This window comes from Nelumbo nucifera, chromosome 1 (assembly GCF_055504915.1).
Source record: "Nelumbo nucifera cultivar China Antique chromosome 1, China Antique-T2T, whole genome shotgun sequence".
Lineage (NCBI taxonomy): Eukaryota > Viridiplantae > Streptophyta > Magnoliopsida > Proteales > Nelumbonaceae > Nelumbo > Nelumbo nucifera.
In genome coordinates this window covers 107,141,057-107,262,137 of record NC_142649.1, presented here as the reverse complement: position 1 = coordinate 107,262,137, position 121,081 = coordinate 107,141,057, and the positions used below count along the sequence as shown (strand labels likewise).

The 121,081-nt window shown below is 39.7% G+C and overlaps 2 protein-coding genes across 7 annotated transcripts; both read left to right on the top strand.

Moving 5' to 3' along the window:
• Positions 1–31,000: 31,000 nt before the first annotated feature.
• On the top strand, positions 31,001–37,779 carry LOC104605987 (putative mitochondrial adenine nucleotide transporter BTL3). Of its 2 annotated transcripts, XM_088891594.1 has the most exons (5): positions 31,001–31,776; positions 33,404–33,707; positions 34,725–35,192; positions 36,538–36,655; positions 37,376–37,779. In XM_088891594.1, exons 1-4 carry the CDS (start codon positions 31,289–31,291, stop codon positions 36,613–36,615), a joined length of 1,338 nt encoding a protein of 445 aa, XP_088747720.1. In that variant the 5' UTR covers positions 31,001–31,288; the 3' UTR covers positions 36,616–36,655; positions 37,376–37,779. The 2 variants fall into 2 exon arrangements, with proteins under 2 accessions (XP_088747720.1, XP_010269268.1); XM_010270966.2 differs by lacking the exon at positions 36,538–36,655.
• Positions 37,780–38,414: 635 nt separating this feature from the next.
• On the top strand, positions 38,415–112,035 carry LOC104605988 (calmodulin-binding transcription activator 3-like). 5 transcript variants are annotated; one of them, XR_016078627.1, is made up of 16 exons: positions 38,415–39,612; positions 39,745–39,899; positions 42,143–42,262; positions 71,207–71,322; positions 71,529–71,617; positions 71,951–71,993; positions 79,343–79,520; positions 79,680–79,802; positions 79,930–80,255; positions 81,283–81,795; positions 82,819–83,513; positions 83,652–84,234; positions 84,556–84,879; positions 88,575–88,680; positions 88,852–89,147; positions 111,625–112,035. XR_016078627.1 is itself a non-coding variant. In XM_010270969.3 (14 exons), the coding sequence occupies exons 2-14, from the start codon at positions 39,860–39,862 to the stop codon at positions 111,736–111,738; spliced, it is 3,264 nt and encodes a 1,087-aa protein (XP_010269271.1). In that variant the 5' UTR covers positions 38,437–39,612; positions 39,745–39,859; the 3' UTR covers positions 111,739–112,035. The 5 variants fall into 5 exon arrangements, 2 of the variants coding, with proteins under 2 accessions (XP_010269271.1, XP_010269270.1); XR_016078626.1 differs by having other exon boundaries at positions 39,733–39,899; XM_010270969.3 differs by lacking the exons at positions 88,575–88,680; positions 88,852–89,147 and having other exon boundaries at positions 38,437–39,612.
• The last annotated feature ends 9,046 nt before the right edge of the window (positions 112,036–121,081 follow it).

Here is a 121,081-nt window from a genome sequence, read left to right as displayed (position 1 = left end):
GGAAATTGGCTCTTTTGATACCTTAATGGTAAGACAGGATCTCCTCCTCACACCTGGCGCCTCACAGACACATCCTACCATGTATTGGGAACATCTCCCGTACTTATTAGTGAATATTCACAGGAGATGTTCCCAATGCAGGGTGGATGTGCCTGTGAGGCGCCCATTTGTGAGGAGCAGATCCCGTCACAATGGTAAAGCAGTTTTGCATTATAAAGGCGTGGGTAGATTCAATTGTAACGGATAAGGGGCATAAAGTCTCCTTTACCTCACAACGGATGAATCTTGATTTGCTTCACACAAAGTGCGCTTTACACCAACCTTACAGCGCTTTATGTATTGAGAATATTTCCTATATTTGATGTTGCCATTCCTGGGAAGATGTTCCGGAGTTGCAATGTATTTTGAGGTTGGTGTGAGATGCACTCTGTGAGGAGTAAATTTAATTTCATCACACACATTGGTAAAGATGTACTACTTAAAATGTAAGTTGTATTATGGTGGCAGAGTACCCGCCTGATTTGGGTGAGTGCACAACCAATACACAGAAGACTTAATTGAGGTTTTCCTTTTATGGATTTTACAGACCCAAGAGTAACGGTGGCAATTGGGCGGGTTGGGTTTGGTTCGGTTTGGGTTGAGCTTCAACCCAACCCATCTAACCCACCAACCCATTAATGACCCAGTTATATAAAATTAAATGGGTTGGGTTCAACCCAAATCCGCTTTAACCCAATCCAATCCACCTAAACCCATTAATCTTATATTTATGGACTTAAAGAACAAACTAACTCTTTATTAACAAATAAGTTGGTCATAGTGGTAATTGTAGTTATTATTTACATAAGTGGTGAAGGTTCAAATCACATTACAGGCATGTTGTTTTTACCCAAGCGGCGAAGCCATTTGACTATGTTCGGATTTCGGATTTGACCGAACCAGTTAGACCAACTTGAACTATCTAATTGGATTATCTTTGAGCTAATCACAACAAGGGTGGATGAACCGTTTAAATCTAGATCGGTCAGATCAGACCAGTTCAATCAATGGTGGATTGACTTGGACAGGACCATATCAGGTTTGTGCACAGGTTTGGGACCAAACTGATTGACTCGGAGCGGGTTAGTGTAAGTAAATAGGGTCGAGTTGTGCGGATATTGGTTAGTTGAACTGTCCAGACTGGGCAAAGCACACAGACAATGAACCGTCTCACCTGAAACCGTTTCAGATTTGAGTCGACCCGGACCGGCTTGTACGGGGTCAGGATGTTTGAATGTTAGTTGGACCGAATGACCCAAACCAGGCAGAGCAAGCGGTGATGAACCATCACGCGCGGGGTCTATTCCGGGTTCTGGTCGGCCCTATCGATATATGCTGTATCAGGTTAGATTGCGTTGAACTAATCCGAACTCGGGTCAAATTGATTTGGATTTATGTTGGGTGAAGTGTGTTGATTGAAGACAAAACTAAATTTAGTCAATAATTAATAGAAAATTAATGCATCAATTATAAATTATTTAATTCAAATGAAGAAAATTAAAAAAAAAGCTAAGGAATTAATACTTATGTCTGTAATGGTTAACCCAATGGTTCTCCACAACCCAACCCATTTAAATGGGCGGATTGGGTGATGGATTGATCACACAACCCACCAAGTAAATGGGCGAGTTGGGTGAATTCAACGGGTTGGGTGAAAAATTGCCATCCATACCCAAGAATTTCCTAGAAAAGAATATCGTTGTTGAGGAGCTTTCATAGTATTAACCATGGTTTTTAAAAACGAACCGGTGACCAAATTGGTCAGGGGTCTGGTTACTAGTTCAAACTGTCTGACCATTCGACCCGAACAACCGGCCTGTTCTAACGAAAAAAATAAAATTTTGAAAAACGGTCAAAACCATTTGAACGGTTCGAACGATTAACCGATCGATTCAGTGGTTTACTAACCAAAATCAACGGTTTTAGAGGAAAAAGCGGTTTTAGAGGAAAACGAAACCAATCAAGTGACCGGTTCCCGATTTTTCCAGTCCGACTGTCCAATCCGATCCAGTTTTGTAAACAGTGGTATTAACAATTCATATCCATGCATGACTATATCATGATAATATGATATATATCTGCATATTCCATCGTAGCTTGTTGTGGAGAGGGCTTACAAACCCCTTAATGTCAGTTTTGTCAAATCCCAATTGTGAACATGATTTTCCCATGCCCAACACCTTTCTTCTTTTTCTACGCATTAAACATACCTATATATTGCTGCATCAAACATTCAAATTGTTCTTAATGGTTGAATATGCTGATATAAATTCTTTAAAAAGGTCGATGTCTACACAGCATTACTTTATGCCAATCTTTATCCCAGTTAGCATATTTCTGTGCTTTTTAGATAACAACAATGATCCTTAAATCGATCTCAGAGATGGAAATTCCACTGTACTGCAGTTATTTTAAGCTCTGAAGTGTCGTTCACGCTGGATGGGAATTTGGGATTGTCAACATGTTAATATGTTACGCAATTTATGGTCCTGCCATGTCAGCAGCTCTCTCTTTACTTTAAACCCTGTTTTTTAATTTTATGTTTTTTTTTTGAATTTTTTTATTTTTTTAATTCTACATAATTATCCATTAAACTAATAAGGAAATCATATATGTTTAACTATTTCTAACAATCATAAATAAAGAGGGATTTGGTTTTCTAATATTTAGCTAAGTGGTACCACTTTCCTCCAATTCCTCCTAAATTGTCTCTAATTCCCATTTATCTCCTAAATTATCTCTAATTCCTATTTATCTCTTAAATTATCTCTAACTTAGTAGATAGATTCTCTCCTAAACTATCTCTAATTCATATTTATCCTCTCCCCCACTTTTTATCTATCTCTACCTAAAGAAAGTTTCAATTAAAAAAAGTCCAGAACTATTGAAATGTTATAATGAAATTATATACTAAATTTAAAATATTTATTCAAAACACAAAAAATTCATAGATTTAATAATATTAATATTATTAGTAATTCAATATTTTTACAAAGTTCATCACGAAATTATGTAGTAACAATATAAATTATAATTTTATGAATTATTCAATTTAAATGTTATTCGGATAATAAAAATTTAACATTAAAAAAACATTATTTAAATATTTCAATAACTAAAAATCTTAAATAAAAAACATTAAAAATAGCTAAATAATATAACAAAATATTTAATATTACCTAATAACATTAAAATAAATAAAATTCAAATAATGAAAATTTTTAAATAATTTACTTATTATTTAAATATTTAAATATTTAAATAACAAAATATTTAACATGAAAAATTTTTATATAGTTAAAATAACGGAATTATGTAATAAATTAAAAAAACTCTTAAAAGTAGAAAAATAATTATAATAGAATTCATAATATTCATATTAATAATAATTTAATATTTTACAAAATTAATAACGAATTATGTAATAATAGTACAATTAGAATTTTATGGATTATTAAATTCAATAAATAATTAACATTTTAAGAATTTAAATAATATTATTATTTCAATAACTAAATAATATTGTAAATAACTAGTTTCACTTATATCAATTAATAATTATAGAAAATAACTATCAGAAAAATTATATTTGTTAGTAATAATTTTACAATAATAGTGTATATTCATTATATATTTATATATATATATACTATTTTTAATATTTATTTTATTTATAAATTTATTTTTATTTTTTTATTTTATAGAAAATTATCAATAATTATTGGAGATTACACAATTATTATTTCAATTTTGAATTTTAATTTATCGTATTTATTGTATTTTTGTTATAAATTTATTTTTAGTAATTATATATTTTTTATAATTTATAGAAAATTATCAATAATTATAGAAAATTATCAATAATTATTGGAGATTACACAATTATTATTTCAATTTTGAATTTTAATTTATCGTATTTATTGTATTTTTGTTATAAATTTATTTTTAGTAATTATATATTTTTTATAATTTATAGATTAATACTTATTAGAGATTAAACTATTATTTAAGATTACACTATTTATTGACTAATTTAGTTTATTTTCAATATTTATTATATTTTTGCAATTATTGTATTTTTATTATACATCTATTATATTTCCATTATAAACTTATTTTCAATGATTGTGTACTTTTGCTATAAATTTTCAATAATTATTGGAGATTAAACTATTGTTATTTATTAGAGATTAGACTATAAATTTAGTTGAAATTAGGAGTGCTCAATGATTGGTTCAGTTCAATTGCAGGTTGTTTCGCCAACCAAATCGATCTGGTCAAGTTTATAGTTCGTCACTCGAAATGAGATTGACCATTAACGAAAACCCACCAACTCGGGTTGTATCAATTTGGGTCTATTATTTAACTTTCACTTAACAAAGCACGGATCCCATCACCATGCCTCTCCATGCTCCATTATCCTCACCCTGCATTCTCTTTGACTTTCTCTCCTCTCCCCTTCCCACCACTCCCATTAAGCCATGTCACCCAACTACCTAAAAATATTCCTATAATCTCTCTCCTAAGGTATCTCATTTAAACCAATAGGAAAGTATCATGTTGCTCCATTCCCTAATCAATTCCTAAAGTGCACCCCCCAATCTATATCCACTTTCCCTCATTTAAAATATTCATATTAATTAATAAATAATTAAATATGGTTAATATTTAATCCCACCCATATTCAATGATTATTACATAGTGTTATTACCAAAAGTTAATAAATATGGTTAGTAAATTACCAAAAATTAAGTATTCTTATTAGTACGGTTAATAAATTACTAAAAATTAATAAATATTTTTATTAATTAACTCATTAACAACATTTTATACAAATTGAAAACTCTTTAACTAATTTCAATAAAATTAAGAGTTATACTTAACGATTATCAAAAAGTATAAAATTTTAGTTATTGTTATTATTATAATTAATAACCAAATACAAATGTTATTATTAGAAAACGAAATTTTAATTAATTTATATTGAAAAATAAAAGATAAATTAGTGTAATTTTGTTAGTAAACAACCAAATAAAAAAGTATATTTAGTAACAATTAAATAAAAATTCAATAAATCCCCATAGTTACACAAATGTAATAAAATTTTCAAAAATTTTCATAAAACTACATTTTCGTAAAATAACATTTTTGAAATTAAAAGATATAATGTATTCGAAAGTTTATTTAAAATGCATTAAATAATTATAAAAAATTATTAGAACAATTTGGAAATTTTACGAAAATTTATTACATTTGAAAGATTTTGGAAAACCATTGAAAAATTATGTAATTTTAATTGCAAATTGTTGAAAGTTATTAAATATAAATGACTATAGGAAATGGAAAACTATAATTTGAACAAATATTTACACAAATTATTAAGATAAATTAGTATAATATTGGAAAAAGGAAATTAATGGTTAGTTTATATTAGAAATTATAAGATAAATTAGTATAATTCTGTAAGTAAACCATTTAAAAAGAAAATAAATTATTTACTAACAATTTAAATAAATTTTAATAAATTTTCAAAATACACAAGTACAATAAATTTTCCAAACTTTTCATAAAATTATATTTTTGAATATTAAAAACAATTTAGTGTACTTTTAGAAATTTACCATGTGGTTGATACTCAATATATCCTTTTGATCATTTCTATCATCAAATTGAAAAATTGGGTTGACGAGGACAGTGTTTTCAAAACTAGATAAAACCAGAGACTGAAAAAATTGGAAACCGGACATCGTTTCACCTCAAAACCGCTTTTTGTCCAAAAACCGTTTATTTGGTTAGCGAACCTCTAACCTAGGCAGTCGAACTGCCAACCCGGACAATAGTTTTTGACCTTTTTTGTTTTTCTATCTTTTTATTTTTTTTTTGTCAAAGTGGGTCATCCGCTCAGACCGAACAGTCAAACCATTTGGCCCTACAACTATTTCCTATCAGGTCCAATTTTAAAAACCTTGGACGGGGAGTGGGTGCCTGTCCTTGAACTTGGCTTGGCATGCGGCATGGCCTGGCCCAAGGCCCAGCCCATGGACCAGCCTGACCCACGGTACGGCACGGGCCCGTGCCAAACTGACCCCCCAAGTTATCCTAGAGGAGGGAGGCACGGCCCGAGACGCCTCGTGGGCCAGTACGACACGACTCGCACTTTGTGCGGGCCACATGTGGTTCGTGTCGTGCCGACCCAACACGGCCCAATTTGCACCTCTACTTGATCCCACCCAATAATGGGGATAGGGCAGGGAAATCCAAAGATTCTCTATCCTTGATGAGGAGTGGGGTGCTTTGCCCCTGAACTCGCTCGACATTGAGGAGTGGTTACCTTGTCCTAAACAAGCATTACACTCAGGACGGGTAGGGGATGGGGTAGAGTGTCTTGACTATGGGGCAAGGAAAGGGATGGGGTGCCCTGCCCTGAACCCACCTCATTGTCATTCCTATATAATTGTTAATTATTAGTGGATTTAATAAAAATGTTAGCTTTTATAATTATTTTTATTTAATTAAAATTAATCAAAATTTCATTTAAAAATAATAAAAAGAATAGAAATTATTAAAATTATAACAAATTATTAATAAAACTAAATTTATTAAAAAATATTTGTTCATATTCAATTAACAATAATTATTTTTTTATAAACCAATAGTAAATGAAAAATAAAATTATTAAATCTTTCATATTTTCTCGTGCATTGCACGAGTCCCTACTAGTGGAATCTTAATTTTTCTTCCATTTTTTGGTAACCCAAATTTAGATTTCTTGACTCGGATTTATTTGGAATTTTTATTGATCTACTTGGTGCCCGCTTAGGAGGGCTTTCTAGCGGCTTCCGTTTTAAGGTAGGTTTCGAAGGGAAAGCAAGGAAGCTATGTTTGATAAAAACCCTAGAAAGATAAAAAATATTATTATTGAGCTAATAACTAGACTTTTTGGTGAAGCTAGTCTTGGTAGTTCTGAAGCTATTCAATCAACGCATAAACTCTTTCAAACGGATAGGTAACACGCTTTGGATATGGCCTTGAGTGTTCAGAGAACACTCACTGTGGCTGCTACTTAGGTGTCATTTGATTGCACTTTTTAGAGGTCCAAATCTGAAAATGCTACTTTTTAGACCTCACCCCTTGTTTGGTTGTACCTCTTAAACTGGGTCTGAAACTGATTTTTAGATCTGAAAATTATAGACCTTGGGCCAGCTCTTAATGCATTGAGACGCGTTTTAGAGCCAGCCCAACGTCCAAAATATCCTTACAATTTTTCATAAATGACTCGAGTTACCCTTGATACCCCAAACACAGAAAACCTAAGCATCCGACCTCTCTTTCTCTCTGGCTCTCTCTCCCTCTCCCTCCCTCCCTCCCTCCCTCCCTCTCTCTCTCTCTCTCTCTCTCTCTCCCTCCCTCCCCTGTCTTCCCACCACCGTTGTCTTCTCTCTGTCACTCTCTCCCTCTCTCCCTCTCTCTCTCTCCCTCCCCTGTCTTCCCACCACCGCCACCGCCACCGCCGCTGCAACAAGCAGTAGTGGTAATTCGGTGAATAATAATAATGCTTTTATTAATTATTAATTATTTTAATACTTTTTTATTAAATATTAATTATTTTTTATTAAATTTACTTGTGTTATTTATTAATTATTAATTATTTTTATTAACTAGTAATTTTTAATTATTTCATTAATTTTTAAAAATTATTTTAATTTTTATTTATGTAAATTATTAATTATTTTAATAGTTTTCTAATCATTAATTATTTTTTTTTAATTTTAATTATTTCATTTATTAATTAGTAATTATTAATTTTTTATTTTTTATTTGTATTATTTTACATATCCAACACAGGACAAGCTACAACTGGAAGTGTATCCTGCCAGTCATGCATATCGGATTGATACATATCTGAGTCGATAACAATAAGACACCCACTCTTAAGCCATGAAGTTATCCCAACACTTATGTGAATATGTAAAATAAAATAGCCTTTATTGTTATTGTCGAAAGGCAATCCAAATACATATTAAATATTTATGTTTAACAACACCAACTAAATATTAAAAAAATAATATTCAAAATTATAATTTTATAAAAATGATGGAATAAATAATATATCAAATCCACATTTGTTTCAAAAGATAATTTCAATTTCAAGAAATTTACACAAATATAATATTAATAATAGAATAAATGTTTTAATACTTAAAATTTATAAATTTGGACATGACTTAGTTTACTAATATATAGGGGTGTCAATGGACCAGTTTTGGGTTGGAGTCCGTCCAAATCAAAATCCATTTGGACAGATTGGACGGACCAATAAGACATATTGAATTTGGACAGACTGGATGGACCAATATGACATATTGGATTGGACCCAATCCGTCCATAGTGAATTTATGTTGGATTGAGCCAATATCTGGTCCATTGATAAAAGATAAGAATATAGGTGTCAATGGACCAGGTTTGAATTGAAACTAATCTAAATTAATAGGAATTTGAACAGATTGGATAGTCTCTGGACCGGCCCAAAATGGTCCAAAATATTCATTGGACTGGATTGGACCAAGTCCATTTGTAATGGACTCACGTTAGACTGGACCGGATTGGACCAAATCCAGTCCAATTGACACCCCTACTAATATACATCCATATAAAAAAAAAAGATTTTTAACCTTAGAAAAATTATAGAAATAAAAATATTAATAATAGAATAATTATTTTAGTACTTAAAAATTATAAATTTGCACATAATATGTATTTTAAAGTTTTACATAATTTTTAAATTATTAATTAATATTTTAATTTACATTAAATTACAACATATTTATTATTTACAAAAATAAAATTTGTTTACAAAACATTCAAGAATATAATATAAATTTAACCTATCAAATCTACTAATCTACATTTATATAAAAAAAGATTTTTAATTTAAAAAATTTATAGAAATAAAAATATTAATAATGAAATAATCATTTTAGTAGTTAAAAATTGTGAATTTGCATATCATATGTATCTTAAAAATTTTAATATATTTAATATAATTTAGGTTGAGATTATATATTTTATAATTTATTAATTGATATTTTAATTTACATTTGACCATTTAATATTCATTAACTTCTTTGTTAATGTAAAAATGTAAAAATAGTAAAATAGAGAATAACTGATATAACAATTAAAATATAGTAGGAGCATATGTTTTGCATTTTGGATTCTTGATTGATACATTAATAATAAAATTGTTTGGTACCTATGCATCCTATTATATTAATTACAATATATTCTTTCATATACATCATTAAAATATACATTTTATATATATTTATACATTATTTGTTGTTATTTCACCTTAAATTTAATATTACTAATATATTTATGAAATTTTTATATATTTTTCTATCATATACAAGCTTTTCCATATTTTTCATCCATATCCATGCATTTCCAAAGCATATCCGTATTCGTATCCATATCCAAATTGTCCGATATGATTTACTTTAATCCTTACTTAATAGTAATTCACAAAAGCTAAAAAATGGGTTTTGGGTGGAACAATGTTTATTTAGTATGATATTGGGTATTCCTTTACTTTTGTTATCATTTGGTTGAGAGCGCTTGGTATATTACCAATTGTGGCATTTGTTGAGCATAAAAAAGAACCAATTTACACTTCTACAGTTCCACTTGCCCCCATAGCGAGCATATTCCATCAGTAAATGGTGGCCAGAATCTTCAATCAAACCCAGTACTCATGCAATAGGGGGACTGAACTCTAAAAAAGTAAAAAGGCCTTGAATCAGTTGCCAAGCCATCCAGGTTGAGGGAAACAATGCAACTGCGCAAATGATCTATCAATACATCCACGTAGACGTTCAACTAGTGTAAAGTGAAAACTGTAGAACTTTTGTGACCAAAAGAAACCCATTGTCAACACCATACTAATAATGGCAATAGGGCAGGGCCTGGCCGGGTTTTACATATCTCGTCCTTGACCCTAAATTCAACTACCTTGCTCTGAACCCCTTGGGGGCTAGAAATCATAATCCCATCCCTGTCCCTACAAGGAACAGGGATCTCCAAATTTGCCTTGTCCTAGTTAGTCATACTTGCATTTTTGTTTTTTACTTTTTTGAAACCTATCTAGAACTATAGTATATTATGTAATGTAATATAATATAATATATATAATCATAGCAGGTTCAAGGTCAAGGTCGGGTCCTAGATGGGGTGAATAAATACCATCCCTGGTCCCAAGAGTTTTGGGTTTTCCTAGAACCTACCCTAACCCCCAATCAGCGGTCAAAAAACTTGCCCCAACCGAGGCGAGGCAAGGCAAAGCTTCACAAGGATGGGTCAAATTGCCATCTCTACATGATACCAATATTCTCCTACCCTAAATTATGTGTATGGCTTAGAGGTGGGGGGATCTTACTATTTTTTTTTTTTAGTTTTTGGTCTGGTTTCCCTTGTCTCTGTTTACTTATCTTTAAGTTTTCAATCTCCCGCCCTAGAATATGCATACATCCAACACTTTTAGGATTTTTCCCCTTAGACATATTCATGGGCCAAGTAGCTTGACGGGTTGGCTCATCCCAATCTGTCCTAAGTCGGGCTTAGACAAAATTTTAAGCCCCAGGGCCCGACTATTTTTCAAACCGGGCTCTTTTCCAAATATGCCTGACCCGATAATATTAAATAGAAAATAGAAATACGATATATCTTTTAAATATTATATATATATATATATATATATATATATATTGTATAGTAAAATTAATAGCAAAAAAGTATTATATATATTAAATGTATAAAATATTATATAATATGTAGTATACTATTAATAATATATAATTAATATATTATAAAATGCATGTCAAAGATGGGCTTTAGGCTCGGGCCCAGGCTACGGGCTCAGGCCTGATGATTTTTTTGTTTATAAAGAGTCCAAGCTTGACCTGGCCCATGAACAGGTCTATTGCCCCTTGAGATTGCTTATCAGTTTAAGTTTTAACCTTTTAGGGGAATTTGGGATCTCCTCCCAACAAAATTTGTCCCAAAACAGTTCCATTTGTGTCCACACATCTCACCATAAGTTTGGGACACACCTTGCAATAGATGTGTGAACACAAATCATATTGGAATGTGTTGGGACACTTTTTAATTTGTTGGGAGGAGATTCAGACTCGCTTTTAGGGGGCATATAATGTGAGTTGTTTTTCTTGTTGCCAATTCAAAAACAAACCAAAACTATTTGGTTTGAAAATAGATTGTTTCTTAAAATAAAAACATAAAAAGCATATTCTTCGTTGTGTATGCATTTTTTAGGGGTAATTTGGGTTTAATCCACCTCAAAATTCATAATGCAATCATACAATTCGGGTCAATGTCAGGGGGGAGATTCCCAATTCATGGGGGGATGTTGTTTATAGGGGTGGGTATAAATACGTTTGGGGAATTAATAAATAAATTATAAGGTGGAGTGGACTGTAAAAAAGCCTTTTTTAAGATTAAAACAAAAAACATGTTATTAAATTTTGAAAAACATTTTTGCATCTGGTTATTTGAAATCATGTTTCATAAATCATATAGGTGGTATTTGACAATATGATTGGCTTTGTTTTTGAAAACAAAGATTCTGTACCTGTTGTCAAACACCCCAATAATTTTTATACTAGAAAGTTTGTTTTGTTTTAAAAACCATTATTTTGATGATTATAAAAAAATTATTGTTTTTCTAAAATAAAACCAACTTGTTTTTCGTTTTAAAAAAACAAAGTTCAAGAACATATTTTTGTTTTTATGCTTATGTGACAATTCTAAAATCAAATGAAAACCAAAAATTCATTCATGTTGTAAAATGCCCCTTTTTTTGGGGGGTGGAGGGGGTGGGGGGATTAAGAGAGAGAGAGAGTTCTTAAACAAACATGCACCAGAAAAAGCACTCACACACTTGGCATATCCTCACATGCAAATACCATTTCTTGAACATTCAAGCTACCACATGGCCCCACCCCCGTCCCTAGTCATGCTAACTGAAGGTTGATTTACGCCATGTTTGGGAGAGCTTAAGTTAAAGATAAGTGCTTAAAAACAAGTGCTCATTGGAATAAACACTTATCTACATTTGGCACCCAAGTTTTTCAAGTGCGTATTTTCTAAAATGAGCATTTGATAGTCTTTTTCTCTAATAAACACTTAAATAAGCATTTGTGACTATTTTGTCCTTTATTTTCTTTCAAATTTTCAAAATATAACATTTGAAAGCACTTTTAATAAATTATTTTTATAAAAACACTTTTATGAAATCACTTTTATAAAAGTACTTTTATGAAAGTACTTTTACGAATATACTTTTACTAAAACACTTTTATAAAATACTTTTGATGCAGCACAATCTGGGCACACCTAGCTGGCTGAGAGTTGGCTCCTAGCTGTGATGGACGGCACCTGAGAGGAAGAAGAAGGTGAAGGGTTCCCGGGGAGCTCTCCCGGAGGGAACACTCCGATGACTAAGTTAGAACTCTGAGGAAAACTCAAAGAAGACACAGAGAGTTAAGAGTGCTGAAAGTGCTAGCTTCAATACCTTAGCTTCGTGAGGGTTGGGGTCCTTTTATACTGGAGCTCGGTCACATCAGGCATAACTGCCACTGCCCTAGCCGTTACCGCCAGGGTAGGGGTGGCAGGTGCAGGCTGCTGCTACAGGCTGCTACTGCAAGGTACGGACTCGATAGGCGTGCCATGCTTTTCAGAGACGGCGGGCAGAACACCGCCTGGCAAGGGATCCGAGCACTGCCACCGGATCCGATAGGTACGGATGTCAGGCAGATCTCCCTGCAGTCTGCCGAGCTACCGTACACTGAACCACTTGGGGCAGATTTGCCTTGCACCGAGGTGCCCGCACTGGAGGCGAGCCTTAAGCAAGTTCGAACAGAAGTCTCGACGATGCTGCCCCAAGGCGTTTCTCCCTCGGGACACTTAGCCAAAAGCCGGGGTGCTCCCTTCTTAGGAAGGGAGAGCTCGGGTCTCAAGGGGAGCTCGGTTCCCTTGCACGGGGGAGCTCAGGGAGCTCCGCCTTTAGGCTTGGGGCGAACTGGGCCTTGCTACTCGACGAGCTGTCACACCTACCGAGTCGTTTGGCCGGGCCTTGGTGAACTTGCTGCGCCGAGTAGTGGCCAGGCTATCACGCTGAATTTTCACTTATGCCAGGTTATGTCTACGTGTCCCCGAGCTACGAGGTCGGGCCAAATCACCCTACATCAATTGCCTCCCACTCCTCGTGCTAGGGGTGTTGACCTAGCGCGGGGAGTCCGCAGTCTGCTGGGTGGATTTGGCTCGGAGTCCAAACTTTCTTGCCTGCCGGCTCATGGGTTGGACCGGTTTTCTGCTAAGTTCTGCTAGGCACAGCTCGGGTCGTGTATGGTCTACACGCGGATGTCACGCGAGTTATAGGCTCTGCGAACGTCAAAAAATGTGCTAAACCGATTTTGCCTCGAAGGTCGCACAGCCAGTTTTCATAAGGACTGTCAGATCGTTTCGATCTCAACCGTTGATACCCGCGTATAGTGGCCATAAATAGCGGGGGTCCTAGCCATTTTCCTTCGCCACAAATCTTCAACTATAGTTTTGAGCTCGCATCCAAAGACTCCAGCTCGAGTCAATTCTCTCCCAGTCCGGTTTATTTCTCTTTGGTGAGTCATCCTAGCTCTTCTTCAGTTTCAGTTATGTCTTCCTTTGATAGCCTATTAGACGAGACCGAGGTGCCCGAGGTGGGTACCTCAGCTCAGGGTAACCCTACCGGAGCCCAATCTCCTGAGGCATGGGAGGCCTCAGGTAACGAGGCACAGGTGGCCTCGGGTAATCAATCATCCATCTCTCATTGGGGTCGGATGCCGGACAGGTTCGGACCCTCCACCATGACCCTAGAGAGGCTCCACCAACTCATTCGGCAGTATAACTTGCCTAGGGAATACACCTACAGTTTACCTGCGGGGAACTTCCCATGGGAGCACGACCCTGATGAGGTCGTGATCTTTCGAGAGCAGCTCATAGCCGGGCTGCGCCTTCCCTTCCACCCACTCATAGTGGAGGTCATGAAACACTTCAACATTACGATAGACCAGCTTCACCCGAACTCGATCCGTAACGTGGTCAGGACCATCTCCCTCTGTTACGAGTATGTCCTCCCCCTTAACTTGGACATATTCTGTTCTCTCCTTACCATTAAGAAGAGCGCTTCATGCGTTCTCCCCGAGCACCAGAGGGCTTACTACTTGTCCCCTCGCCTGGGCTTTAAGGTAATGCACAAGCTTCCTAGCAAGATCCCGGCCTGGAAGCAGGACTACTTCGTAGTCCGGAACCCTATGGGGTGGCCCTTCCCTACTCGCTGGAGGGCAGCTATCCAAGACCCTGGCGTCATACTCGACAAGAAGACCAGGGAGGCATTCCAGTCATGGGCTGAGATCGGTTGCGATTTCAAAGATTATATCACCGAGGGTATGCTCTTCCAGGCTGGCTTGAGCCCGGGTAGGTAGCTAATACCTTAGTCGTTTGACCCGCTCCTTTCTTTTACTCGATTACTAATGCCGAGCTCTGTTGCAGGTCCCATGGAGGCAGACAAGCTCAAGGGAGATCGGCTCTTTAAGCATATGAAGGGGAGGAAGAAGTGGGCTGCTAAGAGAGCCCGTATCGAGTCACCGCCAGCCCCCACTCCCGAGCCCAAGCTTCCACCGGCTCCAACTTCCGAGCCCGAGCTTCCTGGGGCTCCTCCGATCATTGACTTGGAGGAGTCCATACCACCAAGGGAGCTCGAGACCTCAGCTGAGCTCACTACGAGGGCAGCAACTGAGGCCGAGGCTGCCACCGGGGCTGCTGACGTAGCGGCTGAGGTCTCCGTCGAGCCCATCCGTAGAGCCGCGACGGCGGTCTCCAGCACAGGGAGCCCAGATGAGGGCCGAAGTATCTTGGTACCCCAGTGCAGTCTTTGGAAGAGTAAGGGGGCCATTTACTCCGAGGAAATTTCAGTCTGGGACAAAATGCTCAGCTCAGAGCCCGGGCTGCCACCCACACTATGGTGGTAAGTTCTCTTCTCTTCCCTTTTCTTTCATATACGCGTTTCTTCGGTACTAACTAACTTCCTTTGTCAGGCGAACTCCACCGTGCATGCCCTCGCTCTTTAGTCCGAGATGAACTTGAAGCGAGCTCTGACCGCCGAGGAGTCTTCTCGCACCGCTCATACCGATCTAAGAGTAGCTCGCGAGCAGATCCACCGGTTGGAGAGCGGTGCCATGGCCAGAGGGGCATCATTACGGCGCTGACGACAGAGAAGGACGAGCTAGTGCGTGAGAATGACGTGCTGAGGGTCGAGATGGAGGCCCTCAAAGTGGAGCTGACGCGTGAGAAGAGTGTGTTGAGGGGCGAGCTTGACGCCCTTAGAGCAAAGGCGGAAGGCCTTAAGGAAGATAAGAAGGCCCTTCTGCATGAGGTGGAGTACCTCAAGGTGGACATCGAAGAGAAGACCAAGATCTTCACTTGAGAGATAGAGGAGACGAAGATCAAGGCCGTTGCGGAGTACATTCAATCCGACAAATTTGATGCCATTCTGGGGGAGGCCTACCACAAGGGGTTCAATCTCAGCAGGTGGTTGATAAGGCACACGTACCCCGAGCTTGACATAAGTGCCATCGCCACCTCGCGAATCACGAACGAGATAGCTCGTCAAGCCGTGGAGGACCCGGACTCAGAGGAGGAGGATGGTGACGAAGAAGCGGACACCCCCGACCAACCTGAAGCTCCTGAGGAGGTCTCTCGTGGGGGTGAAGAGCCCCCGAAGTGATTGCCTTTGTATTCCGAGCCTGCAAGCTCAGTCTCTTTTTTTTTTGTCTAGCCCGTTGTACAAAACTTTCTATTAATGAAGTTGATCTTTTTTCCTAAGTGATCTTTTTCCATGTATTGTTTTATCCGAGCTTATAATGGTTGAGTGTGCGGAGTGAGTCGTAGTAGGGCATAGTAAGGCATATGCCCGAACTGTCTTGTGACGTACACTAAGGTGATTGACGCAGTAAGGCATAGTAGGCCGTATGCTCGAACTGTCTTCTGGTGTACACCGAGGTGATTGATCCAGTAAGGCATAGTAGGGCGTATGCTCAAACTGTCTTCTAGTGTATATCGAGGTGAGCCTAGCGTCGCAGGATTTACTGGTCTGCTTGCGCCCTCCGATACGTTATGTATTGTGGTGCCGAGCTCCTTGATCAGCTCGGTGTTTTAGCCCCTTAGAATTCATTCGCGCCATAAAGGTGGCCAAGTTATTATACTGGAGTCTGTTAGTTCGGCTTTTTGACCCTTTAGCCCTGAAAGTGACTCGTGGTCTACTCCGTCACTTATAGGTAATACTGTCTTAGGTTGACAATATTCCATGCCCAAGGTACTTGTTCCCCTTCCAGGGTTTCGAGCTCGCATGTTCCTTCCCCGAGTACTCGCTTCACTCGGTAGGGTCCTTCCCAGTTCGGACCGAGCTTGCAAACACCGGGCTCAGGCACCATGACCTTACGGAGAACCAGGTCGCCAACGCAGAGAGTCCACTTTTTGACCCTGGCGTTATTGTACCGAGCTGTCCTCTACTGGTAGGCCGCGGTCCTGATGTATGCAAGGTCCCGCACTTCGTCAAGCAAGTCGAGGTTCGTACGTAGCTCGTCTTCGTTTGCCCTGTCATCATACGCTTCTAATCTCAGCGAAGGAACTTCGATCTCGGCTGGAATGATTGCTTCGGTGCCGTAGGTGAGGTTGAAGGGGGTTTCTCCTGTGGCGGTCTTTTCCGTGGTACGATAGGCCCATAATACACTAGGTAGCTCGTCCACCCACAGTCCCTTAGCTCGGTCCAGGCGCGCCTTTAGTCCTCGGAGGATAGCCCTGTTCGTGACTTCCGTTTGACCATTTGCCTGAGGGTGCGCCACTGAGGGGAAGTTCTGCTGAATTCCCATGTCTCAGCACCAGTTTTGGAATTTGATGTCTTCGAACTACTTACCATTGTCGGAGATCAGTACCCAAGGTTATCCAAAACGACACATTATGCTCTTCCAAAAGAAGTTCTGGACATTTCGGGCTGCGATTGTCGTGAGAGGTTCAGCTTCAATCCACTTTGTGAAATAGTCAACTGCCACCACTAGGAACCTCCTTTGTCCTGTTGCTGGTGGGAATGGCCCGAGTAGGTCAATCCCCCATTATGCAAATGGCCATGGGCTAGTGAGGTATTTTAGGTCGGTAGCAGGTCGGTGGTGGATGTTGGCGTGCTTCTAACACTTGTCGCATTTTTTGACGAGCTCGGTCGCATCTGCCTTCATCGTTGGTCAGTAATACCCCTATCGTAGTGCTTTCTGAGCAAGGGCCCTGCCCCCGAAGTGTCCACCGCACAGGCCCTCATGAGTATCGTGGAGGACGAGCTCGGCTTCAGAGGGTCGCAGGCAATGCAGGTAGGGGAGCGTGTAGGATCTTTGGTACAACCATCCGTCTATCATGACGTATTTGGCTACCTGACGCTCTACCCTCCTGGCGGCATTACGATCTGCGGGGAGGGTCCCGTGTAGCAGGAAGCTCATGAGCGGATCAATCCAGCTCGGCTCTGCTTGAACGACGGGAGCGACCTCCTCTGCCCCCTGGGAATGCAAGGCCGAGGTGAGTTCTCTATATACACGGTCCTCATGGTGTTATCGCCAGTGCTGGCTAAACGGGATAGGGCATCGGCCTCGGCATTCCCTGATCTCAGGATTTGTTGGATGAAGTATGACCGGAAGTTGAGAAGAGCCCCTCTTACTTTGGCTAAGTATGCTACCATGGTTGGCTCGCGGGCTTCGTACTCACCCATAACCTGATTTACCACGAGCTGGGAATCGCTGCAGACGATGACGTGCTTGGCTTTCCCTTCCTTTGCCACCGGTTTTCCTAGGTTCTGTTGGATTACGCAGATTTCGGCCGTTGATCCCCGAATATACTGGTTATAAATAGGGACCAAAGGGCCCATTTTCTTCACCACAAAACCGCAAATCCAAAGTCCTTGAAGTCGCATTCAAGTATCTCAGCTCGGTGTCAGCTATTCCTGGGTCCGAGGTCGTCTTGCTTTCTTCGGTCTTCTTTTGGTGAGTTCGCCATCCTTTGCTTTCGATTCCATTGTCCTTTCCATTAGTATGTCTAGTCTTAGCTTAGATAGCCTTCTAGATGGGAGCGGTGAGTCCGCTAGGGCCGAGGTAGGTACCTCGGCACAGACCGCAGAGCCTCAGCCTGCCAAGGTGGACACTTCGGCACAGGATGTGGACTCCAATCCGTCCGAGGCAGACTCACCTCGGCGAGAGCGAGAAGCCTCTGGCAAGTCAGCCTCCACCTCAAGAGGTCACTTGCCGGACTACTTCGGTCTGTCTACAATGACAGTGGACAGGCTCCTATCTTTAGTAGCCCGATACAAACTTCCTAATAACATAGTATATAGTATTCCCTTAGGCAACTTTCCTTGGGATCACGTTCATGACGAAATCATGGTCTTCGAGGAGCAGCTCATAGTCGGGCTGCGTCTTCCACTTCACCCTTTCATAGTCAAAGTCGTTAAGTTCTTTGACATTTACATAGACCAGCTACATCCGAACTCCATCCGTAATATTGTAGGTACCATTTCCCTTTTCCATGATTACAACCGACCTCTAGACCTCGACATCTTCTCTTTGATCCTTTCCATCAAGAAGAACTCAGGTTGTGTTCTACTCGAACACAGGCAAAGTTACTATATGTCTCCTTGCCCCGGGTACAAGCTGTTGCACGAGCTCCCTAACAAAGTTCCAGCCTAGAAGAGACACTACTTCATGGTACATAACATTGAGGAGTGGCCTTTCCCAACTCACTGGAGGGCAGCCATCCAGGACCCCGACATCTGATTGGACCCAAAGACACGAGAGGAGGTCCGATCTTGGGCGAAACTCAGCCTGAAGTTCGAAAACTTCGTAACCGAGGAGATGCTCATTCAAGCTGGTCTAAGCCCCCCTGGTAGGTCACCAACTGTTATACTTTTTTTCCTTTGTTTGTTTTACTTTGATGTTGCATCTAACTTGGTTCGTCACTTGTTGCAGTTGCCATGGATGACATCCCCGCCGACGAACTCTTTAGGAGCATGCAAAAGGGGAAGAAGAAGAAGAGGGCCTCCAAGAAAGGCTCGCCTCCACACCGAGACCACCACCTCTAACATTGGCACCTCCATCCCCGAGCACCCACCAGTCACCGAACAACCTCTTGTGATCAACTTGGTTGAGGAGGACTAAGGTAAGGCTACTCCGCCTCGCATGTCCAAGGAGACCACATCTTCTGAGCCTCAGCCCGTGCAGGCGACCACCACTCCATCGAGTAGCAATAATTTTGCTCGGAGAGTTTTGACTCCGAAGTTCGGCCTCCTCAAAAGCAATGATGCGGTATTCGCTGAGGAGGTAGCTCGTTGGGCTGACTTACTGGTCACTCAGCTCGGGGCCAAAGCGGCCACACACTGCATGGTGGTGGGTATTCTCTTCTTCGGGCTGCTTTATACTTAGATTTTTTTCTTCATACTTATACTTATTTTCTTCTTTTGGCAGGTGAACTCCTCGATCCACGCCTTGGCCTACCAGTCCAAGGTGAACTTAAAGCGAGCTCTCGAAGCCGAAGAGTCCTCCCGAAGTGCCCACTCCAAGCTAAACTTAGCTCACAGCGAGATCAACAAGCTGAAGAACAATGCACGAGCCAAGAAGGATCTATTGACTTTGCTGATGGTGGAGAAGAAGCAACTTGAGGAACACGAGGTGGCTCTAAAGAGAGAGAACGAGAACCTCGAGGCGCTTGTGAAGGAGCTGACTGAAATTCTACTCCAGGCAATGGAGGATGCCAAGGCCAAGGCTGTTGAAGAATATAAGTCTTTGGCGAAGTACCGCGAGAAGATGGTCGAGGTCGGGACAGCGGGCTACCGCAAGGGATTTAAGCTCAGCAGGTGGTTGACCTGGCGTGAATTTCCCCACCTCAACCTCAACACCATCACAATGTTTAAGATCACCAAGGAGATGGCCGTCGAAGTCACAAAGGTCTTGGACTCTAAGGAGGAGAGCGATGACGACCTTCTCGACGATGAGACAGCAGGAGAAGGAGAGGGAGATGATGCTGCCGAGGACCACATGGAGACAGATCCGCCCGCTGACACCTCTATTGGGGATGAGGAGCCCCGAACTAACTGATGCCCCTTTTCTTAGACCCCCTTTGTAAATAATTGATGTCCCGAGCCTCCGAGCTCAGCTAAACATTTGTAATCCCCCTTTTTTTTGTTACCATGTACTCGAAGTGCTTTATCAATAGAATACAAGTATTTTGCAAAACTCTTTGTGTACAATATTTTTCTAAATGTAGATTTCTCCCGAGCTCACGAGCTAAACCAAATAGGAGCAAAATTTTTCTAAGTGTAGATTACTCCCGAACTGGCGAGCTCGACTCGAATAGGAATAATCTAATCATTATTGTATGCCGGGGTGAACATACACTATAGGGTACATGCCCGAGCTGTCTGTGCCCGGGCTACTTCGCCTTGCCCATGCCGAAGCGATTGGGTTTTAACGAGCCCATGCCAAAGAGGCAACTGGGTCTTAAGCTTCCTATGCCGAAGAGACAACTAGGACTTTTCTGCCCATGCCGGAGAGGCGACTGGGTCTTATATCGTGCCAAGGTCGTCTTGTTATCTCGGCACCATAGCCCTTAGGCTTCTAGGAGTGACTTAAGGTCCTCTCTAGTTCGTCGTCCATAGGATTAGCTCGATGGTCCTATGGACTTAGTCGTTTTTGCTTGCGTTGAGATTTACAGGTAGTATCTCCTTAGGTTGTCAATATTCCAAGCTCGAGGTTCTTGCTTCCCTTCCATGGTTTTGAGCTTGTAGGTTCCTTCTCCAAACACCTGTCCTATCTCACCCGGTAAGGACCTTCCCAATTCGGACTGTGCTTACCCATATCGAGCTCAGGTACCATCACCTTACAGAGGACCAGGTTACCGACTCGGAATAGTTTCTTCCTGACCCAGGCATTACAATATCGAGCTATTCACTGCTGGTAAGCTGCAATTCGAATGTGGGCTAGATCGTGTACCTCCTCGACGAGGTCCAAGTTAGTTCTGAGCTCGTCGTCGTTTGTCTCTTCATTGTAAGCTTCGAGCCGCAACGTCGATACTTCAATCTCTGTTCGGATCACGACTTCCATCCCATATGTGAGGTTGAAGGGTGTCTCACCGGTCGCGGTCTTAATGGTGGTCTGGTTGGCCCAAAGGACACTAGGTAGCTTGTCCACCCATAACCCTTTAGCTCACACAAGGCGAGTTTTCAGTCCGCGGAGGATAGCCCTGATTGTCACTTCGACCTATCCGTTTGCTGTGGATGCATTACCGAGGTGAAATTTTGTTGTATGCCCATCTCGGCGCACCAGTTCTGGAATTGGATATCCTCGAATTGCTTCCCGTTATCTGAAACCAAGATTTTGGGCAGTCCAAAATGACACACGATGCTTTTCTAGAAGAAATTTTGCACATTCCGAGTTGTAATGCTTACCAACGGTTTGGCTTCCACCCACTTGGTGAAGTAGTCCACTGCCACGACCAAGAACTTCCTTTGCTCAGTTGCTGGTAGAAAAGGACCGAGGATGTCAACTCCCCTCTACGCAAAGGGCCACGAGCTAGTAAGATACTTCAAATCGGCAACAGGTTGATGGGGATGTTGGCGTGCCTCTGACATCTATCGCATTTCTTGACAAGCTTGAGTGTGTCTACCTTCATTGTGGGCCAATAGTAGCCCTGCCTTAATGCTTTTTGGGCGAGGGCTCTGCCCCCCAAGTGACCGCATAAACCTTCATGGATATCGCGAAGTACGAGCTCAGCTTCTGAGGGCCACAAGCAACATATTAGGGGAGTGTGATTGCTGGTCATGGCTCGAACCAAATGTCGTACTCACTAAGCTCGATGGACCACTTCGTCAATCTCCCTGACACCTCGTGCTTAAGTAGGATATGCCTCAGAGGTCTATCAGTAAGGACGACGGCAATGATATGGGCTTAAATATGGTCATAATTTCTGAGCTGCTACCACTAGTGCGTATGTTAGCTTCTCGATATCAGGGTATCTGATTTCCGCATCCTGCAACACTTTACTTACATAGTATATGGGTCTTTGAACCCGATCTACCTCTCTAATTAGTACCGAGCTCACCACCTCGTCACTCGTGGAGAGGTACAACTTCAACACATCTCCTTCCTCGAGTCGGGTTAAAACCGGGGTGGTACTTAGATATCTTTTCAGCTCATCAAACGCGAGTTGGCACTCTTCAGTCCATTCAAAAGTCTCATTCTTTTTAATTGCTTTAAAAAAGGGGAGGCACCGACCTGCTGATTTAGACATAAATCGGTTTAGGGCAGCTACCCGGCCAGTTAGTCGTTGTACCTCTTTGATTTTCTAGGGTGGTCACATTTCTAAGATAGCCTTGATTTTGTTCGGGTTTGCTTCGATGCCACATCGATTCACTATGTATCCGAGGAACTTGCCCGACGTGACCCCAAAGACACACTTATTGGGTTTAACTTCATATTCTATTTCCTTAAAATTTGAAAAAAAACATTTAAATCATTAATTAAAGATCTAGAAAATTGGGTCTTCACGACCATGTCATCAACATAACATTCCACTTTATTACCGATCAAAGGTTCAAAAGTTTTGTTTACAAGTCGCTGGAAAGTTGCTCCAATGTTTTTTAAACCAAAGGGCATACATTTATAACAGTACAACCTGAGTTTGGTTACAAAAGCAGTTTTGTCTTAGTCAGCTGTGTCCATCTTAATTTGATTATAGCTGAAGTAGGCGTCCATGAAACTCAGCAACTCATGCCCTGAGGTTGCGTCTACTAGGTGGTCAATTCTAGGCAGGGGGAAGCAATCCTTTGGGTAGGCTCTATTCAGGTCGGTGTAGTCGACGTACATGCGCCACTTGCCATTGACTTTCTTCACAAGCATGGGGTTGGCGACCCAGCTCGAGTAATGGACATCCTTGACGAAGTCTACAACAAGGAGCTTCCCGACCTCCTCATCGACTACCCTCCACAGCTCCGGGGTGAGGTTGCATTTTCTTTGTCTAATTGGCCTGACTAGATGGTCCACATTAAGTTTATGAGTTATTACACTAGGGTCAATTCCGGGCATTTCTGCCACGGACCAGGCGAAAACAGATAAATTGTTAAGTAAGAAACTTATTAGCTGCGTTCGGAGTGGTTCGCTTATCAATGCACCGATCTGGAGAGTCTTGATCGGTTCAGTCTCAAAAACCGGTATGTGGGTCGTCTCTTCCATCGAGGTAGCTCGCTCCTCGGTGTAGTCTACTGGTTGCTCTAGTTCAACGTCTTCTACTAGTTTTGCCTTTCCATTGAGAGCAGCCACATAGCACTTTCGGGATTCGAGTTGATCGCCTCATATGACCCCTACTCTGTAATCTGTCAAAAGCTTCATCGCGAGATAGTAAGTTGACACTATCATGCATAAGACATGTATAATAGGCTGACCTATGATTGCGTTGTAGGGGGATGGAGTTGTGACCACTAAGAATGTATGCTCGAACCGTACAATGTTCGGCCACGTGCCTGCCTCCACTAGTACTGTGACCCAACCTATAGGCCTAACTTCTCCATTGAACCCTACTACTGGGGCATCTACTGGTTTCATATCACTCTGCTGTAGTTGCAACTTGTCAAAGGTCCCTTTGAAGAGGATATCGATAGAACTGCCTGAGTCCACCAAGATTTGCTTCACTTCAAAGTCATTGATGATCATCTTTACGACTAGGGTGTCGTCATGAGAATACTGAAACCCACGGGCATTGTCCTCGAGAAAATAAATGGGTTCTTTGATCCGAGGTTGCTTGAGTGGGTTTTCTACCTCGTACTCCAATTCTCGAACTGAAGTTTTTCCTGCTACTGCTGTGCACCCCACTACAATGGATCCTCCAGTGATCATATTGATTACCCCATGGATCGGTCTTTCTTCTGGTAGTGGGCGAGGTGGCTGCTCGTTCTGCCTACTACTCTCCAAGGCGTCTTTCTTCTAATCTCCCTGTCCTTTCTCCTTATGCAAAATGTATTTCTTCAAGTACCCTTGGCAGATGAGTTCTTCGATCTCATCACGGAGGTTTCTATAGTTCTTCGTGTTGTGACCATGGTCCCAATGAAAGTGACAATAAACATTCGGGTTCTTGGTCGTTGGGTCTCCCTGTAACTTGGGTGGCCATCTAACGATGGAGGAGTCTTTGATGGCCATTAAGATCTCTTCTTGCTTCGCGTTAAGGGGAGTATAGTTGGTTCTCTCTACTAGCGGGGTCCTAGAATGCCGACCCGACCTATAACTTCATGAGGGGGACTTATTCCTCGAGTTCAGGTACTTGCTTCTTTGCCTAGGGGACTTGCTCTTTTTCCTTTTCTTGTTGCTCGTTCCTTCTTCCTCTCTCTTCCTCTTCTCACTTTGCTGGTTGTCGGTCTTCTGGTTTATTTCCTCTTCTGTACTAATGAATTGGTTAGCCAGGTTGAGGAACTCGGTGAGGTTCTTTGGCTTGTTTGCCACAATGTGTCACTTGAACTCTTTGTAAGTAATTCCTTTTCACACTACGGTGAGACGTACTGCTGGGTCAAGGTTTGGTATCTGTAGGCATGTCTTGTTGAAGCGCTTGATGTAGCTTCGTATTGATTTTCCTTCCCTCTACACCATGTTCAGAAGGTTCTCCTATGACTTCGGGCACTTCTTACTGGTGATGAAGTTGGCCGTAAACATGTTTGCGAACTGCGCCCAGCTTCTGATGGAACCCGGCACGAGGTTTCTATACCACGTCCGAACTACTCCTCTGAATGTGGTGGAGAAAGCCACGCACATGCAAGCCTCATCGGCCCCAATGAGATGCATTTGGGACTGGAATGCATCTACGTGATCATTGGGATCAAAGGATCCATCTTACATATCTAGTTGCGACACCTTGAAATCTTTCGACATTGGGGCCGCCAGAAGTTCGGGTGACAGGGGGGATGACCGGCTCAACAGAGTAAGTGTTGTTCTTGTGGCCACCGAGCTCATCTCCTCTCTTTCTCAACCTTGATCTAATGGATGGTTGGGCTTCGCTGGTGGACTATTCCTTGTTGATGAATGGCGAGTCTTGCGACGTCACTGTTGCTGCTTCTTTGGTGGTGCAACATTTGTACTGCTAGCCTCAATGTTGTCAGGCATCTCGATCTTACTCCAAACGGTTGGGTGAGATGGTTCAGGGGTTCTGCTCGTCGTGTGTCCGGTGCTGGTTGTCACGGGAAACCGAGGGGTCTCCTCTTGAGCCCAAGCCTCGAGCCCCGAGCTGACGATCTACATTACCTTGATGTGGAACTTGCTGACTGCGCCTCTCGGGCTGGATGGGTTCGGGCCTATCCCTCGAGCTCTCTCTTTGGGAAATAGGGGGACTACGTCGGTCGCCTAGTGTGCCCTGCGGTGGGGTCCGTCCCGAGGGAGGAACCAGTACCTGCGAAGTTCTCTCACCGTGGGGAGGAGACTAACGGACATCCTAATGGGCCCAGTGCTGATTCTGGTTCTGAGTCTGCCCTTGATGATGATTTGTTGGCTGGTTTGGTTGTAGTGGTGGGAACTACTGCTGGTACTGTTGATAGAAATAGTACTATTGAAACTGTTGGAATTGGTGGATCTTTTACATTTGAATTTGCATCGTCTGAATGCTTTGGGACAAGGTCATTAAACTGGGAGTGCCCGACCCCAGGGGGAATCACGAAAGGCTCTGAGAATGTGGCGCTCACTTGGGGAAGCGGGACACTCACCTATTGGGTAGTGTACGACATGGATAGTGAACCCCAAAGACAGTTAGGGGGATGGTGAACTAGCCGATGGTCACCGAGGAACCCTGGGGAGTGACTGTTTGCTGCTCTTGCCCCCCAGTGATGTTCATGTCGCTCTTTCCGTTGTGGTTGGATGATGCCATTGAGATTGAGATTGAGACTGAAATTGTAACTAGGATGGGATGACCTTTCGATCGTTTCCCATAGACGGCGCCAATTGATGATGCGCGATCTGGAAGCTCCTAGCTGGAAGGTTGCCTAGACATTGCTCACGTGGCAAGATAGATCAAACTACAAAACAGGGATCAGAGAGACTGAGGTGGATGACCCGGCGAATTCGCTCCGATGCTTAAGTTAGTATTCTTGTTGTGGTTTTGAGCTAAGAGCTTGAATGTAAATAATTGCGTACCTGGGCCATGGAGGGGTTAATGCACTTATATAGCTGAGCTGCCGTGGGTCTCACGAAATGGTTCCAGGATCTTTGGCTTGAGTAGATGAGATCCGTTTCCGCTTTAGTCGGGGAGTAACGTATTAGTCAATGAAGTTTATTGTTACCGCCCGATCCAGGCATGGAGAGGATAAGGCTTACCGTTATGCGGCATGATCCTGGGAGGTTCGGAGTCCACTGAGAAGCTTCTGGAGTTGATTACGTGTCACTTTGGTTCCTGGGCCCCGAACTGGCTTAGGTGCCAAGGGGCTTTTTATACCGAAGTGACTCTACGCCGAAGTGGCTTTGTACCAAGGTGATCAAACACCCGAGCTCTGAAAACTGCTGACTAGGCTCCTTTTGTTGAGTTGTCATCCTATGGGTAGATCGCGTCCATGTGACCTTTACTTACTAGGTCATGCCAAATTACCCCTCATCAAAATCAACTATGGATAATTTTATAAGTGGTATTTTAAAATTCAATTAGGGATAATTTTGGAAGGAAAAAAAATGAATAAGTGCTTATTGTATAAGCACTTAAAAAAAGTTGGAAATTTGGGCTTACAAAACAAGCCCTTATTTTTAAAATAAGCACTTATTTCGGGCTTATATCCCAAATACGAATAAGTGCTTAATGGCCCAAATAAGCACTTATTTTTAAGCACTCCCAAACATGGCATGGCATTAGTATAACATTTGTAAACTATAAGGGGTGTTGTATAATACACAAATTGCATGATAGGTTTTAATATATATGTAATTATAGAGGAGTCTAAATAAATGATCTTATCAAAAACCACGAGGGAGTGAGTACCCATGTTAAATATAATTAAATTCTTGGTAAAATATAATTGAGTTTGGTATTAAATACCTTAGGCTTAGTTTGGAAGGAGTGCAAATACAAATATGTACAGTATAAGTACATATAAGATAATACAAAATATAAGGTTTTGTACTCTACATATTTGTATTTGTACTCCTCCCAAATTGTGCCTTGATATCAAAATGCAAAACTCATCTCAAATTCTATACGGTTTTGATAAATGAATTACTTGTTTCTAAAGAAGATGTGAGAGCAGGGTTGGGTGCTCACAATTTGGTTAATTGAATGGCGAACTTTTTTTTTGAAACCAAACAGGAACCACTTATTTTTGAAAAAATGGGAACTGAAACTAAATCGAAATCAATTAGTTAATCGGTTGATCGGTTTGATTTTTGATTCATTCGATTTTTCAATTTCTTAGTTTTTCTATGTTTTCAATATATATTATAAAAACATATAAATATAATATAAATACTATAAATATATAATGTGTCATATTATAATAGATAATTAAAAATATAATATATATTATATTTATATATATACATAAATACTCAGTCTACTAATTAATTGTCAAATTTTCTTTTAGATTATTTGAAATCTGAACCAATATCATCGATTTTTGCAAAATACCAAACCACAAGAAAACAAATCAATTCCATTAATTGGACATTTTTATTTGATTTCCTTAATTCACTTTAATTTTTTAAGGGTGCAAACACATTGGCTTGGATTTGAATCAAGGTATATCCAAATCTGATCCGATAGCACATATATGAGGTTTGATTAGATATCACAAATGGTTATTTGAATCTGAATTCATTAAGAATGTTGGATATCTGAATCTAATATGATCCGGTTCAAATTCTAAAAATTTTAAAAAAATATATTAAAAGAAAAAACATAACAATTTATATATAGAAAACAAAAAAAATTATAAATATTTTGTCAACTATTTTCATCATATATATCAATATATACATGTCTTTTTATAAATACATTTGTTTATAAATATATACACACAGGTGTATATATAAATTTGGATGGGGTGATATAAATTCGATCTCGTTTTCAATTGGATCCTATCATCCAATCCAAACAAATCCGAAAATCAGACAGAGGATTATATGAATCTGACAAAAATAGGATCGAATTCGGATCAGATCAAATCATGATCAATCCATTTGCACCCCTATAGGTTTTCAGTTTTTGTTAAGCACCTACTTATGATTGGTTTCGTATAGACTTGTAATGTGTGTTATGTCGGGCCTCGAGCCTTGGCAGGTCATGCTTGGGTGGCACGATCCCTCTTTCAAGTTAGGCCCAACATGTCCATCATCTGCATCTTTTGAACTATTAGTTGAGGTGTCATGTCCTTTGTCTTGTAGCCTATTTTCTACATCTAGGCAATCTTTTAAGTAGATGCACATCTCCAAAGGTTGATCTTTCAAGCTGCTCCTCTTCCTCATTTCAGGTGAGATGCCACGTGTCTAAACAAATGGACAGTGCCACCATTGTTGTGGCAATTGAAATCATGTTTGCATTTTATGCAAACTACTTTTCTTCCCTTCCCAAAGATTTCCTTAATCTCAAACATAGTCCAAACATCAACAACCCTTCTCTTACCAGTATAGGACTTGGCATTACTAGTAGTAGCAATGATTGTAGAAGCCATATCTAGAGCAACATTGTTGCTACTAACACCAATATTTTTGGTGCTGTCATATTGAGATTGGGTTTCATCAACAAAAGGAAAAGGATTTTGGAAAGAGTTGACCATTGTAATGAAAATTAAAATTTAGAAAAAATAAATTTAATCTATTACTGCTTACTTGGTCCAACCATCGATTTCCTTGATTTTCAACCGATGAATCTTTCTAAACCTCCCTAGTTTCCAAATTGGCAAATTGTAGTATTTGATTTACAGACTTAAGACACTTGAGACAAACTTCTCCTGGTCGAAACTTGGAAATTGGAATAAAAAATAAAATTGAAGAAATTAAAAGAGTTAAGAATATGAAAGCATGTAGATTATGGAGAGTAATTAGAGTATGAGAGTTGTTGTGATGAGAATGAGGGAGGATAGGGGTATTTATAGGAATTGGGAGTACCTCTTTTAATTAGTTGTTATATAGTTGTTACGAGGCATTAAAGCCATTTTTTTCTCCCCATGATCCAAAATACATATATACCCCTAGCAAGAATTTAAATATCGATATGATACATCCGATACAGTATTGTATTAGTGTCAGCTTATGGGATATGTTAAAAATAAAAGTGTATCCCGTAAATCGTAGATATCGAAAGGATACGGATGTGTATCAGCCGATACACATTGATATGTTCCAATACGCACGATACACCACATATCATTTCTCAACAAAAAAATGCAATATGGATTAAACCCAAGTCACAAGCATGTTAGCCTTTCGACATATTTTTGAACCATTGGACCACACTTCATCTTGTGGTAGTAAATGAAATAAAATATATTTTATTATCATATATTTATATTAAACAAAAAAAAAACACATGCAAAGTAGTATTTTAGAAACTAATAGAACAAACAATCTATCAAATCCATATTTATATAAAAAGATGGTTTTTAATATCAAGAAATTCATATAAATAAAATCCACTAATCTACATTTATTTCAAAAAATGAATTTTTATTTCATATAATTTATAGAAATAAAAATATTAATAATGGAATAATTATTTTAGTAATTAAAAATTACGAATTTGTATACCATATTTATCTTAGAAATTTTAACAAATTTGATATACATTAAGTTAACATTATATTTTTATAAATTATTAATTGATATTTTAATTTACATTTGAGAATTTAATATTTATTTATTTTTTGTTAATATTAAAAAAATTAAAAATTAAAATAAAAAATAATTGATATAATAATTAAAATATTATAGGTGCATATATTTAGTATTTTGGACTCTTGATTGATGCATTATAAATAAAATTATATATTATCTACACATCCTAGTATATTAATTGTAATATATTTTTCATATATATACCACTAAGAGATACATCTTTATGTATTTATATATTATTTGCGACTATTTTAGTCTTAAATTTAGTATTGTTAATGTATTTGTAGAATTTATATGTATTTTCCTAGTGTATCCATGCATTTCCATACTTTTCATCTGTATCTATACATTTCTAAAACATACCCATATCTGTATCCAAATTGTTTGATACAATATCCGATTTCGATACTTTAATTCTTGCCATTAATTGCCTATATCAATTAGTGGTATTTCAGCCAAAATATCCCTAAAAAAGACAAATATAACTGGTAGCTCCGTTCGGCCATTCCAACGTCTATATTCTCGCATGCGGCAGCGGCATTCATACCGTGCTTGCGTGCCAAACCTCTGGGCCGTGCTTAAAGGTCTGGTTCCCTCCGCAGCCTAGGCCTGACACGGAACTGTAGCAACTGTGCCGTGCCGATCCGGCCCACATTACAGCTCTAGTTCCGTAATTAGAGCTTACACGGCGTTGCGAGCATGCTCGCATCCGTGTTTATAGAAAACTTTGCACTTAGGGCATTCGAGACCGAATATGCTCCTCACATCTGTCGCCTCACAGGCGCCTAGACGCACATTCTATCATACATTGGGAATATTTCTCGTATTTATTAATTATTATTTACGAGAGATGTTCCCAATGCATGGTGAATATTCCTGCGAAGCGCCCATTTGTGAGGAGCAGATGCCGTCACGGTATTATCCGCTTTTTGCCAGCATGCCCATTGGAAGTTGAAAGTTGAAAAAGGGCAAGCCGCGTTTAAAAAAAATAAGAAAACCGCAAAAGAAACGGAAAAAGCGAGTTCAAGTGGAACAAGAAAGAACTCAAGCGTGCGGCAATGGAACCAAAGCAGAATCCCCTTGCTTCTTGTTCTTGCTGTCATTCTCGACGTCCCAATTTTATTCGATTCTCTCGTACCGATCAAGCTTCATTCTTCTGATAAACTAATGTCGGAAGCCCAAGAAACCCTAGGAATCCAATCTCCAAAGAAAAACTCGACTTCCTTTTGTATATCTATTGGTTTTCTGGATTTTTCTTTCACATTGTTACAATGCTGGGATTGGAACTCTGGTTTAGGGATTCTGTTGCATCTCAATTACCTGAAGTTCCAGCTTTGAAGGACTCGAATTCGATTTTCTTCGTTGGCGGAGGGTTATTTCTCGAATCAACTGTTCCAGCTTCTTTTGTTTCTTTGATTTCATCCAAGAATTCTTTATTTGCGCTTTCGAGTTCAACATCTTCTTCTTGTTCTTCTTTGGTTTGTTGTCGGAAACCCGTTGTTTTTCGGTTATTCCGACCAGAAAAGAGAGAGTACGGGGTAGTCAGTAATGGTTTTTTGTCAGTGAGCTTGTCTATTAAGGGGACTGATGGATATGTTCAAGAGACGAATGTGTTTCTGGCTCAAAATGGGGAGAAGATTTCGGAGGAGGCGGTGGCCTTTGAGGAGAGTAAGGAAGAGAAGGGTATGCTACAGGGAGCAGGTGCAATGAACACCACGAAGCATCTCTGGGCTGGAGCAGTTGCTGCAATGGTTTCAAGGTTTGTTCTTTTAATCTAAATTATTGTATTTTTTATTCCTAAGAGGTAGAAATCGTCTGTATTCCTTCATGGTTTTGCTATGTTAGAGAATGTCTATGGTCATCATTCAGGTTATGCAAATCATGCTTATGTTTTTTCCACCTCTGCTTATCATATGTGGCAACTGGCAATAAAATCTATGGTTTGCTTAAATTCGATATTAAATTATTTCCGTGTCGTGAGGATGGAAATTGGACGTGAGGGTGCCATAAAACGAATAGCTGGCCATATCAGTCCAGTTACTGGAAGTAGAAGGGATTAGATTAGTATCTGAAGATTCTGATGTAGGGACAAGTGAACACTGTCAGAAGAATGAGTCTGGATGAGAGAGAACTTTATAGAGGCTGAGTTTAGAAGGAGTACAAAACATGTAGAGTGCAAAACCTTATATTTTATATTATTTTGTATGTATTTACTTTGTACATATTTGCATTTGTATTGCTTCCAAATTAAGCCGAAATGGCCTAGCTAATTTCCTTTCTGTAGCAACCTATTTTGAAGTCTCAGCCATTTATTCAAGAGCTAAGATCCTTTTCTTTCTCATGGGGCTACACAACGGGGGTAGCCCATCCCCCTCCCTTAACCCTCCCCCCGCCAAAGCAGTTGTTTTGTCGCTTTTGTCTAGTGCTTGTACGGTGGCCTTGTATTCTCTCTTATTGATTTCTTCTGTTTTTTGTCCTTTTTCTGGGACTAAGAACATTTGCTTTTGTTGTTCTTTCTTTGACATATTCTCTTGGCACCGATTGCAAATTATTTGGTATTTGTATAGGGGATCTGTTTTTTTTTTTTTTTTCAAATTAACCTGGTATTCCCAACTTATTTAAGCATGAATTGAAGTTTAGATGTCAGTTTACTCTATCGTCTTGTTCAACTCTATGAATTTTGTCAAAATGGCTTCCACAGACCGGTCATTTAGATCAATAACTGGTAATAGCTGCAATGAAAAAGTTGCTGACTTATGCTGCTCTACAAGATAGGAGGTAGGCAAAGAAGGATGTGACCTAAGCATCAAGTGATAATTTGAGGTTTGCGAGCTTTAAGCAAAGACTGTAGAGTGGATTGGTAGAACATGATTTGCATCGTAAATAGTTCAAATAAGGTTCATATAGTTACGTCGTGCTAAATACTGTAAAACAAAGTTATGACTAAATTGTGTTTATTTATTTTTTCTCCCTTACTTTACTCTTCCCTCTCCCTCAGCTAACTAGCTAAGTTATGCTTTCACTGATCAGCCCTTACTCCATAACAGGGCCCTCTTCTTGATTAACTTGATTTACCTTCACCAAATTTATTTATGAATCAATTAATTTTTCTTTTTTTTTTGAATACTCTATGGAAGAATTGTTTTTCTTACATATCAAACAAACCATTACTTACTTTTTATTTTGGAATCTGTTTGGAATACCTGTTTCATAAAAAAATGGTTTTTTAGAAAACCAATATATGTTTTTTGTGGATATTGGGTCCTTCTTGTATTTCATCTTGTGAAGTGGCTATCCTACTTGTTTCCTTTCCTATAAACTATCTTCTCCCTTTTCACATTTTGCATTTCCATCCTCATTCGATTTTTTTTTTTTGGTTATTTCAGAACTTTTGTTGCTCCACTTGAAAGATTAAAGCTGGAATACATAGTTCGAGGTGAACAAAGGAATTTATTTGAGCTTATCAAGATAATTGCAGCTTCTCAAGGCTTGAAAGGCTTTTGGAAGGGAAATTTTGTCAATATTCTTCGTACAGCTCCATTTAAGGCAGTAAACTTCTATGCTTATGATACATACAGAAAACAACTGCTTAAAATGTCTGGGAATGAGGAAACCACAAATTTTGAGAGGTTCCTTGCTGGTGCTGCAGCTGGCATCACTGCTACTCTGCTCTGCTTACCTTTGGACACGGTATGCAGAAATTTTCACTTTGTTCACATAATTCACTGTAGTCAGTTTCATTTAAGCTTGTACCAAGAACCATCAATGTCCTTCATGTTTTCCTATGAAGTTGAACATATAGCCCACCTATAAGACTGACAGGAGCACTAAGACAGGAAGGACATGTAGAAGATCTCTTGTCTTGTGCATGGGATACATGGAGGGCAGGGCTCCTAACCATTATGATGGGTCTTCTCCAGGAGATTTACTAGAGCTGTATGTAGTTCATCTAATTGTGTCTCCTGGTCCTTCATACAAGTCAGTTTTGCAGTAGAGGGAAATGTGTTGTTAACCAATTTCCATAATTTGAACATTATTGCTATGATAATTTTATCAGTAATATCTTTTTTCTGCATTAAGGTGGGTGTAGTGTAAGGATCTCTTCTGAAAGGAAATCAGCCTCTAGTCATGTTTTCTGTTTATGGAATCATATGAACTATTTTAGGCAATTGGCATATTACTTGTCATGGCAATGTTAGATTTGAAGGTTTGTACTTTGTAGGAAGCTAGTGAAAGTTGGTTGATTGAAATTAGAGCTTAAAAAATGTTTAAAAATGGGAACCGCAAAAAAATTCACTAATCCTAGTTTCCTATGTTCAGCATTAGCCCAAAAGGATAATTGGCATGTTTGTCTTCCTCAAAGAAATAATTGGTATTATTCTATTCTATAGAGTATCTTCAGAATTCCAGATATAGAATCAGACTTGTTACTTTCTTTTCTTCTTTCTTGATTCTCTTCATCATTTTTCAGGCTTTTTGAGGTTATAGGTTAGTCGTCTCTTTTTCATCTTAACAATTGTATTGTTCCTGCCTTTTTATTCTTTTCTTTTTCACTCTCTTCTTCTTGATTGCTAATTTGTGGCCTAGCTGTTTGTAATCTCTTTCTAGAGTAGTAGAGTAGTTTGTTGCTATTGAACTGCTTTTTTCTACTGATCTTCTTTCTTATTTTTTTCACATAAAGTTGAACTTGCAATTTTGAAATTTCAGATCCGAACAAAGATGGTAGCTCCTGGTGGAGAAGCCTTGGGTGGAGTAATTGGTGCTTTTCGCCATATGATCCAAACTGAAGGATTCTTTTCCCTCTATAAGGGCTTAGTACCATCTATCGCAAGCATGGCACCTTCAGGTGCAGTCTTTTATGGTGTGTATGATATATTGAAGTCAGCTTATCTACATTCACCAGAAGGAAGGAAGAGAATTCAGCACATGAACCAACAAGGCCAGGAACTGAATGCTTTGGATCAGCTGGAGTTGGGTCCTGTTAGAACCTTGTTGTATGGGGCTGTTGCTGGTGCCTGTGCTGAAGCTGCTACATATCCATTTGAAGTTGTGAGGAGACAACTCCAAATGCAGGTTCAGGCAACAAAATTGAGTGCATTGGCTACTTGTGTGAAGATAGTTGAGCAAGGAGGTGTTCCTGCATTATATGCAGGACTCATTCCCAGCTTATTGCAGGTATATTAACAAAGATCTCTCAGTTATCTCATTCTCTGAGTTATTATATTAGGGCGCTGTGGAGTGTCTATAACTAGGTGCAATCAAGAATGTAAATATGCCATATAAGTGCAATTTATTGGGCAAAGACGGTTTTGGTTTATGATCATTTCTTTTCCTTTTGATTTGGTCTTAGGATCTAGACATCAAGATCTCCTGAAGAGACACTCAAGATATTCATTAGTAAGATGTGATAAGTACCTGAATCAGGACTTTTAAATTTCTGATCTCCTTCCACACCTTGGTAGCTAGATCAGTCCAAATTCCCACAAGAGAATAATCATGCACAATCTGTGCATGCACCCAAACCAGATTGATGGAAAAGCAAATGGGAGGTTCTGCATTACCATATAAATGTTCTTCCACATATTAAGCCCTATGCTTTTGGTCAAGATATTATTTTATGTTATGCTTCTAAGAAATAAAATGTATAAGATTGTAGAACCTTATATTAGAGGTTTGGGAGGGTGATGCTGGTGCAAGGTGTAAGGCGAGGTTGTAAATTGGGCATGAACTTCATGGCATTTTTTCTGTTCAAGTTGCTGAGCTTTAAGCTCAAAAGATGCCTTTAATGATGGTTTTACCAAAATGGTAAGAACTAAAACACCAAAGGGTAAAGGAAAGGAGCTAGAGAAGTGAAGGATAAAGAGGAAGATAACCAATAAAGTTTCATTACTAGGTTCCAATCTTTTGGTTAGAATCCCACTAAGAGAAAAAGGTGGAGTCTTTCCACCAGGATAATAGTCTCACTTCTCAAACCACAACGGAGTTGCATAGCTTAAATATCATAATATTCATTCACTAAAAAGGAAATAATGGGGTACATCTCCTTTAAACATCTAGAATATTCTCTGATTGATCTTACTTCTCATGCATCTTATTTGGAATATTCTTATTGCTTGGTGTAATGATAAAATCTTGGGATGACAAGTGTGAGAACGCAGGTTTGAGTCTAGTTGGCGCCATTGTTTGCAAAAAAAGGGGATTAGGTCTGTATCCAGTCTTACCCTCCCAAGACCGCAGATAGCTGGGACCAACATTAGGTAATTGCCTGTTTTCAGTCTGTGGGTTAAGGGTCCTGTGTACCATGGATTGAGCTGCAAAATGACTAGAATAGGCTTCTTCCTTGGGCTCTAACATAGGGTCTTTACATGTGTTTGGACATAAGTTCACATTGGAATAGGCCCATCTTGTTGCATTAGAGAGTCTAGTTTCAATCTGCTTGTCATTTAGTGACTAATCCAGTTTCCTATTTTCTCTCCTCCCCCAACCACATACAAACTATATTCCGTTTACTTTGATCCAGGACAACATATACGGGGTTTCATATTCTTTATCAAACAGGGTCCTTGAGGAGATTTTCTGCACCAAAAATGTCCCCTGAAGATCATTACGTGTCATATGATACAGACCGATATGTTGTGGTAATTTGAAACCTTGCTAAGGAGTATTGCTATCTTGGAGCTTTATGTGGTTCATGCATGTTTGGTAGGTTGCAGTCATTTATACGGTTGTTAGTAGGTTGGGTTAAGTGGTAAACTCTCAGCCTTAATCAGGTTCTAGTTTGTGGTTGATCAATGCTAAACCCAACCTGTTGACATTTCTGCATTGAAATATTAGTATATATTAGTCTTGGTTGAGTCAAATGCGTTACTGAACCTGACTCATTCACATGTCTAGTTATTTATTTTATAATTGCAGATTTAGAAGCCCACTCTTAGAGCTTCTCTCTTCTCCAAATTATATTTATGACATTCATTAAGTGATCAATATATATCATCATCATCATCCAAGCTTTATCCCAACTGTATGGGGGCCAACGATAATAATCCTGTTTTGCCCTATATATTTATATTTATGTATGCATGTATGTATTTTTTTTTTCTTTTTTATCATGACAATTGTGTCAGTATAACCAAGGTTGCAGTTGTCCCATCCATGGAGTGATGGTAGTTGGACACCATCATACTGGGTCTGGCATGATACACCAGATCCACAGTGTCAATCATCTGTATTCAAGGACATGTTTGACCAACCATATGGCTAGCACTGCTCAATCTTGAATTATGGTGATGTTAAATTTATCTTTCCTGGTTCAAGCCTGTTGTCGTCTCATCTTACTCTTATTCCTCATCATTTTTCAGGTCCTACCATCAGCTGCTATAAGTTACTTCGTGTATGAGTTCATGAAGATAGTCCTTAAAGTAGAATGAACACAAACATTGGATCCTCAGGATGGACCCTGGTGTATTTTCTTAAGGTGCAACTATAATGCTGTCATTTCACCTAATGAGGTACTTCAAATTAAGCATCCCTTCATCAGTTAACCATTATAAGGTACATTTACAATATAATCAACATCTTCAGTTGTTGATTTTGGAAGAAAAGACTTGGGTATCAGACTTGACTAACTGTTTTTTAGTTTATAGAACAACAGCACAGCGCACAAGGTAAAGATATAAAAAATCAAGGGTAGATTTTATGAATGTATATTAGAACTCAGATCCTCTACTGCATGGTCTTTGGGGAAATCACAAGTTTTAGTTTGTCATATTGAAGTTCAAATCCTTTTCAGCATCACCTCTAGAGGGATCACAATTTTTCCACTGGAACATTGGTATTCAGATCCAAACAGGAGCCCATCAGGAAGCTTGAAGAACCCTGACACTGACAATGTTATTTTGGTAAAGAGTTGTGCACACAATCACTGGATACCCTCCATCATCATTCAAGGTACTCACGGAAATATTCTCCATTTTGGTAAAGAGTTGTACTCTTCCCAAACCGAGCCAAGGAAATAATCTTTCTAATCCCCATCTCTACAACTCATAGAGGGATGTACCATAACGGTTTATTCTGAAAAAAAAAGCCCTAATGTCGGGACCCTACCAATTTTCAAGAAAAAAAAGGATTGTTTTCAGGGAAAATCTATGATGTGGAAAAGATATGGTATGGGAAGAGTTTTGATCAATCAAAACCCACCCATTAATTTTGATAAACAACACCTGATTGGCTACCACGTTTATGATTTCCATTGACTGGTCAGAAGTTTTTCATATATTAATATCTTTTCCATATCATAGTGGAACTCTTGTTTCCAAATTCACATGCCACTGGGAATGAGTTTGGCTTCAGTCAGGGCAAACTCTGTTCGGGCAACCTTTATTGCTTTGCATTGAGAATATCTCCATACTTGCATACTTTATTTCATGGGGAGATATTTCCAATGCAAGGTATGGATTTGCCCCGACTGAAGCCGGTCTCACCGGGAATCATCTACTCGATTGATATCCAAACAAAAGGATTCCAAGTAGAGGTGCAATCTGCAAACAAAGCGCGCACAGGTTCCAATTGCTAGGCACGAGATCTCGGCCGTTAGATTTAAGAAGCAGTATTGATATATTATATTATTATGACAACTTCACTCGATCACGACTCTACTACTGACATCCATCGGACTGGTCAAACTTTGGTAATTGATGGTTCAAGCTCTAACGCACGTGATTCCATAGATGCAAATTAAGATCCATCAGATTAAGGCTGACCCGAACTCCATCCGTTTATAATTTGATCAACCACGGATCCACCCCCATATCCATTGAAAATATATCTGTATAAAAATTTATACCATATGGTCCGTAACTAACAATGGAATTGTCTTAAATTTTAAATCCATCATATGCCCAATTCCTTTTATTCACGATATACAAACTACAATCTTATGTACAAAATACAATTTTCGAAGTGAAGCCATTTTAAATTCTTTTTGGATAATGTTGTGTAGTCACGCTTCGTTCGTCTTGATAGCATAAAGTCTACACTCTACAGTACCACGTACTAGCATTTGAAGATTTTGATTATTTTATTCACGATATCGATGTGCGATCTCAAATCCACAATCCATTCGAATCTCAATTATCCCGATTCGATTCGATTCGATCCATTTGCCGTCCTACCCATTTCCGTACGCGCTTTTATCAATGCGTTTACTTTTCTTTTGGTAAATCTCTGATGCCGGAAGATATGAAACCGAAAAGCTTTGGCCAATCAAATCCCTCCCCGTCACCGGTGAATTTTGACAGCGCCTCGTATGTACCCGTTGATTGATTAAACTTTTCCGGTATCTATTTATTTTCGCTACCATATCCATATTAATGTTTAGCAAGCAAGTAGCACTATAATCACCCCTTCCGAAAGAACCATACACGTGCTCACATAGAGATGTTTGATAAATGACAATTAGAGAACTGAGCGTGAGCGTTGCTTAAAGTAGATTTCCAATCCTAATTGCAAGAGTATGATTTGATTAGCATTCATCTTCTCTTGTTTTAACCCTCAAGTCCATATCGGCGGCTGACCCAGACCGAGGCACTCACTTTAGGTGGGTTCCGTCTCGCCTTCTTTCTTTATTCCTATTCTAACATTTTTTATTTTTTTTCGAGTAATTCGAGTTTCCAGATGCTTTATTATATGGTCTGATGCGATCGTATTGACTTGTAAGTCGAATTTGAAGAATCAGTTCTCGTCAATTTCTCATGTGCATAAGCGAATTCTCGGTTCGAGTTTGATGATGAGGATTTTAGTAGGGTGCTGAAATCGAGCTCAATAGCTTGCTGAAAAGTTCGTTCATGGCGGAGACTAGGCGATACAGTCTGAGCAACCAATTAGGTGAGAACTCTGCGTTAATTTTGCAGGTTTTTTGTTGAATTCGAGTTTTATTTTGTTGAATTCCTTGTTTTTATGAATGTTCTAATACAACTGGCTGGTTAAGCATTAAGTATGGATATATTTAGCTTATAGTTGAATTGATGTTATTTTCACGCGTTATAGATTCGAATTCACGGGAAACGCTTTATGTTATGCTTAGGGAACACTCTGTATATTGTGAAATGATTAGTAATGAAATTAGTGATCTTCACGGATCTTTGCCATGGAACTTCTACTATGCGATAAGGAAGAATCAATTAGAACTGTGGAAAGCATCTGTGGGGACATGGAACGTTGTGAAAGAGGAATTGGCTGGGGAGGAAAAAGAGAGATAGGCAATCATCTTACATTATGAAAGTGACCAGTACATGCACAATTGTAAAGTCTACTCATCTCATTTCGCAATGCAAAATGACAATGAAAGTGGCAAGGGGAGTAGTATAGTTCTTCCAGAAGCGAAAGGAAAATATGGAAGATATTGAGATTTATGATTCTACACTTGGTTGGAACTTGGAAATGTGGTGAACCAAAGAACCAGTAAGCACAAGGCTGTTGGATGGTTTGCTTGAAGATAATTCTCTTGGACGTCAGAACAATCAACCTATTTTGTCCCTCTTGTCTATTACCAAATGGCTCAAAATCACCTTTCTGTGGAGTCATGACCTTTTATTTTGGGTAAAAGAGTCATGGACGTAATCTCTGGAATTTTGCATGAAGCGACTGCTCTCAGAAAATTACAGTATCATGCTTGTCAGCTTGAGATTATACCATTCCACCAAGCAATGGTCCCCAGAAGCGAGCCTAAATAGCCAAAAAAAGGGTAAAAGAAGGTGCAAGAAATTGCCTGGGTAGTCTTGTTTGATATTTATTCAGAATGTATCAATCTTTGTCTAAGGTGTTAACAATTAAGCCTGATACCATGTATAAAATACTAGTTTTCCTTCATATTGGAAGGAATGATTTACTCTGATTCTATATCTGCAGTGGAAAAGAGGATATCAATCCTATCCATCTGCTATTGTGGCTTTGAAGAGACTATTGATGATTCTGGACGGAAGTTATTTTTTTATTTTTTATTTTTCTGATAAGCAAGTTAACATATATATTCATTAATGAGGAGGGCAAGCTGCCCACAAAAGCATATACAAAAAGATCTTTACAAGTATACCAAGAAACCCCAACTATACATTCTATGAAACTGTATAAAAAATTAAAGAACTCCATCTATTCAAAAAATCTGCTAAAGGTATACCTGAAAATAGCTTCAAAATCCGCACCCACAAGACCATCATCCACTCTATCTTGCTGAACACTGCTTCAAAAGGAGCAGTCTTATCTTCAAAAACTTGACTGTTCCCCTCCTTCCACACCCCTCAGCATAGTTCAAGTGGAAGTATCTTCCCTCTCACTGAAAACCCAGCTTTAAGGAAGCTAAAGGAACATCAGGGGGTGTCACCCAGCTTGTATTAAAAAGCTTTAGGAAATGGACCCAGACTGAGTGAGTGAAAGTGCAATAAATAAAAAGCTGGGCGACAATTTCTGGACTCAAACTCCAAAACCTGCAGGAATTCTCAATGGGCATGCCTCTATTCAAAAGACGATCCATAGTCAACACCTTGTCCCTAGCTATTGTTCACAATAAGAAAACCACTTTAGGTGGAGCCTGAGCTTTCCAAAACCAAGCCCAATGAACAGTCACGCTTGGGTGAGATGAGATCAGCCTGTAGCATGAGCTCAAAGAGAAAGAACAGCCACACCACTTTGGAAGCTCTTCTGAGGAGTTGACAGGGCCCCAATATTCTAAGAATTGCCTTGTGCTTATTTGATCTCTCAAATTGCTGTTGTAAGCTATCTTTTGTAGGCACCTTGTCATTTAGTTTTGTTTCTATCTTTTAAGCTCTTTTTCGTAATCAGATATTTTTTCTTACAATGTTGCAGTATTTGATGAGTTGACTCTTGTGGTACTAATAAAGTTTCAGAAAGTAACTAACTGCTGGTTTTGTCTTAGATTTTGAATGTCAATCAGCTGAATCTTTCTCTAACAATCCTAGGTTGTTTCTTAACAGATGAGATATGCATTACATTTAAACCTTCTAGTTTTAACTTAAAGTTCTATACATTGATAGGTCCTTGCATTAGGTTATGACCTACTTGTAGAGATATCTTATGAATGCTTTCGTGATTGTCTTGTTTTTCATGTATAGATATTGAGCAAATACTACTGGAAGCACAAAATCGATGGTTGCGGCCTGCTGAAATTTGTGAAATTCTTCGGAATTATCGGAAATTTCATATTGCCTCAGAGCCTCCAAACAAGCCACCTAGTATGATTGTTCTTCTTATAACATAACTCCAATGTCATTGATTATATGTAAATCAAAACTTACTTTCCTAGGACATGCCTATTCTATGCTTCTTCTGGATTATAACTCAAGGTGTTACTTGATATAGATTAATGTCCTGCAGTTTCATTCATCAGGGTACATTTTGATAGATATATTTGATAATTTATGCACTTATGCATTAATAAATAAGTAAAAAGTAAAATGATCTAGAAGAGACCTTGCTTGACTTAGACACATATTTGGAATTTTTATTAAACTGTAATCTTTTTATAGTTCACATTATAATTCTTTATTGTCTGTTACTAGTATTTACTAATGCACAAGTATCCTATTAACAAGTTTTAATTAGTTCTTCAAACAGAATAACTTGAATATATTTTCAATATGAGTTATAACTTATAAAGATGAAAGACTATGCTGCATGCCATCTACCTTAGGTTTCTTGCCCAATATGAGCTGTAAAAATCTGCCTGTACTCCTTGTCCAATATGGCTGAAGGAACCCCCCACTTTGTACTCCTTGTAACATTGCTTGGAACTCTGCATTTTCAGAATCCCCCACTCTGGTAGGACCAAAGAATAAAGCAAGAATATGACCTTCTATCTTCTCGAAGACTCCTCCAATTCTAGATGGCCCAGGATTACCTAGACTACTGCCATCAAAATTTAATTTGATAAAACCTTCTTCGGGGGGCCTCCAAACTACAAACATGCTTGGTTTGGTCTTACAAATAGAGCTTTTTGCTGCCAATTCCCAATTACTCCAAATGTCATCAAAGGAAAACTGTGAGAATAAGTCCAAAGTTTTAGACTAATGTATAGCTCTATTAACTATACATTCCCAACCAACAACCTCATCCCTTTCCTTATCCTTGAAAATTTTAGCACTTTATCATCCCAAACTATCCCAACCAAGGCAGTCCTATCACATTTCCATAAGATTTTACCTCTTATCTTAGACCAACTAAAGGTTGTAGGGTCAAATAGACTACCAATTTGCAAAGGCACAATCCACTTGCACAAGGATGTCAATGGATCAGATTGGATTGGAATCAGGGTATATTCGGTAAGATAAATCTTATTATCCGATCCAATCCAATGATCTGATTGAATCTCACAAAGGTCAATTCGAATTTGAATTCATTAAGGATGTCAGATATCTGAATTTGATCCAATCTGATTTGATTTCTATAAAATTTAACAAATTATTAAAAGGAAAAGAATAATAGTCTATATAAAGAAAAACAAAAAAATATAAGCATTTTTTCAACTATTTCTATCATATATATACATGCCTTTTTATAAAAAAATAAATAATACAAAAATTACAAAAATGCAATATAAACATTTTTATAAATAAATAAATAATATTCAAGTTCAATCCGATTTTTAATTGGATCCCATTATTCTATTTGATCCGATCTGAAAACCCAATAGGGGGATATCCGAATCCGACAAAATAGGATTGGATCATCATCCAGTCCATTTTCACCCCTACACTTGCGTCCAAATAAAAAGCTTTTCCCAAAAGCCTACAACAAAAAGGGCAGGAGATTAGTAAGTGGTAAAAACTTTCTCCATTAGCTTTGTAGAGGATACACCACTTTGGGGAAATACTTAGTGTAGCTATTCTCTTTTGCAAGTTATCCAAAGTGTTTAGTTTCCCATAAGGGACTTCCCAGCAAAGGTCTCCCACATGGGGAGGGATGGATTTGGACCAAATTTCATTGCAGTGGAAAGGATGAGGGATAAGGACAAAGAAGAAATTAGGTAAAAAAGAAGCATAAGAGAAAAGGCCCTATGGGTGAGGAGTCCAAACTCAATTGTCTGATTTAAAAGGATCTATAAAACAAAATCAAGAGATTTTAAGAGCAAGGCAGCCTAATCAAACTCATGGTCTCTCAAGTCTCTTCTAAAGCCCAAGTTCCAGCTAACACCAGACGATTGAGAAATAGAAGCAAAGCTTTGGATGGGTTCATTTTTAAACATAGAGAGGGAGTAGAAAGAAAAAGGTCCTTTAGGATGGAATTACCAGCTGAAATGTCTTCCCAAAAAAAGAACCTTATCTCTAGTACAAACACCATACTTGATAATGCTTAGAAATTGAGGAAGAATTCCATTTATAACCTTCCAAGGAGAATTCAAAATAGCCTACTGAGATACACCAGCATCCCAACCATTACTTGTTTGTCCATGAATAATACTTGCACCACCATGCTAGAGCCTCTCCCTCTCCAATGACCATCTCCACAACCATTTACCCAACAAAGCTATATATTTCTTCTCTATATTACCTATGCCCAAATCCCCCTATTCCTTACTCTTGCACACCACTTCCCACCTAACCAGATGATCATTTCTTCCTTCATCAAGCTCCCACAAGAAACCCCTCATAATCTTATCTAATTTCAACACCGCCCTTTTCAGCATCCCAAAGACTATGAGATGGTTAACTGGTAGGTTTTCTATGGTAGACTTTATCAAAGTAATTCAACTCCCAGAAAAAACACAATTTATCTTCCAAACTGCCAATTTCTTGGCACAATTTTCTACAACTAGGCTCCAAAACCTTCCTTCACATGGGTTATCTCCTAGGGGCATACCTAGGTATTTCATTAGCCAACTAGTGGTAGGACAACCTAAAGATTCCGCTGCTTCAACAAACTCCTCATCCCAAATTATCCCGGCCATGCAACTCTTTTCAAAATTTACCTTCTACTTAGAGAGGTGTTCAAACAACTTTACCACCCACTTCAAATTCCTTGCCTTCCAAGGATCCCCACCTTTAGAAAAAATTGATTGTATTATCCACAAACTGCAGGTGTGTTATTCCAGTACCATCTCTACCAACCCTCCAACCTCTAAAGAGGTTCAACCTATTAGTTCTCAAAATAAATCTACCAAATACATCAACTATCAAGATAATAAGAAGAGAGAGAGGAGATCCCCTTGCCTTAACCCTCGGGTAGTTAGAAAAAAGTCTCTGACCACTTCATTGACTACAATCGAGTAGCGACAAGGTTTTAGACAACCTTCAATCTAGGCACACCACCTTTCCCCAAATCCACAATTTCTCAGAATTTTCAATAGAAAGACCAATCAACCATATTATAGGCTTTCTCTAAATCCAACTTACACACAAAGCCTTTCTGTCCCCTTCTCTTGAAATCCTCCACACACTCATTAGCTATTAAGCTTTGATCAATGATATGTCTTCCTTGAATAAATGCCCTTTGGGACTGGCTTATCAAATTGGGCAAGGTTGTTCTTAATCTTAGTGACAACACTTTGGTCACTATTTTATAAATGCTAGTCACTAGGTTGATGGGTCCAAAATCTCTTGGCTGAATGGCATATCCCTTCTTAGGTGTCAAAGCTAGAAAAGTGGAATTAATCCTAGGACTAATAAAATGTTTCCTAGAAAACTCCTCAAGGACCAAAAAATCAGATTTAATAATCTCCCTACAATCTTGATAAAAAACCATAGTGAACTCATTTGGTCTTGGAGCTTTAGATTTGTCCATTGAAAAACAACCTCGCCCCCCCTAATTTCTTCCAACTCAAAATCCTTTTCCAACATTATTGCTATTTTAGAATCCAATCTTGACCAATCCAATCCTTCCACACTAATTCCAACATCATCCTACCATTTATAAACTGCTTTATAAAGTAGTTGGCAATCTCCTCTTGATCATTCAATACTTCTCCATTCACTTTCAAATTATCCACAAAGTTCTTTCTTCTCCTACCATTAGCAATTGCATGGAAGAACTTAGTATTGCCATCCCCCTCAATCCATTGGTGTCTCAATTTTTGCCTCCAATAGATATTTTCCCTAAAAAATGTTTCTTCCAATTCCTTCTTCAAGGGCCATTTCGATCTCCTATCCTCTTCAGTTAAGAGTCTCTAACCTTCCTTATCATCCATTTGTTCAATTTAGGAAGTCAAAACTTAATTTCCTCTCCTTAATTCTTTCAAATTGTTCTCTATTCCACTCGTTTATTTTGCTTTTAAGCCTTTGTATCTTCGTATGGAATCCTACTCCTTTCCAATGTACTCCCCTCACTTCTTCATTCCACCACTTTTCCACCCTATGAATAAAGTCCAAGTGTGTAAGCCACATATTTTTAAACCTAAAAGGCGTGGGGCCACTCAAAAAAAAAGCCTTAATTCCAATTCTAATAAGGCAATGATCAAAAGTGACTCTTGGCAAAGCCCTTACATCAACCCTACCGAATGTTCTTCCCACTCAGTATTGAAAATGAATTTATCAACTTTGAACAAATAGGGGAGGTTTGTAAATTGGACCAAGTGAACAAGGTCTGCTGGAAAGGAATCTCTTTTAGTTCACAACCATCAATAAACTCATTAAGCTTCCTCATAATGGTCGAGACCATCTGGTTGGGATTGTTTGTTTCATTTGGTTATCTAATCACATTAAAGCCTCCATCTAAGCACCATGGACCATCCCACAAACCCCTAAACTCTCCAAGACCCAATCTAGTCAACCCATATACTATGGGTTTTAGTTCTATATCAATTTAGCTGATATGGACAGTCAGGTATGGAAGGTTTTAGTTGATCTCATAGATACAGTTGCAAGTATAAATGCCCCACTACGGATCTTTCCATTATCTAATTGCATTGATAAAATCTCCTTAATGGCCAAGGAAGAGGGATTAAGTCTCAAGGGCATCCTTCATTCCATAAAAAGATCTTCTGCCTCTGCCCATGCCACCATATTTTTCTTTTTCATTTTCTTTTTACTAGTGTCTATTTGTTTGAGCATATTGGCTTTTTTTTTTTTTTCTCTGATTGGAAACAATTAACTTTTATTATATGATAAGAAATGTAGAGAACACTGATGTGGACCCCACTGATGTGGTCCCCACTGTGTTCGTATGGCAGCATATTTCTGTTAGTTATGTCAGTGCTAGTTGGTAGTTATTTCAATTTGTTATTTCAGCTTTATTATTAGTTTATTTGCCATGTAAGCAATAAGGGCAATTCAGCCCTTTTACAATTAGTCAACATATATAAATATTAAGAGTGGGTCGGCTGATGTTGAGACTGAACCCTCTCTTTTCAAAGTCTCTTTGTGTGCTTCTTCTCTTCTCTCCTCTCTCTTCTTCTCTTCTATAATTTCTTCATTCTTTTTCTTTTGAATTCAAGACTGATTGTAGTCTTGATCGACTACTTGGTATTAGTGCTGACCTAGGAGCTCTTATGTTAGTCTAATTAGATTGACTACATGAGAATCTCCTAGGTTTAGAAGTTTTTCAACAAAGAAGGAGGATCGGCTGATTCTTGGAGGTTACTGGTAGTGTGCGGCTGCTACTAAGAAGATTGTAGAAGGCTGGGAGAGTTCCAGTAGTCAAGAAGAATCAGAAAAGGCTTCGGATCCTCAAGATTAGGGTTTTGCATCAGACAGAAGGTGGCAGCCAGAGATTTTCTTTCATAAAGTAAGCTTTTTCTTGAGAATAACTTTGAAAAAAATCATCTTGGTTTATTCTGAGAGGTGCGGCTGGAAAATCTGTGTTTTTCTTTTAGGGTTTTGAGAGAAAACCCTAAAATTCAGAACTATTGTTGGTTTCAGATCAGATTTTGAACTGGTTTCATTCAGAATTTTGTTTTCTTGTTCTTTGGAAGACCTAGGCCGGCTGTTATCAGTTGTTTGGGTGCTGTTTTTCTATTACAGTAGTTAAAAAAGGTTTTTTTTATTAATTCTTGATCAAGAATGGGGTTCAAGAATCAAGGGGAAGATGTTTTTGGGACTAGCAATTCCGGTAACATGTCTGAGAATGCCTTTCAGATTACAATTGTGAAGTTTGATGGATCAAACTACTTAGAATGGGCTCAATCGGCCATGATGGCCATTGGGGGTAGAGGAATATTGAGCTACTTGTTGGGAGATGTGAAAGAACCAACTAAGGAGGACCAAACTTATACCAAATGGGTTCAGGAGAACTATTTGGTTATGACATGGCTGTGCAACTCTATACAGCCACATATCAGCCGAAACTATTTGTGGGAAAAAACAGCCAAGGAAATCTGGGATGTCATGAAAGAGACTTACTCCCAACCCCTTAATGTTGCTAGGGCTTATGAATTGAAGTGTGAAATTAACAATCTTAAGCAAGGAGAGAAACCAGTCTCGATTTACTTCTCTACCTTGAAATCTTTGTGGCATGAAATTGACCACCTAGAAACACTTGAGTGGGAAAGTCAGAAGGATGCACAAACTCATAGAAAGCAAGTTGAAACTAATAGGGTTTTTGAGTTCCTAGCTGGTCTGAATCCTAACTATGATATTGTGAGACAAAATCTACTAACAATGGACAGTGTGACCTTATCTCAAGCCTACTCCTTGGTGCATAGTGAAGAAACTAGGAGAAAGGTTATGATGCCGCATCAGCCCTTCCCACCAGCCTTGGCAGCAGTTAAACCTAAGTTCGGGGGTGATACGGAGAGGGATATAAAGAAGACAAGCAGGATCTAGTGTGTGAACATTGCAAGAAACCTAATCATACTAAAGACACAAGTTGGAAGCTACACCCTTATCTAGTTCCAACAAAACTCAGGAATAAAAAGGGTAATGCTAATATGGTTGTTAATACTGATTGTGCATCCTCATCGGGCACAAAAGGCACACCTCTAGGCACCCTAGCTGCTGTCCAGGCTGCCTTGATTCAATTGGAAAAGGAAGTTGGCAATTCAGCTCAATCATCTCAACCGCCATTAGCTCCTTTCACATCCGCTTTTGCTCATTCAGGTACTCGGGCCTCAACTTATCATGCTTCAGCTCCAGGTAACACTGAACATTGTTGGGTAATAGACTCAGGTGCATCTGACCATATGATTGGCTTGCCATCACTATTCACTACCTATCATTTATCTTCTGGAAGAGATCAAGTGTCCATTGCTAATGGTTCCCTTGTTCCCATTTCTGGCAAGAGAGACATCAAGTTGTCTAATACCATTTCTTTATCTTCAGTTCTGCATGTTCCTAAGCTTAATACTAACTTGCTTTTAATCAGTAGCATTACAAAACATCATAATTGTTCAGTAACTTTTTTTCCATGACCGATGTGTTTTTTAGGATTTGGAGACAACAAAGGTGATTGGGACTAGTCATGAGACGAATGAGATCTATCTGCTTGGAGAGAGTTCTCATTGGGAAGATAGTGAAGATAGGAAGTCTTTTGTTTCTCAGTCTGTTAGTCAGGTTATGCTTTGGCATAATCGGTTGGGTCCTTTATCCTTTCGGTCTTTGAAGAGTTTGTTTCCAAATTTATTTGGGTTTGTTCAGATGTCCAATTTGAGATATGAGAGTTGTGAGCTTGCAAAGCATTGTAAAACATCTTATTCATTGAGTAATAAAAGAAGTAGTAGTTCTTTTGATATTGTGCATACCGATGTTTGGGGCCCGTATCACATCACTGCTATGGGGGGATACAGATATTTCTTGTTGTTTGTTGATGACTATACCCGTTTTTCTTGGGTTTACCTTATGCGTTCTCGATATGAGGTTCCTGCTTTGACTCAAATCTTTCATCAGATGATTTTAACCCAGTTTAGGGGTCAAAATCAAAATCTTCAGATCCGATAATGTGAAAGAATACTTTACCAACTCATTAGCCTCTTATTTGCTTGGTTATGGGATTATTCACCAGAGTACTTGTCCTTATACACCATAGCAGAATGGGGTTGCTAAGAGGAAGAATAGGCACATGTTGGAGGTGGCTAGAAGCATTATGTTTAATTCCAATGTGCCTATTCGTTTTTTGGGAGATGCTATTCTTATAGCAGTGTATCTCATTAATCGAGTTCCTTCACGGGTTCTTGACATGAAGCCTCCATTTACCCTTCTATACCCCGATAAAGAATTGTTTACTGTTCCTCTTAAAACCTTTGATTGCACTTGCTTTGTTCAGATTCTTGGACCTCATCGTTCCAAATTTGATCCCAAGGCCTCCAAATGTATTTTTCTCAATTATGCACAAACTCAAAATGGTTATTGTTGCTATGAACCTACCTCTGGGAGGAGATTTGTCTCTATGGATGTTACTTTCTTTGAGGATGTACCCTATTATCCTAGGGTTTCTCCTCAGAGGGAGAGTAGTGAGAGTGAGGTTAACTCATCAGAAGTTCCTTTACCTGTTCTATTGAGTGATGAGGGATGTAATGGGGAGGGTTGTCAGAGGTGTCGGGATTTAAGAGTCGATTATAGGCGGTGGAGGTAGGTTGATTTCAGTCATCGGCAGTCCAGGCCAGCCCTAGTCTGCGGATCCTGATCTAGGTACCATAGTCCCTTTATCAGATCCAAGTCCCACTGAGATACCTTCCACTGTTGCACCCTTACCTCCTTTGGATGACCTTGACCGCCCCATTGCAGTTTGTAAAGGCAAACGGTGTTGCACCACATCCACAACTCACTGTATTTCCCAGTTCTTGTCCTATGATTGACTGTCCCCCTCTTATAGGTCATTTCTCACATCCATTGCTGATACTCCTATTCCTAGAACAGTGTAGGAAGCCTTGTCAGTTCCTGAGTGAAAAGATGCAATGAAGGTTGAAATGGATGCTCTTCTAAGGAATAATACTTGGGAGCTAGTTGACCAGCCTAAAGGGAAGAAACTAGTTGGATGTAGATGGGTATTTACTATGAAACATAATGCTGATGGTTCCATTGAAAGGTATAAGGCCCAGTTAGTTGCAAAGGGATTTACTCAGACTTATGGTATAGACTACTTGGAGACCTTTGCTCCAGTAGCAAAGATGACCACTATTAGAGTTTTATTATCCCTTGCAGCTAGTTACTCTTGGCCCTTGTTCCAAATGGATGTTAAAAATGCCTTCCTCAATGGAGACTTATAGGAAGAAGTCTACATGCAGTTACCTCCTAGATTTTATGATGCAGAGACAGGATAGAAGGTTTGCTAGCTGAATAAAGCCTTGTATGGACTAAAGCAGTCCCCCAGAGCTTGGTTTGATAGATTCAGACAAGCCCTTGAAAAATTCGGCTATGTACAGGCCCGGTCAGACCATACATTGTTCATTAAGAGAGTGGACTCTTCCTTGACTTTGCTTGCTGTATATGGTGGATGATATTGTAGTGACAGGGGATGAAAACAGTGAGATTGAGTCTCTTAAACAACTCCTTCATCAAGAGTTTGAGGTGAAAGATCTGGGAGAGCTATGATACTTCTTGGGTATTGAGGTAGATAGATCTAAACATGGGATTTTTGTTTCTCAAAGAAAGTATGTTCTAGATCTATTGGAAGAAACTGGAAAGTTGGGTATTAAGCCTGCAGATACACCTATTGAACAAAATCACAAGACCAGTGCAGAGGATGGAGAGCTACTTGAAGATAAAGCTATGTTCCAACGGTTAGTTCGAAAACTCCTCTATCTTTGTCTCACACGATTGGATATCAGTTATGCAGTCAGCGTTGTCAGCCAGTATATGCACTCTCCTAGAACTACTCACCTCTTTGCAGTTGAGAGGATATTAGCATACTTGAAGAGGTGCCCAAGTAGAGGTATACTATTCAAGAATAATGATCACATGAAGATAGAGGTTTATACAGATGCTGATCGGGCTAGGAGTGTTGATGATAGAAGGTCTATCTCTAGATATTGTGTTTTTGTAGGAGTTAACCTTGTCTCTTGGAAGAGTAAGAAACAAAGTGTTGTTTCTCGTTCTAGTGTTGAAGCTGAATATAGATCTATGGCTAATGGTGTGGCTGAAGTCATTATTTGAGGAGTTGGGTATTTCTTATGAGAAGCCCTTAATGTTGTATTGTAATAATCAGGCTGCTATTTGTGAAAACCTTATTTAGTCCTAGGTTACAATAGAGAAGAAGGAGAAGAAGAAGAAAAAGAAGAAGAGGAGAAGAAGGGTTCGGCCAGTAGAGGAAAATCAGTCATCTCTCTAGTCGACCCACTTGTATTTATCTCCAATAACATAGTTACAAGAAAGACCATATTGTCCTTCATAAGTGATGGGACACATAACTTAAACTTAAATAAAACAGACCTTTCACTGTCAAATAGATAAACCCAAATGACCAAAATACCCTTGTTTTGTGTACTCTAACACTCCCCCTCAAGCTGGAGAGTATATGTCATATAGTCCCAGCTTGTCACAAATATAATCTACTCTGCCCCGAGACAATCCCTTTGTAAAGAGATTTGCCCACTAATTTCCTGAGCTCACATGAGATGTGAACAACAACTTGATTATCACAGTATAGTCTCATGGGTTTGTCAACCGAGAACCCCATCTCTTGTAGCAAGTTCCTTCAACCATACTAGTTCACATGTGGTATGAGCCATAGCTTTGTACTCAGCTTCTGCACTACTCCTTGCCACCACTGTCTGTTTCTTGCTCTTCCAAGTTACAAGATTGCCACCAAGGAAGGTACAATACCCTGTAGTTGATCTCCTGTCTGATATAGAACAGCCCAATCAACATCTGTATACCTGTTAAGACACAAATAAAGGGAATAGAGGGACAAGTGTACAAGAAAAGGCCACGTCAGCCTTTAAGTATGTAACTGACAGCCAACCACTAGAACAAACTGGACAAGTGGAGAGGCTGATATAACAGAATTGTAACGGAAGTGTTATAAATAAGGAAAGGAAGCCAGAAGAGGAGGTATTGATTTTGGGAATTCACTCACTCACTTTCTCTCTCTCTCTCTCTCTCTCTCTCTCTCTCTCTCTCTCTCTTTTCTCTCTCTCTCGTTAGGAGGCAGGCTTCCTCGAAAAGTCCTTGAATTAGGCAGTTACCTAACAAGTTGGTATCAGAGCCAAGATGCCGAGCACAAGGTCGTCCGCGATGGAGAACAGGGTTGACAACATGGAAGGAGAAATGCAAAGATTATCGACTGACGTCAAAGAAATAAAAGAAAGCTTCGCATCTGTAGAGAAGATGGGCCATATGGGCCGAATGGCCCATAGATTGTCATTTCATGTTATGTTATGTTTCTCTCTGTTGTGGGCCTTATTTTGGGCCCATACTCTGTAATGTTCTGTTTTTTGTATTTTCCTGCCCACTCAAGGGCCTCTCTGTAATTTGTCAAAGATTAACTTATTAATAAGATGTTTAGAGTGTTAGAGAGAGGTTATGTTCGAACCTCTTACTCTCTAACACTCGTTGCCGCCAGCTCTCTCTTCTCTTCCTCTCTTGTTTGTTTATTTTCTGGTTTGCATCTAATCTCAAACAGTTCCATACATCAAGTGGACTGTTTTTCAACTTGGTATCAGAGCGGGCCATTGCTTGGCGTGCCCCTCATGTGGTTATAATTCAGCCAACTGCATGAGGAGGTTCTAGGGCTGAAAGTTTACAGTCATCTGCCTGGTTCTTGGAGGTCATTGGAGGGTGCCCAAGTTTCTATACACTTGGAGAAGGGTTCGGTGACCAGGAAGAATCAGAGAGCAAGTTGTTTGGCCTGATTTGAAATCAGAGAAAAAGAATTTCGAAGTTATCTTAGAGAACAAGTGTTCGGCCTGGTTTATAGTTCAAACTAGAGACTCTCTTACCATAAGTTTTTTCTTAGTCCTTTGCTGGGTTATTTTTTGTTGTTTGGGAGGACTGTTAAAGCATTCAAAGCTCACCTCCATTCGGCCCACTGTTGTTGGACTGATTCTACTCAGAAATTTCTGGGTTGTTTTGGAAGTGCTATTCGGCTGATTATTGGACTGCCAAGCTGCTGAAACTGATCTAAACTAAGTGGTACTAGTCTCATCTTCATCCCAGCCTCTTCTTGGACCTATACTGAACACTTTGAAGTGGTTTCTTCTAGTTAACAGTAGGCTGTTAACTACTGCACATTGAGTGTTCGACAAAAGGTCTCTTAAGGACTGTGGCCTTTTTCCCTCTCTTTGGGACAACGGCTGTTGGGAACCTGAAATACCTTGTGATTGGAGGTTTGCTGGGTGTCCTTTGAAGGCTGAAACAGTATAGAAAGAACTACCACCGAACTAGACTGTCACAGTTATCAAGATTGAACTGATTCTGTGAGCTAGTTGTTGTTGCCTATTCAGCTCAAACTAAACTCATCAAGACCCCCAGTACTTTGGGAAACCTATTAAAAATCCTAATTGGAGCCTTTACATGATGGGTTTCTCAAGCCTTGAAAACAAGAATGCTGCTGAATATGGACAGATTTTGAGAACCCCAACCGATTCTATGCTGGCTGTAAATACAGTTAAGCTTGATGGGACCAACTACTTGGCTTGGTCACAATCAGTGAAAATCCATATTTGTAGCAAAGGAAAATGGGGTTTTATTTCTGGGAGCAAGAAAGCTCCTCCAGAGGATGATCCATCTTATGAAAGATGGGTGCAAGAAAACTACACAGTGATTGGGTGGCTTGTGAACTCAATGCAGCCACAGATTAGTCAGCATTATCTATGGATGAACTCGGCCAAAGAAATCTGGGATAGTGTTGCAGAAACTTACTCCCAGAAGTTGAATGTTGCCAGAGCCTACAAACTGAGAAGTGATGTGAAGAATCTAAGACAGGGGGAGAAGTCACTTGCAACATACTTCTCAACCCTAAAATCTCTACGGCAAGAGATTGATTTGATAGAGGCTGTGACATGGGATACCCCTAAGGATGCTGAAACATACAGGAAATTGGTTGAAAGGAATAGGGTCTTTGAGTTCTTGACAGGGCTGAATTCTGAATATGACATTACAAAGCAAAACATCTTATCCAAGGAAGATGTTTCATTGTCTCAAGCATATGCTTTGGTCAGTAGTGAAGAAAGTAGGAGGCAAGTGCAGGTTCAAGGAGTCAGTACCAATGATCATTTTGCAAATATGAGAATTAAACCCAAAGGGGTTACAGGAGCTCCCAGTGGCATAGGAAAGAAGGAAGTGGTGTGTGAATATTGTAAGAAGCCGAAACACACCAAGGACAAGTACTGGAAATTGCATTCCAATCTTGTTCCTATCAGATTCTAGAAGAAGAATGATAGTAGAAAGATAGAAAGTGCACATGCAGCCACAAGTACAGATACAGAGGTTGAGTATGCCAGTGCACAATTGGCAGCCATGAAAGCTGAATATGAAAAGTTTGGAAAGATGATCAGCCAACTTGAAGGTGTAACTTCATCATCCAACTCTTCTGGAAGTCCAACCACCACCGCATTTGCTCACTCAGGTATAAGGGCTTCTGCTAACTGTGCATCCACCTCAGGTAATCCCAAGACCCCTTGGATCATTGACTCAGGTGCTTCTGATCACATGACCAACCTTTCCACCTTGTTTGTGTCATATGAATTACATCCTGGTCGTGACAAAATCACCTTAGTTGATGGTTCTCTTGCCCCTATTTCTGGCAAGGGAACTGTCAAGCCTACAGACTCTTTACTCTTATCTTCCACTCTTCATGTACCTAAGTTGAATACCAACTTGTTATTTGTAAGTAGCTTGACCAAGTCATTGAATTGTTGTGTAACCTTTTTCCCTTCTCACTGTGTGTTTCAGGACCTGAAGTCTCGGAAGGTGATTGGGAGTGGCCATGAAGCGAATGGAATATACTTGCTCGACACCCCTGGTCAATGCTTTGATCATCCCAAGAATGTTGCTTTTGGTTCTACTTCTTCAGAGTCAGTCAGTCAATTTATGTTGAGTCATTGTCGGTTGGGTCATTTACCTTTTTTTGCTTTAAGTCATTTGTTTCCCAAACTGTTTAAGGGAGTCAGTGTGTCCAGTCTCAATTGTGAGTCATGTCAGTTGTCAAAGCATTGTAGAAAAAATTACCCTGTGAGCAATAAAAGATCTTCTTTTCCTTTTCATATTGTACACTCTGATGTGTGGGGGCCTTACCACTTATCCTCTATGGGGGGTTACAGATATTTTATCCTGTTTATTGATGACTTTTCTAGATTCACTTGGATATACTTAATGAAATCCCGAGATGAAGTCCTGAGACTTGTGAGGCAATTTCATGAGTTTGTTTTAACTCAATTTGATACCAGAATTAAGGTTTTCAGATCTGACAATGCAAAAGAGTATTTTGAGAAGAGTTTATCCTCTTATCTCTTTGGCATGAGGGTTATTCACCAAAGCTCCTGTGTTAGAACCCCTGAACAAAATGGAGTTGCTGAGAGGAAAAATAGACATATTGTTGAAGTTGCAAGGAGCCTTTTATTTGCCTCACATGTTCCCACAAGATTTTGGGGTGATGTTGTACTTACTGCTACCTATCTCATAAACCGTATGCCATCCAGGGTTTTAGGGTTTAAATCCCCCTTCAGTTTTCTTCATCCAGACAAGGATCTCTTCCCAATTCCTCTTCGTGTGTTTGGCTATACTTGTTATGTTCACATTCCAAGTGTGCAGATACATAAGTTTGAACCAAGTTGAAAAACAATTCACTTGATGTATGGAACTGTTTGAGATTTGATGCAAAACAAAAACTAAACAAACAAGAGAGGAAGAGAAGAGAGCTGGCGGCAATGAGTGTTAGAGAGTGAGACTTTCGAACTTAACCTCACTCTAACACTCTAAACATTTTATTAAGGTGTTAATCTTTGATAAATTACAGAGAGGCCCTTGAGTGGGCAGAAAAATACAAAAAACAGAACATTACAGAGTATGGGCCCAGAATAAGGCCCATAACAAAGAGAAACATAACATAACATGAAATGACAGTCTATGGGCCATTCGGCCCATCTCCTATACACTCCCCCTCAAGCTGAGCATAGATGTTAATCATGCCCAGCTTGCCAGTGTCATGTTGAAGTCTTGCCTTGGAAATGCCCTTGGTGAGAAAATCTGCGAATTGTCCTTCAGAAGTAATGAATGGAAGACACACTTCACCGGAGGAGACTCTTTCTCGAATAAAGTGTCGATCAACCTCAATATGTTTGGTTCGATTATGTTGTACTGGGTTGTGAGCAATGTTGATGGCAGCCTGATTATCACAGTACAACATCATGGGTTTGTCATGATCAATCCCAAGTTCTTCCATTAAGGACCTTAGCCACAACAATTCCTAGACTCCATGTGCCATGGCTTTATACTCTGCTTCTACGGAGGATCGGGCCACAACAGATTGTTTCTTACTCCTCCAAGAGACAACATTACCAACCACCAGACTGCAATACTCTGAAATAGATCTTCTATCATCAGTATTTCCAGCCCAATCAGCATCAGTATAGGCTTCAAGTTTCAGATGACCATGTTTGGTAAATAGAATTCCTTTTCCTGGAGAGCCTTTCAGATAGCACAAAATCCGTTCTGCTGCTGCTATATGAGTATCTCTAGGAGCATGCATGAACTGGCTAATGCAACTGACAGCATACGCAATATCTGGCCTAGTCATGCACAGGTATAGAAGTTTCCCAAGAAGTCTCTGAAAGATCCCTTTGTCTTCCAACAAAGTTCCATCCGATGCTGAAAATTTGTGACTCATATCAATGGGAGTTGCAGCTGGTCTTGCACCCAGTTTTCCAGTTTCAGACAACAAATCAAGGACATATTTCCTTTGGGAAATAAGAATCCCATCCTTGGATCTGGCAACTTCCATGCCAAGGAAGTATCTCAACTCCCCCAGATCCTTAATCTCAAATTCTGTACGGAGGAAAGACTTAAGGGTCAGAATGCTTGAGGCATCATCACCAGTCACTATAATGTCATCAACATACACAATGAGATACACTGCTAGAGATCCACTTTTCTTCACAAAAAGAGTATGATCTGACTGTGTCTGAACATAGCCGAATTTAACAAGTGCAGCTCTAAATCTCTCAAACCAGGCTCTAGAAGATTCTTTGAGGCCATAAAGAGATTTCTTCAGTTTACATACCTCTCCTTGCATATCTTTCCCATACATTCTTGGAGGAAGACACATGTAGACCTCCTCATGTAAGTCACCATTCAGAAATGCATTCTTTACATCTAACTGATAGAGAGGCCAATCAAAGTGAGCTGCCAGAGATAAAAGAACCTCACAAATGTCATCTTAGCAACAGGGGCAAAAGTCTCCAGATAGTTAATCCCATATGTCTGTGTATAGCCTTTTGCAACAAGTCTGGCCTTGTACCTCTCAATAGTTCCATCAGCCCTGTATTTAATGGTAAAAACCCACTTGCACCCAACTGGATCCTTCCCTTCAGGCAAATCCACCACCTCCCAAGTACCATTTGCATGTAGAGCATCCATTTCAGTCTTCATGGCATCTCTCCATTCTAGAATCCCAAGAGCTTCTGAGACAGACCTAGGAATGGGGTTAGAAGCAACAGAAGAGAGGTAGGCAAAGTATGAAGGAGAAAGCAGGTCATAGGAAAGGTGTTTGGAAATGCAGTGTGCAGTACACTTCCGCTTCCCTTTCCTAACAGCAATGGGGACATCAAGGTTTGGAATGGATGATTCCAAAGGAGCTGAAGCAGTACCTATTATCTCATCTGTGATTGGGAATGTATGAGCCTCATTTGTTGTAAGGGAAACTACTTGCTCATTCCTGGATCTCTGCCTTTGATACACTTTGGGATTATGGGTAGGACGAGGAGGTAAAGAAATAGGGGCATTAGGACAAGAGGTATGAAGTGATTGATCCTCCTTTGATTCATTTGGAGAGGATACAGGTTTGTCAAGAGACGCAACTGGGACAGGAAGAGGAAGAGCAAAAACTTGTGACAGACTCCCCCTGTGGACAATGTCCTTCTTGAGAGGAACCATAAAAAGGAGAAAGTTCATCAAAGGTAACACCCATAGAGACACGTCAGGTGCCAGTCTTTGGATCATAACAACAATAACCCTTTTGTATGGGGGAGTAACCAAGGAAGATGCATTTGTGGGCTTTCGGTTTAAACTTATGTCTCTACACACTTGGAATGTGAACATAGCAGGTACAGCCAAACACACGAAGAGGAATTGGGAAGAGATCCTTGTCTGGATGAAGAAAACTGAAGGGGGATTTAAACCCTAAAACCTTGGATGGCATACAGTTTATGAGATAGGTAGCAGTAAGTACAACATCACCCCAAAATCTTGTGGGAACATGTGAGGCAAACAAAAGGCTCCTTGCAACTTCAACGATATGTTTATTTTTTCTGTCAACAACTCCATTTTGTTCAGGGGTTCTAACACAGGAGCTTTGATGAATAACCCCCATGTCAGAGAGATACAAGGATAAACTCTTATCAAAATACTCTTTTGCATTGTCAAATTTGGAAACCTTAATTCTGGTATCAAATTGAGTTAAAACAAGCTCATGAAATTGCCTCACAAGTCTTGGGACTTCATCCTGGGATTTCATTAAGTATATCCAAGTGAATCTAGAAAAGTCATCAATAAACAGGATAAAATATCTATAACCCCCCATAGAGGATAAGTGGTAAGGCCCCCACACATCAGAGTGCACAATATGAAAAGGAAAAGATGATCTTTTATTGCTCACAGGGTAATTTTTTCTACAATGCTTTGACAATTGACAGGACTCACAATTGAGACTGGACACACTGACTCCCTTAAATAGTTTGGGAAACAAATGACTTAAAGCAGAAAAAGGTAAATGACCCAACCGACAATGACTCAACATAATTTGACTGATAGACTCTAGAAAAGTAGAACCAAAAGCAACATTCTTGGGATGATCAATGCATTGGCCAGGGGTGTCGAGCAAGTATATTCCATTCGCTTCATGGCCACTCCCAATCACCTTCTGAGACTTCAGGTCCTGAAACACACAGTGAGAAGGGAAAAATGTTACACAACAATTCAATGACTTGGTCAAGCTACTTATAGATAGAAAGTTGGTATTTAATTTAGGTACATGAAGAGTGGAAGATAAGAGTAAGGATCTGTAGCCTTGACAGTTCCCTTGCTAGAAATAGGGGCAAGAGAACCATCAGCTAAGGTGATTTTGTCACGGCCAGGAAGTAAATCATATGAAACAAACAAAGTGGAAAGGTTGGTCATGTGATCAGAAGCACCTGAGTCTATGATCCAAGGGGTTTTGAGATTACCTGAAGTGGATGCATGGTTAGCAGAAGCCCTTATACCTGAGTGAGCAAATGCGGTGGTGGCAGGACTTCCAGAAGGGTTGGATGATGAAGTTACACCTTCAAGTTGGTTGATCATCTTTCCAAACTTGAAGGTGTAACTTCATCATCCAACCCTTCTGGAAGTCCTGCCACCACCGCATTTGCTCACTCAGGTATTTCAGCTTTGATGGCTGCCAACTTTGCACTGGTAGACTCAACCTCTGTATCTGTGCTTGTGGCTGCATGTGCACTTCCTGTCTTTCTACTATCATTCTTCTTCTGGAATCTGATAGGAACAAGATGGGGATGCAATTTCCAGCACTTGTCCTTTGTGTGTTTCGACTTCTTACAATATTCACACACCACCTCCTTCTTTCCTGTGCCACTGTGAGCTCCTGTAACCCCCTTGGGTTTAATTTCCATATTTGCAAAATGATCATTGATACTGACTCCTTGAACCTGCACTTGCCTCCTACTTTCTTCACTGCTGACCAAAGCATATGCTTGTGACAATGAAACATCTTCCTTGGACAAGATGTTTTGCTTTGTAATGTCATATTCAGAGTTCAGCCCTGTCAAGAACTCAAAGACCCTATTCCTTTCAACCAATTTCCTATATGTTTCAGCATCCTTGGGGGTATCCCATGTCACTGCCTCTATCAAAACATATTCTTGCCATAGAGATTTCAGGGTTGAGAAGTATGCTGCAAGTGACTTCTCCCCCTGCCTTAGATTCTTCACATCAATTGTCAATTTGTAGGCTCTGGCAACATTCAACTTCTGGGAGTAAGTTTCTGCAACACTATCCCAGATTTCTTTAGCCGAGTTCATCCACAGATAATGTTGGCTAATCTGTGGCTGCATTGAGTTCACAAGCCACCCAATCACTGTGTAATTCTCCTGCACCCATTTCTCATAAGAGGAATCCTCCTCTGGGGGAGCTTTCTTGCTCCCAGAGATAAACCCCCACTTTCCTCTACTGCAAATATGAATTTTTACGGATTGTGACCAGGCCAAATTATTGGTTCCATCCAGTTTAACTGTAGTTACAGCCAACAAGGAATCGGTTGTAGTTCCCGAATTATGTCCATATTCAGCAGTGCTCTTGTTCTCAATTTCTGAGAAGTCCATTATGTAACAGCTTCAATTTGGGTTCGGCAAGCCTTCAAAAGTGACCTGATTTCAAAGAACTCAGATTGAGTTGAAACAATAGCAAACACAGCAACACACAAACTCAGTTCAGATCTGACATCCGTGAGAACCAAGTTCGGTGGCAGCACTTTCAAGGAGAAGAAACCCTGATTCAGCCTTCAAGGAACAATCAACAGGCCTCCAAACAATATGTATTCTTGGTTCCCAACAATAAATTCCCAAGGAGAACAAAAAATACAGTCCATAGTACCTAAGAGGACTTTTTACAAACACTATGTATGCAACAGTCAACACTTCACTGTTAACCAGCAGAAATCACTTCAAGAACACTCCATCTAGGTCCAGGAAGTAGCTGAACTAAAGTAGAGGCTTGTACCACTTAGTTTAGATCAGTTTTCAGCAGTTTGGAAGTCCAATAACAGCCGAACCACACTTCCAGAATAACCCAGAAATTTTTGAGTAGAATCAGTCCAGCAACAGTGGGCCGAATGGAGGTGTGCTTTGAATGTTTTAACAGTCCTCCCAAATAACAAAATAACTCAGCAAAGAACTGAGAAAACAACTTACAGTATCTCTGGTTTGAACTTCAAACCAGGCCGAACACTTTGCTCTCTGAGCTAGCTTCGAAACCCCTTTTCTCTGATTTCAAATCAGGCTGAAAAACTTTCTCTCTGATTCTTCTTGGTCACCGAACCCTTCTCCAAGTGTATAGAAACTTGGGCACCCTCCAATGACCTCCAAGAACCAGGCGAATGACTGTAAACATTCAGCCCTAGAACCTCCTCATGCAGTTGGCTGAACTAGAACCACATGAGGGACACGCCAAGCAATGACCCGCTCTGATACCAAGTTGAAAAACAGTTCACTTGATGTATGGAACAGTTTGAGATTAGATGCAAAACAGAAACTAAACAAACAAGAGAGGAAGAGAAGAGAGTTGGCGGCAATGGGTGTTAGAGAGTGAGAGTTTCGAACATAACCTCACTCTAACACTCTAAACATTTTATTAAGGTGTTAATCTTTGATAAATTACAGAGAGGCCCTTGAGTGGGCAGAAAAATACAAAAAACAGAACATTACAGAGTATGGGCCCAGAATAAGGCCCATAACAAAAAGAAACATAACATAACATGAAATGACAGTCTATGGGCCATTCGGCCCATCTCCTCTACAAACCAAAAGCCCACAAATGCATCTTCCTTTGTTACTCCCCCACAAAAAAGGGTTATTGTTGTTTTGATCCAAAGATTGGCAACCCGACATGTCTTTATGGATGTTACCTTTGATGAACTTTCTCCTTTTTATGGTTCCTCTCAGGAAGGACATTGTCAACAGGGGGAGAGTCTGTCACAAGTTTTTGCTCTTCCCCTTCCTATCCCAGTTGAGCCTCTTAACAAACCTGTATCCTCACCAAATGAATCAAAGGAGGATCAGCCACTTCATTCCTCTTGTCCTAGTGCTCCTATTTCTTTACCTCCTCGTCCTACCCATAATCCCAAAGTGTATCAAAGGCAGAGATCTAGGAATGAGCAAGTGGTTTCCCTTACAATAGATGAGGCTCATACACTCCCAATCACAGATGAGATAACAGGTACTGCTTCAGCTCCCTTGGAATCATCCTTCCCAGATCTTGATGTCCCCATTGCTGTTAGGAAAGGAAAGTGGAAGTGTACTGCACACTGCATTTCCAAACACCTTTCTTATGACCTACTTTCCCCCTTATACTGTGCCTACCTCTCTTCAGTTGCTTCTAACCCCATTCCTAGGTCTGTATCAGAAGCTCTTGGGATTCCAAAATGGAGAGATGCCATGCAGACTGAAATGGATGATCTACATGAAAATGGTACTTGGGAGGTGGTGGATTTGCCTGAAGGGAAGGATCCAATTGGGTGCAAGTGGGTTTTTACCATTAAATACAGGGCTGATGGGACTATTGAGAGGTACAAGGCCAGACTTGTTGCAAAAGGCTACACACAGACATATGGGATTGACTATCTGGAGACTTTTGCCCCTGTTGCTAAGATGACATTTGTGAGGGTTCTTTTATCTCTGGCAGCTCACTTTGATTGGCCTCTCTATCAGTTAGATGTAAAGAATGCATTTCTGAATGGTGACTTACATGAGGAGGTCTACATGTGTCTTCCTCCAGGAATGTATGGGAAAGATATGCAAGGAAAGGTATGTAAACTGAAGAAAATCTCTTTATGGCCTCAAACAATCTTCTAGAGCCTGGTTTGAGAGATTTGGAGCTGCACTTGTTAAATTCGGCTATGTTCAGACACAGTCAGATCATACTTTTTTTTGTGAAGAAAAGTGGATCTCTAGCAGTGTATCTCATTGTGTATGTTGATGACATTATAGTGACTGGTGATGATGCCTCAGGCATTCTGGCCCTTAAGTCTTTCCTCCGTACAGAATTTGAGATTAAGGATCTGGGGGAATTGAGATACTTCCTTGGCATAGAAGTTGCCAGATCCAGGGATGGGATTCTTATTTCCCAGAGGAAATATGTTCTTGATTTTTTGTCTGAAACTAGAAAAATGGGTGCAAGACCAGCTGCAACTCCCATTGATATGAGTCACAAACTTTCAGCTTCGGATGGAACTTTGTTGGAAGACAAAGGGGTCTTTCAGAGACTTCTTGGGAAGCTTCTATACCTGTGCATGACTAGGCCAGATATTGCGTATGCTGTCAGTTGCATTAGTCAGTTCATGCATGCTCCTAGAGATACCCATATGGCAGCAGCAGAACGGATTTTGTGCTATCTGAAAGGCTCTCCAGGAAAAGGAATTCTATTTGCCAAGCATGGTCATCTGAAACTTGAAGCCTATACTGATGCTGATTGGGCTGGAAATATTGATGATAGAAGATCTTATATCAGGGTATTGCAGTCTGGTGGCTGGTAATGTTGTCTCTTGGAGGAGTAAGAAACAATCAGTTGTGGCCCGATCCTTCGCAGAAGCAGAATATAGAGCCATGGCACATGGAGTCTCGGAAGTGTTGTGGCTAAGGTCCTTAATGGTAGAACTTGGGATTGATCATGACAAACCCATGATGTTGTACTGTGATAATCAGGCTGCCATCAACATTGCTCACAACCCGGTACAACATGATAGAACCAAACATATTGAGGTTGATAGACACTTTATTCGAGAAAGAGTCTCCTCCGGTGAAGTGTGTCTTCCATTCATTACTTCTGAAGGACAATTGGCAGATTTCCTCACCAAGGGCATTTCCAAGGCAAGGCTTCAACATGACACTAGCAAGCTGGGCATGATTAACATCTATGCTCAGCTTGAGGGGGAGTGTAGAGAAGATGGGCCGAATGGCCCATAGACTGTCATTTCATGTTATGTTATGTTTCTCTCTGTTGTGGGCCTTATTCTGGGCCCATACTCTGTAATGTTCTGTTTTTTGTATTTTCCTGCCCACTCAAGGGCCTCTCTGTAATTTGTCACAGATTAACTTATTAATAAGATGTTTAGAGTGTTAGAGAGAGGTTATGTTCGAACCTCTTACTCTCTAACACTCATTGCCGCCAGCTCTCTCTTCTCTTCCTCTCTTGTTTGTTTATTTTCTGGTTTGCATCTAATCTCAAACAGTTCCATACATCAAGTGGACTGTTTTTCAACTGCATCCTTGCTTGGGCGACTGGAACAGACACCACCAGTGCCGAATCGGGAAGGGCAGGAAGAACGCAGTGACACCAGTCATCGAAGCGGATCAAGAACGGCAAGAATCGAGTTTCTTGTCTTCGCAGGGGGGATCCCATGTCCTTGCTTCTGCGAACCGAAAGGTACTTCGATTACCACGTTATGCAGGGACCTGATTGTGTTCCACTAGCTTCCGCACATCTGGAAGGAGAGGCGATCATCTGGTACCAGTGGTACCGGTGACGTCACCCAAGAGCCACATGGGTGGACTTCACCGATGCCTTAACCATGAGATTTGGAGTCTCGGCTTTTGAAAACTATGACGAAAGCCTCGCTAAGCTACGACAGACCAGCTCCGTCCAAGATTATTAGATGGTGTTCGAAAGGTTAGCTGTGTGCGTCCAAGGGTGGCTAGAAAACGCACCGGTCGGTAGTTTTGTTGGTGGACTCAGGGAAGAATTGCGGCTGGAGGTTAAAGCCATGCAACCCACCACCGTTCTTGGTGCAGCAGCCTTAGCTCGACTCCATGAAGACAAATTGAATCGGGCAAGAAGGATTAATCGACCCTTGGGAGCTGCGATCAGACTAGGTATACCGAATCCAAAACCGGGTATCTTGGGTAAACCGGAGTCCAGACCAGGAATAGGAATCACAAGCAAGAAAAACAACTTTGGTTCAGGCCCCGGCTCAGCCAAGAGGTTAACCTGGGCTGAGATGCAAGCCCGACAAGAAAAGGGCCTTTGTTATGCATGTGGAGACAAATTCGGACTGGGCCATCGCTGTAAGATCCCGCAAGTATTCTTCCTTCAGCTCGAAACCGAAAACGTCGAGCAATCAGTAGACATTGACGAGCCAGTGGACAACCAAGAATGGGGGAAATGGACAAAGGAATATCCAGAAGTATCCTTGCAAGCTTTGACCGGTCTTGCCTCCTCTCAAACGGAGAGTAACCGGACTGGTACAAGGGTGCCATGTGTCGGTTCTTATAGACAGTGGCAGCACTCTCAATTTCATTACCCAAACATTGGTCAGACAACTAGGGATTCCGGTCCAACCATGTATAGCATTCCGGGTGCACGTAGCTAATGGGAGCAACCTAGTGTGCGACCGTACATGCACAGGATTAAAACTGAAGATACAAGGACACGAGTTCGAGGTAGATCTAGATCCCTTGGAAATCAGTGGAGCAGATGTAGTTCATGGAGTCCAATGGTTAAGGCAACTAGGGCCGGTGATATGTCACTGGGCCTATCTCACAATGGACTTTCAAGTGGGCAACTCACAGGTGCATATTCAAGGACAGATGTCCAAGGATCCAGGACCCATTAGTCTCGCCACCCTAAGAAAACAGGTAACAAACCCAGCCCACATCATTTTAATGCAGATAGACTCCCACGAGAACGGCCCAATTCTAGCCCAAGGAAGTAACTCCAGCAGATCCGAACATACAACTATAGCAGTTACTTCAGAAGTTTTCAGTGATCTTCCAAGAGCCTAAGGAACTACCACCGAGACGTGCCCATGATCATTGCATTCCATTGCTGCCCGGAACGACACCCACAAATGTAAGGCCCTATCGTTACCCTTATTTTCATAAACTAGAGATTGAGCGACAAGTGCAAGATATGCTTGATAGAAAAATTATACAACCCAGCCATAGCTCATTCTCCTCACCGGTATTACTTGTAAAAAAGAAGGATGGGACATGGCGGTTTTGTATAGACTATAGGGCCCTAAACAACATTACTGTGAAGGATCGATTCCCCATACCGGCAATCGATGAACTCGGCCGGGCCACATTATTCTCTAAACTAGACCTAAGATCGAGATATCATCAAATTCGGGCCCATGAGGGTGACATCCACAAGACCGCCTTTCGTACACACAAGGGGCATTATGAGTTTTTGGTCATATTGTTTGGGTTGATCAATGCCCCAGCTACATTCCAAGCACTTATGAATGACATATTTCGACCCCATTTGCGCAAATTTATACTCGTTTTTTTTTTTTTAATGATATACTTGTATATAGCAGCACTACATGGGACGAACACCTAGTACATCTATAAATCACCTTGGAACTACTAAGGACTCATAAACTCTTTGCAAAGGAGTCAAAGTGCGCATTTGGACAGACTCAAGTACACTACTTAGGGCGCGTAGTCGAAAACAGCATTGTAGCAGCAAACCCGGAAAAGATATCAAGCATGATAAGTTGGCCCCGACCTCAAAATGTTAAGGAATTACGGGGCTTATTGGGTCTAACACGGTACTACCGACGATTCATCAGAGGGTATGGACTGATTGCTGCCCCATTGACAAGTTTACTTAAGAAGAATGGTTTCTGCTGGACTAGGAGCCCAATAGGCCTTCGAGACGCTCAAAACAACTGTCTCGTCCCCACCGACGCTCACACTTCCAGACTTCTCAAAGGACTTCATCATTGAATGTGATGCGTCAAGCCAAGGAGTAGGTGCGGTCCTCATGCAAGAAGAAAGGTCACTGGTGTTTTTTAGCAAAGCATTGACAGCACAAAAATGGGTCAAGTCAATATACGAACGAGAATTGATAGCAATTGTTCTCGCAGTTCAGAGGTGGCGACCCTACCTTCTAGGGAGGAGGTTCATCATACGAACTGACCACCATAGCCTGAAATTTCTGTTGGAGCAGTCCGTATTATCCCCGGAACAGCAGTGATGGATAGCCAAATTACTCGGCTACGATTATGTCATTAAATACAAGGCAGGGCACACTAACAAGGTGGCAGATGCGCTGTCACGCCAACCACAACTATTTCCTTTATTTCTCACGGGCCCAACGTGTTCCATCATGACTCAGTTAAGGGAAGAAGTTGAAAGACACCCACAACTAAACAAGCTGTGTTCACAGGTCCAAGAGGACCCTACTAGCCACCCAGGGTACACAGTGGAGAATAACTTGCTGTTGTATGAACGTCGAATGGTGATACCACAGGATTCAGCTTCTTGAAGTGTTCCACTCATCACCAGCAGGAGGACACTCAGGGATTTTGCGCACTTACAAGAGACTACCCACCCAATTCCACTGGAAAGGCATGCGGAATTCGGTCCAAAAATTCATAGCCGAATGCGTCATTTGCCTGAAAAATAAGGTTGATACCCAGGCATGTGGAATTCGGTCCAAAAATTCATAGTCGAATGCATCATTTGCCAGAAAAATAAGGCTGATACCCAGTCTCCAGCAGGTCTGCTACAACCACTCCCAATTCCTACACAAGTGTGGGCGAATATATCCATGGACTTCATAACAGGGCTTCCCCTTTCCTATGGCAAATCCGTCATTCTCGTAGTTGTTGATAGATTCACCAAATACTGTCATTTTCTCCCTCTTTTCCACCCCTTTACAGCTTCAATGGTGGCTGAAATTTTTACTAAGGAGGCGGCACGACTGCATGGTACCCCTAACTCTATTGTCTCAGACCGCGACCCAATTTTTATGAGTCATTTCTGGGTAGAACTTTTGCGACTACAGGGAGTGAAACTCTTCAAATCTACCAGCTACCATCCTCAAACAGATGAGCAAACTGAGGTGGTCAACCGGAGTTTGGAAACCTATCTAAGGTGCTATGCAGGGGATAGGCCACATCAGTGGCTCAAGTGGCTTCATTGGGCGGAATGGTGGTACAATACCATGTATCGCAGTGCAGTAGGAATGACTCCCTTCCGGGCTCTATATGGACGAGACCCACCTCCCTACTCCCATATGAGAAAGGGTCTACAGCGGTAGCAGTAGTGGAAGACCAACTCCTCCAACGGAATAGGGTGTTACAAGATCTCAAATCCCACCTCCGTCGAGCCCAACAATGGATGGCAGACTCTTACAACAGAAAACATAGGCCTGTTCAGCACCAGATTGGGGAGCAAGTCTTCCTTAAACTACAACCATACAAGAAAGTTTCAGTAGCAGGCCACAGGTGGTACAAACTAAGCCCAAGGTACTTCGGCCCATTTTGAATTGTGGAACGCATTGGGTCTGTGGCATACAGGCTTGACCTTCCAGCAACATCAAAATTGCACCTTGTATTTCATGTATCTCTATTAAAGAAGTGGCCAAAAACAGGAGCAATAACAACAACCACCCCCCCATCATTCTCGGAAGATGGCCAAGTTCAAATTGAGCCCACCCAGATAACAGATTTCAGGTGGATATGCAAAGGGAATCACATCGAACTAGAGGCATTGGTGGTATGGTCAGGTCTCCCACTTGAAGATGCAACTTGGGAACCTTACTTGGAGTTACAGAATAGATTTCCACATCTTGACCTTGAGGGCAAACACCTGTATTGCACACTGCAGAACCACTCACACACCAAATACAAAAGCTGAAATCTCTCAGTCATTAAATCAAACACCTATACTGCACACTGCAGAACCATTCACACACCAAATACAAGGGCTGAAATCACTCAGCCATTAAACCAAACACTTACACTGCACTCTGCAGAACCAACTTGTACTCAGCTGAACACTCTTCACCCGAACCTGCTCTCTTCATACCATCGAATAGAGAGCTTCCTACCAATCACCACAAACAGCCACTGCACCACAAACTGGAGGCATGAAGGCCTCCTACAGAGAAAAACGACCACTCCTTTTCAACATTTCCCTTAATCTCCCAGTGGTTCTTGAGAAATCTGCAAAACCCTAGAGAGGAGGGCGATAAAAAAACTGGGTAAACCAGAATAAAAGAGCAAGACGAGCAGATCTGAACTTGTTACATGCGCTCTGATACCATGTGAAAACCTTATTTAGTCCTAGGTTACAGTAGAGAAGAAGGAGAAGAAGAAGAAGAAGAAGAAGAGGAGGAGAAGAAGAAGAAGGGTTCGGCCAGTAGAGGAAAATCAGTCCTCTCTCTAGTCGACCCACTTGTATTTATCTCCAAAACATAGTTATAAGAAAGACCATATTGTCCCTCATAAGTGATGGGACATAACTTAAACTTAAATAAAATAGACCTTTCACTCTCAAATAGATAAACCCAAATGACCAAAATACCCCTGTTTTGTGTACTCTAACACTATTAATATAGCTCATAATCCGGTACAGCATGATAGAACTAGCATATTGAAGTAGACCGACATTTTGTCAAAGAAAGGGTTTCATCTCAAGAAGTGTGTTTCCCGTATATTACCTCCAACATGCAGCTCGCAGATCTTCTCACCAAGGCTGTTCCAAGGAAGAAGTTAGAGGCAGACCTATGCAAGTTGGGAATGACAAATATCTATTTCCAACTTGAGGGGGAGTGTAGAGAACACTGATGTGGACCCCACTGATGTTGTCCCCACTGTGTTTGTATGGCAGCATATTTCTGTTAGTTATGTCATTGTTAGTTGGTAGTTATTTCAGTTTGTTATTTCAGCTTTATTATTAGTTTATTTGCCATGTAAGCAATAAGGGCAATTCAGCCCTTTTACAATTAGTCAACATATATAAATATTAAGAGTGGGTCGGCTGATGTTAAGACTGAACCCTCTCTTTTCAAATTCTCTTCATATGCTTCTTATCTTCTCTCCTCTCTCTTCTTCTCTTCTGCAATTTCTTCATTCTTTTTCTTTTGAATTCAAGACTGATAGTAGTCTTGATCGACTACTAGAAAGAATGAGTTAATTATGAAGCATGTCAAGTATCCCTAAAGTAGGCTGGAATATGCCACCTAACAGCATACTGACTCTTATTGATGAAAAACTAATTCTTGAATAAACTCTAGGTGTGTTTGGATTAAGGTGGAGCATAAAAAGGGTCAAAATGGAAAGGTGAACCCACCACTTTCCAGATTCTATGGTTTGGCTGTGAAAATATAAACCTGCAGAATCTGGAGAACAGCAGATTTTTAGCTACACTTCCATCATTTCAGTGGAAAATCAAATCCTTGGGGGGACTACTCATTCTAGAAGCCCCCAGTTTTTTCTTTCAGTCCCACCCCCACAAATCCAAAAAAAAAAAAAAACTTACGTTTTGGAAACATCACTGGTTATGCACTTTGGAAACATTACAATTTCCATTATTCAGTTTAATGATTTATGCCTGGTTTATATATTGCAAACTTACCTTCACTTTACAACCTTTTCTTTTCCAGGTGGTTCACTTTTTCTTTTTGATCGAAAGGTCTTGAGATACTTCAGAAAGGATGGTCATAACTGGCGGAAGAAAAAAGATGGGAAGACAGTAAAGGAAGCTCATGAGAAATTAAAGGTAGGTATTAGCAAGAAGAGTACTTTTGTTTGCTTTTTTCATGATTATGCATTTGGGATGTTTCTTTGGTATTACGTTTTGTAGGAACCCAATTTCGATTAAGGTCTTTGTCATTTCATTGAATGTTTATCATTGTGATGCAGTCTCCTTGATTTAAGGAAATATTTATGTTGATTAGTTAGTGTTTTTGAAATTTACAACTTTAGGCTGGAAGTGTTGATGTGCTACATTGCTACTATGCCCATGGTGAAGAGAATGAAAATTTTCAAAGACGAAGTTATTGGATGCTTGAAGAGTGAGTATGCAACAAGTTCATATTTCAAATGTTATTTAAATGTTTAGTAATTCATTTCAAAATGTCAATGCATTTGCTTTACTGTTTACCTTTCAATGCATAACTTATTATATGCCAAAAAATATATTGGTTACATTACAAAAGAGAACTAAGGACATGTGGAAGTTGGTTTTGACTTAGCTGTGGCAGTTATTATTGTTAAAACATGAATTGCTACGTTATTTTATAAAAAAGAAATCATCTTTTTGGTTCTTTTAACTTTTTTCTGTTTAGTGAAGGGCTTTTGTTGTGTATCATCTGCACTATTTCTTATCTATCTGCCCATTTTTGTAGGGATTTTATGCACATTGTTCTTGTCCACTACCGAGAAGTCAAGGTTATCTTATTCTCTCTCTTGCCCACTACTGAGTCTCCATATTTTTTAGCTCTACTTCTGATTTTCAATTGACTCCATTAGTTACTTCAGTATATTGTATTTCTAAATTAATTTTATTTGGTTTTTAAAGTTAATTATGAGAACATATGAAAATCCATTGTTATATTTTTATTCAATTATTTCTCAAGTATTTATATGGCTGCAGATCAGAACTTGGTGAAATTTACAGATGTTTGGAGAACAGGAATAGGTAAAACCAATATTACATGAACACCTTAAATGGGAGTGAATGAGAGAATTATGAGGTAATTTTGGGAAAAATATGAACTGTCTAATTCAAAGAATTTCAGGTAGGGAAAGAATCTTAATATTGAATTGGGCAAAAGAGGATAAATAGAGAAACAAATTACAGGGTTGGATCAAGGACTATAAGTCTGTTGGTCTTGTTATCTCTTTACAAGGTGCTTTTATGAAAGGTAGACTTGTTTTGAAATTATCTTGTAGCCTGTGAATGTATAGATTCCAAAGCCAGGAATCTTAATATTGGATTGGACAAAAGAGGATAAATAGAGAAACAAATTACAGGGTTGGATCAAGGCCTATAAATCTGTTGCTCTTGTTATCTCTTTACAAGGTGCTTTTATGAAAGGTACACATGTTTTGAAATTATCTTGTGGCCTGTGAATATATAGATTCCAAAGCCAGGAAGGGAAATCCAACCTAACATGGAAAAGCTGATTTGGTGAAAGTTTATGAACATGTGGAACGAGGTTCTGTGGATCAAATGATGACTATGTAAAGAGACTGGGCCGAATGGGCCCTAACAGCTGCTTGTGTGATATCCTTTATTTTTATCTTTTATTTTATGTTGATAGGCCTCACTTAATGGGCCTGTTATTTGTTCTTGTTTTATTTTCTTTATGTAATTGCCAAGCTGGCTGCCCACTTAAGGGCATACTTGTCATCATTAATTTTTGGAGATTAATAAAATAGGGTTAGAGGAGAAGGGTGATTTATTCGACTTCTTCTTCTCTTACCTCTTCTCTTCGGACATACACAGCTCTTGCACTATTATTCAGATCTGATTTGCACTGTTAATTACTGATTTTAAACCTGATATTAGAAGACTGATTCACATCTTGGTATCAGAGCGGGTACAGTTCTTCTTTCTTCCTTTTTCTTCGTTCCTGTACACTCTAAAATCAAGAGAGTGTATGGAGAGATAGGTTCTCTATAGTATAGAGAATCACTTGCCCAGTTGGTAGATGGGTTTGGAGATTTAAGTTCTGGCCGAATTTTGCCAAGAAGTGATGCTGTTTTGCTGCTGCCCGAAACCCTAGCCAAATAGAGATTTTCGAGATTACTAGGAAAGGTGAAGCTTGGGTGTGGCGCTCTGTGCTTGGAAGGTGTCTTGTGACTGCTAAAGGAGGGCAGTTCAGGTTAGAAAGAGTTTGGGTCAGTCTGGTTGGTGCAGCACCATCTTCTCTCTTCCTCCCATCTGTTGGATGGAGCAAAACCCTAGTTTTTCAAGCACCCTATTTCTGGTTTGACTTCAAGTAAGTTTGCATAGTTAAAATTTCAGTTCTTTGATTTCCGTTTGATTAATGGAAACATACGGAAGTGAGTTCAAGCAGGTGCCGGTTTCTGGACCTGCTCTAGTATATTCCATTTTGACTGGTGTTACCACGATTAAGCTAGATGGGACGAACTATCTTGCCTGGGCACAGTCTATAAAAATTTATGTTTGTAGTAAAGGAAAACTCGGGTATATCACAGACAGTAAGGTGAAACCCGAAGAGACAGATCCTGAATTTGAGAGATGGATGCAAGAGAACTATACCGTTATAGGATGGTTAGTTAACTCTATGCAACCTCATATAAGCCAGAACTATCTCTGGATGTCTTCTGCTAAGGAGATATGGGACAGTGTAACTGAGGCTTATTCATAGAAACTGAATGTAGCCCGAGCGTACAAATTGAAAAGTGATGTGAAGAACCTGAGACAGGGGGAGAAGAGTGTAGCAATCTATTACTCTATACTAAAATCCCTATGGCAGGAAATTGATGTTATGGAAACTGTGGTATGGGAGAGTAAAAATTATGCTGAAATGTACAGAAAGCTGGTGGAGAGAAATAGGGTGTTCGAGTTTCTCACTGGACTCAACCCTGAGTTTGATATTATCAGACAGAATATTTTGACCAGAGATGAGGTTACTCTATCACAGGCATATGCCATGATAAGTAGTGAGGAAAGTAGACGACAAGTTCAGTTGCAGAGTCCACCTACAGAACACTTTGCACATGCAGGAATGAAATCTAAGGGGCCTACTAAAAAGGGGGAGCAGGTGTGTGAATATTGCAAGAAACCATGGCATACCAAGGACACCTGTTGGAAACTTCACTCTGGACTACTCCCTGAGAGGTTTAAGAACAATCCTAAGAAGGGCAGTCAAGCGGGAAAACTCAAGACTACTAATGCTGCTACAGTACCTAAAGGGGGAAGTAAGGAGAGTGAGAAAACATCAACCATTGAGCAGTTGGCTGCAATGAAGTTAGACTTTGAGAAGTATGGGAGGCTCCTAAATCACCTGGAATCTACAGTTTCTTCAGCCCACCCTTCCAACAGTACATCCTCTTCATTGGCTTTTGCTCACTCAGGTGCATATGCCTCAGCAAATCATGCTTCAGTTTCAGGTAATCATAAACTCCCTTGGATTATAGATTCCGATGCATCAGACCATATGACCAGCCTATCTAACCTTTTTGTTCATATCATCTCCTCTCTAGGAAAGAGAAAATATCCCTTGCCGATGGGTCACTTGCCCCTATCTCTGGTAAAGGAGATATAAAGACCTCTGACACCCTGTTCTTATCTTCTGTTCTCCATGTTCCTAAGCTTAACACAAACCTTTTATCTGTTAGTAGCTTAACAAAGTCCATGAACTGCAGCATAACCTTCTTTCCCACTCATTGTGTTTTTTAGGACCTGCAGTTCAGAGGACGATCGGGAGTGGCCATGAGGCGAACGGAATATACCTGCTAGACACACCAGATCAAGCCTTGGGACCACCTCATGGAGTTTCTTTAGAGTCAGTTGTGTCAGAGTCTGTTAACAAAATTTTGTTATGTCATTTTCGGTTTGGTCATTTGTCTTTTTCTGCTTGAAGTCATCTGTTCCCAGATATGTTTAAAGGAGTGCCTTTATCTAGTCTTCATTGTGAGTCATGTGAGCTAGCAAAGCATTGTAGACATTCCTATTCAATCAGTCATAAAAGATCTCTTTCTCCTTTCCATATTGTTCACTCTGATGTGTGGGGACCATATCACATGCCAACCATGGGGGGCTACAAGTATTTTATCATTTTTATTGATGATTATTCTCGTTATACTTGGATTTATCTCATGAAATCCCGGGATGAAGTACCAATTATTGTGAAAAATTTTCATGAACTCATCCTCACCCAGTTTAATACCTGTATCAAAATATTTCGCTCCAACAATGCTAAGGAGTATTTTGAGAAAACCCTCTCCACCTATCTTGAAACTTTTGGGGTTATCCATCAAAGTTCTTGTTCCTACACTCCACAACAAAACGGGGTGGCGGAAAGAAAGAACAGACATGTGGTTGAGGTTGCCAGATCCCTTTTATTTGCATCCCATGTTCCTGTAAGGTTTTGGGGAGATGTGTTCATACTGCTACCTACCTAATCAATCGTATGCCCTCTAGGGTCCTTGGCTTTAAAACCCCCTTTAGTCTTCTCTTCCCGGATGAGGATTTCTTTTCTCTCCCTCTCCGTGTATTTGGGAGTACTTGTTATGTGCATATTCATAGTCACCAAAGGCATAAATTTGAACCTAAGGCTCATAAGTGTGTGTTTCTGGGATATGCCTCTACACAAAAGGGTTATTGTTGTTTTGATCCAGTTCGTGGCACTCGCTTTGTATCTCGAGATGTCACCTTTGCAGAGTTGACTCCTTTCTTTAGTATTCCTCCTGAGGGGGAGACATCTGATGAACCCTTTGCTATGTCTCCAACTATTCCTCTTCCCATCCCTTGTGAGTCTGATCATGGGGTGTCCACCTCTTCCACTTGATCCACCCCTGATCCTCCTCTTGCTTCTGCTCCTACTCTCCAAAGGTGTTACCAAAGGCGGAGATTCAGATATATGCAGGTTGTTTCCACTCTTTCAGAAGAGCATCTTGCCACTCCTACAGTTCCTGAGGAAACAAGTCAGCCCTCTATCGACCTACCTTCGACCGTCCCTGACCTTGACTTTCCTATTGTTCTTCGCAAGGGCAAGCGGAAGTGTACAACCCATTGCATCTCCAAAGATTTATCTTACAACCTTCTCATTCCTTCCTACTACTCCTTTCTTGCTTCTGTTTCTTCACATGTGATACCCAGGTTTGTACCGGAAGCATTATCTCAACCTGAATGGAGGGATGCTATGATGACTGAACTTGAAGCATTATATAAGAACCATACCTGGGATATTGTGGACTTGCCGGAAGGGAAGGAACCAGTGGGGTGTAAATGGGTGTTTACCATTAAATATCACTCTGATGGCTCAGTTGAGAGGTATAAGGCTAGGTTGGTTGCCAAGGGTTACACCCAAATGTATGGCATTGACTATCTTGAGACCTTTGCTCCTGTAGCTAAGATGACTTCAGTCAGGGTCTTGCTTTCTCTAGCAGCTACCTTTGACTGGCCCCTGCACCAGTTTGATGTTAAAAATGCTTTCTTGAATGGAGATCTGTATGAAGAGGTCTATGTGTCTCTACCTCCAGGGGTGTATGGGAAAGAAATGAAAGGCAAGGTGCGGAAACTACACAAATCCATTTATGGTCTCAAACAATCTCCTCGGGCTTGATTTGAGAGATTTCGGGCTGTTCTTATCTCCTTTGGCTACATTCAAACAAATTTGATCATACATTGTTCTTGAAGAGAAATAACACTCTGGTGACCTTCTTGATTATTTATGTTGATGATATTGTGGTCACGGGTAATGACATTGAAGAGGCCAGGAAACTAAAAGGATTTCTCAATTCTGAATTTGAAATCAAAGACTTGGGAGACCTTCGGTATTTCTTGGGCATTGAAGTTGCTCGGTCTAAGGACGGTATTTTCATATCTCAACGCAAATATGTCTTTGATCTTCTTGCTAAAACTGGTAAACTTGGAGCTAAACCCATCTCCACTCCCATTGATCCTAATCATAAACTTTCTACCACAGATGGTGAACCTTTGTCTGATAAGGGAGTGTTTCAGAGACTGCTTAGGAAGTTGTTGTATCTTTGCACGACTTGGCCAGATATTTCCTATGCAGTAAGTGTTATTAGTCAGTTTATGCATTCGCCTAGAGATACTCATCTAGCTGTTGCGGAAAGGGTTTTGTGCTACTTGAAAGGTACTCCAGGGAAAGGTATTCTATTTACTAAGCATGGTTAGTAAAATCCAACTTCTCCACTTCTCTTCAAACCAAATCCTAGCTAACACCTCCTCTAGTAAACTCCACTCCACATGATCATAGGCCTTCTCTATATGAATTTTACACATGAAATTGAAGCTATGAGAATGAAATGAAATTGAAGAGATGCAAGTGAAAAATCCAACTTCTCCACTTCTCTTCAAACCTCATCCTAGCTAACACCTCCTCTAGTAAACTCCACTCCACATGATCATAGGCCTTCTCTATATGAATTTTACACATGAAATCCAAAACACTACTTCTAATTCTTGAGTCCACACATTTTCTTGCAATCAGCACCCCATTCAATATTTGTCTACCCTCCACATGCCATCTGAGTTGAACTAATAATTTCATGCATCACTAGCTTCAACTTTCAAGACAAAACTTCTGCAGTGATTTTATATGGGCTTGAAATCAAACAAATTGGGCAGAAATCCTTAATTCTTATCACTTCATGTTTCATGGGAATTAAAGAAATGAATAGCATTTGCTTGGACAGAATTTTACAAACCACATTGATTTGTAATATACTCTAAGAAGCCTTATAAAAGGCTATATTAAAACCATGCGTGCAGAGCCTATATTAAAACCATTTTACATACCTAATTCTTATCCCTAATTTCATGTATCATGTATTCTTTTAATATACTCTAAGAAACCTTATAAAAGGCTATATTAAAACCATTTGCGCCCAGAGCCTTATCACCCTTCATTCCCTTAACATCCCCCCCCCACCAAAAAAAAAAAAATCCTCTTCTTCAAACTTTCTTTCCAACCACTCCATAAAATCTTCATTTTTATTAAACTCCAACTCCCCCAAAAGACAGTTTCTGTTGTGAAGATTTATATAAATTCTTATAAAAGCCTCTAATCTCTTCAACTATCTATCTTTGATCATCCACCAATTTATCCCCCACTTTAATCTTATAATTCGGTCCCTTCTTCTTTCCTTTGTCATTATGTTAACTTGAATCTGATATCCTAAAAGGTTATTTAATGACCTATTCAATAAGCCCAAGTTCATCCTGTTTGGACATCTTTTGTGTTATAGACCAAACTATGAACAACATGCAGTTTCAATAGAACAGAGGAAAGACCATGGTCATTCAGATTCCTGTTGAGACAAGCAAAAGGTCTACCAACTGCTCATTTAGATGAATTCCTTGATCTGCAAATGAAAGGTTATTTTCCCATTCCAAGTACTGCTATTGATAAAAAAAACATGCAGTTTTTTGAAGAAATTTCTATTGTTAAAGTTATTTGCATCTTTAAATTAGAGTCTTATTAGTTCTGGGGCTTGTTTTGGTAGGAACTAGAAATTGGTTTAGAAATAGTTTTAATTTTTAATCATATCACGTTGGTAATTTTATGGGCAGCCTCCCATTCAAAAGGTTTAGATGGGGCAGGAGTTTCATGCCTTACCTCAGCAAGAAAGAGCCCAAACAAGGGTGCCAGCTGCACAGAAACTTCAAAGGTGGAAAGAAATGACCCATAGGCCATAGAGTCATCATCACCACCCATGCCTTAACCCAACTATATGGGATTGACTACATGAATCCTGTTTTGCCAATCTGTTCTATTTAAATCCATATCCACTGCTAAATAAATTACTAGTGCTTAAATCATTTCTTTCTACCACCCATGTCCGTTTTGGTCTACCCCTAGCTCTTCTAGCTCTTCAATGCGTAACAAACCACATTGAAAACATAGTCAATAGTCTTATCACTATCCCTTAAATTTTAGTGCTTAGAAATATATCTTCTAAAGCATTTATGACATTATTTTCTAATATCTGGTTATCTAATGTCTTTGCTCCATATTTCCAGGAACATGTGTGACTATATGTTCTGATTATCTAAATGTTTTTCTATTCTACAGGGAAGCAAAACAAGTTTTGGCCGCATGAAAGATACTGAAGAAGCTCTTCCTATTTATCAAAAGGGCAGTCCTGTTTCTTCCAGTTCTTTCACAAATCATACTCAAATGCCATCACAAACAATGGATACCATAAGCCTGAACAGCACCCAGGCATCAGAATATGAAGATGCTGAATCGGGTACATCTCTTATCTCTCTATTTCTACTTCAACATTCTTATATCATTTAATGGATGATGTAAGTATGCTTAGTGATCTAGGTTGGTCATAATTTACTTAATATGTTCACTATCAAAATCCTATGTTTCATTGCAAGTTTGCTGAAAATTGATATGGCAGATAATTACCAAGCAAGTTCCAGATACCACTCTTTTTTTGAGTCACAAGAATGTGAAGGCGGTGCTGTGATGAACAAGTTGGACACTGGCCTGTTGAACTCGTACTATCCAGTGGACTGTCAAAGTAAAAAAAGAAAAAAAAAACTTCCATTTATCTTCCCTCCTCCTCCTCCTCTTCTGGTGTATTTCTCATCTGTTACAGTCATATGGCATGACTTTTAACATGATAGTGTATTTGAAACTATTGCCAGATAATTATCAAGGAAAGAAACCAGCTGCTCCTGGACTGAATTTTGTCTTGCTTGCTCAAGAAAATATAGGTAGGGACCATAATGATGTTGGCTTTAGGCCAATGGCAGAACCCCAAAAACAGATTGACTTGGCATACTGGGAAAATGTCTTAGGAAATTGTAAAGCAGAATTTCAAGGTGCTGTTTTTCAACCATCAGTTTTTCCCTCACAATCTGTTACCATGGAGGTCATTGCCAAACAAGAAAATGTGATTCTCAGACAGCTTCCAACAGAAGAGTTTAAGCCAGAAATTGTGGGCCATGCAGATGGCCAAGAAAAATGGCAGGTAAATAATGTTCAGTATTAATGTAATATTGTAAGTCCTAAATCCTAGTGAAAGTCAATGTACCATAAGTAATATATCAGAGGAAAGGTTATCTTCTATTATGGGGAGACTAGTATTAGTAGACCTTCAAAGGTGTGAAGGTTTCTGGTGAGAAGAGGAGAAAGGGATATCATCTTCCGTCTCTCAACATAAACATTCAAAAATATTTAGAAAAATCATAGAGGGTTCCTAAGGGAAACGAAAATCTCAAGAAAAGACTAAAGATTTCATATTACAAAAGCACCATTACAACTAATTCATTTTCATTTCACCACATATTTGCTCCACAGGAAATATTGTTTTTACTAGTTTTAAAAAGTGTGTGATAAAAAAGACAAAATTGCAATCTGTTTGTTTTTCTTAATTGACACTATGTATTTTTACAATCTGTTTGTTTTCTTAATTGATAATGAAGGAGAATATATTATTAAAAGAAAAAAGGTATTAAAGTTGCAATCATTAAGTCCCCTGGAATAGGGAATTAGACTAAAAAATCCCTTTAAAAGAGGTCAGCAAGAACACTAAGTAGAGAAAATCTCCCATGAGCATGTTATCTACAAGGAAAAACTCTAGGGCATTTTTTTATTTTCTTTTTTTTATTGAGAGGCTAAAATATAGAATTTCATTAATCAAGAAAAACCCCTGAACAACTAGAGGCTGTACATTGGGAATATGCAAAAAAACTTCCAGGCAGAACTAAAAAACCAGCCCTTGATTGTTCACAAAAAGATTTTCATACACAAAAGATGAATTGTAGGTCATTCCTTTAAACAGTTAACTCCTCCCTACCCTTCCTGTACAATAATATCTGCCAAAGAATCAGTTGATTGAGATTCTTCTGAATGAGATGTAAAATTGTGTTAATATTCGACCAGATTACCTTCTGTAAACTTTCATTATATTGTATGCAACACTAGAGAGAAATTCTTCCTTTCCTCATAATCACTGATTCACTTTCTTTTGGGTTCTATTAAACTGGTGTGATCAGAATGCTTCTGAAGATAATTCTTCACACATATCCAAATGGCCTGTGGAGCAGAAGTTGCATGAGGATTCAGCATATGACCCCAAGGCCTTTCATTTGCATCTTGATCAGCAAGATGGACATCCTGTTCAAGATGACTTTCAAATACAGCCTTCTGGTGTGGGACTTGGCAGTGTTCTGAAATCAAATTCGGAGAGTGATCCAATTATGGTAGGGCATGCATACAATGCAAAACTGTCATTAGATTTCTCTCAAACAGAAGAAGGCTTGAAGAAACTTGACAGCTTCACCCGGTGGATGACCAAAGAACTTGGAGAAGTAGATGAATCTCATATGAAGTCCAGTTCTGGTGTTGACTGGAATTCTGTTGAAAGTGGAAATGGCGTTGAAAATTCTGGGATGTCCTCTCAAGTGCACTTGGATTCTTACTTATTGAGCCCTTCCATCTCCCAGGACCAGCTTTTCAGCATTATTGATTTCACACCAAACTGGGCCTACACCAACTCAGAAGCCAAGGTAATTGAATTTTCTTTTGATTGGTAACATCCTAGATTTTACTAAAAGAATTAATGAGTGATATAACACAAGAGGTAGTTGTGCTGTGCCATACACCCCAAAATACATTTAGGCTAGCTATAGCTGCCTAACCCCTAAGTTCTTCCACTTTAGCTTACATAAAGTCAAACTCTTGATTGATAGCCCACCAATACATCTGGTTTCTGGTCACACCTTGTCTTGCGAGTTATCAACTGATCTAAAGACCTATGTGAAGGTTGCCCTTAACTCCCTAGTTGCAATTTATCAACTGATCTAATTCCTTAGCTACTTGGATTTCTCATACTACACTCATCAAATTTTAACTTTAGAGTGTTGAAACACTTCTTGTCAAGGAGGATTCTTTTTTTTCACCTAATGAGCATACTTTACTAAAATGTTGTCAAGGAGGATTCTCTTAAATGTATATTTTAGCATGTCTATCTTCCCAAACTGTCCATAGAACCATGGCCCTGATGCATGTCCAAGTGAGGTTCACTATCTTTTCTGGAGGAGTGAACAGAGAATCCAAAAGGAGACTCTTTACTTCCCCTATTGGTGTCCACCTCCAACCAAATAGAGAGAAGAAAAGTTCTCAAATACCAGTGGTAAAAGGGCAAGGTATTACTAAATGGTACATACTCTCACATTTTGCCTTACATAGAAAGCAAAAATGCGGTGAGATGTACCAATTAGGTCTTCTCCTTTGAAGGACACTGCAAGTGTTAATGTTTAGGCAAACTAACTCTCAATAAAATGCTTTTATTTTTGCGGACAACTGGACCTTTCAATGCTACTTTCACTGGAAATTGGCCAAGGAAGGGGTGCCAAGTTATTTGAAATTAATCTTGCCATTTATTGAGTATTCCAAGTACTATTTTCGAGCTTTAGATACAATTGGTGTTCACCATTGCTTGGATAGCTATGGAGGTAATGGAATTGAAATTCTCAACTGCATTATGTTCTTTTTATTGAAGGAATGTATTATCTACACGTTTTAAACAGGTTCTAATTACTGGAAGATTCTTGAGGACTCATCAAAATGCAGCAAACTGCAAGTGGTCATGTATGTTTGGGGAGGTGGAAGTTCCAGCAGAGGTTTTAGCTGATGGTGTTCTCCGTTGCCATGCTCCACCACACACAGCTGGGAGGGTCCCTTTATATGTAACGTGCTCCAACAGGTTGGCTTGTAGTGAAGTGCGAGAATTTGAATACCGTGTCAGGCATAGACCTTACATGCCTGCTACAGATCCGTGTAGTGGCAGTACAAGTGAAATGGTTCTTCATGTACGTCTTGGAAAGATATTATCTCTGGGATCTTCCAGTCACCCAATCATTAGCAATGTTGGTGAGAGATCTCATCTAAGCAATAAAATCAGCTTATTAATGAAGGGAGATGATGATGAATGGCTCCATATGATAAAGCTTACCTCAGAGGAGGAGTTTTCCCCAGGTCAAGTAAAGGAGCAACTACTTCAAAAGCTATTGAAAGAAAAGTTGCATGCATGGCTTCTTCAAAAAGTAACTGAAGATGGAAAAGGCCCTAATGTATTAGACAGGGAAGGGCAAGGTGTGCTGCATTTAGCAGCTGCACTTGGTTATGACTGGGCCATAGCACCAACAGTAGCTGCAGGTGTCAGTATCAATTTCCGTGATGTGAATGGATGGACTGCACTTCACTGGGCAGCATATTGTGGCAGGTAGACATGATTCTTCTATTCTGTATGGTTTGGTTTTCTTACTAATAGTTTTGCATGTTCTATTCAATCTGTAGTATGTCATGACAATATGTATTTGTTTTTGGTGGTTTCTTCTTGCCTGAACTCTCTTTTATTCAGAGAACGCACAGTTGTTGCCCTTGTCACCCTTGGTGCAGCACCCGGAGCATTAACAGATCCAACTCCCAAATTTCCTTCAGGTAGAACCCCCGCCGACCTAGCTTCCAGCAATGGACACAAAGGGATTGCTGGTTACCTTGCAGAAGCTGCCTTGACCTCCCATCTTTCATCCATTACATTGAAGGATTCAAAGGATGGCAATGTCCTAGAAATACCTGGACTAGAAGCTATACAAACTGTTTCAGAAAGGAGTGCTGCTTCGGAATGTGATGGTGACCTGCCAGATGGGTTGTCACTTAAGGACTCACTAACTGCTGTCCGGAATGCAACTCAAGCTGCTGCACGTATACATCAAGTATTCAGGGTGCAGTCATTCCAAAGAAAGCAGTTAACTGAATACAGCAATGATAAATTCGGAATATCAGATGAGCATGCACTTTCACTCTTAGCTGTCAAGACACATCGAGCAGGACACCATGATGATCCTCTGCATTCTGCTGCAATACGAATACAGAACAAATTTCGTGGTTGGAAGGGGAGAAAAGAATTTTTGATAATTCGTCAAAGAATTGTTAAAATCCAGGTGCATTACTATTTAGTTCCATGGAAAAAAAAATTATATTTCATTTGCCCATGAGATTTACTTTCTTCTGTATTTATGACATTGTTGAGAAACCTTCCAGGAAGAAAAAAACATAATAATTTTGCTATTTTTCATTTTCTTTTGTATGATTTGTTTTTTAAAATTAGAAAAGAATTTACCAGAGAAGTTAAGGTCGTTCTTCTTCATAGTTGTTTTTTAAGTCCATTTTTTTGGGTTTCATAGTTCATTAACTTTCACATGTGGAAATAATTTCAAATCAAGTCAGACAGTTCACAAATTTTAACTTTCTTTATTTAATAGGCCCATGTGAGGGGGCACCAGGTGAGGAAGCGCTATAAGCGAATCATCTGGTCAGTAGGAATTGTAGAGAAAGTAATTCTTCGCTGGAGAAGGAAAGGGAGCGGTTTGCGTGGCTTCCGACCAGAAGCATCTATTGAGGGATCCAACACACAGAGTGGGTCGTCCAAAGAGGATGATTATGATTTCCTAAAAGAAGGTCGAAAGCAAACAGAGGAAAGATTGCAGAAAGCACTTGCTAGGGTGAAGTCCATGGTTCAGTATCCAGAAGCAAGAGATCAGTATCGTAGGCTGCTGAATGTTGTTACAGAATTTCAGGGAACAAAGGTACTTTGCTTTCTTAAGACTTTGCACTATACTTGTAGCAAAATCCTGTTCTTTTTGGAACAAGTTTTCCATTATTCAATGGATTGGAAATATGCACCATAAATAGGAAAAAAAAGTTGTCTATATTGAGGCATACACTATTTAAACAAGTAGTGCATTGAAGCTTTTTCAGGACTGGGTTCTAAACTTGAAGCTGGAAGTGAGAGCTTAACCCCATAATTTTCTATTCACTCTCAGAATTAAAGATTTTGCTCAGAGTAAGAAAAATATGATTTCTAAAACATCAACATTACTATTCATGATTGTCAATTGAAATATAGTGGTGTCAAAAAACAAACTGAAAATGCCTAATCTTTTTAGATAGTCTATTCTTAAAGCTGTGCTTGGTTTGAAAGAAAAGGAATCTTTCAAACCAAAACAGACTATATATACTGTTAGAATAGTTTACTTTACATTTATGTTTTTATTCTGCTTAGTTAGGGTCAGTTTGTTCTGTTTAAAATAGCTTTTTATCACTGTTTATGTACTGTAACTACAGCAGGGGCACAAGGGTCCTTTCCCTTTTCATTATGGTCACCCTATATATAATATTATAATCTGGCTCTGGTAGACTGAGTTCTGTTCGCCAAACAACTCTCTTCTCTTCTCCCTTCTCTCTTCTCTCTCTCTTTCCTTCTTGTTTCCTACTGTTCTTTCTCTGTTAAGATGGTATCAGAGCAGTTCTACTGGGTTTGAGAGCAGATTGAACAAGGTTTTTCCTCTTCATCTTGCTGTCTTCTCCAGACTGAGATAAAAAAAGCTGACCTACAACTGGGTACAAGTTTTCTATTTTTTTTTCTCTCTTATCTTGGTTGTGTACCAAGAGAAAACTCTATGAAGCAAGTCTGCTGAATGCTGTCAGAAAAATTGTGAGGTTCAGACCTCTTTTCTGTGGATTGTGTGATCCTGTACCTGGGAAGGGGATATCTGTAGGTCATGGATGACCTGTTATTTCCCAGTTTTGGTGTAATTACAATGTTATGAGGATCTCTCCTGGTGGTTAATGTGCTTAGATAATCTGGAAGATTGGTAGGCTGGAACTGTTAATTCTGTACAGGTCTGAAATCAATCTAAACATACCTTTTTTTGGAGAATTGGTGCTGGTCTGTGTTCAAATTGTGTCCAAACTGAAGTGTGTGCATGTGGATTGCTTCTCTGGTGTGTTTCTAGGACCTTTTTTTTGTGTCAGGAGGGATCCTAAGTTGTGTGTTGAAACTGAATAGTGAATTTAACCATGTCCTCTAAGAATTTGGCAACTTCTAGAGTTTTAGGAGGTCAAAACGGAATGAGTGGGGGGATGGATATGAGTTTCCCCATGGCTGTAATTCCCTTTGATGAACTAAACTACCTTGAGTGATCTAGGGGAATTAAACTCTATATTACTGCCAGGGAGAAAATATGGTATATTAATGATAAAGTGAATGAACCAAAGACTGGAAGTGCTAAACATGACAGGTGGAACCAAGAAAATAATATAGTGATGTCGTGGCTCTTGATTTCTATGCTGCCACAAGTAAGAACATTTATGTGGGCTGAAACATCTTGTGAAATATGGGAACAAGATAAATCTACCTATTCGAAGCAGAGGCACTATGCAAAGATATACCAATTGCAAGTTGAATCCTCCACTTGCAAGCAGGGGGAGAGAAATCTCTCAATGTACTACTCAGATCTGACATCAATCTGGAAGGAATTGGATCATTGTCAAAATGTAAATTGGAAGTGTGATGAAGATGCAAAGGCCTACAAGTCACTTGTCTCCCATCAACGAGTATTTGTTTTTCTTTTGGAGCTGAATCCTACATGAGTCTATTAGGGTACAAATCTTGGGAAGTAAGGATTTACCTTCAGTTCAGGAAGTTTATGCCTTGGTTCAATCTGAAGAGAGTAGAAGAAGTATGATGAATTGTGCAGAGGGGGAGACGGTTGCACTAGCAGTTCAAGGAGATACAAATTCAAATGTCGAAGGCTCTTTTAAGAAGGGTGACTCACAGAAGAGAGTGGATGACAAAGACAAGATTTGATGCACTCACTGTCAGAAGTTCAAGCACACTAGAGACCATGGTTTTAAAAGGCGACTAAGGCAAGGCGAGAGGCGCATGCCTCAAGGCAAGGCACCCAAATTTCGCCTAGCCTTGGTAGCCTCAGTCTCAGCTCAAGGGGCGTAAGCCTCAGTTTTAGTGAGTTGTAGGCCTTTGGCCTTTTGCCTCAATTTACATGAGGTGGTAGCCTCAAGTTAAAAGGGTTTTGGGTGGGGAAAACTTGATTTCATGATGGGTAATTTTGGAAAAAAATAAAAGAAAATGTGAAAGCCCCAAAAAATGTGGGTTTCCATCAACCAAAATTACTATTCCCCCTTTTTGGTTCAACCAAACTCAAGATTTCAAGAAGACTTCTCAGTTCTCACAAACCGAACTCAAGATTCAAGATCAAGAATATTGGAGGGAGGAAGACAAATTGAATCGTGCATACAGAGTATAGGTCCTCCTCCTCCTCCTTCTTCTTCTTCTTGAATCGTCAGTACTGTGTAGTGCATACAAGTCTTCTGCCGCCTCCTCCTCCTCCTTCTTCTCCTATATGAATCCAGATTCAATATTAAAATGCATTTCAATATTTCCTGAACTGAAATGCATACCAAAAATATATTGAATCTGGATCAATATTAATTTGTTATATTGTTAATTTGTTATTTACTTATTTATTAATTTGTTGTTTCAATGAACATGATAAGTGTTGTGATGATACATATTGCATACAATGAACATGATATTTTTATTTATTAATTTGACTACAGATTTGTTATTCTCATTTGAATGTTTCCTTATTTTTGTTGATTTATCCTTGGGTTATTTTCTATACAAATTTTGGCATGTTCAACTTGATTTGAACAATCAGTAATTGTTGAACAATACATTAAGTCACAAACAATTGTATAAACATCCAATTATTTTTTTTCATAATTTTTAAGTTTTTAATTTGAGGCTTATGCCTCGCCTCTTTAGCACCCAACCACCTTGCCTCTTTAGCACCCAACCACCTCGCCTCCGCCTTTAGCCTTTTAAAACCTTGCTAGAGATACATCCTAAATGGACTCAGGAATTGAATAAAAAATCAGCATTTGATCAGAGTAAGAAGTTAGCCCAATAGAATTAGAAGAAATATAACTCAGCAAATGTGGCATCTCAAGAGACTAGTCCCATGGTACCTCAAGAGCAGCACTCTGGTTCTAACCCCAAAGAAGATATTATCAACTCTGTTCTTGACTATATGGTAGGACACTTCTCTAGATGGATTATGGACCTACTCCTTCTACCTCCTTTGCGTCTACATCGGGTAATACTACCACTGCTTTCCATGTGTCATCTCATACATCTGATTCCCCCTGGATAATTGACTCTGGAGCCTCGTATCACATGACTAGTAAGTCAACATTATTTCAGGAATATAATCTCTTCTCTAGGAGAGACAAGGTGAGACTAGCTGATGGATCATTCTTCACCATAGCCGATCAAGTAACCATCTCCTTCCCTTTCGGTCTTACCCTCTTTAAAGTGTTGCATGTTCCTAAATTACCTATCAATTTACTTTCCATTAGTGGTATTACTCACTCCTTGAATTATTCAGTTACATTCTTTCCTTCTTCATCTGTGTTTCAGGATTTAGCCTTGGGAAAGACAATTGGTAGAGGAAGCATAGTGCATGGTATTTATGTGTTGGAGAATAAATCCAACCTTGTGGCTACAAAGTCCTTAAGTTCATCTAGTGAGAGTCATTCCTACTTATGGCATAGTTGTCTTGGTCATCTTTTTTTTGAGTCATTAAAATATCTGAATTTTCGTTTCAAATTGTTTATTCTGATGTATGGGGACATAGTACTTGCATACTATATCTTGATATGCTTACTTATGGCATAATTGTCTATTCATCAACCAGGTACACTCAACATACGACTCTCAACTCTTGGACTGAAGGACACACGACGATGTTTCCCAAACTGACATGACTCACATTGCAAAACTGACAAATGACTCAATGACGGAACCAAAATATTGAGAGCCTTGAGAGATGGATGTCCCAGTCGGCAATGCCATTGTAGAGGAGTAAGTGAAGTCTAAAGAGCAATTGAAGATCCACCACCGTCAAGATAATACAATCCACTAGCTTCATGCCCCCCACCAATATTCTTTCCCGTCTTGAGATCCTGAAAAACACAAGTGGAAGGAAAGAAGGTAACAAAACAGTTAAGAGCTTTGGTTATTTTACTAACAGACATAAGATTGAATGGAAACTTAGGTACATATAAAACAAATGATAAGGGTACAGAAGCCATGTCAACATTACCAACACCACAGATGAGAGATGAGGACCCATTGGCAAGTGTAACGGTTTGTGATGTGGAGGTTTCAGAAAGAGAAGAAAACACACCTGGAGTCCCGGTCATATGATCTAAGGCTCCAGAGTCAATAATCCAGGGAGAGGTTTTAGATGACATGCAAACAATACCTAAGTGGGAAAGTGTGGCAGTGGTATGCTGTGAAGTAGTTTGTAGGAACCGTTCATACTCATCCCGCGGTACACTCACCATCTCCCTCCCAAAAGTAGATGTAGATGGGAGAGGAGTACGGTCTGCCTGTTTATTGTCACTAATGTCAACCTCACCTGCTATAGTATGATTAGCCCATTTGGAAGGAGGGCCATGTAGGTCATAACAGAAATTCACTGTGTGTCCCTCCCTACCACAATGAGTACACTTCCTTGCAGAGTTATTCTTCCCTCTGCCACGGCCTCCCCCTGAGTCACCACCACCCCGACCAATCATGGAACTGTCACGGCCACCTCGGGAGGCATGTCCTCCCCCTCTTGTACTGTGTCCACCTCCTCTAGATATCACAAGTGCTGATCTATCAAACTGTGTGGGATTCTCTGTCTGTCCCAAAGAAATTCTGCGAAGCCGTGAGAATACTTCATCAAGTGTAGGAAGGGTGGAGCTCCCTAATATTTGGGCTCTAACTGGTTCATACTCCGATTTCAGCCCCACCAAGAATCTTGTAACATCTAGTTGTTCCCTTTGCTGTTGCTGAACTTTAATATCTTGAGTGAGGGGATGATAGACATTGAGTTCATTCCTTATATTCTTCATGTAGGCATAGTACTCTTCTAGTGTTTTGGTTCCTTGTTGTAAATCAAAGTACTCCTGATAAAGCTGATATACTCTTGTTGTGTTATCTTGTCCAGAATATAGCTTCTTAGCATGCTCCCATATATCCTTAGCCATATCAAGGAACATGAAGTTAGCATTAATTTTGGGCTCCATACTATTCCACAGCCAAGTCATGATTTGAGCATCTTCTTGTTCCCAATCATCAATCCCTGGAGAGTCAGCCGGTGACTTCTCATCTTTTACATGCTTCACTTTCCTCTTTGCCTTGAGAAAAACTTCCACAGATTTAGCCCATGGAACGTAGTTTTCCCCATTCAGTTTAATTGAGGTCATCTATACCCCTAGGTAGTCGGGGGAAACCACCACACTAGGTTTCTGATCATTGTACCCATCTCCTATTGCTGCCATTGTACTCTTTCACAGTTGCCTCTAACCTGACTACATCAGTTTGATATTTCAGCACCTATTGCAGCCCCTAAACACAACAGTGAGAGCCCACGCCTTGTTCTTATTCACACTACTGCTAACTTCACAAACCCATGAACCACATAAGCATCAATTTGGCACTCACTAATCACATGTAGGCCCTCTTACAATCACTCAATAAAAGTTGTGCACCACAAGCACCATAACACAGTCAAATCTGCTACACCCAGTTCAGACTTGTTTAACACATTTAAGAGGGCATTACACAACCACAAAGAGCTCGGCAAGGTCACTGCATTACACCTTACACCACTCGGCCACCTACAGCAGCCCTAACCCACTCAACCACTTATAGCAGCCCCTACACCATTCGGCTACTGTACACAACCCGTTCTAGGGCAACAATGAACCTAGTTCTCTAGGTTTTAATCAGTACTAACTGATTCTTGAAGGGTTTCTACCTAGAAATACTAGCAACACAAAAGGACTAGATAACCAACCTTCCTTTGAGAGTATCAACCAACCATTCACTGCTGAAATCACTTTCCTTGATGAAGAAGACTGTGCGCAGCAGAGATAAACAAGTTGTGATGTCTCAGACCTAGGGCGAACCAGTTCTCTCCATTAACTAACCAGAAATGAAGAAGAAGGTGTCACGAACACAGCTGAGATGCTTTACAAACTGAAGCAGGTCAGGAACCTCGCTCTGATACCATGTTTCGAATGCAGCTACAGTAACCCGAACCAGGAGAAAAGGAAGAAGAAGATGAAGAAGGAAAGAGAAAGAGAGAACAAGAGGGTTTAGTCGAAACTCATTGATTCACTATTTATTCGACCCCCTAATGTTTATTAGGTTCTAATAACACTTACAAAGACTAAACTGCCCCTACTTAAGTGTGGGGCAGAGTATCTCTAATAAAACTGCCACATAAGCAAGGTACTTAACAAACATGAGATGACTAAACTACCCCTGTTCGGCTCACTTTAGCACATCCTATCTCTCACATTGTGTCCTATAATCATATCTCACCCCAACTGTATTATTCAAAAAAAAATCATATCTTACCTTCATACCGTGTGTTCCTTTCCTAAGAATGTGGTAGAAGTTTTATCCAAACCTAAATGGACGACAAATGCAATTAAGGAAGAAATTAATGCCTTGCACAAAAATGGCACCTAAGAATTGGTGGATCTTGAAGGAAATGAACCAATGGGATGCAAGTGGGTGTTCACTATGAAGCATAGTGTTGATGGTATGATAGAAAGGTACAAAGCTAGATTGGTGGCAAAAGGGTTTATACAAGTATATGGAGTAGACTATGCATAGACCTTTGCTCCAGTAGCCAAGATTAACTTCATCAGTTGGACATTAAAAATGCATTCTTGAATGGTAACCTAGAGGAGGAGGTGTACATGATTCAACCTCCAGGTTTTTGTGCCAAAGGCAATGAGAAGAAGGTGTGTAGGTTAAAAAAATCATTATATGGGTTGAAACAATCACCTTGGGTCTGGTTTAGTAAGTTTCACTTAGCTATACATCAAATGGGATTCAGACAATGCCATCCAGATCATACTCTATTTATGAAGAAAGGTGAAAGAAAAATTGTAGCTTTAATTGTGTATATTGATGACATAGTGGTCATAGGAGACTGGAAGTTTGAAATACAGAAGCTGAAGAAATTCTTAGCCACTCAATTAGAGGTGAAAGATCTAGGCCCCTTACGTTATTTCATTGGGATTGAAGTGACCCTCTCTCAAAAGGGCATTTTTATTTCTCAAAGAAAATAAGTACTAGATCTATTAGAGGATACAGACAAGCTGGGAGACAGTCAGGGGGAGGTTATGAAAGATGTGAAGAAGTTCCAAAGACTTGTAGGGAGACTCTTATATTTGTCTATGACCAGGCCTGATATTGCCTATGCAGTGGGTCCTTAGTCAGTTCATGCATAATCCTAAGACAACTCACTTCGAAGCTACAGAAAGGATCCTTAAATACCTCAAGAAGTTCCAGAAACATGGGCATTTAGGTTGAAGTGTATATAGATGCTGATTGGGTAGGGGCAGTCGATGACAGAAAGTCTACCACTGGGCATTATACCTTTGTGGGAGGAAACTTAGCCATCTGGAGAAGTAAGAAGCAAAGTGTGTTGGCTAGGTCCAATTCTGAAGCGGAATATAGAGCTATGTCTCATGGAGTTGTTGAAATCATGTGGATAAAAAACCTGTTAGGTGAATTGGGTTTGCAGTTGAAAACCCCATGTCACTCTATTGTGACAATAAAGCTACTATCAACATTGTTGCTAACCCAGTCCTCCATGATAGAACAAAACATATTGAAGTGGACAAGCATTTTATTAGAGAAAAACTTGTCAGTGGAGAAGTGTGCACTCCATATGTCAACTCAGAAGAACAACTTGCAGACATCTTCACCAAGGGCCTTCATCACGTGCGGCATAATAATTTGTGTGACAAGTTGGGCATGATTGACATCTATGTCCAAACTTGAGGGGGAAGTGTTGGAATAGTTTACTTTACATTTATGTTTTTATTCTGCTTAGTTAGGGTTAGTTTGTTCTGTTTAAAATAGTTTTTTTATCACTGTTTTTGTACTTTAACTCCAGTAGGGGCACAAGGGTCTTTTCCCTTTTAATTATGGCCACCCTATATATAATATTATATTCTGGTGCCATTAGATTGAGTTCTGTTCGCCAAACAACTCTCTTCTCTTCTCCCTTCTCTCTTCTCTCTCTCTTTCCTTCTTGTTTCCTACTGTTCTTTCTCTGTTAAGACTATTCATATTGTCAACAATATAAAAATGCCTAGGCACAACAGTTGGGCTGTTCCATTCGACCTAGGTGACCAGGGTTCAAATCTTGGAAATAGCCTCTCTGTGTATCTGCAGGGGTAAGGCTCCATACATCTATCCCTCCCCAGACCCTGCATTGGTGGGAGCCTCATGCACTGGGCTGCCCTTTTATTCATGTTGTCAACAAACAACAATATTACTATCGTTCTAAACATTCAACACAAGTTCAATATTTGATTGCTTCGAAAAGACTCCTTTGGAAAGAATGGATTCACAGTCCTGTACCTAAGTCTGCCCCCAATCTTCAATGGAGATTTCAATACAATCTATTTATTTAGGCTGAGATAAATTGTCTGATCCATTCAGTCTTGACTCTTGAGTATGCAATGTAACTTTTTATGTCAACTCTTCATATCTGGTTTTCCAAAACTGGTGAAGATTCAATCTCTTCCTGAGCATCATCCACTACAACCATTTTAACCAGAGTAACTGACCCCACCATAGGGAGATTACTATTTCTTTCACCATTTGAAGACCTACATCAGATTGAACTTCCTGAGCTATCACTTCATCTCTTTTACTCCCAGTTCTTTCCTTCACTATCATGTCAGACTCTCGATCTATTGTCTCTTTTCTCACACTTGCAACTTCTGGCACTGTTGACAGATTTATACCTTCTTTATCCACATTATCCTTCTGAACCGATTGCCTTTCCTCTTGTAGCGTCAAAGCCTTTTCATCCAAAATATCATATTTGTTTTTATCATACTACTCACCCCCTCCTCAATAATATCTTCCTGCATCCCAGTGATGCCTGAAAGTTCACCATTTAACAATCCACCGCTCCCATTACTTTTCACAGGTTGTTCTTGTTCTGAAGGATTTCTTTGACAATCTCTTGGAGCAGCACGAGAGCCACTAGTCCACACTTAAACTTGTGGACTAGTGGCTCTCGTGCTTTCCACCTTCTAAGCATATCTCCTATAGGATCTTCAAACTTGGATCCCTCAAGGAGTATTGAGCTTCAATTTTCGTCTTTCCTTTTTCTTTGTCTGAAACCAGATTGGGGAGATATGGAGTTATAACCCATATGTAACTATCTGGATTGGTTTTGTCTCCGTCTCCACCATCCTTATCTTTTCTTGTTTCCATCCTTTGATCCTCCTCTCTCCCCAAGCACATGCTTTACTTTTCTTTTTATGATTCTCAACTACCTCAAACAAATAATACCCCTCAAGCATTCTATCACCACCCATTTCTCTCCCTCTAACCCTCCTACCAACCTCTCTACTTCAATAACCAAAGGACCCAATCTTATCTTTTCAATGGCTGTAGTTCATTCTCATGAGACCCTCACTTACCACTCCACTTTCTACCTGGTGTTCAGCCTCATTAAAATTCCCATTATTTATGTTCCCATAAGCAATTAAAGTTTGTCTCATTGAGACTGACACACCTGCCACCTCATAAAGTCCAGTATTATTGTTTCTGAAATACTCCTTGATGCCTGGAAGCTGTTGTCTTCAACATCTGCCACTGAGAACTGTAAGAAACTTGAACCTGTTTCGTCTTCATGTTCTGCAATATTAGCGCTTTCCTGATACCCAATAGATGGTTTCTATGACCCTACAAAATTCTTATCAACTACCAAATCTTCACCTTTAATTAGTAATCTAATATTGTAGATCTCCCACGTGATCAGGAGCTCAATAGTCTATCAGCTATCTCTTCACCAATAATTAGTAATCTAATAAAGTGTGGGGCTGGAACCCCACACACACTAATAGTCTATCAGCTATCTCTACACTCCCCCTCAGGTTGGTAGTAGATATTTGTCATACCCAACTTGCATAAATCTGTCTCCAACCTGATTTTTGTGACTGCTTTAGTAAAGATATCAGCTAGCTGCATGTCAAAGGTAACATAGGGAAGACACACTTCTTGAGATGCAACTTGCTCTCGGATAAAATGTCTGTCCACCTTGATATGTTTAGTCCTGTCATTGCCCATTAACTGCTGCTTGATTATCACAATATAGCACCAGAGGTTTTTCATAGTCAATTCCAAGTTCATCCAACAAAGATTTCAACCATAACACTTCTACAACATCATTGGCCATGGACCTGTATTCAGCTTCAGCATTGGAGCGAGCAACAACATTTTGTTTCTTGCTTCTCCAAGAAACAAGGTTCCCCTCTACAAATGCACAGTACCTAGAGATAGATCTTTTGTCATCAATCGATCCAGCCCAATCAGCATCTGTATACACCTCTATCTTCATGTGACCACTATTCTTGAAAAGTATGCCTCTCCCTGGGCATCTCTTCAAGTAAGCAAGTATCCTTTCCACCACAAGAAGGTGAGTGGTCCTAGGAGAATGCATGTACTGACTGACAACACTGACAGCATATGAAATGTTTGGTCGTGTTAGGCAGAGATGAAGTTTCCCTACCAACCTTTGATACATAGCCCTGTCCTCAAGAGGTTCTCCACCTTCTTTACTTATTTTATGATTCAACTCAATGGGTGTGTCAGTAGGCTTTACTCCTAACTTTCCAATTTCTTCCAATAAGTCAAGGGCATACTTTCTTTGAGAGATAAAAATGCCTTGCTTAGATCGAGCTACCTCAATTCCCAAGAAATAGCACAGTTCTCCCAAGTCCTTTACTTCAAATTCTTTGTGAAGATTCTACTTAAGAGCGTCTATCTCACTAATATCACTTCCCATCACCACAATGTCATACACATAGACAGCAAGTAAGCTCCGAGAACCCCCTATTTGCTAATGTTGCTCATTCATTCATTGCAATAAAACATCTTAAAAGGCAATGAAAGTTATAAAATCATTATTTTTTATGTGAGAAATAAGAATTTCAGACCCTAACATAGAGTTGTTCGGGCTTGCCTCGAGGGATGTGGTACAAAGGTGACTCATAGAATCAAGAATGCAATATGTTTTACATCACATTAACTACTTGAAGCAATGCAATTAAGGAAAAAAAGAGATTGTGGGTTTTACATGCTTGAAAATGCTTTATATGTTTGCTTTTATTTTTAAATTTTCATTTGAATACACTTTACATGTTATGTTTATGTATTTTAATTTTAGATAATAGGTTTTTTAAATCATTTATTTTAAAATTTAAGTTTATATTTTTTATTAACATTATGTTTAATATTTTTTTGCATTTTTTAAAAAAATGGCATTTTTTTTAATTTTCTCACTTTTTTTATTTTTTTAGCCTTTTTTTGTAATTTTGTGCCTCGCCTTGCACCTTGTGCTTTTAAAACACCGATCTCTACTTTCATCACTTCCTTCTATTCAAGTATCAGAAGAGCTTCTTGCACTGTTCTGGGTATAGGAATGATAGCAATAGATGCCATGAATGATCTGTAGGATTCTGAGAGACGATCATAAGAGAGAAACTAGGAGATACAATGAGCAGTAGATGAAGTACAACAACGCTTCCCTTTATGAATTGCAATTGGGAAATCAAGGTCATCTGAAGGAGGAGGCTGAGGCTCAATTGTGTTAGGTAAAGTATCTGCAATAGTGGGTGTAGTGCCTAGATATGAAGCTGTAGAAGGTGTTGGGATTGGCCTGGACTACTGAGAACGAGAATCAACCTACCCCCACCATTGTCTATGATACACTCTCAACTCCCTACAGTTCTGACAACCCTCTTCACGGCACTCCCCCTCAATAACTGGGATAGGTAATGGAACTTCTTCTGGGGCTGAAATCCCTTCTTCACGACTCTCCCCCTAAGGAGAAGCCCTATGATAATAGGGCATATCCTCAAAAAAGGTGACATCAATGGACACAAAACGCCTTCCTAAAATAGGCTCATAACAGCAATACCCCTTTTGATTTTGTGCATACCTAAGGAAAATACATTTAGCAGCTTTGGAATCAAATTTGGAGCGATGAGGTACAAGGATTTGAACAAAACAAGTACACCCAAAGGTTTTAAGGGGAATAGTGAACAAGTCCTTGTCTGGATACAAAAGGTTGAATGGTGTTTTCATGTCTAAAACCCATGAAGGAATTTGGTTAATAAGGTAAACAATAGTACGGATTGCATCCCCCCAGAAGCATACGGGAACATTAAAGTTGAGCAAAATGCTTTTGGCTACTTCCAAAATATGTTTGTTTTTTCTCTCAGCAACCCCATTCTGCTGAGGTCTACGGGGACAAGTGCTTTGATGAATAACTCCATGATCTAGGAGATATGATGCCAAGGGTTTTGCAAAGTACTCCTTGGCATTATCAGATCTGAGAGTTTTGATCTTGACTTCAAATTGGGCCAGTACCATCTGATGGAAAGCTTGGGTCAGAGAAGGGACGTCATCTCGAGAGTGCATAAGGTAAACCCACGAGAAACGGGTATAATCATCAACAAATAAGAAGTATCTGTATCCCCCTATAGTAAGAATATTATATGGCCCCCAAACATCTGTATGCACAATTTCAAAGGGAAGATTGCTTCTTTTATTGCTCAAAGAATAAGTTGATCTACAATGTTTTGCAAGTTCGCAACTTTCACACCTCAAACTAGACACTTGGACTGACTCGAACAAACTTGGAAACAGACTCTTCAAAAACCCAAAAGACAAATGATCTAATCTGTTATGCCAAAGCATAATCTGACCCAAAGACTGAGAAACAAACAATCTCCCAACTTCACTCTCCTTCCCCTGTGGATGCTCAAGCAGGTAAACTCCATTTATCTCACGGCCAATCCCAATCACCTTCCTCGTTTCTAGATCCTAAAATACACAACGGTCAGGAAAAAAGGTCACTAAACAGTTTTGATTCTTAGGGACATGCAAAATTGAGGACAAGGAGATGGCATCAAACAGTCTGATGTCTCCCTTGCCAAAAATAGGTACAAGAGAGCCATCAGCAATAGATACTGTCTCTGTCAGAGGATAAACAATAGGTGGTAAAGAATGTGGATAAACTAGTCATATGGTCAGAAGCACCTGAATCTATTACCCAAAAAGGTCTAGTATTACCTAGGGCTGAAGTATGATATGTTGTATAGCTCTTGTACCTAAGGAAGCAAAGGCTGAAGTACGATTGGCAAGAGTAGCAGCTGAAGACTGAGGTGATGACCCAGAAATACCAGCTTCATTCTCTAATTGTGTCAAGGCGACCCAGACAGCAGCTAGGGCATCTAGAGGTGTGGTTCTTGTATTGAAAGAACCAGATGAGGGTGCAACTTCCAACAAGTGTCCCTAGTATGTTTCGGTCTCTTACAATGATCACAAAACATTTCCTTGTTATCTTCCTTTATTTCCTTTTCCTGATCTCTCCCAAATTTCTGTTTTGTTGCGGCTAGGGCTGATTCCATGGATTGAAACTGTAACATCACCTTTCTCCTACTCTCTTCACTGTGCACTAGTGAATAGGCCTGAGACAATGTCACACTCTCCTTGGTAAGCAGTTGCTGTCTTACTATGTCAAATTCTGAATTCAGACCTGCTAGGAACTCAAAAGCTCTATTTGTTTCTGTTAAAGTGAGCCGAATAGGGGTAGTTTAGTCATCTTATGTTTGTTAAGTGATTTGCTTTTGTGGCAATTTTATTAGAGGCACTCTGCCCCACACTTAAGTAAGGGCAGTTTAGTCTTTGTAAATGTCATTAGAATCTAAATGACTATTAAGGGGGTCAACTAAATGGAACAACAATCAGATTTCGACATACCCTTCTTTTCCTTCTTCTTCTTCTCTTCTTCTTCCTCTTCTTCTTTCTTCTCTTCCTGGTTCGGGTTACTGTAGCAGCATTCGAAACATAGTATCAGAGCCATGTTCCTGACCTACTTCAGTTCGTAAAGCATCTCAGCAGTGTTCGTGACCCTTCTTTTGTTTCTGGTCAGTCAATAGAGAGAACTGGTTCGCCCTAGGTCTGAAACATCACAGCTCGTCTCTCTCTGCTACGCATAATCTTCTTCATCAAGAAAAGTGATTTCAGCAGTGAATGGTTGGTTGAGACTCTTAAAGGAAGGTTGGTTATCTCTTCTTGTGTTGCTGGTATTTCTGGGTAGAAACCCTTCAAGAATCTGTTAGTATTGATCAGAACCTAGAGAACTAGGTTCATTGTTGCCCTAGAACGGGCTGTGTACAGTAGCCGAATGGTGTAGGGGCTGCTGTAAGTTGTTGAGTGGTGTTAGGGCTGCTGTAAGTGGCCGAGTGGTGTAAGGTGTAATGCAGTGACCTAGCCGAGCTTCTTGTGGTTGTGTAATGCCCTCTTAAAAGGGTTAAACTAGTCTGAACTGGGTGTAACAGGTTTGACTATGTTGTGGTGCTTGTGGTGCACAATCTTTATTGAGTGGTTGTAAGAGGGCTTACATGTGATTAGTGAGTGTTAAATTGATGCTTATGTGGTTCGTGGTGTTGTGAAATCAGCAGTAGTGTGAATAAGAACAAGGCATGTGTACCCATTGTTGTATTTAGGGGCTGCTATAGGTGCTGGAACATCAAACTTTGAATAACAGCTGTCAGCTTATAGCTGAGAATTCAGGTTAGAGGCAACTATGAAAGAGTACAATGGCAGCAATAGGAGATGGGAATAATGATCAGAAACCTAGTGTGGTGATTTCCCCTGACTACCTAGGTGTACAGATGACCTCAATTAAACTGAATGGGGAGAACTATGTTCCATGGGCTAAATCAGTGGAAGTTTTCCTCAAGGCAAAGAGGAAAGTGAAGCACGTAAGAGAGGATAAACCATCGGATGACTCTCCAGGGTTTGATTGGGAACAAGAAGATGCTCAAATCATGACTTGGCTATGGAACAGTATGTAACCCAAAATTAGTGCCAACTTTATGTTTCTTGATACGGCTAAGGATATATGGGAACATGCTAAGAAGTTGTATTCTGAACAAGATAATACAACAAGAGTATATCAACTTTATCAGGAGTACTTTGATTTGCAAAAAGGAAACAAAACACTAGAAGAGTACTATGCTTGCATGAAGAATATAAGGAATGAACTCAATGTCTATCGTCCCCTCACTCCAGATATTAAAGTTCAGCAACAACAAAGGAAACAACTAGATGTTACAAGATTCTTGGTGGGGCTGAAATCAAAGTATGAACCAGTTAGATGTTACAAGATTCTTGGTGGGGCTGAAATCAGAGTATCATCCCCTCACTCCACCCTTCCTACACTTGAGGAAGTATTCTCACGGCTTCGCAGAATTTCTTTGGGACAGACAGAGAATCCCACACAGTCTGATAGATCAGCACTTGTGACATCTAGAGGAGGTGGACACAGTACAAGAGGGGGAGGACATGCCTCCCGATGAGGCCGTGGCAGTTCCATGATCGGCCGGGGTGGTCGTGACTCAGGGGGAGGCCGTGGTAGAGGGAAGAATAACTCTGCAAGGAAGTGTACTCATTGTGGTAGGGAAGGACACACAGTGAATTTCTATTATGACCTACATGGCCCTCCCTCTAAATGGGTTAATCATGCTATAGCAGGTGAGGTTGATATCAGTGATAGTAAACAGGCAGACCGAACTCCTCCCACATCTACATCTACTTCTGGGAGGGAGATGGTGAGTGTACCGCATGATGAGTATGAGCGGTTCCTTCAAACCACTTCACAGCATACCACTGCCACACTTGCCCACTCAAGTATTGCTTGCATGTCATCTAAAACATCTCCTTGGATTATTGACTCTGGAGCCTCTGATCACATGACTGGGACTCCAGGTGTGTTCTCTTCTCTTTCTGAAACCTCTACACCACAAATTGTTACACTCACCAATGTGTCCTCATGTCCCATTTATGGTGTTGGTAATGTTGACATGGCTTCTCTGTCCTTATCATCTATTTTATATGTACCTAAGTTTCCATTCAATCTTATGTCTGTTAGTAAAATAACCAAAGCTCTTAACTGTTTTGTTACCTTCTTTCCTTCCACTTGTGTCTTTAAGGATCTCACGACGGGGAAGAAGATTGGTGGGGGGCATGAAGCTGGTGGATTGTATTATCTTGACGGTGGTGGATCTTCAATTACTCTTCAGACTTCACTTACTCCTCTACAATGGCATTGCCGACTAGGACATCCATCTCTCAAGGCTCTCAAGATATTGGTTCCGTCTTTGAGTCATTTGTCAGTTTTGCAATGTGAGTCATGTCAGTTTGGGAAACATCGTCGTGTGTCCTTCAGTCCAAGAGTTGAGAGTCGTATGTTGAGTCATTTTTCTTTGGTTCATTCAGATGTTTGGGGTCCAATCAAAATAGAGTCTTATAATGGGTACAAGTATTTTGTCTCCTTTATTGATGATTGTTCAAGAATGACATGGATTTACTTAATGAAAGAAAGAAGTGAATTATTTTCCATTTTTCAAAAATTCCATGCTGAAATACGCACACAATTTGGTGTTCCAATCAAAGTTCTCCGTTCAGATAATGATCGTGAATACTTTCTTACTTCATTTCAACAGTATTTAAAACAACATGGTATTATTCATCAGACCTCATGTGCATTCACTCCTCAACAAAATGGGGTAGCTAAACGGAAGAACCGTCAACTTCTTGAAACTGCTCGGTCTATTCTTCATCACATGAATGTTCCTAAACGGTTTTGGAGTGATGCTGTACTCACTGCATGTTTTTTCATTAATCGGATGCCCTCTTTCATTCTTCGTGGTCAGTCCCCCTTCTCTATCTTGTTTCCCACTTTATCTCCATTTCCATTAACTCCTCGTGTCTTTGGTTGTGTGTGCTTTGTCCACAATCTGAGTTCTGGAATAGACAAGTTAGATGCACGCTCAATTAAATGTGTCTTCCTTGGCTACTCTCGGACTCAAAAAGGGTACAAGTGTTATAATCCCATTACCCGAAAGTGCTATGTCTGCCCTTATGTCACCTTTTTTGAGTCTGTCCCCTTCTTCTCAAGACCTAAAGCACCTTCGTCTCCACCCTTACTTCCTCTTCCTCTTCCTGTCAATGATCCAGTTCCAGATGCTGTTGTTGGAGTAGACTCATTACCTCATCCAGTGCAGATCACCACTGAACGACCACCGATCCGGCAAGTGTATACACGTCGAACGACACCGGCCCCTCCTCCAGCTTCTACCTCATCTGCGGATCCTCTCATGGCTCCTATTGCTGAACCTTCAGACCTTGACCTACCCATTGCCTTACAGAAAGGTAAACGCAGTTCTACCCTCCATCCCATTTTCAATTTTGTTTCATTATCTCGTTTTTCTATCTCACATCGCCAATTTGTTTCACTTTTGTCCTCTATTTCCATACCTAACAATGTCCAAGAAGCTCTTAGTTCACCTGGATGGCGGCAAGCAATGGAGAAGGAACTTTCTGTGAAAATTTGAGAGAAAAAATGAATTGATTGTATTGTCTTGGAAGGAGCATATACACAACTTTATATAGAATTACAGAACTAATTTACAGGGTGATAAAATAGGAAACTAACTTTTACTAAAAAACTAATTTCTATATCAGTGGGATTCTCCAATTAATATCCCATGATTCTAGGATATCCCATGATTCTAGGAAATTAAGTTTCCTAAACTGATGGACCTAAAATTATGGAGAATCAATCAGAGAGTCAATCTTCTACTTTCCAACACTCCCCCTCAAGCTGGTGAATATGCATCTTTCATTCCTAGCTTGGAGATAAGTCCTTGGAATGCCACACTGCAAAGCCCTTTTGTCAACACATCTGCCAGTTGACCATTCGTTGAGACGTATGGAGTGCAAATTAATCCGCTATCCAGCTTTTCCTTTATGAAATGCCTATTTATCTTAATGTGCTTTGTCCTGTCATGTTGGACGGGATTGTGAGCAATGTTAATAGCTGACTTGTTGTCACAGAATAATCTCATTGGACCTTCCCATCTGATCTTTAGGTCTTCCAAAATTATCTTGAGCCATTGTAATTCACATACTCCCTGAGCCATTGCCCTGAATTCTGCCTCCGCACTTGATCTAGCTACCACATTCTTCTTCTTACTCCTCCATGTCACAAGATTTCCTCCAAGGAATGTACAGTAACCTGTAGTGGACCGCCTATCCATGAGAGAGCCTGCATAATCTGCATTGGTGTATGCCTCTAGGGTTAATCCAGTATTTCTTTTAAACAAGATTCCTTTGCCAGGATTAGCCTTTAGGTAATGTAGTATCCTATAGACCGCCTGTAGGTGAACCTCTTTCGAGTTGTGCATAAACTGGCTAGCCACGCTCACGGCATATGCTATGTCTGGCCTTGTGTGGGCAAGATATATAAGTTTTCCTACTAATCTTTGGTACATTTCCCTATTCACGGCTAGATCTTCATTTGCTTCTCCCAATTTGTGATTTGGCTCAATCGGTGTGGAGGATGGTTTGCATGCTAACTTTCCTGTCTCTCTTAAAAGATTTGTTACATATTTCTGTTGTGAGATAAAGATGCCTTCTCTGGAATGAGCTACTTCAATCCCTAGAAAATACTTCAATCTCCCAAGTTCTTTTATTTCGAATTCTTTGACTAGGCATCTTCTCAAGGCTTCCTTCTCCTTTTCATCATTTCCTGTCACAATTATGTCATCGACATATACCAGAAGAGCCGTGACTCCCCCTACATCTGAATGCTTTATAAAGAGTGTATGATCTCCCTGACTTTGTTTGTATCCGATGGCAAGCATAACTTTAGTAAATCTTCCAAACCACGCCCTAGGTGATTGCTTGAGACCATATAGTGCTTTTTTCAACCTGCAAACTTTATTTCCTTTTAGATTTCCTTTGAAGCCCGGAGGAATATCCATGTATATCTCCTCCTCTAAATTACCGTGAAGAAAAGCATTCTTTACATCAAATTGCTCCAAGTACCAGTCGAAGTTAGCTGCTAGTGACAACAAAATTCTTACCGTATTCATCTTAGCCACTGGAGCGAATGTCTCCTGATAGTCAACACCATAGGTTTGTGTATATCCCACGAGTCTTGCCTTGTATCTTTCTAGAGAGCCGTCTGACTTGTACTTTACTGTGAAAACCCACTTGCAGCCCACGGGTTTCTTTCCTAGTGGTAGGTCAACAATTTCCCATGTTTGATTCTTATCTAGAGCCTGCATCTCTTCTCTCATAGCATTTTTCCATTTCTCATCAGATAATGCCTCAGATAAAGTATTAGGAATATGAATGGTGTTTAGACTAACTAGGAAACTCCTATATGATGGTAAGAATTTTTTAAAGGACACAAAATTTGCTAAGGGATATAAGGGATGTTTAGTGCATTCTCTTGTGCCTTTCCTAAGGGCAATAGGAAGATCTTGGTCAGATGCTAATTCAGAAGAAATTCTGGAACTGTGTTTACCTCATTCTCAGGATTAGGAGTTGAATCTTGAACCTGCACAAGATTAGGATCCTGGTTTCTTCTTCTTGAATATACCTGCAATCTCATAGAGTCACAAAGTTCATCATTCTCTCTCATGGGTCTGGTATGAATGGGTGAAGAAGTTGGTTTGGTTTGAGGTGGTTCGATAGGTGCAGATACGATTGAACTGGTATAGATGCTGAGTTTGGGTGTTGAGAAACTGTAGGTAGACCAAGCGGGAACAATTCTCTGTCCTTATCTTCAATGAATGACAAAGACTCCCCCTGAAGATAAGGTTGAGTGAAATATGGTATTTTTTCTTCAAAAGTGACATCAATAGAGACAAAGAATTTTTTAGTAGGTGGGTGGTAACACTTATAACCCTTTTGGGTGGACGAATAACCCACAAAAATACACTTGATGGCTCTTGGATCTAACTTCCCTCTATTATGGGTATGAACATGGACAAAAGCAGTGCATCCAAAGATTCTTGGGGTGAGATTATTTGTTGTACGTAGATCGGGATAAAATTGAGAAAGTGTTTCCATTGGTGTTTTAAATCCCAAAACCCTTGAAGGTAATCGATTTATAATGTATGTGGCTGTAAGCACAGCTTCCCCCCAATAGGTTTTTGGAACATGCTGGTGGAAAAGTAAGGCTCGGGTTGCAGTTAGTAGATGACCATTCTTCCTTTCTGCTACTCCGTTTTGTTGTGAAGTATTAATGCAGGAGGATTCATGGATAATCCCTTCTTTTTGAAAATATGGGGATAAAGTTTGGTTGAAATAATCCCGTACATTATCCAATCTAAATCTTTTGATTCTGCCCCCAAACTGATTTTGGATCATGTTATGGAAATTTGGGAGTACACTACTTACATCTGATTTAGATTTAAGAAGAAAGATCCAAGAGACCCTAGTGCAATCATCAATAAAAGAGACGACCATCGTGAGCCAAACACATTTGGAACTGTGGAGGGTCCCCATATATCACTATGGATCAAAAAGAATGGGACTGAACTTCTCTTGTTACTGATTGGAAAGGGCACACGCTTGTGTTTTGCAAATTCACACACATCACAATGAAAATATTAAACACTCAATCCTTTAAACAAGGAGGGAAACATAGTTTTTAGAATTCCAAAAGATGGATGTCCTAGTCTAAAGTGATGAAGCCAAATGGTGTCTTTGTTGGATGATGAAAGGAATGACAGAGATAACTTATCCTGGACAATATTTGATTTGCATGATTCTTCAAGATACTAGAGTCCATTCTTCTCCTTAGCAAGTCCAATCCTCTTCCCTGAATCCTGGTCCTGAAATATATAGTAAGAAGGATAGAAAAGCACATTATAGTTCATGTCATGGGTGAGTTTTTTGATGGATATCAGGTTAGTGGACAATTTTGGAACATGAAGGACACTTTTTAGTGTAAGTGATGGATTAATATGGATATCCCCAAGGCCAGCTACGGTAGTAAGGGAACCGTCTGCAATGGCTATTTTTCGATTGCTTGGGCAGGGGGTGTAAGTGCTAAAATGTAGTGAGGAGTGAGTCATGTGATCTGTGGCTCCTGAGTCAATAACCCATAAATCCCTAATAGGTTCATCTGAGACATTTAGTCCGTGAGGAATAGAAAACTTACCTGAGATTGCAAGAGAGCCTGTACCACTAGGTTTCTCCAACGATCCCAGAAGCCCCTTTAACTTTTCGATCTCCTCCTTATTGAACTCGGTCTTGTCTGGAGGCTTTTCTTGGCTCGGCTGATTTGTGGTGAAGTTAGCTTGACTTCGACTCTTCTGTTGTCCTCCTCGGTAGCCCCATTCCCTATTCGATGGTTTACCATTCAGCTTCCAACACTTCTCTTTGGTGTGCCTTGGTTTCTTGCAATAGGTACACCAAAGAGACTCCTTGTTGTCCCGTGCAGAGGACAAATCTGTCTTCATTCCTTCCAGTATTTTCGGTTGTTCCATCCTTGTAGTCATGGCTGAACCTTCTAGTACTTGGGGTTCAAGCATAACCCCCCTACGGCTTTCTTCAGCACGAATCAGAGAAATAGTCTCATTTAGAGATGGTACCTCTTCTTTGCCGAGAATCTGGACCCTAACTTGATCAAATTCTGCGTTGAGTCCTGCAAGAAAGTCATAAACGCGATATTTTTCGATAAAACTCTTTAGGATTGCTGCATCCGCTGCACATTTAGTCTCAATGCACCGATAATGATCGAGTTCTTGCCACAGGTTCTGCAGTAAATTTGCATACTCGGTAACTGTCTTGCTGCCTTGTTTAGTTGCTCCAGTCTTGACTTTGATTTCGTACACTTGTGCTGCATCACGTGCTTTTGAATATGCTTGTCGGACGGCATCACAGATCTCTTTAGCCGTGGATAAAAACATACACGTGTCGCTGATTTCAGGGTTCATTGAATTCCATAACCATGACATGATCATGGAGTCAGCTTCGTCCCATGCATCAAATCTTGGATCTCCTTCCTTCGGTCCCGTCCCTAAGAGATGGCTAAGCTTTCCTTTTCCCTTTAAATATGTTCGAACAAACTGATACCACTTCAAATAATTTTTCCCGTTCAACCTATATGCTGCCTGAATGTTTTGCAAGTCGCCAGATGCTTGATGTGAGGAAACTTCTTCCGATTGTGCAGTAGTATTTGATACGGTGGCTTCTGACATATTGGGTGGGCTTCAAGAAAGAGAGAAAAAAACAGACAATGAAGGTCTGAAAAACTTAGTAAGGATTGGCGATGAAGGCCTAAAGAATCTTTCAGCCAATGTAAAAAAAAAAAAAGGTAACTGTAATGCTCCACCAAACTGAAGAGTGGATTGAAAACTGATCCAAATGAAACCAAAGGGATTCAGTAAATCTGCTCTGGGCAACACCAGATCTAAGATTTCAAACTGATCTGATGTCTCTACAAAGAGATCCAAGAAAAAAAGGATGAATCCAATGGCGCAACAGTCCAGAAGAAGCAAAAATGTAGAGTTCAGATCTGTAGCCGATCTCGAAGAAGAATCAAGGACACTCAAGAACCTCCCAAATACTGTTTGAGAGTTCTTGAACGCAACAGAGATGACCAAAGAGATACTATGTGTGGATTAGGTCGTAACCTGGCTCTGATACCATGTGAAAATTTGAGAGAAAAAATGAATTGATTGTATTGTCTTGGAAGGAGCATATACACAACTTTATATAGAATTACAGAGCTAATTTACAGGGTGATAAAATAGGAAACTAACTTTTCCTAAAAAACTAATTTCTATATCAGTGGGATTCTCCAATTAATATCCCATGATTCTAGGATATCCCATGATTCTAGGAAATTAAGTTTCCTAAACTGATGGACCTAAAATTATAGAGAATCAATCAGAGAGTTAATCTTCTACTTTCCAACACTTTCTGCTCTTCAGCATACTCAAACGTGGGAACTTACTACTCTCCCACCTGGTAAGCATGTTGTGGGTTGTAAATGGATGTATACTGTGAAATACTTGCCAGATGGTAGTGTGGAGCGTCTGAAGGCCAGACTTGTTGCTAAAGGTTACTCGCAGTTGTATGGAGCGGACTACATGGAGACATTCTCTCCGGTGGCTAAGATTGGCTCTATTCGTGTACTAATTTCCCTAGCAGTTATGTATGATTGGCCTCTGTTTCAGCTTGACATAAAAAATGCCTTCCTCCATGGTGATCTGGTGGAGGAGGTATATATGGAGCAACCACCTGGGTTTGTTGCTCAGGGGGAGGATGGTAAGGTGTGCAAACTGAAGAAGGCAATTTATGGGTTGAATCGCCACGTGCTTGGTTTGGGAAGTTCAACGAAGTGGTGAAGAGTTTTGGAATGAAGCAATGCCGGGTTGATCACTCAGTGTTCAGCTATGACTCAGAAGTTGGGAAGATCTTATTAGTGGTCTATGTGGATGATATTGTCATTACTGGCAGTGATAAATTGGGGATTGACAAACTAAAGGTATTTCTGCAAAATCATTTTCCAACAAAAGACCTTGGAACATTAAAGTATTTCTTGGGAATAGAAGTTGCCAGGTCAAAACAAGGTGTAAATCTATGCCAAAGAAAATATGTTCTTGATCTACTGGAAGAAACAGGACTGTTAGGTGCAAAACTAGCTGAGACACCTATGGAACCAAATGTTAAGTTGAGCAGTGATACAGGAGAAGTATTTGAAGATCCCGAAAGGTATAGACGACTAGTGGGGAAGCTGAAATATCTGACTATCACGAGACCCGACATCTTTTTTGCAGACAGTGTGGTGAGCCAATTCATGCAGAACCCTCGTATACCTCACTGGGATGCAATTCTTAGAATTGTAAGATATCTGAAAGGAGTTCCAGGCCGTGGACTATTGTATAAACCAGGAGGAAAACTTGAAGTAGTTGGGTATACAGATGCAGACTGGGCAGGCTCAGTGATTGACAGAAGATCTACTACAAGCTATTGCACATTTCTTGGAGGAAATCTTGTGACGTGGAAGAATAAAAAGCAGACGGTTGTGGCCAGAAGCAGTGCTGAAGCCGAGTATAGGGCCATGGCACACACTACCTGTGAATTAGTGTGGTTGAGGAATCTCCTACAAGAAATTGGGTTTCACATGGATAAACCTATGAGATTGTACTGTGACAATCAAGTTGCACTCCATATCTCATCTAATCCTGTCTTTCATGAGAGAACAAAGCACATAGAGGTTGATTGCCACTTTGTGAGGGAGAAGGCTCTTGCTGGAGAGATAAACACAGAACATGTGGGCTCGAATGATCAGTGGGCAGATTTGTTTACAAAAGCTCTAAGCTCAGGGAAAGTGAACTATCTATGTAACAAGCTGGGATTATATGACATATATTCTCCAGCTTGAGGGGGAGTGTTAAAGTGAGCCGAATAGGGGTAGTTTAGTCATCTTATGTTTGTTAAGTGATTTGCTTATGTGGCAGTTTTATTAGAGACACTCTACCCCACACTTAAGTAAGGGCAGTTTAGTCTTTGTAAATGTCATTAGAATCTAAATGACTATTAAGGGGGTCGACTGAATGGAACAACAATCAGATTTCGACAGACCCTTCTTCTTCTTCTCTTCTTCCTCTTCTTCTTTCTTCTCTTCCTGGTTCGGGTTACTGTAGCAGCATTCGAAACAGTTTCAATCAGCTTGTTATAAGTAGTTGCATCTCTCTGACTCTCCCATTCAATGGTTTCCAAATGGTCAATTTCATGCCATAAAGATTTCAAGGTGGCAAAGTAAACGGAGACTGGCTTCTCCCCTTGCTTGAAATTATTTATTTCACACTTCAGTTCATAAACCCTAGCAACATTAAGGGGTTGGGAGTAGATCTATTTCATATTATCCCAGATTTCCTTAGCTGTTTTTGCCCATAAATAATTTCGGTTAATGTGGGGCTGCATTAAATTGCACAACCATGTCATCACCAAATAGTTCTCTTGAACCCATTTGGTATGTAATGTGTCTTCTTTGGCTGGTTTCTTTATATCCCCAGTCACATGGCCTAGTTTACCTCTACCTCCAATAGCCATCATGGCTGATTGTGCCCATTCCAAGTAATTTGTTCCATCGAACCTAACAGTTATAATCTGAAAAGAACTTTCAGTCATGCTTCCAGCCCCCAAAAATCCTTCCCCTTGAGTCTTTAATTCACTTCCAACCTTCTCCATTTTAAAGAAGATGTTAACAGTCACTACTTTGATCAAAAAAAGGCTTGAACTCCTTTTATGCAAAAGAAACTTCCTTTTATGCAAAAAAGACTGTTGAATCAGAAATCACTCACAGCTGAGAATCACCACCAAGAAACACTCCTCAATCAAGAAGTATTACCCAGAAAACAATTTCAGATAACTAATAACTTCCAAGAAACACTCCTCAGTCGACAAGAATCACCCAGGAACCAAAATCAGATTACTGTAGTTGCCCAAGAACCAACCACAGTTAGAATAATTCTGGGAGCAAGAACTGACCGTGGTGGGGTTTCAAAAAACTCAGAGAAAATAACAGAGATAACAGAAATCTGTCAAAAGTTTGATCGCCACCTTCAATCTTCAGCTTAAGCCCTAATCTTTGACTTACCTAACCTCTCTGATCCTTCCTAGTCACTGGGCACTCTCCAAAGGTCATGTAATCCCTTGGGCACAATTCAAGACTCCAGTGATCCTCCAAGAATCAGGTGATGATGCAAAGCTTCAGATTCAGTAAGTTCTCATGTTGCCGACTGGATTAGGCTCACATGAGAGCCCTAAACTGTCCTAGCTTTGGCTCTGATACCAACTTGAAAAGATTAGACCAGAAAATAGTTGTTTTCCGATTCAATTCAGTAGAAAAAGAATAGAGAAAGGTCATGAATAGAAGAAAGAGAAGAAGAAAAAAGAAGAAAGGGTTCAGCAAAATTAATTCTCTAGCCACCCACTAAATCTTATTCATATTGTGATCTATTACAATGACTATAGTTACCTTAATACCCTTAAAAATAAAAGAAAACAAACAAGGCCCAACCGACCCAACTACCCTAACTGAAAAATAAATAGATAAACAGCAAATATAAAGTGTGGGGTTCCAGCTATCTCTACAATCTTGATAGAGCACATCCATGCAACATGATTATCCATCTGACCTCAAATAGTTGGGGTTGAGGCTCAGTTGAGTATTATTATATCTAAAGTCTTGTTTGAGAATAAGTTGGTAATTTCTGTGCTCATTGAAAATTGAAAATTTGGATTTTCTACTAGGAGAGTTTTCTATCTATACAAAATTTCATTTAATTCTTGAGAAAGGACAAGAAGCAATTGCAAGTGGTTGGAGACATTGAAAACCATCATCCTTTGCTGCACCCATGATAATCTGGACAAGTCTCTGATCCAAAGATGCACATTCACACAGATTCATAGACACCATGAACAAGTTAAAGATTTGAAACCTTTCCGGTGTGTACTTTTTAATTCTTTTGTAATTTCCTTTCAGGATGAATATGATAGGGTTTTAAATGGTTCAGAAGAAGCATGTGAAGGTGATGATGACTTAATTGACCTTGAAGCACTGTTGGATGATGACACTTTCATGGCTACGGCATGTTGAGCAAACCTCTGCAATGTTCTTAGCTCATGTAAAATTCGGTCTGCTTCTGCTGTATAATAATTTGCTGGTCCCTCATGTTTATAATATATAATTGTGTAATCTGATGTGTCCATATGATACCAAATTAATCCACTTAATCATCTGTTTGTTGTAAATGGGGTTGGCAGTAAGCACCAAAGCAGGCTTTGTCTTCTGTTTGTATGCATCTTTGTGATTTATTTTGTCAAACCAGTAATCGGTTATTTTTGTTTCGCACATACTGTAATAGAGAAACGTGATCTTCACGACCTTTGTTCAGGTTGGTCGATGTATTTGCCTGCAGCAGCAATGATGATTCTATTTGTATATATGACAATGCAGCCACCAGCCGGCAATGGATCGGTTGGAGAATGCACAATCCACTCAACCAAGAAATGGATAGGGTTCGCTGGGTGGTTGGACCGTTTGGCCCAGAAACGAGTTAGGTTCTAGGTTCCGTTTAAGATCCAACCACCATTGATTTGGTCAAAAAATCCGTTAATCTAACGGTTAAACCATTGAACCACTCAACCCAGAGACAGCAGTCACAATTTGATTTGAAAATAATTTAAAACAAAAAAAAGGTCATTTATGTCCCAAATAATCGAATCGACCAATATATCAGTTAGGGTATCTTTTCTCCTTTTTTCATCCTCCGACTCTCTCTTACTCCATCATGCACCTCTTTCTCTCTTCTCTCCTATCGTTCCTCAAAAGTCGCAAACAGCAGCTGTTTTAGTGGCAACCTTCTTGGGTGCCAGCGAGGCAGCGAACAAAATGACCTGCAACCACACTTATCTTGAGCGGCAACGGGAATCAGGGGGCGATCTGAAGGTATTTCTCAACTTTTCCTTCTATTTCTCATATTTCCCATCCAACAAAAGTTAGGTATTATTAGCTAATCCCTTTTATACGCGGAACGTGTATAAATTATTCGTTCCATTTCTTTTCGTATTGTCCGATACTGATTCGAAACAGCCTAATACGGCAATTTTAAATTTCTCTTTCATTAATTAGTCAAGGCAAATTTAAATTTGAATTTTAGTGCCTAATTCAAATTCTCTCATTAATTTGGTATAAAATCTTCAAATTTTTGCTATAGTAAGATTTGAACCTTGGTTGCTTGATTTTAACAACCATAAGTTCGCCAATGAGCCACACATTCGTTTGCTAAGATTATATGTATTTTTAATTTTAAGTAAATTTTCACTTTTCTTAATAAGTGACAAGTTTTTATTAATAAATGCCAGAATTAATTATTAAAATTTATATACTAATAAATATTAAGATTAATTATATTGGTTTTTGAAAATTAACATTCACATTTTATTTTTATTTTTTGTTTTTTTTACATTTTAGTTATTCCATCATTTTTCAACGGTTACTAATTGTGTCTCGATGTCACACTTTATATAAACCATAAATTATGGCTTTTTACATTTAAATGACTTATTTACAATCATATAAAATATGTAAATATAGTTAGTAATATATTTTTAAGATTTATTTGATTTTTTACCATATTTATGCATATCTTGATTTTCCGTCCGTATCCATACGTATCCAAAGCATATTCTGATACATCTCTTAAAATTATCTTTTTGATACACCTTGCATTTCCAATACTTTAAACCTTAGATTCAACTGTTGACCTGGAAACCAAAGGCAAGAGTGGTTTCATTTCCGGTCAGTTCTTAAAACCACACCGTGTAACCTATAATTGTTGGACAATTTAGGCCATTATTGGATTTTTGGGGGAATATTGGGGATGGAGCCCAATTGTACGAGTTTCTCCAATGTTCTCAATGTACAGCTGTAGTGAGGCATGGGCAGGTATCATTAGAAGATCCAAACTGCTCAATTCCACCTTTTTGGATCCAATTTTCTAACCTAATTAGGAGTTTGCATGGGCACACCACAAAGCGTGCCCACATCCCAAGGGTGTATAGGGAACATCACCCCCCATGACAAGTTTGAGAGATGTTCAATGCACATTGAGATGTGCATGTAGGGCATGTATGGGGTGCACTCTATGGAGCGCCAATCTGGACTCCCTCCTAAATAGTGGATTTGCCTTGAGTTTTTTGAACTTAGGTTTTTTGCACTCACTTTGGTGTGAGGCGTTGTGCACTTCCAATTAGATTTAACCATGTCATACTCCTCATGGTCATCTATTTCCGATACGTATCATATTGGAGCCTTCCCAATATGCCCCTACAGGGGGTGTTTCGGGTTGGCAAGTGGTTTACGGGGTGATCAGATTCAAAAAAAAATAACAAAAAAATAATAAAAAAGAGTACCAATGCAGGCCAATACGCCCTACCGGCGTATCACCCTGTATCGATACTTTGAACCTTGGTCAAGAGGTGTAAAACATTTTGCAAGAAAAAGGGTTTTCTCTTTACTATTTCATATTCTTCTTCTCTGATTTGCAGACTTCTCTTTCTTCTTCAAATTTCAATCAAGAGTGAAAGATTTTCAATAACTCATTTGATTTCATCAGCGTTCTCTTCTTCTTCTCACTTGAGGATTATGCTATGCACAAAGTTAAGAAATAAACCAGAACAGATAGATGGAAACTACATCTAAACCATCCATGTGCTTATGTGAATTAGATTCGTCAGTGATTCCTTAAAGAAGTTAGATTTATAAAATTTCATGCATCTTTTTTCTGAGAATGAATAATGATTATGAGAAAAATGTTTCCTTGGTTCTATATTGTAAACATTGTAAATATATTTGAATGCCAAGAAATTTCATGAACATAAATTTAATTGAACTCTGCCCCTAATGAAGAACAATATAACCCTACAAACCGTTTGTTAATGGTGTATGCTCATGACTAAAGTTTTGTTTGGTAATAATGGTTCTGAGAATAATCTCTTCTATTTGTTTTATTATCTTCTTCTATCTATCGAATTGTATAGTCAATTTTTTTTCATTATTTTAAGTTTCATAAAACGAATTTTATAGACAAAATGTCTCAAACGTTCCATTTAATTTAATCCGCACATGTGAAACAGGGACCATGCGAAGGGTGACATGGTCTGACTTTGATTAAAAGTGCACAACATCCCACACCAAAGCGAATGTAGGAAATCTAGGTTTGAGATTTTTGTGCTTTAACCCATTCATAATTTTTGCTGATGTGGTAGTTTTTATTATAAGTTAAAATGAATTAAATTGATATGCTCGAGGTAGGGATGTACATTCGGCCAGTTCAGTTCAGTTTAGTTAGAACCGAGGACTTAACTGACTTTTCGGTGCAACTATCTTCCCAACCAAACCAAACTAAATTACAGTTCAAAACCAAATTGATCATAGCCAAATTCAGTTTGGTTTGGTTGATTGGGCCTTGATTCCACATAATGGAAAAGAATTGAACATTCATCCTGATTCCACATATACAATTAATGAATAATTAATACTTAATAAGTGTTATTAATTAAAAGTTAGAATGGCCTCAAAGCCCAATGATTTTAATTAGTACTTTAGTTCTTTAAAATCTTTAGATAGTTTAATTAATTATTATTAATTAAAAATTAGAATAGGCCCAATGTCAATGAGGAATTGTCAAATTGGGCATTATTTACAAACAATTAATAATTAGTCTAGGTTTTAATGTTTTAATGGTTTAGAGTCTTTAGACAATTTAATTAACTATTATTAATTAAAAGTTAGAATATGCCCGCATTGGGAATTGCAGAATTGGCCATTGTGAAAGGTAACAATTATTAAATACTGAGCATTATATATTTACTATACTTAATTAAATACAACCACAAGTTCAATTTTCAGTTTGGTTCGGTTGAAAATCTCAACCAAACCAAATTGAAATCGACAATCAATTAAAGAAACCAAATCAAACCGATACTTGAATTAATCAAAATGAACTAGCTTACTTTGATTCGGTTTGGTTTTCAACTTATCATATGATTTTGAACACCCCTAACTTGAATGAGTTGGGATCTCTTGTCAATAAAGCATTTTCCAACATGATCCGATAGGCACATCTCACCATGAAATTGGGACCCAACATAAAATTGGAACCTGTCATGTAAGATGTGTGTTGTTAGATCATGTTGGAAGGGTGTTGGAGTGTGTATCGTACTTAAATCAAGTTTATATGTCTCACAACCATTCCGATCTCTCCCTTTGTGTGCATGACCAACTTGAGGAGCTTTTATTGGTAAAAAAGTTCCTATGCCACACATTAATATTGACAGTTATGGGTCCAACCTGCCCATTTAAGAGGCCTTTCATGGAGCAGCTTCTAGCCTTACAAGATCCCCACCACGTGAAAAGCATAGAAGCAATCACAGAAAGCCTAAGTATATGTTTGGCATCGATGCTGCAGATACAGCACCATTTTCTTTGCTGATGTGTGGGTTGGAAGCATCATTTTTTGAGAAAATTGTCTTTTTTTCTATTTGAAAAACATTGCTGACAGGTAGGACTTTTACTAAAACAACAGCAACACTTTCTATTTGGTACCAGTGCTCTATGTCTGTTTTTAGCACTGGTGTACCCATTATAGGAAATCAACGTCATTGCCATATCACGCTTTCGTTGGCAGCAACGAGCTGCAATCTGAGAAAACGTCAAATTCAGTATTGCTTCAAGCTACGCCTTCTCGATTTTCAAGGCATGACTTGAAGCACCATTTTTTATGAAAAAATGGATCCAAACAAATAGGCATTTACTGGAGCACCATTTTTTTTATTTGACGCTAATGTGTCACCATTTTTTGGAGCAATTGCATTGATGCGAAATAGACGCTAAATACATTTCCATTGAGCAAAAGAAATATAATAAAAATATTTTTAATAATTTATTCAAAACAACTCAATCAATCAAAATTGAAACCCTCCCAAACCGCTGTAATGATTATTTCCATTGGTTCGGGTCTGATACCATATTTCCATTAGTTCGATTCTGACACCCATAAGTTGTCATTTAAGGGTAGGGATGTAGGTAATAGATCGGGAGTGTATTTCCATTACCACAATGCAGAGACAATGGATAATATTATACATCCTTGAGATTGTTGGTTGAGTGAGATGTTAAAACTCTATTTGCACAAAATTACCCACCCAACCGACCTTGGCAGCTGTTGTTGTTTTATGGCCATCCAGTCCGTCACCTTCAAAGAAGATTATGGTTAGAGTTGCAAGAACTCCAGGAGAGTGTTAGACAACCTTGGCTCATTATAGAAGACATGAATGACATCTGCAAAATGACAGACCATAAATCCCTTAGTAATAACAAGCCTCATCTCTCCAAACATATGTAAAATTTCATCACTAATTTTCATCTGGTTGACTTAGACTTCACGGGACCCCTTCATATGTAAAATTTCATCACTAATTTTCATCTGGATAGAGCTCTAGCCGTTCCAACTTGGTGTCCACTCTTTCCAGATACTATGCTCCGACATTTCCCCATCACCAGCTCAGATCATGGAGCCATCTTGCTCAATACTGAGATAGTAGCTCCGCAGAGAAGTCCTCATTTCCATTTCATGCACTTTTAGATAGACCATCCACAATGGAAGCAAATTGTCCGAGATGTGTGGAGTCAGCATGTACAGGGCTCCCCGGCTCACAAAGTGTTGTCAAGCTCAAGTCCTGTAAAGCCACTCTCAAATCTTGGAACAAAAGCCACTTCGGCCAAATCCAAGATCATATCCGTAAGATGGCGGACCAAATCTCATCTCTCCAAATGTCTGACACAAATGATAACCTCCGAAATCAGCTTCAGTCACTCACAGGTCAATATCACTATTGGCGTCTAAAAGAACAGATGTGGAGAGTCAAATCACGGGAACCGTGGGGTGATAGAAACACTAAATACTTCTATCGACAAATCTTAGGAACTCTAAAAACAATTCAGTCTGGTTAAAATCCCCCATTGGTTCCTTGGACTTCCAACCGTACTGAAATTGCCCAAATATTTAAACAATCAATACTAGATGTTGGGAGTCAACAAGAAGCCTTTGACCCGAGTGTAATAGACATAGTCCCTATTCCTACCCTATCTTCATCACAAAAGGACTCTCTATTGGCCCCGCCCGCATTTGAAGAAATTTCGGTGGTAGTTTAACAATTGCACTCGACTCCAAGACCCAATGGGTTTACAGCTCATTTCTATCAGTATTCCTGGGAACTGATTGGCTCAAATGTCTTTGCTATGGTTTTAAAATTTTTTGATACTGAATTTTTGCCAAAAGAACTCAATGACAAAAATCTGGTTTTTGTGCCTAAAAATAAGCAATCGATAGATATCATATGTTACCAGCCCATCAGCCTATGCAATGTGTTGTACAAAATAATTACCAAGTGGATGGTCCTTAGTCTGCAGCCTGTGTTGCAGGAGCTGATATCTCCCTTCCAGTTGGGCTTCCTTAAGGAAAGGCAAATATCAGATAATATTCTTCGGGTAAAAGAAATCATGCACAAACTAAAGCTTCAAAAAAAAGGCAAGGGTTTCATTGCTTTAAAGTTAGATATGTCCAAGGCATTTGACAAAGTGGGAAGGAAGCTTTCTATACCATGTCCTACAAAAAATGGATGTTCCCATGAAGTAGTGCAACATGATATATCAGTGCACGTTGACTGCCACCTTCTCCATTAAAATTGTAGGTGAGGCTCATGATCATTTCAGCCTGCACTATGGGGTAAGGCAGGGAGGCCCCATCTCCCCCTACCTGTTCATCATAGGAATGAAAGTACTCACTCAACTCCTGAATCAAGCATTAGCCTCTAGACAGCTAGAGGGTATTCGAATCAGCCAAATGGTACCCCCATAACTCATCTTCTTTTTGTAGACGACTGCATTTTTTTCTACAAAACTGACATGGGACAGGTTAAATCTCTGGTTAATGTCCGAAATACTTTTGAAAGCATGTCGGGGCAAAAAATAAACAATTCAAAATCAATTATATCCTTTAGTAGAAATGTCCCACTGCATCACTGCAAATTCTTCTCTCACATTCTGCGAGTAAGGAAACAATTTACTGGTGCCAAATATCTAGGAGTTCCAATGGGAACAAACACACGGCTATGTTCTTCACACAAGGAGATTGTGGATAGGATATCTTCTAAGATAAATTCATGGAGCTCCAAACTGTTGGACAGTTTTTGTATGCCCTTAGCTTCAATCAGTTCTGATGTACTTTTGATATTTAATGTAAATAAATAAAGTACATGTTTGATTCATGTTGTATGGTATACTTTTGTGTAAGACCCTAAAACTGGACACTTAATGAGACTTGTGTTGGTTTTAAATATTCACAGCCGTTGGATAAGTCTAAGGAGATTTATCCTGCCAAGGCTAACACTGGTGTGCTGCCAACTGTTGGGGTGGTTTGTCTCAGCCGCCAAGGTAAGGCCCAAGGCACACGTATTGTAGGATTATTTGAACCCTTGAACCGGACCAGATTTCTAGTATTGCCCTATACCTTGGAGATTGATGGGAAAAATTGGAAAGTTACACCTAACCCCTAGACCCGATTATGATACTGCACTAGGTGTCGGATTGGGTTGTCTTTGATATGCCAATCAGTGAGATCCTTAGCAGGGGTCAAAACCTGGGTATGTTGGGACAGTCTGAGAATTCATCTGAGTGGGTGATCATAGTGACGGGATCAGCCCCATTGTCGGACAAAGGTAATGATCGGGGATGCACTCTCTCTGATAGAAACCAAACTACCGGCAGTTGATTTCAATCGTTGGAATTTTGTTTTGCAAAATTTTATATATGATATATAGATATGTATGGTTTCAAAATGTTTGCAAATGGTTTTAATTCCCAGGATCCATATGAGTAGAGAGTGCAGCACTGTTCCTTGCAGCCGAGGGAGAGGTCCTCTCTTGTCGGGCAGTGCTTGATCATTATGGGCTAAGAGGTTAAGTGTAAGGCCATTTAGGATAATACCTGATCGGCTAATCTTGCATCTGCCCACAGTCCCTGGGTTTTTATAAGATGGCTTGGCCCAGGGACCACTTAGTGTAAGTGTTGGGCCCATAGGGTCCATGTGATGGGCTCAGGGGGTTAATTGGGCTTTCCAATGAATTCGGCTAGGCCTTGTAACAGAGGCTGGGCCGAACCCATGTGGCTGATGTGTAGATCAATGCTTGGGTCCCACGCCATACAAAGAAGCCCAACTGGGCAGCAGTTTGGAAGACCATTGAGCACCTATTACTTAATGGGCCTAAAGCCCATTTCGATCAGGGCTGATTTGATCAGTCACTAAAAGGGGGAGGATCTGAGATTAGGATGAGCCCAAAAGCTTATCTAATCTGTATATAAGATTAAGAAGATTCCTAATTCAAATACAGATTTGGATAAGGGTAACTCCTGATATGATTATGAGGTTTTCTTAATCATTAAGCAAGTGGAGGAAACCCTAATTCGAATAACAAGAATTCAAACCCAAGGGATTTCGTAGAGAACACACCTGCATTCTGAAGATTAGATCTCAGAAACCCTAGAGGAGAAAAGCAGTTCGCCACTTTCTTCTCTAGTTCTCTTCTCCATCAGCTGCCGCCAACCACCACCAATTCGATTTCTCTGTGAAGGAAGATCAAGAAAGAGTTCTCGATATCAGTCTTTGCTAAAAGGCTGATTCAGTTCGGTGCTCATTGATTCCAAAGGATTCTTGTGAAGGATTCAGTGCGTAGGACGCACTCAGCTGGTTATGTTCCACAATTGTTGTGTCATCTTCAACAGGAGCAGATCTTGGTGTCTTCTTTGGGCGTGAACACCAACTTTGGGAGATATTATTTCTCTGGATCAAGTATAATCACTCCCTTCTCTTTTGGTTCAAATCTGGTCTAGTTTGGTTTAAGTAGGATCCTTGAATATGATTCTAAAATCAGGGAATACGATTCCCAATTGAAAGAAAAGTAGGAAATATTTGAAATTCGTCCACCCATTCCGCCACAGTTTTGGCATCCATACAATGGATCCTACCATTCCTTTCACAAATTACTATCACAAGCTGGTAGAACAACACTAGTAAAGTCGGTCCTTCAGTCTATGCCAATCTATATGATGGCAACATCAATCTTGCCAAAAGCAACGGCCTCCAAATTAGACAAAATGACAAAGTCATTCTGGTGGGGTGACAAAGATAAGGCGTCCAAGCACACCATATCATGAGCAAGCTATGCAAGCCAAAAGAAGGAGGCCTATGATTTAAAACTTATGGCATCATGAATCAAGCCATGTTCGAGAAACAAATATGGAGGCTTTTAACAGATAAGCAAGGGTTATGGAGCAAGCAAGTCAAGCGAAAGTACTTCCCTCATACCTCCTTTTTTGC

What these genes read in the sequence shown, in the direction of transcription:
- LOC104605987 (XM_088891594.1), top strand. Translation starts at nt 31,289, where the DNA reads ATGCTGGGATTGGAACTCTGGTTTAGGGATTCTGTTGCATCTCAATTA. An exon ending in GTTGCTGCAATGGTTTCAAG is followed by an intron (nt 31,777 to 33,403) that starts GTTTGTTCTTTT and finishes TGGTTATTTCAG; the next exon opens with AACTTTTGTTGCTCCACTTG. An exon ending in TCTGCTTACCTTTGGACACG is followed by an intron (nt 33,708 to 34,724) that starts GTATGCAGAAAT and finishes TTGAAATTTCAG; the next exon opens with ATCCGAACAAAGATGGTAGC.
- LOC104605988 (XM_010270969.3), top strand. Translation starts at nt 39,860, where the DNA reads ATGGCGGAGACTAGGCGATACAGTCTGAGCAACCAATTAG. An exon ending in ATATGAAGATGCTGAATCGG is followed by an intron (nt 79,521 to 79,679) that starts GTACATCTCTTA and finishes TTGATATGGCAG; the next exon opens with ATAATTACCAAGCAAGTTCC. An exon ending in CAGAATTTCAGGGAACAAAG is followed by an intron (nt 84,880 to 111,624) that starts GTACTTTGCTTT and finishes ATTTCCTTTCAG; the next exon opens with GATGAATATGATAGGGTTTT.